The sequence below is a fragment of the Chelmon rostratus genome, chromosome 3 (genome assembly GCF_017976325.1).
Source record: "Chelmon rostratus isolate fCheRos1 chromosome 3, fCheRos1.pri, whole genome shotgun sequence".
In the NCBI taxonomy this organism is placed as follows: domain Eukaryota; kingdom Metazoa; phylum Chordata; class Actinopteri; order Chaetodontiformes; family Chaetodontidae; genus Chelmon; species Chelmon rostratus.
Window position 1 is genome coordinate 3,378,342 of NC_055660.1, and position 119,336 is coordinate 3,497,677.

At 42.5% G+C, this 119,336-nt stretch overlaps 4 protein-coding genes across 6 annotated transcripts; 1 reads left to right on the forward strand and 3 right to left on the reverse strand.

Moving 5' to 3' along the window:
• Positions 1–3,242: 3,242 nt before the first annotated feature.
• Positions 3,243–59,192, reverse strand: gab1 (GRB2-associated binding protein 1). 3 transcript variants are annotated; one of them, XM_041933054.1, is made up of 13 exons: positions 58,779–59,192; positions 58,503–58,657; positions 21,850–21,978; positions 21,111–21,276; positions 17,586–17,811; positions 15,751–16,436; positions 13,727–13,821; positions 12,350–12,650; positions 9,711–9,803; positions 8,293–8,386; positions 7,455–7,578; positions 5,231–5,359; positions 3,243–5,126 (listed from the first exon to the last, which is right to left on the reverse strand). In XM_041933054.1, the coding sequence occupies exons 2-13, from the start codon at positions 58,572–58,574 to the stop codon at positions 4,968–4,970; spliced, it is 2,274 nt and encodes a 757-aa protein (XP_041788988.1). In that variant the 5' UTR covers positions 58,575–58,657; positions 58,779–59,192; the 3' UTR covers positions 3,243–4,967. The 3 variants fall into 3 exon arrangements, with proteins under 3 accessions (XP_041788988.1, XP_041788989.1, XP_041788990.1); XM_041933055.1 differs by lacking the exon at positions 9,711–9,803; XM_041933056.1 differs by lacking the exons at positions 58,503–58,657; positions 58,779–59,192 and adding an exon at positions 31,342–31,479.
• A 2,059-nt stretch (positions 59,193–61,251) lies between these two features.
• On the reverse strand, positions 61,252–72,079 carry usp38 (ubiquitin specific peptidase 38). Its single transcript, XM_041933223.1, has 11 exons — positions 71,942–72,079; positions 69,767–70,457; positions 68,453–68,588; positions 68,167–68,296; positions 67,483–67,584; positions 66,922–67,080; positions 66,599–66,792; positions 66,385–66,478; positions 66,182–66,288; positions 63,915–65,262; positions 61,252–63,240 (listed from the first exon to the last, which is right to left on the reverse strand). The coding sequence occupies exons 2-11, from the start codon at positions 70,446–70,448 to the stop codon at positions 63,064–63,066; spliced, it is 3,129 nt and encodes a 1,042-aa protein (XP_041789157.1). The 5' UTR covers positions 70,449–70,457; positions 71,942–72,079; the 3' UTR covers positions 61,252–63,063.
• A 1,074-nt stretch (positions 72,080–73,153) lies between these two features.
• On the forward strand, positions 73,154–82,672 carry smarca5 (SWI/SNF related, matrix associated, actin dependent regulator of chromatin, subfamily a, member 5). Its single transcript, XM_041933113.1, has 24 exons — positions 73,154–73,405; positions 74,864–74,992; positions 75,085–75,251; positions 75,348–75,448; positions 75,563–75,663; positions 75,768–75,947; positions 76,613–76,768; positions 76,865–76,996; positions 77,159–77,227; positions 77,576–77,685; positions 77,811–78,037; positions 78,485–78,606; positions 78,709–78,861; positions 78,987–79,119; positions 79,745–79,893; positions 79,981–80,103; positions 80,201–80,308; positions 80,448–80,561; positions 80,672–80,794; positions 80,901–81,033; positions 81,141–81,259; positions 81,454–81,666; positions 81,756–81,866; positions 82,197–82,672. The coding sequence occupies exons 1-24, from the start codon at positions 73,334–73,336 to the stop codon at positions 82,260–82,262; spliced, it is 3,111 nt and encodes a 1,036-aa protein (XP_041789047.1). The 5' UTR covers positions 73,154–73,333; the 3' UTR covers positions 82,263–82,672.
• A 1,058-nt stretch (positions 82,673–83,730) lies between these two features.
• Positions 83,731–112,909, reverse strand: frem3 (Fras1 related extracellular matrix 3). The gene is made up of 24 exons (XM_041933609.1): positions 107,881–112,909; positions 106,856–106,945; positions 95,709–95,855; positions 94,686–94,916; positions 94,470–94,595; positions 93,867–94,118; positions 90,008–90,157; positions 89,710–89,919; positions 89,090–89,287; positions 88,840–89,004; positions 88,539–88,721; positions 88,313–88,443; positions 87,699–87,857; positions 87,302–87,605; positions 87,088–87,219; positions 86,655–86,986; positions 86,148–86,340; positions 85,951–86,055; positions 85,518–85,645; positions 85,296–85,430; positions 84,915–85,041; positions 84,611–84,798; positions 84,375–84,521; positions 83,731–84,297 (listed from the first exon to the last, which is right to left on the reverse strand). Exons 1-24 carry the CDS (start codon positions 112,907–112,909, stop codon positions 83,731–83,733), a joined length of 9,429 nt encoding a protein of 3,142 aa, XP_041789543.1.
• Between the last annotated feature and the right edge of the window lie 6,427 nt (positions 112,910–119,336).

Genomic DNA, 119,336 nt, shown 5'->3' on the forward strand with positions numbered 1-119,336 from the left:
CCACTTATATGAACACTGAAAAAGCAGCGATTTTAAAAAGAAAATTAGTCAAAAACTGTCAAGTGCCATATGCTAACCTGTCATCCCATCAGCCATATCTGACAAAGCGACATGAATATTTTAAAAAATTCCATTTGAACAAAGTATGAAGCCACCTGATAGCAACATTTTACAATCTGCTGCATGTCATAGCAATAATTATAAATCCTATCTCAATATGAGCCTTAATTAGGTTACTTGCAAAGCTATTAAAGGGTTACACACAGCCAGTGCAATGAAAGACAGTCTTATGTAGGATGGAGTATATCTCATGATGTGAGTACAGCAGATTTATGGGATTAAATGTGACCGTGAAGCCAGTCAGCCCATATGTTGCATTTAAGTAAACTAGAGGCCTGTGCTGAATCCTTAATCTATGATACTCAGCTAGTTGAGGGAGTTATATGTCAGTGCTGTTTTGCATCTTATGAGGCAGAAGTATGCGCACAGTGCCATCATCAAAGATAAAATGGGGTAGATGTGTACAGATAACACTAAAAACACATTAATAAAATTGTTTGTTTTTTTAGATGGATGATGAAATTGACTGTCGTTGATTTAGTGAATTATTCTAATTACAGTTGTGACTCTCTTTTTTATCTCCCAAAAAGGAATATCTGAAATCTACCAAGGAATCTATGAGGGTCTCTGGACGCCACTATGAGAAGCTTTGCTTAAAAGGAAAACCAAAAATAAAATAAATAAAATAATATACAAAAATGTGTTTACTTAAAACTTAAATAACAACATCTCCAAATATATAAATGTGTGTTGAAATGCAATACTTCTGGATGCAAAATTACAGGAATGGTGAGCTTTGGTTAGTACATGGGTGTAATGAGAAGTGAATACAATTTAACCCCAAATCACCCTTCTGGAGATCCACTGAAGAAACCCAGTAATGCACCCTTCAAGTGGACAAACCACTAAAATTCACTAGTGTCAGGCAAACACTAGTGAATTCACTTGAAAACAGCTACATATGGACACCTGAGATTGTTTTTTTTTTTTTAAAAAGCATCTAAATTACGAACTCATGTATTTTGAGGACCTTGGTGGCCCAGAGCCTCATTGCAGTAAGCAAGCACCTTGAACCTTGCACAGCACCTTGGTCTGTAAATTACATAGTGAAGAACCAGCAAATGTAATTTAGGCTGGCAAAGCACTGCAGAGCCTCAGACAGGAGGATGTCAAGAGAAGGAACTGCACTGAAAGGGGTGTGGGCAAAGGAGAGCCATATAGTTCTTCAAACAACACTTCCATCTAGTGGGCATTTGAGTAAAACTAAACACATGAAATGACTGAAAGGCTTGGGTTCCTGTGCAAGGTGACTCATGCTTTAAATTGCCATTCTGAGATTTTGGCTTGGGGGCATCTCTCCCAAGACGATGAGCTGCATAAAGCTCTACAGTCAAAACTGCAGCAAAAACTAGCAACAGTAAAGTCAAGGGTGAAACTACACTGAATTCCCCACGCAAATTCAATAAAACTTGGATGAAAACTGCTATAGTTTAGTAGTTTCTTTAACATGTAAGCAATATCTATTTTAGACATTTTGGAGAAACAAACACTACTACCCTCTGACATCTGTAAAGTTTACTATGAACACAACTTTCCACATATTAAAACAAATAAACAAATAAAAACTCTCAACACAAGGTCCAACATACTTTGCTGAGGCTTTCAACTGCATCTTGTAGCTTTCCTCGTACATGTTGTTGCTTAGTTGGATAGGTTTCTGACCCTTTTGAGAAAACTGGTGATTGATCACAGACAGGCTACATCACACAATCACTCACCAACTCTCCAAACACACAAAGCAGTTTGAAAGTTCACACATGGCTGGTGCTTCACATACCATATTATACACAAGTTGACATTCTGGAAATTATCAATTGTCTGTCTGTGGGTAAAAAGCTATATTTACATTGACGGCCGGACAACCTTAGCCTTGTATATTAAGGCAGCCATCACCAGATGTAGGCGACAGGTAACAGATGTCAACCTGGTGCAAGTTAAGTTAGCAAACATAGTTAACTAGCTAACTTAGCTACAAATGGGGCCTCTGAGGACGGGACAAACACAATGTTCAGCTTCACTAAAACTGTGAATGAATCGGTCCACTGACGAAGAATAAAGTTTATCTCAAGATGTTTTTCGCAAACTACAAACAGCTATTTCCAAGGTCAAGAACTTTCGATCTTAACCGGTTTGCTCTCGTTTGCCATCTTGCGGCGTCATTCAATGTTTGACTAACATTAGCCTTTGGGGCTAACTTTAGCATTTATTTGAAAATAACCACCCTTCACCGTCATAACAAAAAAAATAAAACAAGACTTTGTGAAGTCTTTCACATTTGAGACTCCTACATTAACGTTAGCTAACTTACAGTGGTTTAACGGAGTTGAGATAAACGTTGAAACATCACTGCTAACATTAGCTAAGCAATTCAACGATTAGCGAGAAAGACGACGACGGTTTTCATCGGCAAAGAGACAACAGCACCGCTATACGCCATAACTTCTTAAAAACACTTACTTTTGTTTGAAGACAGATTCTTCTGGAAAGTAACCACTTCGCTGCATCATGTTACTGAACATTTTAAAACCGCTCTGGAATTTTTGACTGTTAATTGCTTATTAAACAAAGATGGAAGCCGGAAGTGGCATTAAAAACTACTCGCTCGTCTTTTATCATACTTAAAACTTTACTTGAAAAAAAAAAATACACGTTCAGAACCCATGTCGTACATCTGTACTATAGTTCCAGCTGGATATTAAAAACAAAAAAACAGAAATTCAAAAATGCAGGCTGTTTAGTTTGGTTGTGTGAAATTAGGCAATTGAAGACATGGGCATTGCTATGCTGGAAGTAGTAATACAAGGTTGTTAATCCTCAAGTATTCTGATGATGAGATCATGCTTGCAGGCTATAATTGCTCGGAACGTCGACAGTCTTTTTGAAAAACTACTCATTATTCAATTGTCCTCTGTGACTGTCAGCGAGCTAGGAATTAAAGACGTGTGCAAGCCTGCATGTGCGTGTGGAATGGTATTAATTTTCCAATGTGAATGAACAGTAAGAAAACTAAAAACACTCACCCTGCACAGAACAGGATCTTACCTTCAGCACTTGATTTCCTTCACTTCCTGTTCTATTTGACTTCTCAATCATAATGGGAATCACATTGAAGAAAGACGATACATGTGTAAGAGGTTGGATTTTATTTAGTCCACTTTTGAAATTTACATTTTCTGTCGAGATTCATTAAAAAAGATAAAGCATCATCAGCTTTGCAGACCATATCACAAAGAGACTGCAGTAAGGAAAGAGTGAAGTAGAATGAAGATGGCTTAGTAGGCACATTGTTCAAATGATACATGTTAATCTAATTGATGGCAAAATATGTACAGCAATGATTTTACCTTGTGGTAGCACATGCTTGGGACTTCTGAGTGAGAGTTCACAGGTTAGTAAAGCACAGATCGATGCAGACATAAGGACCTTTTCACTGTCTATAAAAGATGTATCGAGTTGAGTATACGAGGCAGTCAATTTCCCAAAACTGTATGCCAGTTCAATTCGAAATAAATTAAACCTAAGAGGAGAGAGAAATAAGGAATATCAATGAACTTGTGAAACTAATTGACCAGCGCTTGTCAAACTAAGCATTTTAACAGACTCTAGCAAATGTTCCTCCATATGAATCAAGAATACTGAGCTAAAAGTGGACACGACATCCACCTGATGAAATAACTTGAGAAATAAATTAGAAATGGATAGTTGTATTAGTATGCATTTATAAAGAGTACCTGATTTTTTCTCTCTCTCTCTAGCCTAAGTTTGATACCTTTGCATAACTTATAGAAAACCTGTCACGTTCTTTTAAAAACTCACAGTAATTCATTCATTAATCACAAGTCCTGATACCACCGAAGACAGGCACAGGATTCTACCCTGCAGAATCCACATACCTTCGAGTCAAACACGTTGGATATTCCATACAAATAAAGGACACTTTTCCTGTTTATATACATAACACTTTTGTACAGTCTTTGCACTTCCATTACAACAGATTGAAGCATCTCCACATACAAAGTAAATGGAAATCAGATCATGATCAGTGGATTAAACCTTGAGTGAATCCAAAGCTTAAATTGAGCACTTGGTTAGGTGTAAAATGAACGAGTTCAACTGCCTTTGCATTGAAAGAAAAAAGTAATAAAACTCTGACATTCTGTCGTACTGGGTTACCTTGTGGATCAGGTTTGGCTTAGACACAGACTGAGTCAGATTTAGCCATTCAAAATAATTTAGAGGGGGAAAAAACGGTAAAACTGGCCCGTGATCAGTGCCCATGAAACTTCACCCCACTCAAAACAGGAGAAAGTGAAAAATCAACACTGTTAACCAGCTATGCTAACTAGTAGAGTGTTGAATTGATGAAGTATTGTGATCATGTTATCTAGTGATTTCACTTACACTCCAAAACAACAACAAACAGCATTATACTTTAAGAAGATGTTAAATGTGGATCAGCTCACCGGCCATTGAAAGGTGAACAACAGAACAAAAAACTCTAATCCAATATAGGAGGCAGTGAATGTTCAAAGTTTGTGAGTGTGCTTAAGTCAAACCCCAAAGACAAGTCCAGTCATTCCACCTGCTCTCATACTGCATACAGCTTATTCCTGGCTCACACCCCTTCCTACCACTGTACACGCAGTGCTGTCCTAGGCCGTGCAGCAGTGTAAACTAAGGACAGCTGAGTGGCTATGAAGCTCCACTGGCCCCTACACACTAAGGATCTCACTGAGGTGGAACGTGACAGCTGGACCATCCCAAAGCACAAACCACAGCCTACACTAGCGTAAAAGGCCCAGCGGTTTGGGGGTTTGGAAGGCGGGCTGGTGTTTGGGACAACAGGGTCACTTGGGTCCTTTGGAAGGGGTTTCTGTCTCTGTGGATTGGCGGCCGTCGTTCCAGGCTTCCCGGGTGCTCTTGAGGGCCTGTGTCCGTTGTTGGTCCACAACCACGTAGTCAACACGCTCATCTGATGCTGCCATGCCGGTTCCATTGCTTTTCATCTGAAGAGTGAAAACACACAAAAGATCGGTTTAAAATCCCTTTAAACTGACCTCCTCTGGTTGTGAACAAGCGGTTGAGGATGTGGGGGTTGATAAATTCCTACCTTCCTAGGTGGGGTAGACTTGCCGGGGTCAAGATCCAAATCCAGGTACTCCACCTGTTTGTCTCCCTTCGGCTTCACCATAGGGCTGCTCCCACCATCCGCAGTGATGGGTGCACCAAGCTTCATGTTCTACGCAAGTCAGGAAGAGATGCTTTTACTGACTGAAGAGGAACATTGAGGCAGTGTCACAGTGCGACAGAGCTAATATTTATCTAGCATTGTCACAATAACCATCATTTGTTTGTAAAGACTGCATGAGGTCTGATGAATATTTGATTATTCAAAAAAGTTGGCACTGTTCTGCCAGAAAAAACTGCATTCAACACCAACTTCAGAGGGTGCACATACAGGTACAGATGGTCTGTAGATTGGAACAGCTAGAGAATTAAAAAGAGGACTGCAAAAGACAATTAACACAAAATTTATGAGCAGAGTAGTCAACAAAACCACTGTCAATGTAAACTGGTGGTCAAGTTGTTAATAATATCTATATGACAAGCAGGGTCTAGACCTGCTTTTTATGGAAAATGTCCTGTGACAACTTTTGTTGAGATTGTTTCGTTATAGGAATAAAGTTGTTTAATCAATGAACTTTTTTCCATCTAGCATTGCTGACAGGCACCAGTCTGGCGAGGTTTGTTCACTGAAGCGAGGATGCACCATTTCTGACACAGCCAACAAAAATGGGCATCAAACCAACATGCAGAACTCCAGTTGCTTCAAAGCTGTCCAATGAAAAATAACTCTGCAAAGCAACTCCGACTGCGACATATTTTCATTTGAATTCTGAAAAGGCTTTTGGTACTTTGCAGAGTTAATTCCATATTTTCACATTGAATAAAGCAGGGTAAATAGCTTTAGCATTAGCAGACAAAGTCAAATTTCTGGTATTGTGACAACACTATGATACATGTTACACCTAAAGGTAGTGTTAATTTCTAACTACAAGTGGGGTGGAGTTATTCGAACTATTATGGTGACAAAACTAGGACATACTGATTGTAAGGAAAGTTACAGTGTACAACATCTAAAAATCACTGCAAACTGTATCCAAGCCAGTTTCTAGCAGGTGCTGGGGAGTGATAACAGCACAGCAAAGTATGTACTATGTACTTGCTGAATTGCTGATCTAATGATAACATCGGAGACTGGTGACCTCTGGCATTCTGACAGGGTAGGCCATGCATGTCTAACCTGGCAACCCTGCTCACCTCCTCTATGTTGTCAAGTTCCTCCACCTCCCTCTTTACAGGGGTGATGGGAACTGTGCAGTAGAAGGACTCCTCTCTACACAGAGTGAGAAGGAAGTGGTGACAAAGGAAAAAAAAGAGAACAGCAGATGGTCAAGAACAAAATGCAGGAGAAAGAAAATGGATGAAGCCAGAAGCCTGGAGAAGTCAGAGAAATGAGCAACTAGGGAGAAAGAAATAAACATGAGTGATGAAAGAACAGGAAGTCAGCAGAACATATCAAAGCAAATGTTGGAAAAAAGAGTAAATTGTTACAGCAGGAAAAAAAAGGAAAGTGGTGCATCTAATACCCAAACTGTAAGAGAAAGAATCCCTGCTGACAGAAATGGCATCCTATCAGTATATGGCTGATGTGCCCAATATTATCCTGGGCACATCAGCCAAATGTGCCTGTTTTCTGCAGACATTACCCAACGGCTAAAAGACACTTAAACTTTACCATTTCAACCAATGCCCAAACAACAAAAAGGGATCCTCTGAACAACAGTAAGGGTACTGATCTGTCAAAATAAGTGGGTTTTTTTTTAAAGAACACAAGACCTGAAAAGCACAAGAACAAAAATAAAAAATAAAGGAAGCAGGGTAGCAGGATAAGAGGAAACTGCAAAGAGAAGAGTTGAAGTGGCGAGGAGTCCGTCTGCAGCAACCAGTAACTCGTCCATGTTAACGTATGCCTTAGGAAAAGGGATTTCTACCATTTTCTGTGTAACAAATACAGCTCGACTTTCTAGGTTGCAGGTGTTCAACCCTGAAAACTGCCTCATATGAATTCTGCTGAATTTATTGTGCAACTGCCTTTGTAGATTTCATATACAATAATGATGTAAAATAGTTTCAACAAACCACAAAAAAAAACACATATCACAATGAAAATCAATTCAGACATGTAGCGTTGATAATCTGTGATTGGAGAAGTACAGGAAAATGTAATCATGCAACTTCTTATAATCAGAGGATGGTTGTGTGTTACATACTGGTTCATCTGTGGACATATTAGAGACCATGGCTACATAATTCTCATCACAGTCCTCGGAGTCAGTGCTGGAGGCCGTACTATGCACTGACGGGGGTCTCGTTGGCATTGGAAACCTAGAGAAACTGAGCAGCATTCACAATATTTACACACTGACTTCCAGGCAAATGCAGTCTCTGGTGAGCACAAAACATAACACAGACATAACAGACACAGCTATAAACCACTGCAGCCAGAAGAGTCCCTGCAGCATTAAGCACAGAAATAGACCTCATCCCAGATAAGCCAACAAACGGCATTCAGTACAACTTGGTTCTGAGGCAAATCCCAGAGTGGTTTGTGTGTGCAGTGCTACTTTGGTCACAAAGTGACTACAGTAATGCATGACGTGTTAGTGCCTACTTCTTTAGTTAATTGTATACTACATGTTCTACAAAAGGGAATGTTCACACTAAATAACCCCTTTCCTATAAAAAAGAAAGAAGAAGAAGAAGAAGAAGAAAACTGTATTTTGTGTTGGTAATATAACAAGCAGGTAGGACAATGCAGACCGTTTCCATAACAACAACTCCTTTAGTCACCTGGAGATGAAGTGCAGCAATTTATTTTTATTGTCTTGTGTCTTGTGCGCCTCTATAAAGTTACATTTTTCTCAACTTTAAAAGGCACTCCACTCCAAAAGCACTTCCTGATAAGATATGAGGCACAGTGCCTCTTCTGAGACAGCCGCCCCCCCACTTGACGTCAAACTCAAAAATAAAAACAGGGCCGATAGGAAAGCAGAGTTGTGTGAACACACCCTTAGTTGTTAGCAAAATTAAGACGTTTCAGATACTTACTCCCGAGCGAATGACCGTGTGACAGGCGAGCGGACGGGCGTACAGGGCTCCTCCCATTCTGGCACTGGTTTGATCTCCAGTGGGGCGGGTCTTCCTGAAGCAAGGCACACATTCACAGTCAGTTTCTGCTTGAGACAAACACTTAAGCTACACGTATGTCAGGTTGACAAAGGTCAGCACCACTAAAGCTGTATATACTGTAATGTGGACTTAATCAACCTGTGTGTTCAGAATCATGTGTTTTGTTGAAATCATAAAAATATTTCCAATGCAGCTTTCATTTTGTAAAGAAGCAAATCTGAAATAACAGACAGAAAATTTCAAAATGTAGATAAAAAATGCCATTTAGAGTGCAAATCTCTTTAGCATCATCATTTATTTCTCTACAAATGACAAGCTTCATGAATCAAGAAATAATATCCATCTACAATACATTTAGCTGCTCATTCATATCCCCAATTTGTCCCTTCAATTTCTTTCACCCAAAGGATGTCCTTATCACTTCTAATGCAGAAAAACAATAACTTTGTTGTGATGGAGGACATTAAATCTGTGTGAAATGTAATTTAAACATAAAATACAATAAAAACTGAAAAGAATGGGTCTTATTGTAAAATTGTGTGCAGTGTAAGAGCTAACGTGTCATCAGAGCCTAACTCGCTGTACAGGAGATGTTCAGCATTAATGCTCATTACTCATGGCTTCTGTCACTAAAACATTGTAAACTACAGACTTTATGAAGAAGGTAGCCGCCGCCGGTGCATGTGCACAAGCAGGAGAGTGGATATGGTCATTGGTGTGGGTCTCTCTTTCATTAGATGATATCACTGTTCAATTTCCTCCTGAAGGGCTATCTACTACTCTCCAGAGCCATGAGAGTGTTTTTGTGACAATAATTCTACATCTGAATGTGTGTTTTGGAAGCACAATATGTGGAACTGCAAACAAAAACATAAAAAGAAATGTTTGGGAAGAGAAACGTTAGTAAGTTGACTGCGTGTTAAGAATGAGGTGATATTTAGGTAAGGTGGTAGTAACAACAGTTTATTTTTAAAGGCATGTTGTGACTGTTCATGAGCTCCAAAACTGTATCAAGTGAAATCCACCATGCATGAAGTGCACACTCATCCCCCTCCTGCTGGGATTAAAAAAAATAAGACTGGATTAATGCAGCAGCTGACACCCATGTTATATTTTTAAACCTATTTGGGTAGCTCTGGAAGTATTAAGGTACAGTTTAATTGATTCTGGTTTGCACACAGTTAATCTCTAATAGAACCAGCAGGCCTGAGAAACAACAGTAATCCCACAATACACCACTGACAACATGCAAAGAGTCGAGATGAAGTAGAGTTTGGACAGGTCAAAGAATGGAAAGTTTTCAGATACACAATGGCAGTTCAGTGTGGAGTACCTACCCTTACGTCGTCCCCTCGGGAATTCACCTACGGTTTGAGAGTCGGTTCGCTCTAAACCGACACCTTTTGCTCTTATTATTTTAGGACTCTGACCTGATTGGTGAAAGAAGACTTTGCTTATTATAAAATTTTTGGTGATGACAACAGTTAAGCCCTGCTGTAACAACTGCCCTGCCATGCAAAGCAAAAGACGAGACTTTGCTGAACAGCAAAACGACACCCTCACGTACACCCAATCACCTTTTTGTGCAGCACAGTTATCAAGAGGATGATTGTCATGACAACAGCAGACCCATACTGCCCAACATGCACCTCACTCCATGCACCACGGCTTCCCACACAAAGACTGACATCACAGCTGTGCATGCACGACGAGCTGTGTATAAGCACTGAGAGTACACCGAGAAATCATGTCATGTTGAGAAGGGCACATACAAATCTGCAGAACGGAGTAACTTACTGACGGGCACGAGCTGCAGCTCCCTTTACATTAACACACTGATCACAACATTTTTCTGCAGTGCTGACAAGAGCAAAAACCTACATGTGCCACGATCTCAAAATAAGAATTAATTTCAGTGGAATCACATTTCATCGTGTTAATAAAGTAAAAAGTCGTTTGCTGGCCTTGACTACAGAAGTCGAGACAACCAAAGCAGAGAGAAGCGCATACAAGGTGAACATGGCTGGTAGTGAGTTGAATTAGTCCACAGAACAGAAGGATTTTGCATGGCTCATGGTAAATAAAGAAATGAATTATATGCAGTTAAAAAACAAAGGAGCATGTGATGTTCTACTTAACTAAAGGAAACATTTACCCACACTCTCCACTTTAAACAAACAATTAAAAAAAAAAGCATCAATGCTTCTCTATAGTGACATTATCCAATATTATTTAGCTTTCTTGCAGTCTGAATATCGTACGACATTTGCCAAACAATGTTTGGTCATATTCTTAATTTTCTGTGCTTTAGCTCATCTATCTGCTACTTCTAAAACAAACTACAGCTGCAAGCAGGTCCAAGCAGCTTATATCCAAGATCCAAGTAGACAAGCACACTACAGTTTGTGCTGGGAGCAGCAGGATCGCAGGTCAGCTCTCAACTAATGCTGATATAATAACAATAATAAGTGTTAAAAAGAAGCCATCAGAAGAGGAACACAAATCAGGAGGGTTTGCGGGTGTTTCAACACTATCCAAAAATGATCATCACTTCTGTCTCTTAGCTGTCCTCCAACAACAAATATGAGTTACACAGTCAAATAAGATGCTGTGATGAACAGTGCTAGAAGTTAATTGTAAAGTCAACAAATGAAAATGAGGGTTGCTGGACAATATGTGAATGAGGGAGAGCAAACGATAGTTAGCAAGAAAATCTAAGAATGTCAGGGCCAAAGGGGCGATTAAATGTGGGAGAACTGGGCAAACACAGCAGTGCTAATGAGCTACTGGCAGCTATGATTTTTTTATCCCCTAACTGGAGTTTATATGTTCTGGAATAACACTCGCACTCATACGCTGCATACCACAAACCATCTAACGCACAGAGTTTAAGAGTCGTGAGTGCTCCACTGATGTGCCGCCTGCACCAAAACAATCGATTCGATGTCATAATCGTACGTTTTCAAGACGATGTAAAATTGCTGTCTGTTCATGTTCCAGTTCTGGTTTTCTTTTGTGAAATATGAGTAATGCCATGAAACTGGTTGGCCTGCAGTACAGCAGCTAGATGATTTGGACTAATAATAATCTTTTTATAACTTTAAGTCGTGGTAGTCCAGAGATGGAGGATGCCAAATTTGGTCATGATTGACTCAGAGGACACAAAAAGAAAAAGAAAAAAAGACAACTGGTGCATGGAAGGATTCCCCACTGGGAAATGTAATGCTCCGTAACATGTCCTATTTCCTTCAGTGACAATAACTGGCTGGCTCTTGGTCTGCCTACGTGATCACTCCCTGTCTCCCTGATATCCTTCAGTTCTCTTTCTCTCTTTGCCCACTTCTCAGCCTTTCAATCTGCCCAGATTGTAATTCCCCTTGCTATTAGGTCTTTCATCAAAGAGCTCCATTCAGATGAAGGGAACAAAGGGGATGGAGGTGACCACTCCGGGCTTCGGTCACTCCATGGCACAGGGACCAGCCCCCTCCAAAACGGTCTACAGGGCCTCTTGAGCTCAGGACAAAAGTGCTTTTGACAAGGAGCTTACTGTGTTGGTGTAAGAGGATGTAGCAGGCACTAAACTAATTCATCAAGAGGTGAAATAAGCTGGTCAAGGACAGACGCAGAGGAAGATGGCAGCATTAAAGATACCAGACAAGCCAAGGGAGACAAAATGAGAGGAAACATTTCTCCACATTAATAACGGCAATTAAAGAATGAAGGAAGACAGCGCTTTGAGGATGGATGGAAATGATGGAATTTTGTTCAGGAGGTTTTATGACCATGAGCCAGCACTGTGAGAATAGCAGCTGAGTGTGAGACAAGGCATGGTCAGTTGTTGCGTTAGTGAATACGGAGCATACTGAAGGCGTTAAGTACAACAATAGACTTCAGCGCACATCAACTATACAAACCTACAGAATATTTATGAAGCACGTCACAGCTACTCGTGCATGCGCACTCACTGCCCTCTCACCTTTACGGTCGGGTTTGAGATTTCGGTCCACAGGTGGGGGCTGGCAGTCGCTGAGCATTGGCCTGCGAGGAGGGGTCTTGGGACTGGAGCGGAAGCCCATGTGGGCGGGCGGGGGCACCTGCTTTCCCAGGGACGAGAACTCCATGGTGCTTGGGGTCATGGGCACATAGTTCGCTTCGTGCATCGGCTCTGGCAAACTGCCTGAGTGATGGTGTGACGGGGAGTTGGCACTCATGGGGACATAGTTCTGGTCTACCTCTTCCGTGGACTGGCTGCCCACTGGCATCATTCCTTTGTTTTTCTAAGGGTGACAAGGCATGCATACATGTTCACAAACAAAAGGACAGACACAGCTGGTATGAGCCTGCCTCTGAGCTCAGGTCACAGGGGAACAGTAATGATTTTCAACAATGTCTTTACAAAACACTGACTGTAACAGCAGCTAATCACTCTGGGGTGAACTCAAAGAAACTGTCAATGCTAAAACATACAGGTGGTAGGTGGTTTTTGATACTAGCCAGCATACTTTACACCAAGAAACTGAGCAGCAGCAGCAACAACACAGGCGGTCAACCAGCTGTAGCGCCAGCCTTAATGTTAGTGTGATCAAGCCTGAGGCAAAATTGCTGGCAGGAATGATTAAGACTAATCTGAATCAAGCTAACAGCAGAAGCAGAAACACGTGTGGCCAGTTTCTACGTGTTTGTAGACTTTTCTTTCTTTTCTGCTGTATGTCTCTTCTATCCACAATAAAGTGAACTGATATCTTCTGCACTAACATTGCTACAGTGGCCCGTGGACCAGCAGCAGCTAATTAATAATTTAATCATTTCATGACTGCTCCCAATCACCCCAGACTGTAGACACTGTTTTCACTGTGCATTTCACACAAATACAATATTGAGCTTGTGCAAAAAAAAGGGAAGCCCTTCCCTTGTATGTTTCCACCCCAAAAAAGAAAAGTTAAAAAAAATTTTGTAGCAGGTTTGCTTATATAGCAGTGCAGGAATTGCACTGGGCAGCAATAAATAAAAACAGAATACCATAATATAGGTGGATGACTTTCCCTGACACCCTAGGATTTTTTATCTCTACTCCATGATGCTACTCTGTGTCATGGGGCAGAGACAGGAATGTGCAGTGATTACCGGGCATTTTTGGAACAGCTGAAAAAGTACTAACTTTATTGTTAGCAGAAAAAAATCCTTTCCTCAGCCGATATGGAAATCTCTATTAACAATGTAAACAATCAACATTTTCAAAACACAAAACATCCCTATAGACACTCAGCCATTACCTGGAAGCACAATGCTGTACAACACTGGATTCTACAGAATTATGGTCTTAAAAGCCAGTGAACGTTGGAACGAGACTTACAAAGTAGCTGTTGAAGTTTTCATTGAACTCAAATGAGCAGCTTTTGTCAGAGGGGAATGATCTAGGAATGTCATAGCAGTCCTGGGATCCAAAATCTGCAAGAAACAAATACAAACATGCACATAACTGCAATATATTTATATATATATATACTGCAACTTTATGGGATTAGTTATTTAACACTTTAAGATTTTATCAGCCAGTAAAGAACAATAGCACATAACACTAGCATACAAGTCCAATATCAGAGCCATATGCTAAGTTTGAAAGCCATTTATGCTATAGTATAACCCTAATGATACACATAACAGAGGCCTAGTTAGCTTGCTGTTCATGTTTTCATCGTATTTGGTGTGATGAGCTCTACTGTGTAGCACATCATTACTGTTTTTTTGCATTCTCATTAGGCCCTGATGCAGTCGCTAATGCATTTCATTTACAGCCACGAGAACCACAGTGGTGCTAGGAAAAGCTTGCAAGGCAAATGAGAGTGTCAGCTGAGGAAGAGTAAGTGGAGGAAGACCGTGACGGGCAATAATTACAATGAGAAACGTCATTACTTTTGACATTACTACATACTGTAATTGCCCCAGAATAAACAAGAAACAGTTTCACGTGGCTCAGATGAAATATTGTGCTTTTCAACGGATACAAATAATTCATCAAGAAGCAGGGCAGAGATAAATCATACAACACATGCTGGGAAGAATATTCGCAACAGCTTCGATTCCATCCAATGTGGGTTCCCCCAGCACACCACCTGATTAACTATTTCACTAACTATTTCACTATTCACTATTTGTGCATTGACAAAGTTTGACAGTCTTTAGCACAGGTAAGACTGACTTCCTAGTTGCACCAAGACCTGAGACTCTCTCTGGCTTTTCTAAAGAATTATGTTCCCACTAATACTTCTGTAATGACATTTGTCACCACAAGAGGGAGCAGTAAGTGGAAGAAGATTATGTTGCATCCACCCTTACTCCAGAAGTTTCTCTCTTCTTGACAGAAAGTTGTGCTCTATTTTAAGCCCTCTCTACAAAGGAAGCTGTGCATCAATTTATGATCAGAACTATAAAGGTAATATTTTATTATTAGGTATACTTTTTTTTTACTCATCTGTTACTATAAAATGCATCTCTTGTCAATTCAGAAGACCTTCTCAGGCTCTGCCCTGTCTGATTTTAGTAGAACTATCTCTTGATAAGATACACTGGAAAAGATGGTGGTGCACACAAAATGCTGTTATGATATATAAACATTTAAACCCCTAATTTAATAGTTATAATAGATAATACAATAATTTGAACTTTGCATGTACTGTGTGTCTGGTGTTGGTAGATTTAGAGAAGCAACGCTCCCAAGGTTAGTGACATATGGAGTACAGTGGAGTATCGGACAGTATGTACAACAAAGAAGGCTGTGCTGATAACTAGCCAAAGACATCTGTGGTTTCACTGACGGAGCAGAAGGCATGTATTTGTCCATTTTTAATGCATCTTTTATATTTTATAGCTTTTAAATGTTTAAACTGACTGTTATAAAAGATATGTATGGCTGGAATTGCTGCACAAAGCATCGTCAAGACCCTTAATGGTCAAGGCGCTAAAGACATCTGCAGAAAACAGTTCCTGGTTCATGTCCAATAAGTTTTTGACAATTTGAATGGATTGTGAAAAGAAGAGTAAAGGTGAAAATTGCAGCTAGAAGAAAACATGCCAAGAACTCTGGTGATGTCTCTTATCATCCATCAAAAGAAAGTGAAAAGGGTACCGAATGCCCACATTGAAGCAGAGCAAAAGCCTTTTAAGGCCAGTTATAAGTTGACAGTTGAAGAAAAATATGACTGCACATAAAAGGTCAAAATCATATTGAGGAAGCCGCTTTGTGAATGTGTGAGTCCTACTAAATACTATGTTTAGATTGAGATATTTTGAGATGGTAAATTCGTAGCACATTTCCGTTGCACAGGGAATCTGTACCCTAAAAAAGAAAAAGAAAAAGAAACTCTCCGCGACACAAACCTTTGCGGAGGCGTGAACAGTCCACAGTGCCGATCGTGTTGCTGCGTAAAGCTTTATTCCCAGCACTGGTAGGCACACAGTAGTTTCCGTCCGTCTCTGACGCTGAGCGGGGCACATAATATGTGTCCGTAGGTGAGCGCTCAGCAGGCGGCGGTGGGGGTCCTGAGGTGGAACCGAGCAAAGGCTTAGGCGGTCGGGGAGGGGGCACTACATCTCCCCCACCCTCTGAGCCTCCTACCCCTGTCGACGATGACAACGTGCGGGGAACCTGGTAGGTACAGTTTGCGCCAGGTGTAGGTGGGATGTCGTAACTGATGGAAAGGTTACGCATCTGTGTCTCCATTGAGGGCTTCCGCGACGGCGTGTTGAAGACGTAGAGCTCAGAGCCATCCCCGCCGTCCGGATGGGCCGAAGGGGAGGAGGCTGACTTAGGGAGCAGCACAGTGTCTTGGGAGTAGCTGCGGGGGAGGTTGTAAAGGCCGCTGTCAGTTGAGAGCGAGGCACCCCGCGATGGAGGCGAGTCATAGATGGATGAGGCGGAGGCGGGGGCCGGGTGCTGTGGGAAGAAGCCGTTGTGGGAGGTGTGTTTAGCTGAGGAGGTGGAGGATGTGGGCGTGCGGTGAGAGGGGAGGTTGTCATTCAGGTCCGTCTCTGAAGAGGTAGACTTGGAACACTCAGCATGGGCTCTACAAGACAATACACATATGGACCAGAGAATTCAGCATCTACAACTGATTAAGAGGAAGAACTTCACTCAGCCGTGGTCAGCCTTCACAGCACTGTCTCTGCAAGCCATAGTTAGTAACCTGAAGTTACAAAGTTACATACATACTCTCTTACCACTCATCTTGGGTGGCACCTTTTTTTTTTTTAACCTCATTTACACTTGGTATTAAAACGGGATCTGTATCCGGATACATTAGCCGAATAATGAACAATCTGAGTCTGCGATTCTTAATGCATTCTCGTTATCCTCATTGAGATCGATCTCTGTCCTCCAGAGCAAAACCTGCCCGTGAGTGATTTGAGGTGGTAGCAAATCTGCCCCAGACTCCATTAGAAACTTTTGGTTGAAGTTTTGGGGAAACTTTCCGACTCTGTGAAACACTCCGTACAACTAATTCTTTGTTATTTGTCCCCTCTTGTAAATTTGTAAAAATGTAATACATTAAGTTACTTCTTTCTTTGTATGAAAGACACTGCGTCAGTTTGTCATGGTGTGTTGCAGTACTAGTGCGTAGGCTACTCTGTGGCTACATAAACTACATGCCCAACAGCAGATCAGCTGCACAGATCAGGTAGGTCAGCCAGATCCGATCAGGCATTATTAATTCTTCTTGTCTGGATACAGATCGCACTTTAATATCAGGTGTAAATGGGGTCTTTGGGTCAAATCAAGGACTGAAGTACTCGGTAGATGTTAAATTCAGGCAATGACAAAATTAATATGGTGTTAGATAAAATACAACTCAGCCAACACCTCAAATCCAGTACTAATAATCATCAACACAAGCTTTTTTCTAAGACGTGTGTAGCACTCCACACAAGCAGGCGGTTCCAGCTGGATGGCTGGCCACTCACAGACTAGTCTGGGGAGGAAGAGTCTTGCTCTCACACTCCTCCAGGAGCAAATACTCCCGGTCCCCCTCCAGTGGAGAGTGAAGCTGCAATGAGCTACACACCACACAGCAGAGAAAAAGATGAGAGTGGCAGCACAGATGAAATGTACAAAATAAATAAATGGGCTGCAAAAATGTACAGAGAGAAGCTTATGTCACAGTACAGCACTCCAGCACAGCGGACATGGAGCCTCAAACACTCAATATCAAACTCACCTGTTGGGTTCGGGCTTTTTGCTCTCACAGTTGACCAGCCACAGGTAATCCTGGGGCTCCTCTGAACTGGACTGCGAGTCCAGGTGTCGCACACTGACCGGCTGGTATGGAGGGGGCACGTTGGACAGCACTGCTGCGGGACCGACAATATTACCCAGTGCTGGGTGTGGCGGGGTATCCACCACCAGGCCTCCGATGGCTGACTGGTGAGCAGCTTTTGCTGCCTCTGCAGGACAGAAACAAGAAGAATGGGGTTAAATCCTCTTTGGTGTGTTATCACCTGCAGTATATCAAACCTTCTTCCTAAAAGGTCAAATATAATACAGCGTTTTCCACAGCCGACTATAGGGGGGGGGGGGGTGGGCAACTGCCAGTGAATTGATGAACACTTCCACTAACAATAGAAGAAATTAATACTTTCATTAAATAAAACCTTATACCTGGAGGACAAGCAGTGGTGCCATTTCACATGACTAAACTGATCACAAAAGACGAGATGCCATCAAGATCTGTCAGACTTGGCTCGGCAGATTTCTGTGAATGACTGATCAGGCTTGTACATGGTACAGCAGCTTTATGGTAATTAATCAGGGCATTACAAAGCCCAAATGAGATTATCACCAGCCAGACATTCACTTTACGTAAAGCATCAGGCTGATGTTGGTTTGAAGGTAGATATTCACCAGCTGGGGAGAGCAGCATCAGTTCCTCTTGTTCCTCAGTATGTATTTCATTAAATCCAGTGGACGTACTGGATTCTAGTGGACCCATTTCTTTTTTTGACTTCTTACACTGAATTCACTTCATTTTTGTTGCCTCTATTATAAGCACAATGTTGGATTATAACAACACCGCTGTATTTTCATATTTCTCTTTCTGTTCTAACTTTTTGTTAACCTGTGGCTCCGGCTCAACCCCGAGTCATCTGAGGAAGTCAGAAACTGGACCCGTAAAGCCCATTGAGACGGTGCAGGTGATGTTACCGACTGATGATACAGTATTAGGCAGAAAGTAAACAGTAAACTGTGTTTGCCAATGTCAACCCTAGTCGAGTAAACATGGGCCAAGCTGTTTCCTAGCAACCCATTTCCAATGTAACAGCCTATAGTCACCAGCAGCATTTTGAATGACACATCAACCTTACGTCTCTGTAACCAGATGATGCGGAATCGAACGCACCGCGAATGGGTTTATTAAACTCAACCAATCAAAGCCGCCAAGTGCCCTCTCTGAGGACATCCATCGAGCCACGTGAATCTATATCCTCTCTTCCTACTTAGGTGGATTTCCTGGGGGAAATTAAACCTTTTCAAACACGCTGTCCAGCTTAAGTGGATGGACATGATATATGTGTGACGAGGCTCTCCTGAACAACACAGGCACCTACAGCTTATAGCCAGTCGAAACGCACAGCAGTCACTGCTGTGAATCTACACACAAAAAAATCACGATGAATTAGTATTTTCATCCCTCTTTTCATGTCCAAAACACACACCATGAAACCCACTTGAAAACTTAATTTGTTTGTAAAGAGTCTGAATGTGGTGCCTTCAGAATCCCACACACTCCATCTCAGACAGCGTTTCCTCAAGGTCTCTGCTTTGTCACGCTGAGTTTTCAAATATCAGAGTCCTTTTCAAATCCTTCTGCTCGAGCTGATTGTCCACTGAGAGCCAACATGGTGAAATATATCTATGTTTTCATTCCACGTCTTTCTACTTTTTTCTCCTTTTTCACAGTTCTCCTCCCACTCTCTTCTATAACTGACATGGTTTTATCTCGCACAAGGTCCCATTTTTCTCTACTCGAAAAAGAAATTTCTATCTTTACAGAGCATCATTTGCTCTGATCTCCTCCTCTGCTATCTTCTTCCCTTTTGCCCATTTGTTTGCTGAAGCTTTAACTGCTGATTCATACAGGAAAAGGGAAAATCCCCTCTGCTCACACTCATCTATACCTCCCACACTGTCTGTCAGAGCCTTCGTTCCTCGGCCCTCCCGATGCTTCCTCCTCTGATATCTGCCCGGCCGTGAAGCACTCTAGCGTGGCCACACACAACAGAAGAGTGGGAGTTGGGTCTCACATGCAGAGAAGTGCAAGCGAGTGCAAAAGGGAGAGTCAGGGACATTCTCTTCCAAGAAGAACTGTGCAGAAGGATATCTGCAAGGAGATTTGTCTTTAGACCCGGTTTCTCCTTGAATGGGTTTACTGTTTGTTTGCACATCAGGGTATTAACAGCCAGTTCCAATAACTTTGTTGAAAAGGTGCCATGAATGTTGTTATCAGGGCTGCCCTGCAACACTAGCTATGCAACAAAAGTGGAGGCAAAGCCACAATACTGTGGAGAGCACGACCTTGGAGCAGCATAATCAGAGACTCGGGTGTGAAAAGTGCATTCTTCTCTGAGGAATCTAAGTGAGGTGATATGCCCGACAGTAAATTAGTGCAACTTTTATGCCAATTCTCATCTCACTGAAGTGTCTACACACTTAGTCGAGGATGGGGAGAAAGTACACAAGACCGAGACTGAGGTGAAAATAATGAAGCTTAAAACTGGGTTAAAAAAGACAGAGAAGGAAACAGAGATATGCAAACGAGAGAGAATGAGAACCAGATAAGAGGGAAAGAAGGAAAGAGGGGCAGTGAGACCGACAGGCACACAATGCTTTGATTATCCAGTACTGGGAACAAGGGTAACGTGAGCCTCAACACAACACATGGATCAACACATGGATCATTAGACCTCGACTGAGAACTATGCTGAATAGAGGCCTTCTGGCACATTCAGCTGGTTCGCCGAACTCCCTCACAGAGAGAGAAGCAGACATCCGAGAGGCACAACGGTGGCATCAAACTAGAGACCAATCAAATTAGCTTGTGAGCTAATATCATGTCGTCCAGTTCTGGTAATAAGTTTGGCTACATTTGTCAGTGATGAAGTATACCTTGATTAAAAGTATACCTTGAAGATCAATTCTCCTACAAGTGTGGTCAATAATACACTTTTTGTTTGAATTTCTAAATACTACACAGTGCCGGAAACTTTTAAAATACTTAAACTTGTAAAGGCATATCAGGCGGTGATATCATTAGATGGACGGGTGCATGCCTCAGTGCCTCTGTTGTGATTGCGACCTGCAGTCTTCCATGAACAGCTGATGTTACTGATAAGTCATAACTTTAACAATAAATCAGTCAGCAACAAAATGATAACGCTGGTCATAATCTATCTTGGTGCTTTCAGCAATTTAATCACAGGCTCCAGCCTCAGAGACGAAGTTTAAGGATAACCACACACAAAACAAAAGGTTGTTTATCGCTGTTATTCGGTTGTTCAGATGTATTCCACCGCTCATACCACTACTAGTGAGCTGAATTCAGGTTTGCTCTGCAAAGAATTATCATATGAAATCTGCCTGAATGGCAAAAAATGTAAAATGCAGTGCATGTTTCAACTGCGTCTTGAAGTAACACTGACGGGCAGCAGCAGTGAAGTGTGTCTAGCTATCAAATGCCAACCCTTACCGTCATCAGTGGGGTTAAAACCACAGATGTCACAGATGCAGCGAACCCACTTATTCATCTCCTCTTCGGTGTCAGCCACCAGGTAGAAGACACGGTCGATGGTCTTGATGTCGAATATGAAGCTGTGCTCCAAGTCCTTCTTGTTGAACGTCAGCCCAGCGTCCACCTGAAGGCGCAACAAACATGTCTTACTTTAAAATGGCCATTCATTACTTCATGAAAAACTGCAAAATTTGCCCAATTCAAACCTCTAAATTTTGAGAATTTATTTCATTTCCTTGCATTATATGCTGGTAAAACGAACATCGTTGCATTTTGGACTGTTGGTCTGAATATCAGCTACTCAAAGATAGCTCAGTAGCACCTAAAAAAATCTCCACAGCATATTAAACCTTAGCACCAGTTTGTGTTCTTTAGCATAGATGACTACATTCAAGTTACACGTTTAAGCTTTCCTCATAAATAAATGAGTCAAAGTTAAGGGCTTTGGTAATATTAGCAGCACAACCTGCTGGTTTTTAAAAGTTTGACTTTTATTTGTTTTTGAGGAAAAACTTCAGTCTGTGTCTTAAAAGTTATAATATGCCATTGGAAACTGCCCAAATCTGAAAACATGATTACGTGAGGGGCATAAACAGCGATCACTTAACACCGGATTTACTGTATTCAAGAATTATTTGTACATGCAGAAACATGGAACTGGGCTCTTATGCAGGTTGGTGGTAATGTGGAACCGTACCTGCTCACACAAGTTGAGATCTATCACGCGGATGGGCTTCTTGGCATGGTCATTCTTGTAGTACTCCAACACGTCTGGGTCGCCTGTCAGACGGCCGCTGCGAAGAACAAACCACCGCTTCTTCCATGCCTGCAGGGCGAGCACAGAAACGAGGCCAAAGGTTATATGTGTGTTCTAACAATGACTGCTCCATTCCTGACTGGCCACAGACTGGCCGAATGCTTTATTTTTCCAGTTTAGCCAATGTGTCCTAGCATAGCTTGTGTCTCCGTGTGCATTCTCCACCAGCTGCGCTGCCCTCGCCGAAGAATACTCCAGCCAGAGGGAAGAGGCCCGCAACCAGAAATATGTGTCTGGGATAACCAGAACAAAAGCCGCATAGTTTGGTCTAGCACCCTGATTGGGGCGAATAACCAAATCTATAAAGAGAAACAGGCAATTATGTCTTTTCTTTCAAATGGGATGTGTCGTCTGTGAGAAAAAGGCACCACAAAGCACAAGGAATTTAAATTCAAGCGTAGCAGACAGAGGAAAAAAGAGATATAAGTAGATGAGATTTATGACTTCACTCAGTGTACATAAACAAAGGACAATTCAGTAATAAAACACTTAATCTAAAGCACATCATGAGATAACGAGCCAATGACAGACCACTTGCCTAGAATCCTATATGGGATAATTTAATCTATCTATCTATCAGTTAATAGATTGTTAACAGAGCCATTTTACTGGCAGAAAAGCGACAGCACACAGCTTCAGAACTTGTTTACATATCATTCAGAGCAGTCACATCATGAGTTGTTGTTTAAAGATAAAGGTCTGCGAGTGTGAAAAGCCTCTTCTGGCCTTAAAAATAAATACGAACCCAGAGGCACAACAGCTTTGCCACTACACTGGCACTGTACTGTCTCTAGACTGTGTTCTACACTTCATGGTGTTTGTAGTTGTATTTATAGGACATATCCAGCACAGATTGGTTTAAATGCAGACACAGGAAGGTCATGAACTCTTGATTTTGCTGAGTCATGGCAGTGAGGCTGAACATTTTGTTTCAGAGCTCAAAATAAAATCTCCACAAAATACGAGCAAGACTTGTCTGAGCATTTGCTGGATTTTATCGCAAGGAGTTTATCCAAAAATGAGTTCCTTCCTTTTATTGCTTAAAGCTAGGACAAGTATGTACGGACACTTTGTACAAGTTTCACTGAGTCAATACTGTCGGGCTGAGAAAAAAAATAAATAAATCAGATGATCAACTGAATGGCAGAAAGTTTGCCAGTGCTGTTTGAAATGCGAGTTGATAGACAAGAGCCGGTGGGCAAACAACCGCCACTGAGATCAGACGGATCAGGAAGCATAGTGTGAGGAATGCAAGCTAAAGCTTTGTTGTTGTTGTTTTGGGGTAAGATTCTGACTGTATTAATAATGCTGTGGGATTGGGGTTTTTTTCATCCCTTAGCTGTTTTTCCAACTACAGGGTGTCCTTTGTTCGTGGGCCAGGCTCCGGACTGAGACAGCATGAAGAGCATCAGACCTTTGGAGAAACAAGTAGACCTGCGCAGCCCCTGGCTTTTAAACCGCGGGCACATGAATATACAGGAATCACACGGACAAAAACACCAAAACATTAAATAGCACACACTGTTACATGCAAAAAGAAAACACTACTCACATCCCACACTGACATACTGCACTCACACATGCAGCACATGTTTCACACACTGCAGTTCAAAAGGACTGCATTATATAATCACAAACACACCCACATAGTCCAAATAAGGCTTAAACCTATTAAAGCTACATCCTTTGAGCTAGGCCCGCTTTAATACCAAATTTAAAGTGAACGTGTAAAAACAACACTGATGTGTCTGTGTTGTGCTGGTCGGACAAAGACGGTGGGTGTGGAGAGGGAACCTCTCTCTGGCACATGACAAAGCAATCTTGGGTCAAGTTACCCTGTGGGGAACAGGAGGACCAAGAGCTTAGGTTACAGCGAGGCCAGGCCCGCCCAGGGTGAGAGTGTTGACAACTGGGGAAGTTGTACATGCTGAAGACAGACGCAAGTGAGGCCTGTTTAACCAAGCTGCCCAACGGTCATGCAGTAGGAGTTCCTTTTCAAATTCATGAGAAAACAACAGGTCAATGACAGTCAAGACATAAAAAGACATACGAAAAAAAAAACAACTTTTATAGGTGTTGAATCACAAACTCAACCCTGAATCTCAGATCTTCATGAGAATTGTTATTATTATTATTATTATTATTATTATTATTATTATTATTACTGAGCAGCACATGCATCACACAGGCGGCTGCGATCTGCATAAAATCAATAACACTGATACTCTGATACCCAGAGATCAAACAAATGCACCTTTATAAAAAGGCAGCGATAGAAAGATTATTGTATCTGAAACTGTGCATCATACATGATCCAAAAGGGAGGCAATAATCGCAGAGTACTACAAAGAAAAGTAGTAGCAAGCAAAAAAAGGAAGACAAAAGATAAATATACAAAATAACTGACCCAGAAAATATTCAGCTCACATGCACACGCATACACACACACAAAAATATATATACATGCACACGCACACACATATATATACATATACATAAATATATACATACACACACACACATATATATATACATACATACAGGGTTTTATGTTAAAGGGTCAATCACAGTTAAGCCCTGAAGCTAATCTGCATCCAGTTTCTGCACTGCCACATTAGCATGGTCACAAACAGTAGTAGTTCTGGGATGACAAGCTGTGTGGTAGATTGAGCTTCTCTCCTCCATCTGTGGACTTTCACACAGCTTTCTTCATGCACAATTACACACACTTGCACTGTTTTATACCACTGATTTGTAGCACACATTCAGCACCAGACATGTGCATAAAACTAATGATACAAACACTGCCCAGAGTAAAAAACTTCCCTGATGGACAGGCCACCACAGCAACATACACAGAGCCAGTCACACCTGATGCAAGTGGTGTGTTTCATTGACATGCATTCAGCACTCACTTTGTTTGTTATGCACACAAGACATCAGGAAAGTGGGAGAAATCGGGTTAAGGCAGGAAGTCAGAGAACACATTTACATGCATTGCAATAACCCAGTTACTGTAAAATTCACTTTTACGTGCAGCTGGTCAGTAATCAGATTTCTCCTCTACCGCCCACCATATTTTTCAACCAATGTGGGCAGATTAAAGTGTATTAGTGATATGCACTGCAGCCTGAAGTGCAGCCGTTTTCATTTTTTGCAAGAGGATTTGGACTGACAGCACTATGGGAGAACAGATACTCGCAGGGAGACAAAATGCAGTTCTTTCCTTATGTGCAAATGAGTCTTCATTAAAATTCTACAGTTCAGCTGTGGAAAGTGGCTTATACAGAGTCATTTATTTTAGTATTTCTTTGACTTGTAGTTGGACTTTACTCGGATGCAGGGATGTACTGCTACAAGCCATCAGTCATCTTGTCTTTCATTCCCCTGTCATGCATGTGGACTCTTGTTCCAGACTGCTAGAAACCTGCTTACATTGCCAAAAAATAACTGATGAATTAACTGATTTATATTAAAAGAAATAAAAAGTCTGGTTTCTCCAGCAGAAACTGAACCATGTTGACCTGGTTTCTCTTGAGAATGAATGGGCTGAAAGAAACACATCAACTGCACCAATTTCCTCAAGAACTGTCTCATTTACCTACAAACAAAAACTTATGTCAGCAGAATAATTTGTTCGCTTTAAGTGTGTGTATACACACTGAATATCAACATGACTGAACCAAAACCGTGCCAGAGAACTTTGAACCCAATGCCAAAAACACACACTGGAACAGTATAACCACATGACTTTTGCCAAATATTGAGCAGTTGTCCACCATTACATACCTCCTGTCAGGGCTCACAAAGAACATGATGAGGCATCTAGTCCTGCTTTTTGTTTTGCATATTCCATTGTAGCCAGTGTTTTGTTGAATGAATGGCTTAATCCCAACTGATTGCATTACTCAATGGCTGCAGGATACATATACATCCATTCTTGTCTTCCTTCATACAGCAACACAGGATTCAGACCACTTCAGCTCACTCTACAATCACAGAGCCCACTTCAGCCAGTAGGAGTCTAGCGTTCACTGCCCCGGGGCTGGGAATGGGACAGCATGGGACGATACTGGACTGGGATGGGGAGCATGGCAGCTGTCCCTGCCAGCCCCCTCTCTATCCCCCTCCCCCTTTTTTCCAAGCGTCCTAGTGTCTTCTGATAGGGCGAGACACAGGAAGACACCCTCTATTCGCCCACCCAGGTCCTGCAGCCTATGGGGGCCAGACAGAGAGGGCATTGAGGGTCTGACTAAGACGATGACAGGGGAAGGGAGGGAGTGTGGGAGGGCTGGAGGAGGAGATGCCAACTGAGTGGAGTCACGCTGCCGTCAGAGGCCTCCTGACCCAACATCACTGGAGCGTGAAAAAGGCAAAGGTGGTGGAAAGAAGAAGGTAAAGTGTGTAATGAGGGAGAAAATAGGCGAAAAAAGAACAGTGCGATGTGGTTATGTGGAAAATAATTAAGAAAGAAGACAATCAAGAAGAGAGCTTAGCCGCATCATCCAGCAGCAACCTCTGCATCAAAGGAGATGGACACAACATTGTGAACCACAGTATGATCTAATGCAGCCTGATAGAGAGCCCTAGAGGACAGTGGTTTGGTTGGACTCGTTATCTCTGAAGCTTCTGGTACCATATTCTACACATATTTACCTATTGTAGGTAAGTCAGCCGCTAGTAATGAACCACTAAACATGGTGTAGTCTGAGGACATCTCACATTATCCAACTTAATTTCTGTGAAAATGATGGCCAGAATGACAGTTTGGGCCATTGAAACTGTCACAATGGATGATGGGCAATAAAAATAACAATGAAAACAATCCAGAAGGCTGAGATGACAGGTGCTGGGGGCAGTTAAACAGGGAATTACCAACTGTCAGACAGGTTTACTCCAAAATGACACTGCTAAACTGCAGATTTATGAAATGGGGAAAACCCTGCAAGGCCAATTCTATCACTTATTCCGACATGGTACAAATACAGAAAATTAGCACCTTCACAATGTCTATTAAAGGAATGAGAAAGGCCTTCATTTGTTGTCCATGTTAGGGTATCAATCTCTTATCTAACTCTCAGCAGATAAGCTTAGTGAATATGTAAGCAAGAATTAGCATTCCTGTTAGAGACTGACTGGCATCAGCAGAGGCATTAGTCTCAAAGGTATCCCTGTTGCCATTTATAAAGAATAAAATGAGCCTGAGCGTTCACATATCAGACTTTGGAAAAGCCGTTTGGTACCATGTGATGCCAAAATCCATACTAGGAGAAGTAGAGAAATGAATGAGACAATATGGCACCACTGTGTGTTGATTAAAGACATGGCAAGACTCCCAAATGCAGTAAAATAGGGAACAAATCGGCTGTGGAAATGAGCTCTTACGCTTTAAGCCTGCAACTGCTAAAAATAAGCGTGTGGCCAAATCAGTCTCCTATTACAAGAGTTTGATCTGATTTATTAGTCTAAATATGTGAAACTAGTTGCTGGTGAACCATCCTGCCAACACCACTCAAGCTCCACCAACTCCAGTTTTATTGCGCTTAAAAGGCTAATTGTGCTTCATGGTTTAGATAGCTTAATGCAGCCTAAAAAGCCTTTGAGTGCACTAATTGCTAAAGCGAATGTACTGTCATCACAGACTATTAAACTGCATACTTAAACTCATCCTCCATATCTCTAATGGCAAATTATACTGAGATGGGCCTGTGGGTTTCTATTCTTCTGCAGCAGCAGTTGGGACATTACACGAGACTGTGTCTTCAGGACATGGAGAGGTGGTGACTGCTGGTGTCTTTTTTGTTTCATCATGCTCATGTATGCCAGGTGGTGTAATACAGGTGCAACATGTGCCTGCTTTGCAAATTAAATGCAATGGACCAAAGCCAATTGGAAGGCAGTTAAAAGGACACTAAATAGATTGTCAACACTTTATCTGGAGAGCTGTACTCTCAGAATTACTCTTACTCTCACAGTGAAACAGAAAAGGTTTTATTTTTCACATATCCTGCAGAATAAACTTAACACTCAATCCTAGATAACCTATGGCCTAGGGTTACAATTCATGTGGTTATGTGCTACATGTACACACAACCAAAACATCTGCAGACAACACACAAACACATGTTCAATCAGGAAAATCCCTGTTTTGACCAAAAGAGGCTACTGAGGAACACTCAACCTACAAACACTTAACAACAGTTAAGCTGTGCAGTTTTAGTCCTCGAAAGCATACAGACAACCAGATAAGCCTGGCTAAGTGAAGTACATACAGACACAGGGTTCAATGCTTATTTTCAGTGACTATTGTGTGTGTGTGTGTGTGTGTGTCAGACCAAAACATCTTCACATCTGATACACTACCAACTATTTACAATATCTGTTTCTCTATCTCAGATACATTAATCAGATGCATTAGAGATTTTGTCACTGAAGGATGTCACAGCCAATTAAAGGGAGGAATCAGAAGAGCAATCTGTGAGAGCATGTGTGATGTTTTCTGATGTTAAAGTTGAAGGTGTAGTGAACTCATTATAAGCACTAACTTGAACAGCCAAGAAAAACAAAAACTGATTAGCGAGAGAGAAGCATCATCATTGTTGAGGCACATAAGATCACAAAAAAGAGGCCAGACATTCCATCACCTAGGTGGATATAAATGAGAGAACTGATCAGACTGATAACATGTTTCACCTTTTTCTTGGTACATTAATCATCTTCTATGTAGCTTCTATGAGCTTTCTCCACTCCAGTTCACCCATTATACATTAGCATTAGCTTAGCTCACAGAGTCTGGATGCACAGTTAGCACATAGCAACGTGAGAGTGGCTGGGCCATCTGTCCCGTCTGAGTGGGCTGTGGGTAAATGACCTGCACCCCAGCTGCACTGACTCATCCTGACTAGGGACAGCTTCTCTGTTTGTTCCTCAGAAAAACACAAGAGATTGAGGGTGAGGGAGAGACGGGGCACACTATGAGCGCAGGGTGAAGACGAGGGGGAGAAGGTCAAGATTTTGGTGATGGCAGAACAGATTAGTGTGTGCTATTGTTTAATCTGCCAGAAATCACCAGCACGCTGCATTTTATGGACACAGAGAAAACAGACGACCTTTTATGGCCAGCTGATATGAAAAAATTATCTTGTGAACTGGTTTTACGCTCACACAGTCTGTCTCTCTCTAAAGCAGGAAATTAAACCTACAACAGTAACCAGTATGCCAGTATTTATCTTTGATCTCATCGGGGCAGTCTCGTTAGAAGAAATAAGGATGTTCAGAGCGAGGTGACATAAATGTAAATGAGCATCAGGAGCTGTAATCTGACTCACCATTCATGTGGAGATATATACATGAAATTCATTACATCTTAATCTTGTCTGATTTGTTGCAATAGCGTCAGTCCACCAGGTTAAAACGGCTTCAGCTGTGAACATTTAAGACTGTCACGTACCCTAAACAAACAGATCTTTCTTAAAGGACCCTGAAATGCTTCATGTTTAAGGTTGAGTCAGTGAAGGGTCACACTGCAGAGTTTTGTTTGAAATCATGATTAACAGGACTTTTTTAGCAAAACAAAGTTTCCGCAGCTATCAGTGCCTTGAAACCAATGCACACCATCCTTCCAAGTGCTGGCAGTCATGTTTGGACACGAGGGGGGGGGGGGGGGTTAGGGGGAACAAAAATCACGGAATGAATTTCAGACGCTGCATGTGACATTTTCAATTACTTTAGCAAATACCAGATTATTAAATAAGAGCATTTGCTGACGCAGAAAAGAAACAAAATTCCAAAATATTTCCATGACACTGCAATCTGACACAAATGCAGTAAACAAATACGCAATCTTGTAGACCGCAGTGCTTCCCTAAGCCTCACAATCAGGACCGTAGGACTGTGCTGAACAAAGGCTGTTCTAAGAGAGGAGTGTCGAGAGCGTCAGAGGTTTTGGCGCTCAAGGCCTTGGTGACGAGGTCTGCAGAAGGAGAAGGAGAGGAGGGACAAAAGATCCTCTATGCTTAGTGCTGCAACTTGTATAAATCAGTCTTTGTTAGCGAGACATGACTGGGATTCTTGCTAAACAGCTATTTTTACATCCTTGAGCACCAGAGAGGGCAGTTAACGTACAAGTAAGAGTGCACGGCCTTTGGCTATGTGAGGCTGTTCAGCCAACGTCATCAGCCCTCCGCCTGCTGGAAGGAGAGGGGACTTCCATGAAAGATGTGCATGCCTGAGGTCCAGCATCCTGGACAGTGGTCAACAGTCAGCCAATTTTACCACCTGCTTCTGACCTCAAGGTAAACACTCTTCATAAAACATTCACGCATGATGGAGGCTTGTTAGGTAAACCCAACAAACTGCTCGACCTGACGTGAACATCAATAACAGGCAGGAAGGGCAATATTTTATTCATAATGAATAAAAGAAATAACTGCCACCACCTTAACAAACATGTGTTCCATCCATCAGCATATAAACATTGAACTCCAGATGTCTTCATGTTTACTTGTTATTGGGCTTATCAATAATTATTAACCTACTGACACAATAAATACACAAATATTACACTGATGACATGAAACTAAGAGTAAACATCTCCCTTATATCACTTACAGCATCCCTGCCAGAAGATTAGGAAATTCGGTATGTTTAAATATTTGGTCTAAACCAACAATAATTTATCTGCTTCTCGCATGCTGTTGGTTTGGGTGAGATACTTCAGACCTCCAAACTCCAATAAAGATCAGCGTCTGGCATGCAACTGAGGGGGAAATTAGATGGGAGGAAAGAACACAGTATTCAAAAATCTGTATAACTTTTATTATGACAACTATTACATCAATGTAAAGGTGTAGTGTCAAGATTTTGACATGTCACCACACCACAATGGCATTAAGCACTGTGTAACATTTTGCTTGTTGTATAACAATAATCCTCTTAGTTCACATTTAAGGTAAAAGTTAACTTAAATGTAAATTAATCGTTTAGTTTCATATCCTGATAACACTGTCTTTTTAAAGGTACAACTGGATCCAAAATCATATGGGAATTTACATTAGAGGCTCTAAACAAGCTTTAAACTAATGAGCATTGTGCAATTATCCTGCAGAACTGGTGCTATGGGATCATTCCTACCTGTATGTAGGTAAAATGTTGCATAGACGGACACAAACATACATGTGATTTGAGGGTTTTTTTTCCCAGTTATCTTGCATGGCCAAAACACTAACCATCATCACTGTACCACAAAGCTGAACATGATTTTTGTTAAAAAAAAAAAAAAAAAAAAAGACAGGCTATTCAATACTCCCACATATGTTTGAAGATTAACAACAGGAGTATTTTCAGAGCCTGGGTGAAAAACTGTGAGCCTACCTTGCGAGCTGTAAATCCACAGGGACCGTTTTCATTTTGTGTCCTGCAGTATTTCTGTCACTGAAAGTGAGTAAATAAGTGTTGTGCTGTTGTTGTTGTTGTTTGCACCATCTGACTTTATCATGTGCTGCAGTGTGTGTGGGGGTCTGTAGTTTGTGACCTCTCCCTCCTCTGACTTCCTGCTTTATGTAATCAGGTTGTCCCAGACCCTCTTAACTGCCACTGGTAAATCGGAGGGGGTTGGACTAGGGGAGACTAGAGGGTGTGCTTCTTGAAAAATAAAGAGAAGTGGGAGCGCACCCCGACAAATAACAGTGGAATAATCACTTTTACCAACAAAGATATTCCATTTTTATTACATTCTGGCTCTTCTTTTTATAATTTTGGACGCCATTACTATCAACTATCGTTCAATTAGTATTTAATTTTCCGGTTGTATAACTACACACAGAGATGATGTGACCCGGCCTCCCCTGACACAGCTTTCAGATTGAAGGGCACCAAGCAACATGAGAGATCACAAGTCCATCTTATTTAGAAGTGACAATGAAGGTAAAATATTGTCAATTTCAGTTACAAAACCCAATACAGAAAATCACAAATTTGCCTCAAGGCTTTACGGTACACCATAAGGCATCCTCTATCCTCAGACCCTAGATTGCTGTAAACACCAAGTGATTGCCTGGACTGTCCAGAATGATTTAGAATGATCTTTCACTGTTTGGTGCCCTAACCGACATCCTGTTTCAAGAGGAAATACATCACATTAAGGAAGCAAAGACAGAATTTCATGGGGGCTTTAAAATCTGTCTCATCTCATTGCTCACGTTGCCTCTCCGAATGCTATCCCCTGATCACAGCGGTGAAATGTTCCTTTCTTCATCTCCATCGCTTAACTAAGGGCTGTGCAGAGCTCATAACAAGACAAATTACGTGTATTGTATTTCTGTTTCTAGTGTTGCATTTGAAGGCTCCATCCTCTTCCTTGGATCTGAGCCTTCCTCTGCTTCCTGTGGAGACTTTATGATTCGGTTTGCCAGCTGCACACTCAATAAAAAAAGGTCAGATATGCCACAGCATGGACAGCTTCCTCCACATGCCTCCTTCACAAAGGCTCTCCCTTGGCAGCCCACTGACCCCAGACACTCCTGCTAATGCTGCAAAGACAGCTAGTCAGAGACTGGAGGTCTTTGAAGTCAATGGGTAAGAAGGCCTAACAGTGTGTATAAAAATGTAATTTCTACCCATTATTGAGGCACTGCTTTGAATTTGATCTTAACACGCAGCTTTAATGTGCTTATTTTAACATTTTAGTGACTTCAACTGCATGTTGGTTTTTCGTCCTGTTGTTCTGTAATGAGAACGTGCACACTCCTCAGCACAAAGACTAGGAATGGAGCACCCGTTTGGTAGAAAGGTCATGCATGAGAGCTTTACAGGCTGCACCATGCTGCATAAACATAAGCGCTTTTAACGGCTTTCAAACCTTAACCACGCCGGTCTTAAGCTCTCAACAGGACAGATGTAAATCAACAAGGTAAATCAACCATAATTTGATTAGCTTGTCCAACAAATTTGGACTTTAATTTGATTTTCATTCTCCATTAATGGTCGACACACTTGGGGCAGCAGCAAACTATTGTAGAAGTATACCGTCCATTATGGTCATACTGAACTCAGAAGAACAATTGACAAAGATTGATTGTCCAAATAAACCATTTAGTAGGAAATATAAAAGTCTATTTTCTTTGCACCCATAATAGGACTGAGGCCAAAGACAGCAGAGGAAATTAACAAAGAGAAACAGAGTGAGAACAGGCTAAAGATAGGACCACCCAGGCGAAAAGACTGAAGTAACAGCAACACTAGCCTAGGTGTGTGTGTGTGTGTGTGTGTGTGTGTGTATGTGTGTGTGTGTGTGTGTCCTATTGAACTCTTACATGTCCATCCTAGAAACACCCACAGCAACAATTGCAACTCCCAACTGGTTCTGAACTTATCAATTATGATCCGTGTCCGCTGCATAGCGCTGCTCCCATGTGAGAGTCAACCTCTTCATTTCTCTCCTCTCCAAGAGAAAACAAGAACAAATCTTTGTTAAACTGAAACATCACATCCTTGCTTTGTGTGCAAGTGCCCCATCTTCCCACACAGGTCAGAGACACAACAGTGAGAATCTCAAGTCTCAATCCTTCCAGAAGAGCCAGAGCTCAAGATCCAGAATTCCTCTGAAAGTACGCATCCATTTTTAATGGACTGCAAATGACTAACCTTGCACACTAACCTCCACACTAAGGCCTTATACACTGTGGTCTTATCTATCCATGTTCTAGTTTACGTTTTGCACAACTTATCTCAAGATCGATTATCATAGAAAGAATGAATGATGAATAAACACTCACAAAACTAAGGACGACTGTAAGCAGCAATAATTAATAACGGTGTGTAACAGCGCACAGCTGGCAAATTTCAGTCATCATCATTGACTCTGATGGTTTGTGTATGATGCATTTCCTTAGATCATCTGCAGGAATCTTAGCAACAAAGTTTGTATAGCAATAACTATCTGCAAGATCTTGATGTAGATAACAGTTGGTAAGAGGTGAAACTGCCTGGAGTGACGTACTCCACCCAAATCAACCAACATGTCTGGAGAGCCCCAAAATCTCTCCCTCTCTCTCTTTTTTTTTTTGTTTTTTGCATGCTCCACCTTTCAGAAAATGTGTGTTTGAAAATGCCAGCCACCTCCAACTAGGCGTCCAGCTGGCAGACTGTCCTGCCCATTGAATACTTAGTGAATTTATTTCGCAGTCGCCATTGTTATTTCCTCACGCTCGGATAACAGGAAGATGTCAAAGGTATGACAAAAACACGCCGATTGTTCTGTTGTTGTATGCAACAACCGGAACAAAGGTCTTCATCTACTGCTACCATCTGAGGATGTCAAAATCCCACAACACTACAGGATTGTGTGTGTGTATTTCATTCCCAAAGTGTTTTGTTAAGGACAGACGGTAACAATACGAGCACAAGGATGGATGAATACTGACTGTCCATGTCCTGACTTCAAACCTGGAAGTAAGTTTAGCCATGTTTTATGTTGTTTTACTGATTAGCCTGTTGAACTTTCTCAGTGAAACATAGTAAAATTTGTTCTCTAAAATATTAAGGGACACTCTGAATAGATAATTTTGGCATTTTTAAACCTGAGCCTTATTTTGGAGGTGGTCCAGTAGATCACCTCAGCCAGCAGCCATGAAACGGGCTGCAATGGCTGAAACATAATCCTTGTGGGAAAGTGCGCCTGTTAAATTTCATCCACTAAAAGTGCTTATTTTTGCCACTGACAGGCTCAGATTGTTATTCTAATGACCTGACAACATTATGGATGGGATGCCCACAGAGATAGACTACGATCCTTTTTGTTTAACCAGAAACAATTATTATTTAAAGCTACCAGACTTCATTTACAAAGCCAGTAATTTTAGCTTGTACATCACTTTATTCAAACTCGAAACAAGAAACAAAATAAAACCCATCAAACCACCTTTCTTAGCCTTTCCACTGTTCCAACTATGGTTTGGTCAAAATAAACCCTAATTCATTGATTCAGATGTGAAAATATTGTAGCTCTACATTGCTGTTTTCCACCCGCTGCCTCTCTGATGCCAGAGTTGCCCAATTTTTCCATCTAACTTGGTGTATTAAGGGTTTATTTGAAATAAACCTCATTTAAAGCCAACTCAATATCTAAAGTAGTAAATTGGATGCTCTTTATGTTGCTTTTTGGGGAAAGTTTACAACATTACTGCAGCTCAAGCTCAGCTAGCGCTAGCTTTGTTGTTATAGTGATACCTGTTGGTATGTTTGTTTGTATGTGCGTTGCTGCTGTATGTACATTTACTTGACAGACACACCCTAAAGGTAACAATATAGCTGTGTGTGAAAAGAACTAGTTAAACTGCAGGAATTCATTAGATTGGCAATGATTAGCACCCAGCTGCTAGCTTGCTCAGACTATTATAAGCTCTAACATTAGTGGCCTGCTGGGCAGTGAGGCTGAGGCTAATATCAATCAGATTCATGTTCGGAGGTGAAGTTTTTTAAAATGGTTTCTGTGGTGATATTTACGCACGGCTTATTGGAGAAATGGCAGGCAGTGCTGTGGGATCTGACCAATCAGAACAGACTGGGATTTTTGGAAGGTGGCCTTAAAGTGATGGCAACTAAAACAGAGCTTTTCAGGCAGAGGGTGAGTGGAGGTGTTGCAGCAATGTATAGTTGAGAAAATAATGTGATTTTGATCATTTAAAGCATGTAAACCTATTGCAGTGGACCCCCAAATAAAAGTATGAACCTCAAATTGCACATAATATGTCACCTTTAAGTACTTAAAATCTCATGCTGCCACAGATTGTTGAAACATTGAACTTGTCATTTAGATACAACGGTTGTGAACCACAATGTGAAACTTTCCTTAAGATACCACTATATGAAACAATTCTAGATGATAACATTGAATTATTCCTCATCCAGATAGCAAGTTAATGGGGTATGGTACAGACAGTGATGCACCAGACTCTGTACAGGCCACAAGGCAAAAACACAGCAGTTGTTTTATGCAGCTGGGCATGTACTATGGAAGTAACACTTGTGCATTCCTACTTTGCCAGAAATAAACTGGCTAATGGACATCTGCTGTGTACTGTAAAGACAGTGTGCATGTGAGCCTGTTTTTTGTGTGTGTTAAAAATAGCCCAGAATATGCCGAGTTCTGTTAACACTCTGAGATTAACAAATGCCTGAAAGCCAGAACGTGAAAACAACTTTTCTAAACACCAATTTTCAGCAGCGACGTCTATATAAAAAACAGAAAGCGTAAGGTACATCTGCTCAGATCCTATATGCATGCTCATCAACAGGGTATTGATCTGTAAGGAGCACCTCTGATCAAAACAAGCTAGTTCTCCCTTCATCTACACAATCCTTCACTCTCCCCCTCGATTTGCCATCCCACAGTCGCTCCTCTTTCATGTGCAGCTGTGAAATTCTCACCCAGCCAGGCGCCATCTGACCCCAGCCCTAACAATATACGGTAACTGTCCAAAGAACACAGACCTTGGTAGTCATACTGCTATCTTTGCAAACAGCGCACACAAAAACCAACATTCTCATGAAAGACCGTCTGAACAGCAAACAGGTGTTCTTAGTTTATGGGCTTTCACAGGTGACCTAATAACAAGACAATGTCATGACTTCTCAAACTATTTCACATCAAAACAGAATATTGTGGCTGAGATCAGAAACCCTAACCATGCTGAAAATAGGTCTAAAACACAGGAGCTCATTCTGAAATAATTTAACAAGGTTTGAACTTAAAACTGTGATCAAACTGCAGCTTTTTCCACAAAAACTGTAGAGGAAACAGTGATGCTTACCGAAGTTCTCAACAGCAGGTATTATATTCTCTGAGGCTTTGTTGGAGAGATATCCTCGTCAGCCATTTCTATGGTCCTTTGTACCTATTTCATACAGCCGAGGACCACGGTACCGCTTTTACTCCAATGTCTTGGATAGGCAGCTGTGTAATTGCTGTCGTTGCTCCACTGACTCTTTGTAGGGCGGGGACAGGAACTCTCAGTCAAGTAATCATTCCATATCATTCATTAGAGTATCCACAGACAGAGGGAGGGAAAGACAGAGAGAGAGGGAGAGGGAGAGGGTGGAGGAGATGCAGCAGATGAAAGTACAGATGAAGGACTGATCAGTAGTTCTGTACTGTAGCTGAGTGTCGAGAGTCTTGCTGTTCTTGCAATCAACTTTCGACCAACCACATTTGATATCTGCCACCTCCAATAGGCACCCTAAAAAAACAGCTACCCCCTGGCCTCACGGCGGAGCTTTCAGACAGTTTAGGTCGAGACTTAAATCATGCTCTCAGGGTAAAGCATTAACTCACATGGAGCAGGTTTAAACATTAACACAACCACATCGTGTATGACTGAGGGAGCACAGAAGCGTCAGTAGTTACGCATGATGTAGGAAACTGTTCGCCACTCACAGCGTTGGCTTTTTTCATCAAAACTAAACCAACTACCTCTTGCTGTGTTTTCCAGGAAACATGGGGCTTTGTGAAACAGAGAAAAGGAGAGAAAAAACACACACAAGGCAAAATAACATCCCTTAGTGGAAGTTTCCACTTTGTTAGCGCTTTTTATCTTCCTGGTCATCTGGTCCCAACACACACTCTGGGCAAAAAGATTTCCTGTTTTGCCTCCTTTTGTCACTGTGGTTGTGTTTGGGGGTCGGGCGGGAGCTAACTTTAGAACTTTTTCTATATTGACATTTGCTGCAGCAGCTAATATCTTAAAAGTTGTCCAGAAAACTTGGGATTGGAGTCAGACCTTCAAAGGGGATAGTCGGTCTGTCTTTTGGACACACAGAACTCATTAAAGGGATTCATACATGTGCTAGGCTGACATGCTGCTGGCACCAATAATCACATGATATGCTAACATCATACAGCATGTTTACTGCAGAATGACGTTGGAGGAAGTGGTTAAGAATTCGTACTTGATGTTAATTTTTGATAATGAGAGACTGATCCTCTGAACTGATACTAAGCAACCTACTGCATGTATATATATAAAATCAAAAGAGGCAGGAAAATAACTAGTGCAAACACCTATTCTATGGCTAAAGACAAGTGCACTGTCTGGTCTGGATCCCTCATTGGCTTCCCACCTCCACACTGCCAATTGTGTTTATCAGAAAGAACGACCAAGGCAGAGACACCACTGCAAAGATCTACCACGATGGCCACCTGTTCTGCCCCAGCCTCACCTGTGTGCCATGATAGTAATATTTGATATATGCAATATCCTGTGTGCTACCTGCTTGTCATAATAATTTGTCAGAAAAAAAATTGTTGGACTCAATGTCTACTTTTGTAATATTTATACTTTCGTAAAAACGGTAAGTGCAACAGAGTGGAGCTAATTATGTGGCACTCAAATGGCTGTGTAAGAGCGGTAGACAAGCTGGCAGAGAGCTCTGAAAGACAAACTAAATATCTGCACACCGTCAGGTGCAGGAACGTTACAATAACCAATAAAACATATGGGCACAACAACCCAGCACTGAGCTTACTGTTACCCATCAAAACAAAGTGACACCTGACTGCAGAACAACTGCTTGGAGAGAAGCAAAGTAATTACACTTATAATACAACATTGTGAAGTTCTGTCCTTTGTGTGTGCACGGCTCTCACTTACCTTTACAGGATTTAAAAGACAATTAGCATAATATTTGCAACACTTTGGGTCTTCATTTTGATAAAAATACAAACTGTCTGACTTCTGAGTTGGACAGTCATTCATTCACTCCACTGTAACCACTCATTCCAAGGCTGTTACTTTACGTTTTCAGTTATTTCCCTTTGCTTCACTAAAGGATGAATCGTGCTCGAACACTAAATCAAACTGCTGCTAGCAATGCTCTTGACATCCCGATGCCCAAAACAACTCTTATGTTCAGGTTACATAAGAGTCATCAAACTTCCATCCACTTCCTGTGTTCCATATTTCTGGTGTGTTACCGTCTATATAAAAAACATCTCCATACCGATGTTGTAGAATAATCGTTGAATCATTGAGTCCATGTCTGCCCTTCGTCCGAGAGCTACAACAAGCTAGCATAATATTTGTCAACTGCTGATAACAACAATATTCGAATGATCAAATCGAAAATGCTAGATGGCACGCGCCGTGGTCACTGAGAAGCAATTCATGGCTCTTTACCTGGTTCTGAAGAGTCCAAGCTGGATGCGGATAAAAACGGGAAACATTGCGAGAGAAGCAAGGTGAGCAAGCTGCTGACCAGCCAACTGTTGTCGAGTGAGTCTGGCCACTTTCCTGCCTACCCTGCTGACTTCCCTCCCCTCCTCTTTACTCCGTAAAGTCTGCAACACCCTGCTCCAATAACCCCTGACCCACAGGAAGTAGACACAATGGACTGAAAATAACACACCACCTCCCCTGGCAACAACTGCCCACCCCAGCCCCCATTGCACACTGCTTCTACACTACAGTACACCTACAATAACGCCGGCCCAAGATAGGTGGGCAGAACCAAAAATATCAGCTACTATTCAACAAGCTGTGCCCACATGCCAAAAAGCGCATCGTCCCACTCTGAATTCCTGCCGTGGCTCTTGAGTCACTCCTGCACATGCACAAGTCAGTACGAAACGGTTCATCTACAGTATCATAGTTTATTACTGCGGTCCTTCTGTGATGCTTTTACATTGAATGTTTTCATAAATGCCTGCAGTGGCGCAGCCTTTGCAGCTCTCCGTGAAGCAGAGGGTTTCACACTCCAGCAGGTTGTGGGTTGAGCGGCAGACTCATGACAGTCCCGCTGCTTCCTGTAGGGGGACCACTGCACGGCGAGATGGATGACTTCTCCATAGTCAGGCCTGAAAAGCATCTGTGGGTGAGTGTGTGGGCCCGTGTTTGTATGTGTGTGTTTGCCTTATTTGTCGAATGAGACCATGTTCAAATTAATTTTCTTCATATGCCGTATACACCAATGAAGCAACAGAAAGAGCAGTTTCTATGTTTCAAGGCTTTTTGATTGAATTCAATAAGAGTAAAAAAAAAAGCTGGATAATAGGTACCTTGTTAATACTGTGTTAGTCTACTCTGTGTGTGTGTCTAACCCAATCCTCATCCATGTAGTGAGCAGCAGCAGTCTAATCCAATCAGCCCAATGAAAATTATTCCAAATCACATTTAGTGGCCAGTGAGAGGTTGCCTTAGACATGATTGAATTAGCCCCTCTCTTGCTAGAGTCCGTCCACTAGGAAATGGCTTGAGATGCCATACACAGAGATAAGGAAATGGACTCTGATATGAACGTCAGTGTCGTGGTGGTGCATTCAAAAAAGTAGTGCCTGCTCATGCAGTAAAACAGGAGATGAGACAACATTCAAGTACAATTTAGGTTCCCAGTTATTCCAGCCAAAAGTTGAATTTTTTTAATTGAAGAGGTGCTGCTACAAATGATATTTTGACAAGGTGTCCTTCTTAGATTAGAAATTCAACACGATTATTCTTAGTACTTGCATTAACCACGTTTGGTGTCCTGTTCTACGAGCTGAGCTGTCGAGCATGCCTAGGCTTGTTAAGTTAAAGACACACCTCCTTTTTCAGCCAGTGGCCTGAAACTGGCACACACCTCCACTCTGTTGTCACATTCAGATGATACTACTTCACTTTCAGTTGAAAGGGAATGTGCGTGGCGTGAACACATACCTCAGAGGTTGTGCGCTGCATGTGTGTTCATGCGATTCCCGTACAGTGATTCACATTTAGTCAAGAATGTGTGGAATCCCTCGTACACATTCATTTTAAGCCACCAATACCGGCAGCAAAGAGAACAATGCAAAATATTTTTTCAACTCAACCATTACGCAAACGGCCTCAAAACAATGTCAGCGTTTTTTTTTTGTTTTGTTTTTTAAATGTCCTCTCTGTTTAGCTGTGGGTTGGCTTCTGTGGGTGTGTGCTTGCATGCCTGGAGATTTGTTCTAACAGCTTACACTCATGCATACTCAACTCACCTGCACTCACCATCTCTCGTGCACACAGTTTCTCTCAAAAGGTTTCATTTCCGAATCTTTGTGTTATTCAACCAACGCTGTAATATCCAAAGTACACATTCATACATTCATGCACTTTAAGTTTTACGGCCATCTAAGAGAAAGGCAGAGCGGCCACTGTTGACATCATCTTTATCCATGAGCTGCTTTTAAGGATCTATCTACTATAAAATAAACTGTCCTGACCTTTAACCAAACACAATGTCCGATCTCCCCAAAAAGCCCTGACCACAGCATCCCTCTGTTGTTACGTCACAAAACTCAAAATCACAAAAAATAACGATGAGATCTCCAAGAACACACACAAACTGGAGTTCCAAGATAAAATTTAATACTCAAACCACTTGTATGTTTTGAGCCGTGTCCCTCTCATATTTTCTCTGCTAACAGCAAGACAGTGTGTCACTGCAGCAGTTCCCTCTTTGATCCACTCAAATGTGAATTACTATGCATTGCTCTGTGTGCAGCAATAACTGCAGTTACAGCATATAATCTCATTTTTTCTGAATAGATGATAGCAATCTGACTGACAAAACGCGTAGGCCTGATGATGAGTGCTTAGAGTAATTTTTCCTTTGCTGTGTATTCTGCTGAAGCATCACCTTCATCAGATAGACTTCAGAATCAAGTGGTAGTCGAAGATGAGCAACCAACCATGATTAACAAAAACCAAGAAGCACTAAAATTTGTACACAATATTCAAACAAAGCTGCTTCCCATGAGAAAGACACTGAGAAAACAGCCAGCGGTGATGCAAAAAAGCACATGTTGCTAACAACTACAGCTTGTACTACAAGTACCACCTAGAGCTACAATATTCAACTAAACTCAAGGGATCAATAATGCAAAGTAAGATAAAATAATCTTTAAAAAGGAATAATCAGACTGAGCAGTCACATAATAAACGCTCATCTCTAGAGCAATGTTGCAAGCTTTCATACATCTCCCTGCTGAAACTACAGGGTGCTATACTATCGGACCATTGCCTCCTGAGGAACAAAGTGGTATTACAACCCAGGATGGGTTGCAGCTAGCTGGTTAGCATGCTAGCTAGATATCTCTGCAACATAATACACAGACAGACATCTTTGACATACTGTCAGAGCTGTTACTTCACATTCTGTTGATAATGTTGATTAATCTTTTTTAACATTGTAAACTAAAATTCTGGCCATATCAGACACATTGCACCGTTAAGGATTAATTTCACACACAGTGATATTTGTTTCCAAATGGTCCAGTTTATTCTTAACAAGGTCTGTACATGACTTATTCTAATTCTGACTGGGCTTTTAATCTGATTATTAGTGGAACAAACAGCTCTGCATAAACCTGCTAATGATAATAAATGTAAACACACTGCAAAACAATACAAGTCAGGTTCATATTAGGGGTCTTCATAACAGGAATAAAAATGCAGCTGGTGCATGTTGAGGATCACCAAAGTACAAATCATGGCCTGTCAACATTTGCTCTATTACTTCAGTATCTTTTCCATTTTTTTGTAATCCCTGCTACGCCGGCATGGTGAAAATGCACTCACATTGGCTTGTGGTGGCAAGAGCAAAATCCAGGTCACCAATCATTACCTATCACCCTACAGAGTAGGAAACATTAAGCTCTGGGCATGGATAAATGGAGGCTGTGCATCCATTATGTACACTGTGCCTGAACCATCCGGTCCAGTTTTTGTCAATTTTGTAAACACATCAGAGTAATAAAAGATTTAATTTCTCTGACACAGAGTAACTCCTATGGCTGATTTCTTCATCAAAAACCACCAGCTGCTTCTGGAAGGATCAAGTATCGGACATGTTTAATTGTTCCTCTAATAAAGAAACACTCTGACAAAAAGTCAGTGTTACTCCCTCACTTACACATTAACACCACAATTACTATTGCTCAGTTATATGACCAATGGGAACCTTTGCAGGAAGTGATTCCCAGGCTCAATGCACTTAATTAGCCTTATTCATACAGTGACCTATTCAATGTGCATACTCTGTGGAAGGTTTGTGCGTGCAGATGAAGCCCACTCTCAGCCATGAGAACCAAAGCTGTACTAGAGATAAGGACCAGCTCATCTGACTTCAGGATACGTAACTCCCAAAAACACAAGTTTATCACATTCCCACAGTATCTCCTTGTTGTTTGGTCTTCCAGTTTTAATACTTTTTCCCAGATAAGCAGGAGGTCAAAATGTTGCATGCTTTGCTCCTCCACAACCTTGACACTTTTATCCATTGCATTCTTCCTTTTGATTACCTGCTCTCTCTCCCCCCTCTGCTGATTTCATCCTATCTGCCTTTGCTTCTCCTGCCCACGCCAATCTAAGCTCTTGCACAGAGTCACATGCACTTGTCAAAGCTGCATCGTTAGAATTCAACACATTCCTTTGGCATGGCAGACTTGGTTCACATGATCGCGCTGTTCCTTGACCGCTGACGAGAGGGGCTTAGACAATTCTCCTTTCAGCCCCTATTGGCCTGCACGCAGTCAAAGAGCGCTGTCTAGCCAAATGTGTACATAACATTGCAGAAAAGAAAAACAGTCGAACATCCAGAAGACTGTGGCATATATCACATTTATAACTCATACCACACATCGCATTTAAAAAGTTCTGATTTAAGATGAAAGATTTTCAACCCTAATTCCCAAAAAAGTTGTGATGCTGCATAAAATGTAAATAAAAGCAGAATGCAATAATTTCCAAACACACTGTGTTAACTGACAACAGTTTTCTGAAGTGTTCACGTATTCATCTCCTTCATACAATCATGTGTTCACAAAGTGTTGAACCTCGCTCCATCCTCGCTGGTGAACGACTGAGCCTTTCCAGGATGCTCCTTTCATACCCAAACATGATACTTTCACCTGTTACCAATCAACCTGTTAACCTGTGGAATGATCCAAACAGGTGTTTTTGGAGCGCTCCACAACTTTCCCAGTCTTTTGTTTGAAATGTGTTGCTGCGCCAAATTCAGAATAAGCATACATGTACAAAAAGCAATGAAGTTGATGAGGTCAAACAATATATTGTTTTTGTAGAGTTTTCAGTTTAGTACATGTCAGAAAGGATTAGCAAATGATCACATTCTGTTATATTAATGCTCTACACAGCATCCCAACTTTTTTGGAATCGGGGTTGAAATATAACAGCAAATGTTCCTTTTCAACACCACTGGAGAACAGCTAGGGCAGCTTGTACTAACTAGCAAGTTATTATATGTAACACAAAGGTTGAGAGAGCTAATATTCCTGAAGCAAAACTGTTCCTTAAACCTCAGCTGAATTGTAAATGTGTCTGTTACACTGAACACCTGTAACTAAACCTGCTGATCATGAAAGGCTTGTGTTAGGCATCCCCTTTGCAACTTCATCACACCAAAGAAGAAAATCACTTAGACACTTTTCTACAATTTTGAATTTTAACATTTATATTTTCTCTTGCATTTACAAACATGACTGGTTGCTGCCGTAATTCCTGACCAATAAAGTGAATCTGGTTTCTTCTAATGATTCCAATTTGTGATTTAAGTAATAAATAACAAGTAATACAAATAACCAACCTTGAGCTTTGCTTGTATTTAAAACAGCTAGTAGTTATCCAAATGCCATGGTCTTAGAGCTGAGACAGACGTGGTCAAGGTATTCCACAGGTTTCTAAGACACACCCGTTAAAAAAAAGAGCAGTGTGCCACGGAAAGTTCAGAGAAATGCCAAGAAAGTCGGTGGACAAGGGGAGGAGGTCCTTCAGACTATCAGCTCCCAATCAGACTGGAAATGAATGCTCTCTGAGAGTGGGGGTCTCTGCTGCATCTCTCTCTCTGCGTGTGCATGTGCGCATGTTAAACCACGTCGTCTGGCTTGGGGCCAGGCCAAAGATATCGAGCAGCACCATAGTAACTCTAATGCAATCAGGGACAGTGGCCACAACAGGACCAGCGGTGAACAGCCAAGAGCCATCCATCTTTCTCTGTCTGTTTCTGTTTCTTCTGCGGAGTCCAACTCTAAAACACACACAAAGAAACTGATTTTCAAAACTAAACGAGATTTCTGAAAACCAAATAAAAAGGACAAATTATTGCCGATTAGATACAGACAGCTTATATTTTATTGAGGGCCTGTCTGAGTCACAGTGACTTGGGAAATAACACAGGTAAGTAGCAATATTTCGCATCTAGCCTCCAAGCTGTCACCCTGACACCCCCCTGTCTAACACAGCTTGTCCTCACGCTGGGACAAACATGCACAGATATTGGTGCACACACAGCATAGAGGGAGAGGGGCAAAGCTACCATGACAGCAGTGGGCTATATTAAGGGGCTGCAGACACAGCGGCTAGGGTCAGATCACACAGCACCACATAACTAGAGTGCCAGCTGCATCTGCGTGTGTGTGTGTGTGTGTGTGCAATGACAGGTGAACCTTTGGAGTTAAATGTGGACAGATACAGTGCCACATATTTCTACCTTCAAAAGCTGTCCTCAGACCTTATCACTCTAATCATCCAACATTTGCAAGCGCTGAACTTCCCCGAGGGCTCAAGTTAAGCCGAGGAAGACGACAAAAGTTCCCTGGGAAAGTCTCTTATAAAAACCAGCCTGGAGAGTCTGCAAACAGACAACACATGTCCAGTCATCTGTACGACCTTCTGGGAAACATTTGGTACCCTGCATATTGCATCTGCCATTTCATTTTTAGGTGCACAACTAGCAATTCTGACACAGTGGAATTTGTCTCGTTAACATATCTGACATTTGTAGAAATTGCCCATCTAAAAAGTAGACTACCCCACAAAGAGGACATTTTTGAAAGATCTGGGTCACAAGACGTCCGTCAGCAATTGCTTCTTATTTGTCAGAATGCTTGATCAGAAACTTCACATTAGCCAATATCTTTCCCAGTCCATGATGTGTACCGCTGAGGCAAGGATACACTGATAACATCAAGTCAAGATGTAACTTGTGATGTCAAGTGTCACTGCTGATTTAAAATTCCTCACAATCCAGCAGGGCTTTACACATGTAAATAAGAAGGGAAGCACCCCCAGCAACATTCAAAACACAGAACTGCAATTAGCTATCACTTTCAATTTGATTGACAGCTCTTTGAATACACAAGGTAACACTACACAACATCGAAATCACATTTCTGAAGCGATTCAATTATAATAACAGTCTATTATTCAGGTAGCCAATTAACAGGATTGCCATCTATTTTGATAACCAATTGATTTCTCAAGCCATTTCAAGCAAAAATGCAAAGGAAATTATTAGTGACAGCTTCTGTTGTTGGTTACAAGTGTGAAAATATCCTGTTTTTTTTCCTATGATAATAAAGTGAATATCTTTTGGTTTTGAAAGGCTGGTGACACAAAATAAGCCAGCTGAAGATTGGACTCTGGGAAACTGTGAGTGATTTTCTGACATTTTTTAGATCAAATCATGAATGGATTGAGAATATAATCAGATTTTAGGATTTGCAAACCCCAAAAACCCTGAAAAATAAAGATGGAAACAGGTCTGACCCATTATACTCAGCTATCCAGCTTACTTCCATCATCCTGCTTCATTTGACGGCCTATATTTTTAATCATAATAAATTCAGTATCACAATATATTGCTGTTTTTTTAAACTTCTCCAAGTCTTAAATGGGATAATGCAGCATGACCAAAAGATGCAATTTAATATTAGCACGGATCTGATGTCTCTGTAAAACCACCTGAGGGAAAGGCTGCATAAAAGCACAAACAAGTCAACCTCCCAACAAGGCTACAAGAGCTAATTTCATCAAGTAGGTGTGTTAAGTCATCTGTGACCATGTGCGTACCCTTGAGACTCAGCTTAAGAGGTAATGGTGGTCCCTGTGTGTATTGCAATGAGTTTAGAGGGCCTCCTGTTGGTGAGGAGCGGGCTTTCAGAGTGAGACAACTGGTCATCCAGCTCAATTCTTGTGTCTTCTTACTGGAGCCCATCACATACACGCCTCAGCTCCTGCTTAACAGGTACGTGTGGACTCCTAGCTACAGTCATAATACAGCTTAATGTTACGATGCTACTTATGGACTCTTAAAGAGAGAATGTGTCATGAAGGCTTTCAAAGTAGACAATTCTGCCGTGAGTCACTGATCACAAGTGAGTCATGGTGACATCTTTTGTGTCAGGGTATGTAACACCTAGAGAAACACAGCATGGTATACAGACCTTCAAAATTCACCGTCACTTTCGTTTTCATCCTCCTTTATTAAGAGAGCACTTAGCTGTTGATGACGAAAAGATTTTGCAAGAGAAAAGTAGAGAATATAAGCAGGAAAATAACAACATAAAGGCAGAAAGGATAAATAGAGAAAAGGAGGGAGAGCGTATTGGACCCCTCCTCCTCTCCCTTCACCCGCCATCTGGTAGCCATCAGCGCCTCACACAGGAAGGGGCGGCCATGCCTTGCTGGGGCGCCAGGGAGCGGCTCCTCTTCCCTCCCGGTGCTGCAGAAACAACAATCGGCCAGTGCGTTGCATTGCAGCGCAGTGCAGTCCAGCCCATCCTAGCCTGAGCCGGACGGTGAGCGGCAGCCCAGGACCGGGCGCTCACACCCCAGCAGACCAGCAAAGAGGAGCACAGAGCAACCTCACATTCCTGCTGTCTGTGTCTGCCAAGAAGCACTGGCAGCGGAAAGAAAGAGGGACAGAACAGAGAGCTGCTCTCACTGGAGGCTGCCTAATGCTGTTGCTTTGAGAAACACTCCAGTCTTTCTCATCCCATTTGCTTTCTCGCTCTCCTCAACAATGACAAAGTTATTGATTACCATTGTGGTATACCCCAGCCTGCGCGTCACTGCATACATATTTATAGTCCTACACCGTTAGGCCTGAAGACGTTTCCTCCTGCTTTGCAAGAATTCAGGGAATGCACATTATCATAAATTTGGCTCAACTTCTGTTTGTCCTTTCTAACACATACACAGCAATCTGATGGGAACAGAGACCTCTGAAGCCTTTCTGTCTGGTTCCTGTAGACCATCTTTGGCCATATGTCCACAACAGACTACAACTACACTCTGGAAACAGAAAGCAGCCTCATGACACATACTATTTTTACTGCCTAGTGTCATTGGCTAAACAGAAAAAAACAACATAAAGCAAATTCAAATTTGAATCTATGTCATGTCAGTGTACGAGAATCATTCTGATCAATCATAAGAAATGAAAATAGCACATGATGACGTGTACAATTAGCCAAATAGTTGAGAGGTTTCTGTCATCTGCATTTAATAATAGCTGCACTTGAAACTGCTCGACTTGGCACAGTGACAAATAGCACAAAGGGATCATTTTACAATTCAACAGAATCGTATTCCAACAGAAAACATAACTCACAATCTGTTCCAAAGTTTCAAACAGGACAACCAAGTCTGCATGAGAACCAGTTCTCTGCAGTCGCTCCATGAGCCGCCGGTGGATTTGGCACTTAAGACAGTAAACAGCTGCACCAGGCAAAAAGAGACACATCTGTTTACAAAATGCTCCATGTCAGCCTTGACCTACCAGTTCTATCCAACAATGTCAGTGCACCAGCAAGGCAATGCATTGAGTTTAAAGAAGGACACAATAACATAATTCACACATGTTGTGTGTGTGTGTGTGTGTGGGGGGGGGGGGGGTTTGCTACCCTGATGCAAATGTGGTTGCAGGGACAGAAACAGCAGCATTGAACTATCTTCTGTTGTACTGACACACGTTTTTTGACTGTTACTTTTCCTGATTTGTCATGATGTACCAGTATGCACGCAGAAATATTTCGATCAATAATATAATCACAGCTTGTCGAACATTTATAGCCCGTGGACAATGTTTTAATTATTTCTCCCCCATTATGTCCTGCACCATAAACTTCCAGCTGAAAACAAATGGACAAATAACACACTACATTTCACCATGACCTTTGGGCTAATTCCACTGTTTTAAACATATACCAAAGTTTACACTGCAGCAAAGCTAACAAGATGGCAGGTAAACTGTCAGCTTCCAGGTGATAGTTTGGTCCAGAGATGGTGGAAAGTTAAGACAAAAGCTGCACCTGCTCAAGGTAAGTTTTATAGACTGTTGTGCCTTTCAAAGTATCTGCACTGTTCTGATGCAGACAACCAGATGCCACATGCTACTTACAAATGCTGCAAAACAACAAGACTGCGAACTGGTGACCACATGGTAACAGAGACAGCAAAGAGACAAAGACACCAGGGGCCGGATACATAAAACTCTGTGTAGATTTACGACTAAGACTGTGTACGCACAAAGACAGAAATATGCATTCTTTGTGCAGAGAGAGAATGAGATATCCAAAATAGATTGGGTTGATTCGTTTTCTCAGGGTGACTGCTTTGGGGGATTGGAGTGATACACGTAATTCATGTTTTCACAACACTCCAGACTGCTGCCTCATTAAGCTTTGATGAATACAGCACACATAATGAACGTAACATAGAGGTCGGTCTGATGTTCATTTCACATGACGCTACAAAAGACTGGGGAGATATTTACTATGCGTCAAAAAACGCTCTGCCAACTTTCAGAGGCCTTTGCTCTTTCTGGCTGCTTTGTGTTTGTGGCTGTGTTTTCCTTTGTGATGCAATGACATGATTTCAGGCTTACTACACTCTATAAATATCCAGAAGAAAATGGAGATGTTGTTCACTTCTAGTGGATTTGGAAACAAAGGCGTAAACGGCTCCTGTCATAAAAGATCTCAACAACTGAGGAAAAAACCCACGCTGAGTGTATTCAAACAAAACTCTGCTAAAATGATCACTTTGAGAATCAAACAGTTGAAAATATTATGGCACCTAGTGATCTTTTTTTTACCATATGTTTGTGAGTCCTTGCAGAATAACTTTGAAACGATGCCAGTTACCAATTTGGCTACGATGCAACTGACAGGACACGATGACATTATCTGTCTGTGTCTGGGACCAAAGTGGGCTGGTAAGGATAACTATTGTAGTAGCCCAAATATTAATATTTAATGATTATTTGTTTGTAATGGACATTAAATAATTAATGGCACATGCAATCCATTTTGAAGCTGCTGCAGCTCATACAGCAGTAGTCTGCCTGCTCTAAATGGAGAGCTGCGTTGATGCGGCGGTCAGGACACGGTTCAGTAATTTTTCTTTGTTAGCCTAAGAGGCTAATGCTGCACAAGTACGCCTCTGTTGCATCCCGTTCGGGTCGTTGTTTGTTTGTTTCTTCAAGCATGTGGGGAGGGAGTTTAACAGAAAGTGAGTGTTTGTTCTCTGTTCCACTTGCTAAGCAGATTTAATGAATCCTCTACTTAAACAAAGAGCTATGCCTTTGTTTTCATTTGACTGCTCAGTCACATTCGTTGCGCACATATCTGTCTTTACTTTGTAAATGTCGACTGTTTCCAGTCAACCACAGGCAGAAGTAATGGCTTATGGCCACAGTAGTGTGTACTGTAAATGCACCCCCCCCCCCCCAGCTGAGAGGACTCAAGACCAGCATGGAGCATGTCCTCAGTCTCCCTTTACAGCCATCAGAGGAGGACCTTCAGAGTTCAATATTTTCCTTCTTCCGGTACACCCAGCAGCCTTGTGCTCCGGCACTGAGGCCCTATTAAGGGCTGGACTCAATGTATAACAAAATCCTCATGTGTTTCCAATGCATGGCAGTGGACTACATGGATTCTAATGATCCATATGTGCAGTGGGAGGAAAGAACTGAGAAACTGCCAAGCCAAATTAGGGCTGCAAAATATATTCAAAAATCAACATCACAGTAAATTTACATGATTACCACAGTGATGATAGACTGAAAATATTCTTCCTGACAACTGGCCACTGCATTATATGACCAACTGGAAGATTATGTTAAACATATACCAAACCACTTAATGATAAGCATTAGTCCTCATAGATTTGCACAGTGACAGATCTTGAACGCTGCAGGGAAACACTTGCAAAGCATTTTGCTGCCACAATGACCAAAAAATATTTTCTCAGTTTCTTGTTATAACATATCACTTGTTGTAAACTTACTATTTCACAAATCCAGCATCTCCCGTTAAAACTTTTCTCATCCTCTTACCCTGAGAAGCTGGTTTTAACAACAAGCTTGTCAGGGATTGGAGGCTACATTGGTCAGAAAAATGGAAATGATTGGTTTTATATGGTTAGATTCAGTGTTTTTATTTGATGGTCTGGATGAGTCAAAGTACATTCTATCCAGTACTGCATCCCAGGCCCACCTGTCCCCACACATATGGAGCCTGTCCCAGAGTGCAACAGGTCATCAGTGTACCCCAGGGCTGAGACAGACAGACTGACCCACATTCACATCTAGTGGGAATCTTTAGGGGAATTACTATTAAATATGTTTTTGTCCAGATTGAAATCTATATGTAAAAGTGTACATATAGGAAATCAAGCAACCTACAGCAGTGTTCTGTCTCTGGTCTGGGCAAAGGTGGAGAGGTGGTGGTGGTGGTGAATACGAGGTTCTCAGCACTGAATGTTATTAAATTGGCTACATATACAGAGATAGGCATGTAGCCTCAAACGGTCAGGAAGGGTAGGCAGGTTCAAACTGGTGTTGGGACACTTTGCTTTGGTACTGATGAGACAGAGGGCTGCTAAACACAACGAACATTTAAGTGCACCGTCATCCCTGATGTCATTCATCTGGCCTTGTGCATATTGCTCACGCCGTCGGGAGGTGGTGGTGAGAGGGTAGGAGATATCCACTCTTGTCAGATACTTAAATATCTGTGGCACGGCATGCCAACCCTGCATAGACTGGCTCCAAATCAGAGCCCGGTCAAAGACAATCACCCATACCAAATCTGCACAGAATAGTTAAACATGCACAAATAAAAGCAGCCACGTCTAGATCAACATTAAAACCACCGGACTAATATTGCGTGGGTTCCTGTCGTATGCCGAAACAGCTCTGACCCGTCGGGGTACCGGGACATTGGCAGCACCTATGGGCTGGAGGGCGGGGCCTCCATGGATTGGGCTTGTTTTGGTGCATGCTTAATGCCTTGGGCTCTTTGTCGAGTTCCTCGAGTCGTCCCTGAGCAGTTTTTGCGGCGTGGCAGGGCGCATTGTCTTGCCGGGGTTGGCCTGCCACTGCTGTCAGCGAATACCGTTAGCGTGGGGGCTGTGTTTGGTCTGCAACAATGTTGAGGTGGGCGGTGCATGCCAAGATAAATGCCACAACCCAAGGTTACCCAGGAAACACTGTACTGTACCAACATGATCAACGTTCAGTTCACCTGTCAGTGGTTCTAATGTGGCTGGTCGTGTGGCAGCGTATGTTTTCAGTGATCTTACAGACTATGATTGCTCGAGTGTCTCTTTAGGTAACGATGGACCTTTTTCTCTCTTTAACAACATGTTTGTAAAAAGAACAGGCCATTTTGTGAAATAATGAGAACATTTGTGGTCTAACAAGAAAAGCAACCAACTTGCATAGTCTGGTATCTAGTAAAGCGAGAAAATGTCATAATATGAAAATTAGGTTGTTAAATGAGTCTGTAAAAACGAGAGATGGTTCTCATTATAGTGAGAAACAGACCAGAATAGCTTTTGTTGACATTTTTAGTAAGGCTTGAAAATCTGATAATGACATGTAAACTTGGTTGTCCACAGTAGATATACCAGCAATCTGCTTCACTGTTTTTAGTTTTCTTGTAAATGGCCCATAATCTCTTCTTTTGATGTAATATCACATGCACACCATCTCCTAACAGAGTGTGGCTGACAGCAACCCTGCAACCCTCCCTGCATTTCCTTAAGCCACTCTGATAACACACTGCAGATGTCATCAATACAACAGCCTGTTCTTCTGAAGAATGTTTTTATAAGTGGACTTTGACAGAAATTCACAGATTGAAAGGTAAGAGAAATGAAAGGAAAAGGAGAACCAGATGGAAAATGCAGTGTCAATGAAATGGAAACCCGCAGAGGACACAGTTTTGACAAACTCTGGCTGAGAAAAGTCCTACAAAAGCAACTGTGGTTAGATACCGTCATGCTGCCCTTGAATGAGACGCTAATGGCCAGGAAGTCTCGACACTTTCTCAGAGAATGGCGACTGCAACGATGAATGAATCTACTATTTCGACTGCCCTGAAAATACTGCATACATTTTGTTTACAAATGAGTTGTTTATGACGCAAAAGAAGAATGACCCATCTGTCACTCAGAACTTATGGAAAGAGAAAACAAACAGCATAACACTGATCCTCTTTTGTGGCAGCTTGTGTTCAGACAAACATTAAAAGAAATAACACTAATTCAATTTTTCCACTGCTTGTATCAACAGTGATTTAGTAGTAAATAAAGTAAAAGTGAAGTAAATACTCATTATAGTAGGTTTTGGGAAAATGAGACGAAGAACGCGTCTTGTTTGTCTTGATGCATCGCAGTAATTAACTTTGGCTCTGGTGTTACGTCATCAGGCAGCTATATCTACAACCTCTGGTAGATCAGAGACAGCCTGCATCAACTGTACATCCATGTTTTGTTGAGCATCATCAATGACTCCAAGGTATAATGTTATTCTATTGTGTGATCAATAAAACCTCACCTAAAAACCAAGGCAACATTTTCTCATATATGTTCAACCCTTAATGGTTTCAGCTGCTCACAGGCACAGGCAGGTCGGCTGAACTGCTTTCACCTTTGAGCCCCACCAATCAGCAGCAGCGCCTCAGGGGCAAACTTTGCCCTGAGTGGTTAATCAGGTAAGCAGGGGCCCTGGCTTCTAGTCTACCGGTGCTCAGTCTGGAGATGGGGCTGATAAAATAGAGCTAAAGGTGGATGTATGTTCATGTGTTATTGTAATGTGTTCTATTTGTGTATTTTTCATTTAACCCAACACCAAATGTTTACCTTCACAATGCAGTGATTAGCAGGGTGCATGATTTTTTTAATTATTTGTTTAAATAAGATAAAGACAATTTACAACGAAGCCTGGGTTCAGGTTGAACAGTTCACCTACTAAAGCTTGATTACTTGGTTTAAACCCCGGATTATTGTTGGGACAGTTACAGTAAATACTACAGTTAGTCTTAAGGTTAACACGGTGGATACTGAAATTTAAGGATGTGTATTCAAAGCGTTATAACAATCTCGATTTATAAATCCATCAGCATCTCTTTGAAAAACTGTTGAATAAACTGGAAACGAGTGCATAAAGGGTGCATTTATTCAGTTGAATTTGGCACCAATGATCAACACAGAATAACTGGAAACGTGAATAGTTTTCTGATGTTTTCTGCAGTAACTGACAATAATCTTTTAAGTTATCTGCAGGACTCCAACTGTAATGTCACCACTTTTTGAGCAGACCCTCACTAGGAAACGAGATAAATCTAGTCGAGTAAACATCTGAAAAGGTGATCATGAAACTAGTGTAATCCATGGTTTTAATTGAAAGTCGAGGTAGAGAGGAAGATGGCAGAAATATGGCAAAGATGGCTTTTGCTTGTTTTGCAAGCAGTATTTGGACAGTATTATAATGACGTTGGGACATGAGCGAAAAAATGACTTCATTTTAGTTTGTGTCTGAAACATCTAAAATCCAGAAAAACAGTGTCAGGACACTGTGTCCCTGCCAAACACAACGTTGCCATCACAGCCTTCCTCTCTGAGAGGAGACAAAGCTGACGGTTTGTGGTCATTTTCTCATTAGGCTCATTGGGTTGTGTTGTGATGTCAGTGGTCAAATGTTAATTAGTTAACCACAGAGAATATTTTTGACCGGTTATGTCAGTCTATAGGCTACTTTGCAGACACAAACACACAGTGTGATGCACTCGAACCCGAGGCCATCACCCAGGTGTTGTGTCGTATGATTGCCATATGCTACCAATCAGTGTGACAGACGGCGAGCACGAGTAAGAGCTACTGTGACTAAATGCATTGAAAAACACTTTGAGGAGAAGAAGGATGAGCTAAAAGACGAGCTAGCCAGGGCGAAGAAGCTAGCTCTGAACACCAAGGGCTGCACTGCTGTTATAAACAAAAGCTACGACCTTCACTTCATCAGTGTGGACTGGGGGCAGGGTTTCCCTTATCTGGTAATTATTGCTTTTTTACCGGGAAAATCTGTTGACGTCCGTTATAAGTCTGAAAGTCTAACATCCAGTGAAAGTAATCCCTGAGTTGGCTAGAAAAATATTCCAGCTCTACACGCTGATTTTCTCCCACTGCTTCTCTGATGTCCACCCTCACTCTTCCTCCTCTACCAATTTGGTCAATTAAGAGTTTATTTTGGCCACAGGAACCATATTGGAACAATTTAAGGATGAACTAAAACTGTTTTGGTGAGTTTTATTTTGTTTCTCTCGAGTTTGAATGACGTGTTTACGATGATAAAAATTAGTGTTTCTGGAAATGCAGTCTGGTGGCTTTGGTGAGAGCGATATAGCAGCCATGTCTGTAGGGATCCTTTCCATAATGTTGTCAGACACTTTCTAACAATCTGAGCCTGTCATTGGCAAAACAAACACTTTTAGTGCACTAAATTGACAGTGCGCAAACACCTGGAGGGGTTTCACCGCCGCCTGCTTCTTGGCTGCCGGCTGCAGCGCTAAACATGGACCAATTTTTGGAATTTTTGTCCCCGTAAGTAACTTTCACACAAAAACATACAAAAACAGGGTTCATCTTCCAGGACACAGACAGACTGGGAGGTGCAGAATGCATCTAATGTGCTCCAAAATAACCAGTTAATTACTGGTTAATGTCTGTCGGGCTGCCAAAAGCAAAATTAACTGAAACTGGCATCTCAAATTGTGATCTAAAATGTATGTATGTGTGTGTGTGAATGCAGTTAGACTAGAATGGGAAACTATAGTGGTCTTAGTCTAAAGAGACATTCATGAGAGCCAGTGATTCAGTCTATGCACCAGAGACACTAAAACAGCATCATCTGACAGAACCACAAGATTTTAGTATGGCTGATATTCAAAGCGGTAATCACAAGCCATCCTAACCTTGCCAGCAGACCCCATCATATGATTACCACCGAACACAACACACATTTACACACAGATTCATCTGTGCACCTCAAATATTTACTGTAAGTGTGGAATTGTACAATTAATTGACTAGGGAGAGACTGATTGAAAAAAACATATTTTATGTTTGTATTGGTACATAATACCTTGCCCTAACACTAATATTTTAACACATACTACTCCACTAAGGGCTGTGGGCAGTTAGCAACTCAAAAGTTGGCTGACCATTCTGTCATATTGTCTCAGCCATTGAAGAAAAGCAAAAAGCATTTAACTTGCAGGAAATGTGTCCTCTTGACAACGTCTCGACAAAACTCTTTTAAAAATGCAACAAACAAAATCAGTTCATTGAATAAAAAAAGTTAGCAGATTATTGAAATACCAAATAGTTCCTACATTCAGATCTAAAATTATTCCTCTAATCCATGCCAGCCTAAAACCACAATGCTTCATTACCAGCTGCATGATTTCTATTTCAAAAAGAATCAACTTCTCTATTTTGGGCATCAGCTCAAACAGATGGTGGTGAGTTCCCAGATAGGTGACGGTTGAACAATTTGTCATCTGCTAAAAAAAGAGTAGTCAGCACTTCCATGGATTACAAAGCCTCATGTGACCAAGTACAATGACCTTTCACGGGGGGGGCACCCATTTTTTAGGCTGCTCATGGGAATGAGTTTTTTTTAAATTCGAATATACATTTTTTGTGATTTTACTTCTGCTCGGTAATAAAAATGAAAAGAACAACAGCGATAGAGAAAGCTGTAGTTTTTCTAGGCAGAAAGGGGAAAAACAAACAAAAATTTGGAAATGTGGTGTCCCTTGTGTCCTCTGTTTAACCTACTGGCTTTTCATGGCCAACCATTAATTCAAATTGCAAAAATGCTGAACAATAAAAAGCTGCTAGAACAACAGAACGTGGTTGTTTGCACACAAAAACAAACAGCAATGCAGTTTGCTGATCAAACACTCAAAATCGTCTTTATGAAACCATCCATGTTCCTTCTATCGTTTCTGTGAGGCGGCCTCCTGGTTATTCTCTGCTACTGTGTCCAGAACACAGTTGCGAAACTGGAGCAGCTAGTTACTATATCCCCCTGAGAACAATTAAGCCCTTCACCAGCCTGCTGTTTACTCTATTGGGAAAGAACAATTTTGGGTCATTACACCTAACACTTGGTTTTGTAGGGATTATCTCAAGTGATGCAGAAGTGAGAACATCCTTAAGTGGGAATGTTAAGTTCTCAGCAGCACAAAGTGTACATCAGGGTGACCCCTGCCACTAAAAACAGTTCATTTGTCCGACAAATGGTAAAAAAGATGTTGTCTCTTATCATGTTATGAGGCTGTACTGATTACTACTAATAAAGACATACGCTAACACAAATGCTCACAACAAGGCAGTGAGCTAGGATTTTGATTTCCTCCTCGTCAAATCAATTCTGTTATGAATGTCGGAAAGCCCTGTAAAAATCCTCTCGTTGTGGCTAGATTTTCATTTTATTGCCTTCAGAAAAAACCCACTTCATTGGACCTGTGGTTTCTGTGAAAACATCCCTCCTCTCAAGTTCCGGGCCTTGTAATTCAAATATCAATAAAGGAGATATCCACTGATCCACAAGGAAAGCATGTAGACTTGACAGCTAACTTGTGCAACTGAAGTTATTTGCTTTCGTATCAGCGCTGCAGTCGGCTATAAACCATTGTTCCAGGTTCGCAACAAATAAGCAGAGAGAATCGCAGGCAAACCAGAGACAATTCACTGCCGGCGTGAAAAAATAACGGCTCAGGCTTGTCTCGTCCTCTTGATGTGTGTGAGCGTGCATGTGTACGACTGACTAGGCAAAGCAGGGCTGTAAACAGTAATAGTTATAGCAGCTCTGACAACTATTCTAACACCTCATTGAGCAAAACTGACAATATCCACTGTTTGCAATTTGCAGAAATGGGGGTCATCCTTTCATGTGTTCCGCAGATGCTTCGTAAATCATTTAACCCTCTGCATGATCATCTACCACCTTTGACACGGGGACAACCAACTGTGACTGCACAAGCATTACTTCACAAGGTAATCAATGTGTTATTGGTCCAAGAAAATCAAATCCTCAGAGGTAATGCCCTGAGACTGGACCGCATTAAGTAGCCACTGAAAGGGTCTCCGGTTTGACCCAAAACAACAGCAACATGGCCTGCTGATGTGCCCTTGAGCAAAACAAGCACCGCCTATCTGCTAACTCATGGTCAGGTCACTCTCACTGTGAGGGACTGCATGGCAAAGTGAGCTCAGACAAGTCTCAGGTTGAGAAAATGGCAAATCTGATGTGTTGAAATGCGCACAATATGAGGCCTACACGTCTGTCACTGCGCATGAAGAGTATCCAAGGAAGAGCTGGCACACTTTGTCCAACAGGTTACTTTACAACAACGGAACAAACAGGATAGAAAGTGCACTTACGTAACGTCTCAACTTTTTTTCAGGAGGAGACTTTCTGAGCCACCCTGAACACACCACATCTCCCCCGCTCATATCTGCTGCTTTCGGGCTCTCCCCGGAGTTGGAGCGGAGATTTCTGCTCGGCTTCGTTTGTTTTTGGGAGTGTCTCCTTGTACCTGGACGAAACAAAACCGTAGACACAAAGCTCAGACGGCCAAGTTGAACAGAGAAAAGTTGAAAACGTGGTGTTTTTAACAGCGATAAATACCCTCACTCCTCCTTCGAAAGTCGACTCACCGACAAGGCAGTCCTCTGAAATGCACAGACCAGATTTCCTACGGGCTGTAGTCAAATAAACGGGTATATCCTGAGCTTGGAGTTCATAAAAACCTCCGCGGCACCGCCTTTAGTACAAATATCAACGGCCACTTGTGTGTTTTGTTCAAACTGGAACGCTGTGGGGGACAAAAAACAGGCGCAACTGAAAGTCGGTTAAGTTTTTGTTGTTATATGTAGCGCTTCATGCTAATTCCCGTCAAAGTGCAGCGAATCCCAGTTGGCGAGATCAGATGTGAACGTCCCACAGTGTACCGGTGCATAGCTGTCGTTTCGGCGCAAATTAAAACAATCTTCACCGTAAACACAGTGGTTCCGCCGAGCTTCCCTACCAGTTTACTCCCATGGTTCCTTAATTATGATTGACAGGGTGGCTCCGTCTTTCCCTCAACTCACCCTCCTCAGGAACATGGCGCGGTCAAGTTCGCACGCATAATGACAAGAAACGGAAGTTAAGGGATTCTACTTTCAAAATAAATGTTTCGCTTGTCCAGAACTTTCTCAACGGTTGTCGCTAACGGCTAATGCTTTTCCGTTTTACTCGTTAACATTGGTACGATAGGCGTGAAACTAACGTTAACATTATTTAATTACGTGCTTATTCTCTATTTCAGCCGTTGCTGATTCGTTTTTGGCAGAAATAACTAAGTATGGTCATTGTTCAATCTTTAGTTGAGGCTAGTTTTGCTAATTGGTTAAAACTCCTTTTACTTTGGCCTCAGCGAAATGTTCGTTATTTGGAAATTTGCTTTGAAAGTTACCACCGGATGTGACATTATTGCAACTCCGCTCGCTTTAATAGTGTTGTAGAGGACGAAATAGGGAGGCGTGCAAGGAAAACTGTGGAGCTTCAACCATGGGACATGTAGTTCAAAAATCGTTGGTGTTCCGTCCCACTAAACAATAAACGACTGTCTTGCGATTTGATGGATGAAACGTGATGCAACAGAGCTGCGTGCACCCCTGGGCGAACACTAGAAGTGGCCTCAGACAGCTGAAGAAAAGACAAAGAAACGACCACCTCTGTGTGAACCAGGTCCCAAGAAATCACTGCGCGCCCAGGCTGCACTGTCCATAATGCGTTTTTATTCCCGAAGGAAAATTCCCCATGAAAACCCTGCATTCACAGATCAGTAGCAAGCATCATGCACTCACTGCCATGTTCTTGCATATTTCTGGCAAATATATTCCCTGGTATCATTTTTACTGACTATATTTGTCTTTTTTACTTGTTACCATGACCTCCAACTTTATCTGAGATACATTTTGCCCTCATATGATAATTTTTAAAGTGCATTCTCAGATAAATCAGTCGTGTTTTATAGGCTAATATCCAACAGTACAGTAATAAGAAAATATTAGATCTAATACTGGTATTGTTCAGTACTTTGGTCAGTGGGGGTTCTTTTAAACGTGTTAATTTAATGTGCTTATATAATTTGACTTGACTTGATCTGGTTTGCCATATCAGATCAATATATTTGACTCTGCAGAGCATCTCGGTTGTTACTGGTGTAACACACTGGCAACGACCGCGCGGACTCACACTGGTATCTGAGGAATCTTACTGGTATGCTATTGTAATGGTAAACGCTCGCCCAAAAGGATGTTCCCTGTTAGCCTGTGATTAATGACTTTGCCATTGCACAGGCACATTACCTCTTTCAACAGCCCCAGTATTGATGAAGAAATAGGGAGCAATTAAAGGCTGTAGACACAATACACCAGTTCCAGTTAATAAACTATTTTTCATACCATATATTTAGCACTACAGCCTGAGTGTTGCAACGTCAAATAGCTTTGTGGGCCATGTTCTCGTCCATCCGCTTTCATGAAATTGGTGTCTAACAGGCATTTGTGTGTGTGAAGCTGTATCTTTAATGCTGTCTGTTGCTGTAGTGCAGAACTGACTTGTAACCACACCAGATGATCAGACCAGCTCTTATTTCCCGTCTGCACATGCCACATGAATATGTGCACATACAGAATGCAATGTATGCCACCAAGAAACCTAAAATTCATGTAAATATTCTGAAAACTTAATAACTTTACAGTTAAAGAGAAGATCTAGCATCATACCATTCCCAAGAGTTAACGTTTCAACGAAAGTGAGGGGAAAGTGTAATGGATTGCTTGATTAATAATTGAGAATCATTGATTTTTTTTCCAAATGCCCTTTGAAAGCTTTCGTGCTCCTGCAATGTTTTTTCCATATCATTTGCTAATTAGTAATAAATGGCACCTTTGCAAATAATTTGCAGTCATTTGTCCCACGTCTGTGGACAGTGTGTGACTGCACGATTTCCCAGTTCCCTTTTCATTCACTGCTTTGTTTATACTCACTTCCATTTGGACAAAGATATCTTTGCAATACAAGCAAAAAAGAAAAGAAAAAATGATGCTCGTGCTTGTTTTGATGAATTATGCAACGCTGGACAGTTCTGCATTTTTTTAATCAACAAAGTCACACCAAAAATTTGCATGTTTTTAAGTGGAATTCTCGAGGTTTTCAGTATCAATAATGTACTGAATTGAACGTTAAACTATTTTCAGTTTTAAGCATTGTATTCATTACAAAATGCATCATTTGCAGCTTCAAATCCATCTCGCCACACTTAGATCTAGCTACCTGGCACTGGTGATGTCAGGGTCTGTACATACTGCAAGAAGAGTACAAATTATGTACAGTAGGTGTTCTATTCAAGTTAAAATGAAGCGCTGGAGATGGCTCCTAGTGGTCAATATATTTACTGCAGTGGAGACGTGGAATTATGGAAATGAGACAAGTAAGGTGACACAGACTTTGAGGTACGTTTGAGCATAACAACACACTAATAACCTTTGGTGTCTGGCTCATTTCCACAAAAATTAATTTGTTTCCAGAAACCATCTGCTGGTTCGTCTCGCCATCGCTCGATTGAGTATTTATTAACTGCCTTTCATATTCATCGTGTCTTACTTCTTATCATTTTAATCATCACGTGTTAATCGTTAAATTTATAGTTTAGCTCGCAACATCAGCCCACCTCTTGGCCGACATGCCACTTCAAATAACTTTACCTTAAATAACCTGCCTGGGTAAGTTAGACGATACAACAAACGCTGATTTCTTTTTACTGCAGGGAAAGGTGAGGCCGTTATGAACATCAACACAGTACAGCTGAGGTGTGTATCCTGACAAATTCCTCTTCAAAAATCTGCATTAAATATCAAAAGGCACATGAAATCAGCACGAACACAAAAGTCTCCCTGAATGACCAAATCAGAGGAATACATGCCGTCAAACAGTGGACTCTCGTCAAATATGCCAAAACAAGCAGTTTGTAATTTAGTTCTCTGTAGATCACACTACCTGTTCGTGGGAGAACAGCATTAAATATTCATACTGAAAATGCCTTTATCTTGGAAATCCCTTAAATAGTATTCAATTTTCCACATATAGTTCTGTATGTGAAGTCATCTGTACATTTATTGCATGGGTTATGAAACTTAGAAAACACTAAAGCGCACATAAAAAAAAAAAAAAAAAAGATTCAAACGTCTCAAAAATCAAACTCCACAGCCGGTGAAGAAAAGCCGCATGCAAATCACGTAAGTAACCAAAGGTTGTGATCTGTGCATTCAGAACTGTGACAAATCAAAACAGTCTGTTTATCTTACAGCTGAACGCTCTCTTCTGTTCTGTGCACTGCACATGCATGTATTTGCATATGTTTGTGTGTGTGTGTGTGTGTTTGCATGTGAGGTAATATTATACTATACAGATATGAACATGTTCTAAAATGAACCAGCTTTACATATTTATCATGTATGTAAAGATTTAGTAGAAGACTAATGGCTGAAGTTATTTCTATAATATCAAATTACATTCAGCCATATTTCTTTCATTTAAAAGGAGCGAATACATTTGCACCAATCAGTATCAAGTGCCTCATGTTTTGAAATTTGGAGGATTAATGACAAATTATAATGTTGGAATAACAAAAAATAATCTAAAATAATGTTAAAAAATATTAGATGATGACTGAGGCAGAGGTATAAAGGCTACTGAATCAAAAAGACTTTAGCAAAACCAAATTTCGGATCAGAACCTGCACAGACGCTCGGTGTGTGTGTGAATGTGTGTGTTTGTGTGTTTTTAGATCGTTTTACGAGGGTATATGCACATCTACGGGATGACAGGACTCCCTCAGTGGCAGTTCGTCAGGGTTTCCTGCCGCTTCTTTTTTTTTTTTTCCTTTTCTTTTCAGAAGACCAGTCTACTAATGGTATTGAAGCCCCCTCCCCCTCCTCCTCCTCCTCCTCCTCCACCAGATGGGCCGCAGCTCCCTGGTGGGTTATTGTCATCTGAACCGTTGGGCCTGAATGAGCAGGAGGATGAAGGCGCCTGGAGAGCCTGGGTCCGAGCGTTGAGCTCCTGTTCCTGATGACAGCATGGAGGAAGCAGACATGTTTCCAAGTTAGATAATTTACTGAGTGCACAGTAAAACGAAGACTTGGCCAATGCTGCGTGAAAGCCTTAATGTAGCTCTGGTACAGTTCTTTGTGACTGACAGTGCATCAGTGGTGTCACTTAGCGTTATTACAGCACCCTCTAGTGGTGATTTACTTCAGTCACTCATACGGTACAAGTAAGCTGGAAAGTCAAGTCAACACAGTACAGTTCAATGGCTCGTGAAATTACACCTCATGTCTTATAAAGGGACAGCCCAGATTTGGCTTCAAGTTCAGTCAAAAAAAAAAAAAAAAATCTGCTATACTCTGCAGCCTCTTAGTTATCTGTAAAAGTACGGTCTGTTTTCCTTCGGCTTCTTTCCACCTGACAGAGTCTTGTACAGTCCTCGACCTTCATAATAACCTCACACTTGGAGGGGTTATGGTGTTAATGATGTCATACGTCAAATCCATGTAAAGCATTAAAATGAGCACGGCGTGTCAGCCAAAATAACCACTGAACCTCTTAGCTTCGATTGAATACTTGCTCTAATGCTAATCACTCCACACTTGGCTTGCATGTATTGGTATATTCTCTAGAGACTGATTTCAGCTTGTAAAATAATGCCTGAGACCCATTTTTTTTGTCTACTCCCCACATACCTGTAAATAGAGCTTGTTGTCCTTGATAATAGCATCAAGCAGTTCTTTCTGCAGGGGAGGCTCAGCACTCAATCTCATCCCATTTGCCATCAGTCCCCCATTTACGCTCTGCCCCGGTAGCTCCTGCTTCCTGTACATGAGCACATACGCTGTGTCCTTGGGGAAGCGATTAGTAATGTTCTGCACTGATTGGAAGGATGAGAATGTGACTCTGCTGTCGTTGAACAGCAGCCAATCCCTTGCCTCCTGGCTGCTATTAGGCAGCGTGTCTCCATGTTCAGGTGGAACTGAGAGAGCTGAGCAGGTGGAGAGGCCACACTCGGCCTGGCCATTTCCTAATTCCTGCTTGAGGGCAAAGTGGCTCGCCGGATGCTGCGTTCCGTCTGCTCCGTTTATGTTACGACCGTAAGAGTAGTAGTGGCCGCTCTCGGACGACACGCCGGAATGCATCACCACTGAGCTGAGCACATAGGGCACCGACTGAACAGACATCTCTCCTCCTCTATTTATCTGCTCCGCTCCATCTATCCTCTCCGGCTCCTCTTCCTCCTCATCTTTTTGAGATGGTTTGAGCTTCTTGGCCAGATTCTCGCTGCTCTCAGGAGAATCCACCTGCAGAGGAGAAGAGGTAGAAGAGGAACATTGTACAGGCGGCGAAGGGGCGTGTACAGGAAGTCTCATGAGCGGCGGGATGGTGACGTTTTCCAGGATCTTCCTCCGGACATGGCATTTGGCATCGTATGAGAATCGCAGCAGGGTAAGGATTAAGTATTGAGGTGCTGACACCACCTTCATGGTCCTCTCGGCCCGCTGGAGGGAGCTACACTTCTCACAGAAATAGGCATTCTCTTCGTCCAGGATCTCTGGAGCCAAGAAATAGTTAACCAGGTCAGGCACAGAGAGGGGAGGCTCGTTTGTTGCTGGCACAAAATGGGCATTGCTCGCCGGGGCTTTGGCCGAGCCTGGGTCAGGAATCTCACTGCCGCCATTGACGGATCCCTGACAGAGAAGCTTGGGCTCCTCTGAGGGCCCCTCAGGTCGAGGGCTGTCCTGAGCGGTGGAAGAGGGACAGAAGGCCAAAGAGAGGTCTGTGAAAGGCTCCTCTTTCTCAGAGATGCAGTTACACTGCATACAGCGAATACCTGTGATCAGATTCCCACCAAACATCGTTTCTATCAAAGTCCTCCTGTCATTCCCACATTTGCTTTCTGCCGGAGTCAAAGACGACTCCTCTCCCTCCTCTGGGGAAGTCTGACCAGTCGGGTCTTTGCTGCTTGCGTCAACAGGGGAGGCGACCTTTGGCTGAGCTGATTCAAGGACCTGAAGTGTTTTCTCCTCTTCATGTAACCTTGAGATCAGGAGACAGGGACGTTCATCATTAAAGGAGCAAATACAGCCGTGCATTGTTCTTAATTTGTGTACCACATCTGTCCGTTACACATCACTACACCAGTGCTGGCAATCTGCACTGGTTACCCACAGAGTGCCAAATTGATTTTTAAATTATTTTAATCACCTATAAAGCACTTCGAAGGCTGGCCCCTTTATTGTATCTGAATTACTGCAGTCCCTGGTCACAGTGAGACCATGGAGTCTTCTGACCAAGGCCTGTTGGCTGTCCTGAAGTCTAGGCTTTAAACCAAAGGTGACCGAGCTTTTACAGTAGTGGCTCCCACTATCTGGCACCGTCTTCTTCTTTTAAATGATTTCTGAAGCACTTTGCCCTGTAATGTGTGCTTTCCTTCTGTGTAGTTTTTATTGTATTAATTGTTTGTGTGTTTGACTTATGTGTTTTCCTTTCTGTGGCGTTTTTATTGTTTTTTTTCCCGTTTTAATCATCTACTTTTTCTTTAATGTTTGCATGATACAGCACCTTGTAACTCTGGTTTTGAAAGGTGCTTTAGAAAGAAAGTTAACGTACTTACTTACTGAGCTTTCTACACAAAAAGCCTTCAGTGACATCGTGTCATTCTAGAGACAGTGCAGTGTAACTTAGCAAGTCCCAGACACACACACACTCAACACATGGAGCTTTATATGCATTGTGTTCTTCATAGCAAAGTTTTTTAATTAACATATTCTTTTCTACTTCTCATTCAGTGTCACACAACTGATGCTGTTTAATTTTGCCTGATTTCATTCATTTGGCATCAGAACACAATTAAGGAAAAGCAATTTTGTACTTTTCTTGTACTATATATAAATCTCTAACTTGACACAACCCTATTACTATTGATTCATCCGGTCTGCTTGGACTGCGACTGTACCTGTCCAGAAGAAACCTGAGGTACTCCGAACAGTCCTGCTGGGAGCCCACATTGAACCAGGGAGGCCGGGATGCTTCCAAGAAGTTTCTGGGAGCGTATGCTGCCCTCTGCAGGAAAGAGACATGCACCACACACGTCGTGTCATCAGTCGTAGTCATCTGTATTATTATTCGTTTACATCTGTTACACGGGACAACACTAACCTGGGTGTGTGCAAGGAAAGCAAAGAGCAGCTGGAGCTTTTTCATTAGTATGTTGGAGCCATTCAGGTGTAATGATAAAACATGGCGCCTGAAACTGAAAACAACAACACAAGTTACACTCAGACCGTCCACATTTATGCCTTTCAGATGATAGCATATTAATTTACAAATGCATCAAGTGTGTATGTGTGTGGTGTTTGCATACACAACTCACTCTGTGGCCATGAAGAGGGTCTGGATGATGCTGTTCATGTAGCAGGTGTTGCCCAGGTTGACCAGGCCAGTCTTGCCTGTCTCAGACTTCCCAGTTTGCCTCAGAAGACCTGAGGCAAACGAGTTGGACTGAGACGTCCAGGCACTTTGATTCAACACCAACTTGATCTTCTCCTCTCCAGGTTTTGGGAGATCCTGAGAAGACAAACTTAATTATTAGATGCAGAAATCCAAAATGACTGGATGGTGAAACTGGTGATGAACATTTTTTACCTACACAGTATATTTATATGAGGACACTTATAGTGTACCTCATTTCATTACCTTGATGGCCTCTAGTATGTGGTCGTAGAGGTCAGGGAAGCCAGAGTACTGGTACATCATGCAGTGTATGAGCTCAGTGAACTGCAGCAAGAAAGCTTTACTGGTGGGTAGACCATCTGTCCTCAAAGACTGGACTAGATGCACCACATGTGGAACAACCTGGGACAGTGAGAGATGAAAGTAAGAGAAAAATGTAGAGGACACTGTGGTGGTGAAAACGTTGGAAGCTACTGCTACCATTAATCACACCAATCTGCAGCACGGTCAGCCAGAGGGTGGTTGCACATCAGGAACCCTGCAGGGTTCAGTCTCATTCACCCAGTATTTTCGAGTCTGTTCGTGTTTTTAGATACTAATGAAATTGGCCAACTCAAGGGCCATTGCTTGGCATTAAATGTTTCACACATCATTAGTGGGAGAGCGGTGCCGAGACCGGGGTTCTGGGAAGAGGAGTCTGTGCAGCTCCTTAGTAATTTAAGCCAGAAGAGAAGAAAATGAGAAACCCAATAAAGTGGCCACATGAGAGGGAAATGGCCTGTGAGGAGACGGGAGATCCCTTACCAAATGGAAGGCCTCAGGAGAGTGCTGGAAACTCAGCAGCATATGCGAGAGCACAGCTAGCGCCCCCTGCCGCACGATGGGGTACCACAGACGGCTGAATACCTGTGGGTTAAAAAAGAAATCTTCATGCCATGAATACATTTATATAAACTGGGGAATTGCTTCGATAATTCAGGTGTGTCATTTTAACAGCCCTAGGTAAAATATCTTTAAGAATAACAGCTGCAATCGAGCTTAATTATTACAGAAGGTTAAAGGTGGGGGGAGTCATTCTGGAGAAAAATTGTCGACATTCTCTGAATTTGAAATTTGTCTCCTCGCAGTCTGCTAGCTGAAAAACATTTTGTACACAGCCCTGGTTCTGTAAATGGGAGACAAACAAAGTGGCTTGGATCTAGTCACGCAACACTTTTCCAGCCAATCAGCAGCTGGCGGCGCCCATGTTAGTGCACAGGAAGAGGGGAAGGGAAGAGGAGGTAGGGACAAGTGAGAGGCGCGGTACGTCTGGCATGCTAACGTATAACTGCATGGTGAACAGGAAAGGTGGCAACATCAACAATCTCTCTCCAGAATGACTCACCCGACGTTTAACGTCCATACACCTCTGAGAGACGCACACAATTTCTGTCTAGCTTCTTCTTGAGGTCCATAACAAAATCAAAACGAGGAGCTCTCACTACAAACCAGTTCAATCTTAAGCAGGGTGACGTCTATGAGGATCGTGAACTTCTGAACTGCAGCCAGTCCTTTGAGTAGAGCGATGACCCAGGTATCAACATGTTGAGCCAGTGGCCAAGAAAGCCAGTCAATCATCCTAGATCGAGAGGAAATTGTGTGGTGCGTAAACAAGGCGCAAAAAAATGCAGTATCACTATAGTAAAAGTTAGATTACTAACATAATTTGGATGCTTAACAAATGACTTAAAATAACATATTTCTAAAGATATTCATAACGGACGGCTGAAATTACCTGCAGAGAGCTTTAGTCATGCTTGCGTCTTTGACGTTGTGGTCTGTGGTGAGACTCTTGATAAGCACTGTGATCATCTGGACGGGGATGTGCTGGACCAGACTGGCCAGAGCAATGGATGGGTCAAAGGAGGGGTCTGCAAAAAACAAGCCAGAGCAATGCTGCATAATTACACAACCCCACCTTTTCTTTTTCTATCAGTTAGTGGGGGCACTGTGATACAATGCAGTGTGACACCACCATAAACTAAAATAGGTCTACTTCTTAATTAATAAATACGTCTAAATCTCTTTGACAGCTGTATAGCTCTGCATTAACAAAACAGATCCCGCATCACAACTTTCCTCTGATGGGTTCTGGTATTATTTCGTGTAGTATCTCACAGTGTTTGTGTAATAACTGTGAAGACGAGTCTGGATCTGTGGATTTGACAGCACCTTCCCCAGCATGAACAAAATTCTGAAGCTCAGCGCACACTTTAAAAGCTCAGTTCACCTGAAAAATGTCATTGAAATGGAGGCAGAGTGACCTTTTCACCCAAAGCGGGCGGCTCTGCTTGCATCGCTCACTAACGCATGCTGTCAGTCGGCTTTTCAATTGAAACTGCTGCCGGCTGTTTGTTTATTTTGTGCTGCTCCATAGTTCAGTCACTAAGTCGAAACACTGCACAGTGGGCTTAGGACATCGCTAAAATTTACCATTAACAAAAGAACGCAGTTTTGACTCCAGCTGAAAGATTTTGAACTTGCTCACTTCACAAAATGCGTTTCACTATTTCCCTTTGGGCGAAATACACTCCTTGAATCTGACAATTTGAAGGTAATTGCTCCAAGCAACGACAAGTGTGTAAAATGAGACTACCATCTCCAAAATGAAAAGAATCACTGTGCCAATAATACTGAATATTGCTGGATGAACATCCAACCTATACAAATGAGAGAACTAAGCCAGGGGATCAAAGTCAGCTATTGGCAAGGCCTGGAAAAAACAAAATGAAACAAGATAACTGTTCCCCTGCGCTCAATCGTGCACTAAAAATCCTGATATTAAGGCCAAGATTTATAGAGGGAAGGGAACAAGTCACGGCTCCATGCTGCCAAATGCAACTACTCTTTTTTTTCCATTACTGGTTGGCAGACATCTATAAGTCTACGGATAAAATCCAAATTTGTTCATATTTTAAACTTCTTTAGGACATCTATAACTATTCCATAGTTTGTTATATACTATTACCTTTTACCTATTACTAATGCAGATTCTAATTAAATAAAATAAATGAATCTAATTTTGGAAGAAAGAAGGAACAAGTCTCACCTGTGGAAGAGATAATGGCAAAGACTTCCTGCAGGGAGGGAAGCAGTGTGGCTGGGTCAGCCTTCCAGATGTTCTGCAGCAGCGTGCTAACCTTGGTCACCTGACCTACATACTCTCTCAGCTCCCGCTCTTGGTTGTTGAAGCAGTGGAAGTAACTGATGGTCCTCACCAGCTGCTGGCAGAACAAAACGCCGGACTTATCCCTCGGGATGCACTGCACAAAGTCCGACAGCAAAGTGTTCAGGCGGGCACAAAGAGCAGGCTCCGGACGCTCACAGACCATCCTTAAAACCTCCACCTGGATCACGCTGAAGATCTCCAGCACCGAGGGACAGCTGATGAGCAGCCGCAGGCAGCAGTGAATGTAGTCTATAATAGCTGGGTCTTTGCGGTCAAGCTGCCCATAGCCCTGCTGGAGAAGGCTGAGGACAAAGTCTTTACTGAAGAAATGCTCAAACTCCGGGCGGTGATAACGCGCGTAGGCGTCCAAAACCTGGAGGCCAATCTGCCTCTGAAAAGCATCTTCACCGACCAAGATGAGGCGGGTGGTGAGAGTAAACAGCGACTGACACTGTTCCTCTGTCACCTCTTTCTCCGCCGCTTCCACTACCTTCTTCACAATGGCTCTCTTCACCGGTGCAGAATGATCGGAGCTCACGAGGCCCTCCAAAATCTTGTCCATGATGGCGATCTGTATGAAATAATTACACTTGTTAGAAAGGTCACATAGCTTCTGCACTCATACTTAATGGTAAAATAATGTGAGCAACACATTTATATATGTTATTGGTAATACCTGTGGTCTTTTACTACTATGACAAGTCAGAATGTCTCTTGTGAAATACGTCTATTAGTGCATAGTCCTTTCTACCACAACCATCCGAGTGCACACATTGTCTGCATGTAGAGACTGGCAGCATTCAAAGGCAGCTTTAATGTGCTGCCACTGGAATGTAGAGCTCATAGGCTTTACTGTGATGTGACCATAGAGGCGAAGATGCTGCTGTGCACCATTTGATGACTGGGCCTTTAAGTACCACACAAACATACAACATAATAACAGATTTTTTGTGTAGGATACAGGAAATGAAGATTGTAATATAATGCTTGGCACCATGATTTCAATTTCAACTTCTGCTTTTAAATTGCGAACTAACTGGACACTATCTGATAATTTCTTATGTTATTTAAAAAAAATTTTTTTTGAATCAACCTGACTTTTAAAAAAAAGCCAGAAAATGGAAAATGCAGTCCACAACTTCCATCGAGTGGATTTACAATGATACAATACAGACAGAAAAGCAGCCAACAAATGTTGAATGCTTTTGCTTGAAAATCATTCGCACAATTATATAATTTTAATCTGATTTTATTTTTCTTTGTAGATTGATTAGTAATCTAATCTAGAGCCATTCATATAATTTTTGAATGGGAAAACTGTAAAGCAAAATAAATTGCTCATAACAGTAATATTTTTTTTAACACACACATCTCGTTGTTAATTTAACATACATGTATATTTGATAAATGATACTGGGTTGAAAAACAGATTATTTTCCAAAATATTTGAGATGTTTACAGGCATATGACAGATATAAGAGCTAAAGTGGTTTCAGTCCAACTGTGACATATTTTTAAAAACTTAAAAAAATTTTTTTCTCAATTTTGGAGGTTTGTGATGGGTAACTAAAATGTTATGTTTTTATATATTCGTTAATTTCCTCAGTCCAACATACAGATTCAGCTGTTAGCTAGCTGCCGTAATGACGAGACAAACGAGCTAACTTATTGTTACGTTACGCGCACTTTATATTACTTTACATCTGATTTTTTCCTCCCAGCTCGACACTTCAGAACAGCGACCAACCGCTGCCCGTGCTTGCTATGTGGCTACAGGCGGCTAGCTTGCTAACGCTAGCTGCAACGTCAACTTTCATCGATTTCTCTAAATTCCGCCACTTGAAAAGTGGCTCGAATGCTACATACAACTAAACCACCGGAGCCAGTTCTCCCGATCCATGGCGACAGTTATCATTAACATCCTCCTACAACGAAAAAAATGAACAAAGCAACCAAACAGGCCTGACGTTAGCTGAATAGCGTTTGGTTCCACTGACTTGGCATAAATACCGTCATGTATCAGGGCGACACAGAAGCTTTACGAACTGTACTTACCCCAATAAAGCATGTCAACCGTGTCCGATCAGAACATTGTCAATTGTCGTTAGATGTTAAGCCTGTTTTGACAGATAAAACCCCGTTATTTTGGTTCATTTGATCGCTCAGAATCAGCTGATTAACCTTCCATCGACGTCATTCCTGTAGCCGGAGATGTTGGTAGGACCCTTGTGAAGCAATTTTCGTCTTAACATTGCCTGCGACGCAGCTGTTGAATTTCTAGTAATAAAGTCAATGATTTTCCATGAACGATCTTCATGAACATTTTAAATGACACGATTTAAATGTAGTCGAATTCTCATTACGTTGTTTGGGCACTTCTGCTCCGTTTCTGTACCGTTGATATGCTACGTTCAAATACTCCTCGTACATCTCGCGCTTGAAGTGCTTCTCTCGGTGTCCCCTCAGAGTGATGCTCTATTGTCCATTAACAACTTTTTCTTTTTGTCTTTTTTAATGTCAGAACCAATACTGTGGTTTCTTGAAATTCTCGGTTAAGATGACACAGTAAATAGAGTATGTGTGAAATATACTTATGTATACATTTTCATCATGCATAATAAACAGAATCGAGCACAGTTTAAAAACAATATAGAACTAATCAATAATTAATACAATGACTACCTTAACATGATGTGATGTAGATTTGGAAGATAGAACGTTATGGAGAGTGATTTCCTGAGGGGGAAAAACTACACTGTGGATTAAATTGCTGCAATCATTGGGGGAACAAATAGGGAGTTAATATATTGTAGCCAATTATCTTACGTACAGGAAACATAGATGTAAAAATTCATACACAAAGTGAATAAAAATGTGTTTAAAAGAAACTTCCTTATGTTCCATTGACTCATCAACAGAATATTGTGACAGTACCTTGCCCAAATTAACTACACCTTGAATTATCTACTCATCTGATGTCACTTTTTTTAAACAAGCCCAGATTTCAAAAATGTAAGTGTAACAAACTCAATCTCTTTACTCGGTAAACAATGCACTACAGTCTGTTTATAGTGCACAATTTCGGCAATGCATTTGTTTCTTTCACTCCGATATTTTAAAAGCATATTTTAAAACAGCTGTGTCAAGGAACCAACGTCACTACAATGAATACGCTATTTTAACCAAAATCCAAAACTTCCAACAGTCGCTGAAGGCAGCATTGTCAAGTCTCGCGATAGAGCGCTGTGAACGCGGGTGCCCGAGAACAATCTTCCTAGCGCGAACGTGCTGCCTGTGACCAACCGGTGTGTCTTTCATTATAAACAACAAGATAGTTGTCATTTATCGTAGGAAAGTTCGGAAAATCTTCAACGTCTCTCATACGGGATCACACAAGGCACCAAGTAGTGGACGATATATCTTAATCGAAGGGGAAAATCGGTGAAAATGTCCGAAAGCGCAAACTGCGTGGAACAGCGGGAAGAGCAGACTGAACTTGAAGAAGCCGGAGGAGCGGAGGTAAGATGGTTTAAAATGGGCATTGTCTTCCTCTCAGCACCGTGTACATCTTTCACGGACCTGTCACATGAGTCTCAGTCTCTGGAGGCTACCCTTCCCTAACTATACCTGTTCCTCAAATTCCCGTGCGATAAACTTTCACTTTGTCAACGTTAATGCGGGCTGTTTGAGCTAGTTAGCTAGCCGCGGCGGTGCTATCATTAGCTCACGACAACAGCAGCTCGGTCCCATCCACTCGGGACTGAAGCTAACGTTACAGCACGCAGCAGCAGCAGCGAGGCTAGCCTGTTTCATAAGAGCTCAGACTACTAGCTTAGCCCCGCTAGCCACTCATCGATTATCACATTAAAAGTCCCAGCGTGCTGTTTGTTTACTCCCGGGCCGGATTCACACAGCGAGTAGCTTGTAACTGTGATCAAGCGTTTAGAAAAACCTCGAAAACAGTCAAGAGCGGCGCCCCTCTCCAGCTGTCCCATCCGCGTCTTTGTTTTCAGTGGGACAGTGAGTGCAGCCATGGCTTCTGTGAGCGAGGAGGGATGCTACTACTGCCCGGCAACTTGGCTCCAGCTACAGTTTGTGTTGAGTTTGGATTAAAATCCTGGAATAAATTGGAAGGGATTTTCAGGTGTGCGTTTTAGCAGTTAAAGATCGGCTGAAACAAACTTAACTGATTTCATGTAAGGAAACAATAGTCACAACAGTAAAAGCAGTAAAGTAGTTGTAAAAGCACACATGCAGAGTATAAATAAGTTACCTTAAAAGATAGAATGCAACACCATGGCCGCCTACTGTACACAAAATAAAGCACGAATAGTCACAAATACAATACATGCTGACATAAATAGTCACAACACATGTACAGAGACAAAAGACAAAAGTAGTGACAAATAAGGAACAAAGAATACATTTTAATGCAAAAATTCCGCTGGAGGGAATCAAACTGGGTGGTTAGAGTGTCTTGTTTTTGCAAATAGCAGTGATAGCAGCATCACATGCACTAAAAACAATCAAATGTTTATTTAATAATGCAAATACAGTGGTGCAGAAGGTTACATACTGTGATTGACTTGCACTTTTATATATTCGTTCATTTCCTCAGTCCAACATACAGATTCATCTATTAGCTAGCTGCTGTAATGACGAGACAAACGAGCAAACTTATTGTTACGTTACGTGCACTTTATATTACTTTACATCTGATTTTTTTGGGGTCAGTTGTTTTGACCCACTAAGATCAGTGGTGATAGCAGCACCCACACTGCAGCGTGAAGGGTCGACCCAGAGTGTTGAAGGTTGGGAGATGTACTCCATGATAGCCAGGAGTTTCTCCATCATGTGTCTCTCTCCCACTTCCTCTGTGGGGAGCTGGCTGTTTTGTTTAGTCTCTTCCTGTCTGCTCTTGTTGGACAAATCAGAGTCACTAAACAAGACTATTTCTGTTTACTTGTTTCTGCCCAGGAGAAATCTGATTCTTCAGATGCTGGAAAAGAGTCATCCTCAGATGCCGGGCCTGATGGACAAGATGCATCCTCCTCCTCCTCATCGTCCAAAACTAAAGATTCCACTCCGGGGTATGAGGAGAAAGTGGTAAGCACACTTTTTGTATAACTTCCATTACATGGCTCACTGCTTTGTTCTTGGACAAATATGTTAACAAGTGTGTCTTCCTGTGTATGTAGCAAACAGACCGGACCAACAGATTTGAGTACCTGTTGAAGCAAACAGAGTTGTTTGCTCATTTCATCCAACCAGCCGCACAGAAGACCCCCACCTCCCCGCTGAAGATGAAGCCTGGACGCCCTCGCATCAAGAAAGACGAGAAGCAGAACCTGCTGTCTGCCGGAGAGTGAGTACACATCCGCGTAATATAGATTTTTAAAATTTATTAATTGTATTTATTGGCTGATTGTGATTATGACATACTGTTTTTTTCTTTTGTCAGTAATCGCCATCGCCGCACAGAGCAAGAGGAGGACGAAGAGCTTCTGAACGAGAGCACCAAGACTACTAATGTGTGCACTCGCTTTGATGATTCTCCGTCCTGTAAGCAATGACTTGTTTTTATTTAAGCTTGAGAGGAAGACATTTGGCAAATATATATGATAAGAAGAGGCGATCATTATGAGTTGTGTGTTTTTTGTATTTTGTCTCATCTAGATGTCAAAACAGGAAAAATGAGGGACTATCAGGTCCGTGGTCTGAACTGGCTCATCTCTTTGTATGAGAATGGCATCAACGGCATCCTCGCTGATGAAATGGTCGGTACTTCCAGTCAAAACTGTTTTCTCTATAATTGAAGGAGAGTGAAAAATATTTGCCATATTGTTGTGTTTACATGTACTGCTCCATCTCACACATACAGGGTTTGGGGAAGACTCTGCAGACTATTTCCCTGTTGGGTTATATGAAGCACTACAGAAACATCCCTGGTCCCCACATGGTGCTGGTGCCCAAGTCCACCCTCTACAACTGGATGAATGAGTTCAAGAGATGGGTGCCTTCACTCCGTGCAGTCTGCCTGATTGGAGACAGAGATCAGAGGGTAGGCTGTGTTACAATATTATGTCCAAAAAGCCAAATTTAATTCTATTGTGTAATGCTTCCCCTTTTGCTTGATCTTAATGTCCTCATCTGATATTAAGATGCCATACATCATCTTAGGATTCATCGTTTTCACTTTGCAAGTCAGATTGTTTTGTGCAGAAGCAGCACTTTTGATCACATCGGTTGTCTGGCTGCAAGAGTACAAGTAGAAGTGTGATTGAGTTTGGTTTGGGTCTAATGATATGGACCGAAACCAGAATAACTGATGCAGATTTATTCCAAGTTACACCAGATTGGCTTCCAGCATTATTTATCGACACTTCGGATCATTTGATTTGTTTCACTGTTGGGTTATAGAGAGTACTGGATGTATGTAGTATAAATCTCAGCAAAAACTGTGTGTTAAGTAATGGATTTTACGGACTCCACTGTATGTGTGGAAGTAAGAAAGGGGAACGAGGTTTGAGGGGACCTCAGCATGCAGATTCTTTTTGAGTTAGATGATCTGTGTGTACTGAGTGCTACAGCCAACTTTTGCTTCTCTGATGAATTTATTTGGTATTTGTTTATCCAGAACTATTCTTACTGAGACTAATGAGAACATTAGCAATGTGATACTCTTCAGAGAAATTTAAGCTACGTATTGCCTGTTCAAACTTTCAGACTGCCCTCATCAGAGATGTGCTGCTGCCTGGAGAGTGGGATGTGTGTGTCACATCCTATGAGATGCTCATCATTGAAAAGGCGGTTTTCAAGAAGTTCAACTGGAGATACCTGGTCATTGACGAAGCCCACAGGATCAAGAATGAAAAGTCAAAGGTGAGACAGCTGCTGAAGTAAAATAGATGTTTATACATGTCAGAACCACTCAGTGTTTTTCCTAATGGAGCAAAAATGCCTTTTTGTTTCCCATAGCTGTCAGAAATCGTGCGAGAATTTAAGACCACCAATCGCTTGTTGCTGACTGGAACACCCCTGCAAAATAACCTCCACGAGCTGTGGGCTCTGCTCAACTTCCTGCTGCCTGATGTCTTCAACTCATCAGAGGTAAGAATTGGCTGGAAATGCACATTATCAGCAGGGAATTTCTCTAGAAGGCAAACCCACTTTGAGAGCTGGACTCCGCAGTTGTACTGATGTGGTTCTCATCTGTTGTTTTGAAGAAAAAGTTTCTGTATTCTGATACTTATTACATTTCTTTCTCAATAGGACTTTGATTCCTGGTTTGACACAAACAACTGCTTGGGTGATCAGAAGTTGGTCGAACGTCTTCACACGGTATGTATTGAATGTTCCTCATGTCAGCTTCTGACTGATCTTTGGACTGTTTAAAGTAGCTTCTAAAGACAGATTTTTATAGGCAAGCCTTCTCATAGATCTCCATTCTGGGGTCCTTTTTTTATTGTTGTTGTTTTTATTGTCTGGTCTGTCTCTCATTGTGCTGTGTTTTAGATTGTGTTGTATTTTTTTTCATTTTTACCTTGTCGTGTGCACGAAGCACACAACTGTGTGTTTTAAAAAGTGCCGTGTAAATAAAGCTTTACTGACTCACTCATTCTAAATCTAAGGCTGTGTTGGGGTCCTGATGGGGTTAAAAACTCTTTTGACTTGCCGTTTTTCGTGTAGGTTCTGCGCCCTTTCTTGCTTCGTCGTATAAAAGCTGACGTAGAGAAGACTCTGCTCCCGAAAAAAGAGATCAAGATGTATGTGGGCCTGAGTAAGATGCAGCGAGAGTGGTAAGCATCCTCAGTAAAATGAATCCTACGCTTCTGTCTTCTGCACATCTTGAAATGGCCTGGATACTGACGGTAGCTGGTTGTACACTAGTTTTTTAATATGAACTCATGTCACAACTCATCAGGTACACGAAGATTCTGATGAAGGACATTGACATTCTGAACTCAGCGGGGAAGATGGACAAGATGCGTCTGCTGAACGTTCTCATGCAGCTGAGGAAATGCTGCAACCACCCGTACCTGTTCGACGGAGCCGAGCCCGGTCCCCCTTACACGACTGACCTCCACCTGGTGGTGAACAGCGGCAAGATGGTGGTGCTGGACAAGCTGCTGCCCAAGATGAAGGAGCAGGGTACGTAGATGGGCATGCTGTATTTTCAGCAGAATGTATTGTAATTACAGAATAGATAATCAATATTCAGTCTAACAAAACACCTGATGTGTTTTTCATTCATTCGTTGTGGAGGAAGTACTCAGATTCTTTACGTACGTAAAAGTGCCAATAGAATTATCTTAAAATATCTTAATGTAATGTTTTAGTACTAGTTATGTGGTAAAATGTCCCCTGTGACTGAAATAATGTGAGAAAAGACACAATATGAGCGGATTACAGGGGAGTTAAGTGGCATAAAATGTGTTCTAGTGTCTGTTTCATTTTTGACATAACTTAAATGAGACAGAATGGTGGGAAACACATCAGTAGTACATCTAATACATTCACATAGTCGAGCAGTTCAAACAGTTAAAATACTGTGTGAAAGGACCGCATTTCACTGATGCTAATGTCTTCTCTTTCCAGGTTCTCGAGTGCTCATCTTCAGTCAGATGACCAGGATGCTGGACATCTTGGAGGACTACTGCATGTGGAGGAACTATGGCTACTGTCGCCTGGATGGCCAGACGCCGCACGAGGAGAGACAGGTGTGGTGCTGATTTAGGTCCATCGATCTGTTTTTTCTCAGGAAACCTGAGATGAGTTTAGCTAAATCAGTTTGATTTTCATGTATGTTTGTGTGTTTTCAGATCTCCATCAACGCATACAACGAACCCAACAGCTCTAAATTCATCTTCATGTTGAGCACCAGAGCTGGAGGACTGGGTATCAACCTGGCTACGGCAGACGTGGTCATCCTGTACGACTCAGACTGGAACCCTCAAGTCGACCTCCAGGCCATGGTTAGTCCTGTGGAGACCTTGTGTGGACTTACAGGATCTGATATTTACTTTCTCTAACTGAGTGTGGGTGCTGTCTCACTTTTAGGGTACTTGACCAGTTTTTCTTCTCTTTTTTTTAATTTCAGGACCGAGCTCACAGAATCGGTCAGCAGAAGCAGGTACGCGTCTTTCGTTTCATCACTGAAAACACAGTGGAGGAGAGGATTGTGGAGAGGGCAGAGATGAAACTGCGCCTGGACTCCATTGTCATCCAGCAAGGTAACCGATCTCCCCTTTTACAACCCAGACTCCAGAAAACTCGGGACGCTGTGATACGCATAAGTAAAAACAATGCAGTCATTTCCGAACAGGCTGTGTTTTTAACAACAGTTTCACAAAGTGTTCCTGAATCCATGTAGTAACATTATTTATCCAATCATGTGTTCACAAAGTGTTGAACCGCGCTCCATCCTCGCTGTCTTTCCAGGATGATTCATACTCAATCATAATACTATCACCTGTTAGCAATCAACCTGTTTACCTGTGGGATGATCCAAACAGGTGTTTTTGGAGCGTTCCACATCTTTCCCAGTCTTTAGTTGCTCCTGTCACAACTTGTTTGAAACATGTTGCTGCATCAGATTTAGAATAAGCAGATATTTACAAAAATCAATGAAGCTGATGAGGTCAAACATTAAGTACGTTGTTTTTGTGCTGTTTCCAGTTGAGTTTATGTCAGAAAAGATGTTATGGAGTTATTTTTCGGAGTCTGGGTTGTGCTACTAGCCTTAATTCAAGTGTTTGGACAGAATGGATCTATGAGAACTTTAAGATTGGTACATTACAGAAAATACCAATAGGAGATGTGAGTAAGCCACTAAGTTACCTGTTTTTTGTTTAACAGGAAGACTTGTGGATCCAAGTGCAAACAAGCTGGGCAAGGACGAGATGCTGTCCATCATCCGTCACGGCGCCACACATGTGTTCGCTTCCAAAGAGAGCGAGATCACAGATGATGACATTGATGCGATCCTGGAGAGAGGTGAAAGGAAGGTGAGTCTGGATGCATGCGAGAGGATCATTGGATGGTGTGTTCTTGTGTCTAGTTTTTAATCTCAATTTCATTTTGTCATCTTCCAGACTATGGAGATGAAGGAGAAGCTGTCTTCACTGGGTGAGAGCTCTCTGAGAAACTTCACCATGGACACAGAGAACAGCAGTGTGTACACGTTTGAGGGGGAAGATTATAGAGAGAAGAAAAAGGTAAAGAGGCGAACGTCATCAGTGTTCAATAACCTGATTCCAACAGCCCCAGCCGTTGAGTCCTTACCTCATCTAACCCTCTTGCTTTTTCATTCAGGTCATTACCAACTGGATCGAGCCACCCAAGAGAGAAAGGAAAGCCAATTACGCTGTGGATGCCTACTTCAGAGAGGCTCTGAGAGTCAGTGAGCCCAAAGCACCCAAGGTAGGGACGGATCACTCTGTAATGACCCTCACAATACAAGGCGTTAATGCAACACATGTGTAATTACATTGTCCTGAAGATGGACGACAAGCTATCCTGTTGATGGCGTAACATTTGTTTGTTCGGCTCCATTTCCCAGGCTCCTCGCCCTCCCAAGCAGCCAAATGTGCAGGACTTCCAGTTCTTCCCTCCACGGCTTTTTGAGCTTCTAGAAAAAGAAATTCTGTTCTACAGAAAGACCATCGGCTACAAGGTACAAAGATGGTTTTTCACGTGAGAAATAAATTATTTGTCTAATTCTGGTTGGAGAAGGAATGTCTTAAAGAAATGTCTCTGAGTCAGTCTGTGGCTGCGTCTCTTTAGGTTCCCCGTAATCCAGACATGCCAAATTCAGCCCAGCTCCAGAAAGAAGAGCAGGCTAAGATCGACGAGGCTGAGGCTCTCACAGAGGAGGAACTGGAGGAGAAGGAGAACCTCCTGCAACAGGTGCCGATTACCCTCGCTAAACACAATCAGTTTATGGCCGATGTCCTCTTAGTCAAAATCAAATGTTCGATCGAGCGTATTTTGATCAAGTGTATCTCTGTTGCAGGGATTTACTATTTGGAACAAACGTGACTTCAACCAGTTCATCAAAGCCAACGAGAAGTGGGGAAGAGATGATATTGAGAACATTGCCAGAGAAGTCGAGGGAAAAACTCCAGAGGAAGTCATGGAATATTCCGGTAATGACTCATATTTTTAGGCAGAATCCAAACTTTTCACTTTTTTTTCTTTTTTTTCTTTTTTTTTTACATATTTAGTGAATTCCTGTGTGTGTTTGTTCCTCCAGCTGTGTTCTGGGAGCGCTGTAATGAGCTGCAGGATATCGAGAAGATCATGGCCCAGATAGAGAGAGGAGAGGCCAGGATCCAGAGGAGGATTAGCATTAAGAAAGCACTGGACTCAAAGGTAGCTGACTGTCTGCTATTTGGCTGTTCATTTCTCGTTTAAACAACCTAATTGGCTTTATCTCATGAGCCTTGTGTTGAACACTTTAACTCTGAATCTTGCTCTGATCTCTTAAATATCGCTTCATCATCACGTTGTTCGCCCTTCTTGATTCATTAAAGTTCCCTCAACGTGTTTCTCTTCTCCTCGCCCAGATCGGTCGCTACAAGGCTCCCTTCCATCAGCTGCGGATCTCCTATGGCACCAACAAAGGCAAGAACTACACCGAGGAGGAGGACCGCTTCCTCATCTGCATGCTTCACAAGCTGGGCTTCGACAAGGAGAGCGTGTACGACGAGCTGCGCCAGTGCATCCGCAACTCGCCTCAGTTCCGCTTCGACTGGTTCCTCAAGTCCAGGACTGCCATGGTGCGTTTTGACTTCTTTGGGCCATTTCTGACCTTTTTCTTCACTTTGTCAAAAATGTAAAAGAACGTTTGATGTGTGTGTGTTTGTAGGAGCTCCAGAGGCGATGTAACACCCTGATCACACTGATAGAGAGAGAGAACATGGAGCTGGAGGAGAGAGAGAAGGCTGAGAAGAAGAAACGGGGCCCAAAGACTGGCTCAGTAAGTTACAAATCCAGCTCTTATCTCAGAAAGCAAGCCACTTGTTTATCGGTGCTGACTGAGTTGTTCAAACTCAAAGTAGTTGAGCTCCAGAACAATAATTTTATGGCGAGAAATAAAAAGTTTTAAGTAAAATGCTGAATTAAAGATTAAAAATCTGACCAGGCCTCCAGTGAAACGTTTGGTCCTGGATATTTCTGTCCTCTTGGAAACTTTTTCAAAAACTACCAATCCACTGCTGAGGTTTGCTAACTCAGCCCCGTGTTTGTCTGGCAGGCATTGAGTTTTTGCCTGTGAAGCCTTTTCTAATAATGTCCTCCTCTTATCCAGGCCCAGAAACGGAAGTCAGAGGGAACTGCAGATGGTCGTGGCCGCAGGAAAAAGCTCAAGTTGTGAAGCTGTTCACACTTTGAATCTACTGCACAGCGTCAGAATTGGAGAGCGGCAGCCAGCTCCGCTATCATTAGTCCTAGTGTCTGTGTTTGCTCTGCAGGTTGTGATGGTGTACCGTGTAAAACCCTCTGATGGACTGATGTCGTGGTATTAGGTTTTAGGAAGTGCTCCTTTACAAGCCTGTCTTGTCGTCACTTACCGAAACACTGCAGCTGTGCTGGTTTAGTTTTGTTTGCTAGTCTTTTTTTTTTTTTTTTACTAGTATTAACTTGAAAGAAATGTATTTATGCCTGTTGGTTGTACCACATTCCATTGCTTGAAACAATATGTACCCTTTTTATTTTTAAGAAAACATTTGTTCTTTTATCTTCCTATGTGAAGTAGAAAATGTCTTTTTGAACATCACAATAAAGTTCCCCTTTTCTAAAAATGTGTGCACTCTGATAAATAAGACACTGATTCAAAAAAGGACATTTATATTTGGCAATTGAAGTTTACATACATCCAAACTCTTGAACTGACAAAAAATGAATATGCCATAAAAGTCTACTAACAATTGGCACAATACAATATACTGTCACCTGTAGAATAATTAATTATAACTTTTATGCTGCACTTTTTTTTTCAGGACTTGATTAACAAACCAGAAAGACATATAGTTCATAATTTTTCAAGTTTCACCAGGGTGTAATAATACCTTTTTTCCATAGTCCTACATTGTTATGTACAAAGTTTTGTATCTGATTTCAGCCACATTGACCTGAAAAGTTAGAAAAAAATTTCTCAGCAGACTAAACTGACATTTACAATCCCTTTCAATGACACCATATTGGTATTGTTACTCGGCAGTGGGCAGGTATACTGCAGGCTTTTTCAAGCACAACAGTGACATCTACACTAAAAAATTCATTAATCACATTATCATTCATTAAGGTCAGCTTTAACTAACATTCAATTCATTTGGCTCTAGTCTCCACAAAACAAAAGAATGAACACAGTGAATTACAGTAATAAAAAAACTTGGTAAACTACTTACTTTTAAAAGGAGGAACATAGAAAATTATTTTCTTTAATGAAATTTAAACTTGTGAAATAATTGCTAAATTGGGCTTTTCATGCATTTGCAAACATTGGATAAAGCGGGATATTTTACAACTTGGCAACCAATGAAGCAGGTGAATCATTTAAAAGAGGCTTCAACATACATCCATGATTAAAAATAGGTTGCAACATCAGAAACCTACAGTACATTACAGCAAGAACTAACCATGAGCAGAGATCAATAAGCCTCTGAAAGCTTTGGTGCATTCTTTGCACGTACGCTCCAAACACTGACATATTGTGCTGTCCACAGGTTGTACTGGGCTCTATTCAGTGCTACAAGAGTTGGGCTTTGAAGGCACAATGGTGGAGGAGACTATCACAGTCTTTTTCTTAGGGGGCGGGGGTTTTAGGTGGAGGGGGTCCACATCTAGACCTCAGAGCTGTCTGAGCTGCTCCACATGCTCGCTGGCTGGCTGTAGCCGCTGTAGGCAGAAGAAGAGGAGGTGGTGTAAGGGGGGAGCTGGGTCTTCTTTTCCCTCTTCTTGCGCCGCAGCAGCAGAATCACAATGGTGGCGATGAGGCAGATGAGGAGGATCAGACCTGCCAGGCCCACTAGCATGGGCAAGGTGGAGGAGTCAGCCGGCTCTCTGCCAGAACTCTCCAGCAGGGGGCGCTCCAGGATGGGGTCACGGTTGGGGGACCAGGGCTGGCGCTGGCTGACCAGCATGCGGTCCGCTCGGTCCAGAGCGATGTGCTGGATGTTGGTGCCCCGGTTGTTGTCGACACCTATGTCCTGGGTAAGAGGAGGGTTGGAGAAAGTAGGGGCGGCACGGCGGTGGCGGTGAGCGGCCATGTTGGCGGTCTTTGGCTGCTCAACAGAGGACATGCTGTGATGCAGGTACTCCACACTGCGCTTGCCAATGTTGCGGTTGGCATTTTCTCGGGAGCGAACAGTGTAAATAGTGTGAATGAACCATTCTCGACCAGCAGCCACCTGCAGGAGAAACACACTTATTTCTAAATGTGTTCATGCAAAACATGAAAATACTGTATTATGAGAATCATGCAGACCTGGAAAAGTGGGGATGAGGAGAGTGTGAAGCCATCTGATCCTGGTTGTCTAATCAAAGGCAGACCTCCAGGTGTGTCTTGAGCCAGTGTGGCCTTAAACGCAACATCACCAAACGCTACAGCTTGAGTCTCTGGCTGGGCCTTGTCCTGCACACCGACACACACAGAAATCAGAGATGACGTCTTCTTCTGGCTTCCACAGCACACTAACATTCACTGGATTCATTGTGTCTTACCAGGATCTTGAATCTGTAAAGCAAAGAGGGAGCATCTGCCAGGCAGCCATACTCCTTGTTGGTGGGGTTGTACTTGGGAACGTAGCCATCTGCTCCAGTGCAGAGGAAGACTTTCTCAATGCTGCAGGAGAAGGAGTCGCCCAGGTTCTGCACTGGGTCCACCATCACACGACCGTAGATAGTGGATCCTGATGCAAAATACAGATGAAATGATAAGTGAGGCTATGACATGGGATTCTCACAGGGTTAATGATCCTCAGCTGTGATGTTTACTAAAATCCATTAGGGGGCAGTGTTGTAGTACCGTCAGAAAAAGCAGCATCCGTCCCTTCTCCAAAGCCCATGGAGCCGTCAGACAACCACAACTCCTTCTTGGACAGCAGGAACATCTGAGTGTTGAGGCTGAACTCTGCTGCAACTGGGTCACTCACCTGGAGCACACAACGAGGGTTAGCACATACAGAACAGAGTCAAATAAATGTTGTATTCGTAAACACAGAGAATCTATAATGAGGCTTTCATGAAAATAATCTTCCTCAGCTGGATGATTCTGATTTGTTTTCGAGAAATTCAAACTTTTAACAAGCGTAACTGCCCAGGGATCAGTTAAATCTTATTTTAATTGATTGTTTTAATTGATTTATTGTCTGTGTTCTTGCATTGGACCTGATTGAACTGGACTAACCTGCTGGAAGCGAATGTCCATGTCAAACGTCAGCGGCTCTCTTGGGTGGCAGACAGGAGGGATGCTGAACTCCCCATTGGGTGATGCGATGCAGGGGGTCATCTTCACTGTGTAGGTCCCAGAGTAGTCCCGCACCTAGAGGTCACACAGAAGCGAAGCTAAGACAAGACGTTTGCGGTCGTTTCACCACAGCTGGCAGGTATTGACTGCATCTGGACTCACAGCAAAGTCTGAGACAAAACTCCACTGCTGCATGGGCTGGTTGTACGTTGGCTCAGTCCTGACCAGGGACAGACTGAACGTGAGTCCAGGGTGGTCAGCACACATCACCATGGACGACACGCTGGTTCCTGAAAACAATCGCATATGATCGTAAATCTTCAAAGCTGTTAAACTACCTTTTTATTTAGAGAGTGACCTCCTGCATTGGTTGTGTCACTTGCTTCCTAACTGTAAACACTGCAGGGTCATTCTGACATTTGCTGAAATGACCTCAGGCGCTTTCACACAGGAAGGACCCCTAAAGTGGAGCTCCAGAAATAGATGAAGAGAGGATATGGGTGACAGGGTAATCCAATAGGAGGTCGCTGTATAGTATGACCACATTGGATAGATTTAGAGGATGTGTGTGTGTGCATAGGCGCCACTCTCTTACCTGGATGAGACATAACAAACTGTCCCCTGAAGCGAGCCTCTGTCTTGAAATTGACCACCAGTCGTCCCTCCTCGTTTATACGCATACTGGTTGGGTACATGGCTCCTATGAGAACAGGGGACAAAGTTTTACAGTGCTTCACACGTGGACTTCAATTCTTTCCCCTTCTGTAACCACCAGCAGGGAGCAGCACATACCTTGTAGCTCAGCCTCAGGTGGGCTGCCGATGCCGTCCTGCCACAGAATGGCAGTATCGTACACAAAGGTGAGTTTGAGCTCTGACAGCAGGTCAAAGTGCTGCCAGCCACCCACAGCCACTGGAGAGTGGAAGACGTAGGACACAAACAGAGGAACGCGCAGGGTGACGTAGGACTGGACCAGGTTCAGCACCTAAATAAGAGATAAAGTTTAAAGGTTTAAAGGCCTGATAAACACCAGAAAGCTTGGTGGCTACTTGCTGGGCGAGCTAACCTAGCCAACATGCTAATGCTATCATTAACTATAGCTCACATAGCTTCTTTCTATTTTCTTTTAAATTACAGAGACCATGTTTTATACAGTCTATGACTCCAGAGTCTATGACAGAGGAGGTCAAATAAAAGCGGATGGTGCAACACAGCTAATGGGCTACAATAGCGTCCACTATTTTGGACTCTCACAGTAAAGACATTATGCAATATATTGATTGTGTCTGTGTGTCCGACCTGTCCGTCTGTGCCTATAGAGCCTCCGCAGTCATTCAGCAGCTCTGACATGTCGTAGTAGCTGGTGAACTCCCAGAGGCAGGCCTCCAAGTTGAGGTTCCTGTAGAAGCGCAGAGAGTTGGCGGAGCGCATAACTGTGCTGTACTGGTAGGGTGAAGTCTCGCCAATGATTTCAGGGTTCTTGGTTGCGTCGGTGATGAAGCCATGGCCAGTTTGGATCTCGTTAAAGTCCAGCAAGTTGGAGCAGCGATGGTTGCCCACACGTGTGCCGTCTGGGCTCAGGGTGAGCTCGAAGTTGGACAGGGGTCTTGTGGAGATCACTGGCAACATGCCTGTTGAGAGCGAAAAGCTTGTTAAATTTCTGGTTGTTTGTCCAGATTACTAGACAGCAATGACTATAGATCAATGGTTGCAACAAATGTTTACTGCCCACCATCCATGTGAGGCATGTTGACAGTCAATTTAATGAGGTTGGGGAAGTCCGGGTCATCTGGGCCGGTGTAGCGGATCTTAGCAGAGAAGGGTTCCGCTCCAACGGTGCCTTGGACACGAGGCTGACACATACCTGCAAGAGTTAAAAGTCAGTTAAACTAATGAACTCTGTACTGAGCATAAATTTGCGGCCGTCCCTTTAGCGCTGCGCTCACCCTCCTCCTTGCTAATCACGACAATGGGGCTGGACAGCTCCAGGCCGGCATCTCCATTGGCATTGAAGGCTCTTGCTGCACACTGGACCCTTGAACCGGCCTGGAAGTAGATCGAATCCAACGTGATGGACTTGGTGTTGGTGAAGAAAGTATTAGTGTCCACCTCCCTCATGGGGCTGGTCACTCCATCGGACCCGGTGGGGGCGCTGACCAGCCAGCGATATTGAGTGAGAGTGTCGTTGATGTTCTCCGCAGAGCAGATGGACCCAGTTTTGTCGAAGTCGTGGTACTTCGGGTTGCAAGCCTGCAAGAGGTGACAAGACAGAGGGCAACTGACAAATCAAAGAAATCCAGAGGTTTGTGTTGCGCTCACAAGCAGCAGGAGCGTTAAACTCACCGTCACACACACGACAGGGTACCCATTGGGCGGGTGAGGCTTGTCTTTGGTTTTAGCTGTGTCGTCATACATGAGCAGGGAAACCACCTGGGGCACGGCAGGGAAGGTAACATCTGCCACACTGTCCATCTCCTCAATGTACACAATGGCCTTGTTCATCTAGGAGGAAGAGGAAGGGTAACGTTAGCTGGATGTCATGTCGGTGATGTGTACATGAAGTACTTTTTCTGGATGCCTTGGATCAAGACAAATCTGTATGTATAAAGTCCTTTTCACCTTTCCTCCACAGATTTCCTTCTGCAGTATCTTCCTCAAAATGTGGTAGAATTTGAGTAGAACGTCCCAGTTCTGTTTATAGATTTGTCTACTGTTTGGCTCTGCTGGGACATTCCCATCAGCATCTCATTCCAGTGAGAAAAGCTTTTTATAAGACTCTGTGGTTCAGGCGTGCTGACAGCAATGCCAGCTGCTGCCTGGCTATTTTAACACAGGCTGACATGACAGGGCGCATGCTCACGTGTGTCGATATGCAGCACCGTACGTGTGCACAGTACGATCTGCCGCCGGTTTATATTTGTTTGTGCGAATGTGCCGTGTGGCCTTTTGTGTGTCACCTGAATTTCAGCCACCATGTTGTCATCCGGCTTCATGTGTACAGTGAAGGCCTCTCTCATCTCTCTTTGGCCGTCATAGAGGATCTCAATCTCCACAAAGTGTTCCTTCTCGCCCTCCTTGAACTCAACGTCTTAGACACACAAACAGTGCAGTGAGAAAAGATGAAAACGTACGCATCACAGGCACTGTGCAGGCTACTGTGCAGCCACTAAATCAGGCTCTCACCCTCTGACAGCGGGTTGTAGTCCTCTCCGGAGGTTGCCGAGCCGTCCTTGGTGTGCACTCTCACCACTGAGACCTTTGAGGTGTCTCCAACACGCAGAATAGGAATCTTCACTATAGCTATGTCACCTTTGACCTGAGGTTCACGTACACTGTACTTGATCTCAGAGAAGCGGATGATGGGCTCTAGAACAGGAAGTAAATTTTAATTAAACATGAGCCAAAGTTATTTGTAATATTTTGGCTTTGTGTGTTTCAACATTTCACAGTCATTTAAATTTATGTACATTGGTGAAGTACATACTGTCTTTCTCGTCTGTGACCACGACCAGCGCCTCCTTCTGCTCCCCGATAGACGCTCCATAGGGAGACTTGCTCTTTGGAGTTCCCAGGACGAGGCGGAACTCCTCATCCTCCTCATGGACGGAGTCGTCCATCAGGCTAACCACACACGGCTTCTCAGTTTCACCTGGAGAGAAGTGGTTTGCATGCTCAGGGGAAGTGCTGCAGGATGTGGAGGAACAGAGAGATTAGGCAGGAGAGGGAGGTCTCACCTGGTAGGAAAGTGATGATCGACGCGTCAGTATTGGGTCTTTCACTGTAGTCCATCATGACCTGAGCAGAGCCTTGGCGAGTGTAACAGCGCACCGTGGACCTGAGGTTAATGTCTCCACTGCGGTACACTATGGCTGTCACCTCCCCGTCAGACTCGTCCACCTTGTAGCTTCCTTCTTTAAACTGAACCTTCGGCACTGCAACGGCAGCAACCAACGTGTTATGAGAGGGTCTCACTGCGTTTGAGTGAAGCTAGTGATGAACTTTGTCTTTGATACTTTATGTCAACCCTTCAGCTCCGTTTTAGCATTTATACGCAGTATATAAACAATAAAAAAAATGGTTTATAGCACAGCATCATGTCACTGTCAGCAGGTATAAGGACATTTTTAAGTATTTGTCAAATACAAGTTTAACAGTTAATACATGCTACAAAAGCAACTTTAGAGCCATACGAGGACATTTAACCAGGATATTATTATAAATGTATTTTCAAATATCCTGGTATTTTCTTAAAAAAACTGCCAACAATCACAGAACTTGACTCCCATCATCTCATGTAATGTTACTGAAGGCGTGGACCTACTATACATCATACTGTTTACGGTTTGACACTTACGGTCAGTGAATGTATCATTGATGGTGATGATGGTCTTGCTTGGTTCTCCCAGCACAGCATTCATGGGCATCCGTAACACGAGGTCAAAGGTCTCAGGCCCCTCCAGCTCGGGCTGACCCAGATCATCCAGGATGGTCACTCTAAACGTCTGCATTGTCACTCCAGGAGCAAAGTCTAAGTTGCGACTGATGCCGACGTAGTCTAGTCCAGCTGCCAGAAGGAGAGGAAACCATGAACTAACGCTGTGATGAAAAATCATGACTAAACGCCGTTGATTTGGTCGGACTGCTGATTTTACCTTCTGCAGAGACGGGATCGCTCTTCCTGGAGCGGACAGTGACAGTAGCTGTCTTGGACAGGTCAGTCCCTGTCCTCCAGACCTTCACCTCAACGTAGCCTGAACTCTCATCCACGACGTACTCAGGTTCCCCAAAATACAGCGAGGGCTCTGTGGGACAGGACAGAACGTCAGTACCTTTTTAATGAAATAATCACACTGAGCTAGCTGCCATATCAGCCCATGAACTGCATTTACTGTCATGATATTTTGCCATAATCTGCTTTTCATCAGTTTTGCTGCTTGAAGGAACAAAAGTCTCTTGTTAGAAGGACAGAGCAGCATAAGCTTTTAATCCGTCCTGGACATTTGGATGTTTGTGGTGCGTTTCTGGGTATATTCAAACAACCTATTTTGCAGGTTTGCGATCAGGTTCAGGGACAAATTTTCATGAATAGCCAAGCAAACTCCCTCATTTATGACTCAGCACAGGAAGAAAGTTGTCATTCCTCTTATCCCGCTCTCCCTCAACCCTCCTCCCCCCACTTATCTAAATCCAGACAGCTCTGTCTGAACTCAACGCCAAAGGGCTGAGGATACACCTGAAGAGTGGGGTGTGTGCTTGTGTGTGCACAAGTGAAGGGATGTTCCCAGTTTGCGATGATAGAGGAGCTGATAAGCAGTATGGCGAGGGTTTGGCAGAGACAGAGAGGCAACCATCCACTTTGCAAAGGCAGAGGGCAAGAATTCAGACCCCTGGAACACATTGTCAATTCATCTCTCCTCACTTCTGTATAAAGTGTGTTTTCATCACCGTCTGTCCAGCCAGTGCTCTTAGAGATCAACTGATAGAGGTGCAAATTCAGGCCTAAAGCTTTTTAAACTAAGGCAGAAAAGAAAATTAAAGGTGCCCTTTATAAAGGGTTTAGAATAGTAATTAGTAAAAATAACTACTAGCTGTATTAATGCTTAGAAACGATTTATTAATGCTTTATAGATCTGCTACAATCCATCAACAAGAACACTGGGGGTGCCAGGTTGTGAAAAATCTTTGTTTTGGTTAATAATGCAGAATTAAATGCAGTTAATCTATTAATAAATGCTCAAGGTTTCTCATTTCTAATCCACAGTTCTACATGATAAAAAGTCATTAACAAAATATGTTTGCAATGAGCCATCCTGACGAATCTTGATGAATTAAAGAGCTAAAAGGCAACAGCAAGTGTGTTTAAGCAAGGGATTTTTTTACTACTTGTAAACCCCCAAATTGTCCACATTAATAACTTTTAACAAATTTTCAATGATAAGTTTTCAAAGTTTATTAGTTACAGCTTATAAACCTCTTATAAAGGGGCTGCCAGGGATGAAATCCTAAAGTTGAGAACAACTTTTTTTTAATAAAGTGGGAATATGTAACTTTTGAAAGAAGACATAAAAAGTTGAATTCATGAGAAATAAACTTGTCCTGGCCAAACTCAAAACACTCTGAGGTTTTGCCGCTGCAGCCTAACTTGGTCTGGTAGGACCACCTGTAGCGTATTGTGGCTAATGTTAGCTTATGTTAGCAAACCCAAGATTTTGCTGTGCAACTCACATTATTTAGTGATTTTAGTGATCATATACAATACAATTAACACAGTATTCACAATATATAAATGGACGACATCTGGCAATGGTGACTTTACCATTTAGTCTATTTAAACGTTGTGTCAAAGTGTTATTTGATGAATGTGATGAAGACCACAGGCTAAAACACATCAGTTCTCACAATGAAGCTGCTCTCAATTATTGGTGCTTGAGCAGAATTTGTTGATCGTGGGTTCATCTAGAAGTTGACTGATGCTGCAACAGTCAACTGATGCTGGAGGAAGGATCTCTGGCACACTTTCAATGCCTTTCAGCCTCCAAGCCAGCTATTTAGTACCAGCGGGGATGAGAAGGGGGGCTGTATGAGAGGAATGAGTGCCAACATGGCAACCTTAAAGATCAGTGGGAGGAAGAGCCAGATAAATACAGTAACAATGGAGGCTCAATGCTGGCGAGAGTCCAAACCCACAAGTTTACTCAGGCAGGCAGATGGTTTTACACACACACACACACACACACACACACACACAGATTTATGGTGGGGTGTTACTTCAGGACCCACCAAGAAGTACACCACAATAGAGGTTTACACTGAGGAGTCCTCTCTTGTCTCTTCACATGTCTGGGAATGCACGCTGATTATTTATACATAAAGTTCAATTGTGCTCCTTTTCCAAGTGGTTTGGTTGGGATGCTTCCTCCGTGAGCAGGTCTGTCACTGCAACAAGCAAGTCCAGGGAATCAGCCCCGGTGAAAGGCTGGAGATAAACAGCAGGAATGTGAGGAAGGCAAAATGACTAAATGAGTCTGCTATTACTGGTCAAAACAGAAAGACATGAAGGGTCTTAAAGATTTGAAGAATTTGAGGGCTACAATTTGTCAAATTTGTTAAGACATTTTCTTTGACTGATCAAATCAAACCAGACATATTTGTGATTTATAGCTTTAACAAAAAGCATTCCTTCTAGTCTAATATCTGTAACATAAACAGCCCCGAACACCACCGAACAGGGGAAGGAGTAAAAACATGCCAGTCATTTGGATTCCCTGCATAATAGCCCCTCTCTCTCCACCACCTGCCTTTTGGTCCCTGCAAACAAAGGGATGCCCTCTGTTTCCCCCAAGCTCCCCTGAATGCCGATGAGGACGGAGGTCGCTCAAGGAGCACAGTGAGGTTTAAAGCCCTTTTATCTGTCACACAGGCTACAGTGTAGCATAACATCCACCGAGACCACCGTTCTCCCCCTCAACACCTGTCTATTGTTCTCTTGTTTCGTACACTCAGACAGGCAGATAGAGGCAGGCAGCGTACGGTGGATAAATGAAGAAGAGTGTGGAAACAAAGCAGCCAGATTCAGGCCCAGGAAGGAGAAGATACTGAAGATACTGTCAAGCCATTAAGACAAGTTCAGTATCCACAGCTTTTTGCTTTGGCGAGTGTTGTTAGTGAGCAGCCTCTGCACCTTTGGTTTGACATACCAAAATATCAAAGTAGAGAATCAAAGAGGCACTGAGCAACAGGATCATCCACACCTGCCAGCATGACTTTCGGCAGGACTGTGACCACAGCTCACATTCTCAGAAAAAACCTGTGAATCCAAGTCGTAGGCCACAGAAAGAAACAGCTTTGACAGAACTGGGAGCTCCATGCTCCCAAAAAGTGACCTTTTTATGAAAAATGGCTCAATTTCAAAAGCAGTCAGAGCAGAACACGAAAGAAACTCTGCGAAATAAAATGCAGACGGACAAACTCTGCATCATTTTTGGTGATATTGTCCCATGTGTGCTTTAAAAACTTCAATAAATCTTTTCCCTCAAGCAGCAGGCGAGGATCTTTCAGCTGTCTTTGAGCAGTAAGACCTGAACCAGAATCACACCCAGACCTGTCTGCCAACACTAACATTCAGAGTCACAGAAATCAGTTTAGTAAAAATATGATTTGGCAAATATCAATACTCTTCCCTGAAGTTGCAATGTTGCATAAAAAAATCCGTATTTGATCATAAATTAGCTTATTGCTCGCTTGCCTGGTCTGGTTGGCATCTATCTAGACATTGCATGATAAGACAAGATGCATTTCTTCCACCTATCTATCTATCTATCTATCTATCTATCTATCTATCTATCTATCTATCTATCTATCTATCTATCTATCTATCTATCTATCTATCGATCTATCTATCTATCGATCTATCTATCTATCTATCTATCTCCTAAACTGACCCCACAGAGACACCCACACTCTGTTAGCAGTATTGGTGATGAATGACTCAGTTTTACAGGCTCCACTCACCATCGTCGCTGTCTGCCAAGATGGTGACCTTGGCGGTTGGGAAGTTGGTGCCCACCTGGCCTCCCATGGGCATGCTGAGGCTGACGTTGAAGCTCTCTTCCTCCTCATACAGGGAGTCATCGATGATGATGACGCGACAGAGCTTCTCTCGCTCGTCCTTGTCAAAGCGCAGCACGCTGGTGTGGTCCTCAGGTCGGGTGATGTAATCGGAGTAGGACAGCACGGTGCTGGGTATGGTGCCAGTGGCCGTCGCTGAGGAATTATGGGAACAGGGAGAGGACGGGAGATTAAGTTCGAAACGTCAGTTATTCCTGTGGGGGTGTGCGCAGCAGGAAGTCGTAGGATTCAAAAGGGAAAAGGCAAAACAATACATACACATAGATAAAAAAGAAAAGAAATAGTACGTGGAAATAATAATAAAGACAATGAGGTACAAAATCGCACGACTTTCTCAGTATGCTATAATATAAGACGACAGTAAAAAATGGATGCATAAGCAGAAGCAGGTTATTGCACTCCTACATTTGCTGTTACCTACATTGAAATTAGCATTCATTGAAAGTTTTGCCCCCCCCTTTCCTTTGAAAGACAGGTTCAACTCACCTTGCTGAGTGTAACAGACGACCATGAGCTCCTGGCTGGCGTCTCCTGAACGTCGCACCGGCACCAGCAGCTCCCCAACGTCCTCCTCAATCTTGAACTCTGCCTGAGGAATGAAGACAGTCGATTCTGTTTTGGAAAGAGAAAGACGGGTGACGGTGAGTAATGAGGCAATAGCTCTGAATTGAAAAGGCTGTGTTTGTTTTAAAAGATTCCTACCATCTCCCGGATCCACAATCTCCACTGTTGCTGTGTCGGGAAACTCCAGCACAGCCATGACTGGGTCTGACAGCTGAATCTCAAAGGTCTCCGAGGTCTCAAACTCCTGGTCTGTGAAGATCTTCACCTTCCAGGTTGCAGTAGTCTGGCCGGGGTTGAACTGGACCTGCTTCTGGGCTTTGCCACGGAAGTCTTTGTCCTTCTCAGCGGTTCCATCCTTGGTGGCAATACCTGAGAGAGAGGGAGGTAAAAGGAGGCCGAACTGATTATTTTAGGCCAGTGTTTCAGCATTCAAATCCCAGTATTCAAACCACAGAAATCGACAACTGCTTGGATACAATCTGCATCTGTAATGTTATTTAAAGGTGTGTTCCATTGTTTCCGTTCTTGCATCTTCAAAGATAGAAGTGCACACGGCGAGAATGTGTTGCTGTAAATCTGCTGCATGCAGATGTCTGACGCAGCCCAGCAGACCAGAATGTTGACATTTCCTCGTGACCTTTACAAGGAAAGGTTATATGTGCTCTCAATCACACCTTCCTTCAGACAAGAGGGGAAATGGAGCACCGGTCAAACAAGAACACAAAAGATTCGCACCTTTAGGGACACCACATTGTTATTAGTGTTGTGTCGATTTTAAATTTGACTCAGTTTAACTGTGGGAACAAACCGAAGACTTTCCTGCAGCTTAATGTGAATCTGCATAGATTTTAAATGAGACGTGTGGTGTTGATGTTTTATAGCGGGGCTGCCCTTTGAAATGGCACATAAATAACAGTCTAAGGGACCATAATTCTTTGTTAAATTGTCAGTTTAATAAGGCCAAGTTGTGTCATCCTTCATATAAATTCATTGCCGACAGGAACGGAAACACCACAAATTCTGATGCCGACTCTGAATCTAGTTATTAGTCATTAAGTTACAAAACATAAAGTTGATCCATTAAGTTTGAAATCCAACAAAAAGCATCCATTCTGAAGTTCACATGTGACAGATGCTAAACAAACGGCCGTCAACACTTACTGACAAAGGAGGTTTCCCCCAGGTAGCCTCTGCGTTTCAGTGTCACCTCCAGGAATTTGGCGTCCTCATCCACTAAATAGTATTCCCTCTCCAGAGAGATCCAGGCCCAGTTGAGCCGGAATGGCTGCGGCTTTAGCTTGTTTCCACCTAAAAGAGGAAAAAAAAAAGCTTATTCCACCAGTCATTTATTTGGACGCCTTTCTCCGCTGCACAGTACAATGAGGAAACAATCTATTTAGTTCATGTTCGGAGCCACTGAGGCACAAAAACTGCAGTCTGCTCTGGGCTCAAGGATAAAAGGAATCAAAGGGGCATTTTAATTTTGGAAGGGAAACATGATAACTTAATGCCAGGGCTTCCCTAAACCTCACTACACTGAGCCTCAAGGAGAGTCGCTTCTCATTTCCTCTGATTCTCCTCCACCTGTACCTGATGCTCCTTCACCCTCTCCACCCTCAACAGAGAACGCACAAACACACACGTCCGACATCTGCTTTTGGAAAAAATCTGTGATAGTATAATGTCTTTAATGAAGCTGGCCTCTTGTAAATCCGCCTCACCCCGTCATGTTCACGCTCTGCTGCTCTCCCTCTCCAACAAGGTGGAGGTTTAAGTGTGAGAAGAGTGTTTCCAGGGTAGAGAGAGCAACGAGGCTTCGTTTTGCTCCAAAGGGTGACTGCAAAGAGACTATTAACCTCTCTTAAACTAATATAACCTCATTTTACCACAGCCTTTTGTCTGACAAACTCATTCTCACATGTTCTGTACATATTATTAGCTTTAAATCATTCAATCTGGGCCTTCAGCACCTAATGACTTTGATTTAGTACGTCTTTATCATGTGTGAAAGAGGCCGACACATCTGAACAAAACACTCTACACAGAGTCACCTGCCGCTGATCCACAACTTTAGACCCAATCCTGTCCTTAATCCATACTATCTCATGACTCACGTAATCCCTCAAACTGTCAGCTCAGTTTTGGTTACTGACGCGATACTGGCTGCTTCAGAGATATTTAAGATTATAGGTTCTGCTACATAATCTGAATGTTTTTTTAACAACAGCGGCCAAAGTCCCAAATGTCTTCTCCTTCAGTGAGACGAGCCTGCTGACCTGTGACTTTTGATGTGAAATGGGTCAAGCTCAGCAGGTTCTTTAGATCAGGGAAGTTAGAGGGCTGCCTCTCTTTAGTCTTGCACGGCCGGTCACGCCGACAGCAGCCCTGTTGACCTAACTCCGCTAAAGACGCTTAGAGGAACAGGGGAATTTCACCGGGTCAGAAGAAACTGCAGTTTGAGAGGACAGCAGCGTGTTTCTAAAAGCTAATCACGTTTAATTTGGTGTGATGCATGTCTCAGAAATTCTAAACACAGAGGTGAACATAACGTCGTGTCTGTCAAAATAGCGTGGGGGGGGGGAAGTGTACAGAGAACAATGGAAAGGAGCGTCTGCCTATCCACACAATAAACCAGCATTGAGCTCAGTTTCGCCTCAGTGAGGAAGAAAGAGGCTGCAGTCTTTATGCTATGTGGCGGGTGAGAATGAAAACACTGGGGGGTTGAGTGTGGGTATTCAGGATGGGAAGGGGGCCACTTCCTCAAACCCACATGTCAACACTGAAGCCAAACCTGGCCGAGTCAAACGGGACGACCTGCGTCGTGGCATTCAGATGGAACTGATAGCAACAAGTGGATTTTCTGGGACAGTGACAGTAAACATGGAGGCCCTTTTCAATCTCTCCTCATAAACAGACCGAAGACGGCTGCAGGCAGTGGCGTGCACAGACTTTTTGAAGGGCAGGGGCGAAAAGGAAAAAAAGGGCACATATAGCGCATCCTCGCCACTGAAGAGGGCACTTTAGCACGCGTTTTGGCTCCCAGGGGGCACTTTAGCACGCATTTTGGCTCCCAGGGGGCACTTTAGCGCGTGTTTTGGCATCTAAGAGGGCACTTTAGCACGTGTTTTGGCTCCCAAGAGGGCACTATAGCACGCGTTTTGGCATCCAAGAGGGCACTTTAGAGCGCGTTTTGGAGTCCAAGAGGGCACTTTAGCGCGTGTTTTGGCTCCCAGGGGGCACTTTTGCACGCGTTTTGGAGTCCAAGAGGGCACTATAGAGGGTGTTTTGGCTCCCAGGGGGCACTTAAGCACACATTTTGGCGTCCAAGAGGGCACTTTAGAGCACGTTTTGGAGTCCAAGAGGGCACTTTAGCGCGTGTTTTGGCTCCCAGGGGGCACTTTAGCACGCGTTTTGGAGTCCAAGAGGGCACTTTAGAGGGTGTTTTGGCTCCCAGGGGGCACTGTAGCGCGTGTTTTGGCTCCCAAGAGGGCACTTTAGCACACGTTTTGGAGTCCAAGAGGGCACTTTAGTGCGCATTTTGGCTCCCAGGGGCCACTTTAGCGCGTGTTTTGGCTCCCAAGAGGGCACTTTAGCACGTGTTTTGGAGTCCAGGAGGGCACCTGTAGGGCGTTTTTTAAAAAAAATCGCAGTGCCTCTAATGCTATCTGCCATCCTCCACACACAGAAGGACACAAGAATGCCTGGTTAAAGGCAGGCAACATGGAGCAGCAGAGCCCAGTGGGTGCAGCTACCCTCGACCACGCTCCACGCTCAGGTTTCCAACAGTCATGGCTAAAAATACAGGAAACACGTATCATGTCTGCTTTTGCACACCCCAAATTCCCCAAAGTGTTTATACAGTACATGCTTAAAATGATAAATTTAGAGTGACTTTCTCATATCCTATGCACAGCAACTGTTCTGGTACATGTACGTAAACCTCTGACCGATCAGACTTTCGCTCAATCTGCACTGCTTCTCATGTCATGAAGGGATAACCGGCTTAAGAAAACTCCTTGTTGAGGCCTGATGTCCGTCTTTGACAAACTTCAATTATCAGGTTGTTTCTGTGCTGGAGAAAGTGTGTCCTGGCAGACGGCCTTATTTGGAGCTGATACGAGGTAAAGCTTAGTCAGTGGCTATCATCACGGATTATCAAATGAACACGACCGAGACAAAAAGCTGCCTCTGGCATCGAGCAATCAGGCAGCTTTAGGTTTCTGCATCGCCACAAGGGCTGAAACAATGGAGGTTTTATGAATGAGACAAGAACGCTGCTATTACACGGGCAATTTATAGACTGTACATTGTGCTGAATAACAACCTTAAGAGACCTTTTAAGAAGTTAACTGATATTTATCTAATGATGTATTTTTGTTCTATGACTAGATTTCAAACTACTTTTAGAATATTATGTCAAAAATATTGTCACAAATTCATAAACACTGATCATATTTACTCACATAGTTAACCTGAGAGACAGTGTGGTTAAAAAAGAAAAACTTAGGAATGACCAAATGGAGAAAGTGTTACCTGATATGTGAACCAGGGGCACAGGTGTAACATGACATATGTGAAATGACGTAATGCGATGACATATGTTTGTAATGCAAACAGGCTTTACTCATTGTCCTTGCTGCAATCAAATATTTCCTTTTTGATTGAGAAACAGTTGCAAACACAAAGTCTCTTAATGGAAAATATCCAGAGCTTTCAGCCACATCCTGTGACATCAACTGATTGTTTGCTCATCTTGTGTTTTTATCAAAATGCTATTTGCGAGGTCAATAATAAGGCTTCAATTTCAAATTATGTTTCCTTTTTTCATCAATATAACCCGCAGAACTGAATGCATGCCCACAGCGCATTTAAGCCAACAGGACGAGGAGACCAGCGAATGAGTGACATCTGCCATTTTCCTTGACATGTGTACACTGTGTGGCCAACAGGTGCAGTTTCTCTGCTGTACAAGTACTACAGGTGGTTACTTTTGCCCAGAATAACTACTGTCAGGGTAAATGTCTCTCTTCCTTAGCTCTTTTCTCTGGCTTTCCAAGTGTCTCATTCACTGTTAAGTTGAACAAAATCACACGGTAACATTAAGTCAGATGGAGGAATAACAAGTAAAAGAGTTTTTTGGCTGAGCTCAACAGCATTAAAGCAAAGATTCCTGTCCATCGCTCTCTGTCTTTGTCTGTCTGTGTCCCACCAAACCTTCCTTCCCGCCAGACTCCCAGATTATGTGGAGCAGAGTGACAGCTGTACTCCACAAACCTCCCACCCCCCTCCACGTTCCCCTTCGTCCCTGTGTCGGCTTTGTTCGCTGAGGGGCTGGACAACTGAGAGGGACAGCAGGCCGCAGTCTGGGTGGGCCAGATCTACCACCATGGCATGCCTCCCTGCCTGCCTCCACATTGTTCACACCAGTGTAAGAGCGGGGAATCTCCCTGTTCTCTGACTTCTATTGTCAGTGTCAGACAGTGAGGCTGGAGCTGGCATGAGTCTCAACAAACCAAGAAATAATCAAGATGCCAGACTTCCCAGACTAACACAGATGGATGCTTCAGAGAGAAAATGGTTTAACTTAGCTCAAAACAGAAATGAGGAAGATTTCTTCAAACGCGGAAGTCAAAATAGCGGCTCTGACATGATTTGATGATGATTAACGGGCTACTTTTAATGACACACGTACGATATTAGACTGGCTATCAAATCCAATACATACAGTGGCTGCCTGGCTCAGCTCATATTTCCATTAGCTTTTCAAACTGACAACCATCGTAATTTCTGCCGGGATGAAAAGTTTTATAGCACCCACATGTTCCTAAACGTCCGCGTTAGCAGCTATTTAATAAATTAGCTTCAGTGTGATTGATGCTATGCACTGACAAGGGAAGGCGCTGAATATTAAAGAAGTATGATAATGTTTTCCTGTTTCATGACCTGAGTGAGACCTGCTGGCTGTCTTCCAGATCTATGTTAAAAGATGCTTGACGTATTTTAGTGCAGAAAGTCACATAGTGCCTTGCAACAAAGTGGTGCATGTAGGTGTTTTGGTGCAGCATTTAACTAACAATGATCAGGCCCAGAAAACACAAAGCTGTAAATCGTATGCCGTACAAGTTGTAGGTCCAGCACAGTGAAATGACTCAACATCAAAACACACACACGGGACATTAAAGCCTGAGATTCTTCCTGCTTCAGCCTCCTTTGATAGCACATTCTTCATTAGCTCATATTTACACCGCAGTGCTGCCTGCACCATACATAGATGCAGCGGGATAGTGGGTCAGGCCGGAGATATGATTGGAGCGGAAGGTCAACATGAGGCTTTGACGTTCACCAGCATGATGCAAGGAAGAGCAACCTTCTAAGAATATCCTCATCAAGTGACAAGCATCACCATTATTGCATTTCCCCATTAATCATCCTGTTGATATAAATACTGCAGAGGTTCCAGTCAGCTATGCTAGGTATCTATATTCCAGTTTTTTAAGTATGGTCTGTTAAATCACTGGGATGTCTAAAGTCGATGTAAACAGAAGAATGTTAATTTTTCTTCTTTACTTTAACATCTTAGGTATATAAAGAGATTCTTCAAACAGTGAAAGCTATAGCTTCCTCTCGACACTCCAAAGTATTCATGTCAGGAATGCTGCATGATTATATATATTAATAACGCTGATCATTCCTTCCGGACAGCGGCGGCATGTGCTGTAAATCGACACATCACTGTGGCTAGGTTGCTGCTTCAATGCAGTGCAGTGAAGTTATCTCTGCAGGATGTCACAAATCATAATCTGACAGGGCCTGAGAGCTTCATCCTCTTTGACCCTCGCTTGCAATACTTGGCAGGGTGACACAGATTCTTGCAACACTTTGGATAAATCTAATATCATTGCAAATGCGGTACTAAGACTTTCTATCCTTTGTCAAACTACTCTGTGTAGAATGATGAATAACGGCGCAGACATAGCTAAAAAGGCTACGGATTTTAATAAACCTTATCCGATCTCGTACTGTGGTTGCACACACAGATGTCAAGTCATGCACAGCCTGCTCAAACGTTATAGTTTTGCGGAAACAACAGGATGAGTAATTAGACACAGTGATGCTCTAAGATCAACGTCAGCATGCTAACATGCTCCCATTGACAGTGCTAACATGCTGATGCTAACTAGAATTACGTTCACCATCTGAGCTAGGCATGTTAGCATGCTCACATCTGCTGACTAGCACCTAACACAAGGTACAGCTAATGCTGATGGGAATGTCTTCAGTTTTGGAATTTGGACCTGATGATGCCACTAAATGTAAAGTAAATAGATGGCCCAAGATATGGGAATTCATTTTAAGGGGGACATGAATGTCTGTAGCAAATTTCATGACAATTAATCTCAAAGCTGTCAAAGGATTGTACTCAAAACCATAAATTTCAACCTCATGGTGACAAAAGACAAAAAAAAAATGGTATGAGCAAAATCAGCATGTGACCCTCTGGTCGCCATAGAAATTCATCCAAATGTTGTAGAGGTATTTCAGTCTGATCCACTATGTCAATTTGGCAGACAATCTGACAGAGCAAAACACTGCAACACCGCAAGCGTGGCTAAAAAGAAAAGGACAAGGAAAGGAGTGCCGGTAACTCAATGACAGCTTGGCTGTGGGCAGCAACAGCTTTGCCATATGAGAGCAGATAAGAATAAACGCTGTAGCCATACATCATAACTCCCCACCCCTGCAGCCCTCCAACCACCATAAATCAAGGCTGAAGAATAAGTGCAAAAAGAGAAAAAAGACAGAGGACTAGATGATACCATGGTTCATTGAAAGGGATATGGGGAAAACCCTGCAAGGAAAGAAAAGGGAAAGAAATGGAGAAGAGGTCAAAGATGAACACAGTGAAGAAAAAGAATAGTAATACCATGAAGGAGAGTGAGAACAGAGTGGGGTGTGGTGGAGGGGGACGAGGCCTCAGCTTCTAGTCACAGGGGGCCCAGACTGTGGCACCATTAGCCAGTAAATCTCGTGGTGACTGTTGACACGGGTGACATGTAAGATCCCAAAACACAGTTAGGAAGTCGGGGTGTAACATGGCCGTGTCAGTCAGCACGCAGTCCTACTGTACACCAGAGTGCACCCACTGTACTGAGGAACATTCACACAAGTCTAACTACGATACAGAGAAATAAATACACATTTTCCAGCTCTTTTTAGCTCATTTTCCCATTCGTGGTATCATTGCAGCCCCTGGGGAAGTGCCCCTCCAGAATAGGCACCTTCGCAGTGGAAGTCTGTAGGTTATCGGGCTATCTGAGATTGGGTTGGATTTCTGCAGAGCTGGGAGTGGGGTGACGGGGGGCTTTGAAAGGGGATCCCCCTTGAGCCTTCCCTCTCACGTACACACCTGTCTGCTCGGGATACCACTTCACTTCCAGGCCCTGCTCTGTCTGTGGCTCTGGAGTCTGGAGTCTCCAAGGAAGTGCATTCCTCTCCCGGCTCTGAATGATCACATAACACTCGACCCACTGGGGTCTGTGATCCCTCTCCAGTGCTGGAAGACTATATTGTTGCTATTGGAAAAAGCACAGAGACCGAGTCAACTTATCTGAACGCAGAGGCTCTGTTCTCTCGCACTTCTAATCTGTTAATCAGTGGAGTTTAATTAGTACTGCTGTGAAATCTGAGGACATGTTACACCCAAGTTTGGCAAGTGGAGGCAGCGCTTATGAAGACCAATACACTCCCAAAGTCAGAAGAGCTGACATCAATATATTACTCTTGTCCTGAGACTAAGAAATTAACAGAGACCTACAGATGTCTCAACATGTCTGACAGTAAGTCAGAGTTCCCTTTCTTAGCCTGTGGCTCACTGGGCCCATGTCCGACGGACAAGGATATATGCAAGCTGTGTATCCACTTGTAAAAACAAGTATTTATTGCCTCAGCGTCCCACACTTTGAATGGCTGTAGGGAGTTTTTCTGACCTGGTCACTTGCATGCAGGTTATTGCTTTTCCACAAGAAAATTCCCAGCAGACAGACAGAACGACCCCAGTTGAACTACAGTTTTTGTTTGAGGTCATTGTCAAACCACGGCAAGACAGTTGCAGTGTTTTTTTCTAACTGTCTTGTGGCATTTCATCAGCTATTCTAAATATGAAAGTCAATGACCACAGTTCAGATATCAGATAAGACAATCTGGTAAAAAATTAAGCAAAAACAACTCTCCTGTTCAGCCCATTAATCAATGTTTCTTCACCTCTCTCTGCAGCTCTCACACCAAAGCTGTTTGATTCCTGAGATAAGGGCCTTTGTGGGTCATCAGGTCAACACAGGCTACATGTATAAGCTTCTTAAGAAATTCTGAAATGCTGTTAAAATGATGGACTTTACTTTGGAGGTAGAAATCGCTCAACATCAGCTTTTAGGAAAGGTAATACTACACATGCAGCAAATGACATAAAATTATATTGTGTGGATTTCAAAAATTCCCTAAATGATTTATGCACGTCTGACACACTTCTGCAAAGAGGTCACAAGCCAAAAAGCTTGCATGTGTCCTGACTTGAGCTACACTAACTTTCTTGTCCGAGTCCGGAATTTAACCACTGACCAGCAGGTCCCCACTGAGACCCTTGGTGTGAAACTCAATGTCCACTTCTGACTTCTTACTCAGACACACTTCAGCTGTGCCTTGGCACACACATGCTATTGCTACTTCAGACAAAGCACTTCCAAGACTCTGATTAAGATCTTCATGTATCTGCAGAAACATACTATATACATAGTTGAAGAAACATACATGTAACATGCAACATTTATGCCTTATGCTGCAAAGCATGTCAAACTTCTATATTACCCCTTGAAGATATGTTAATGATTTGGTGTGTATGTGTGTGTATGTGTATTCTTGACTTGTGAAGAGGCATCAGTGCAGTGCATGTAGTGGCAGGTACCCTTCACAGGCTGTTAAGACCCTTAAGCAGCTGCCCATATCAATGCATCTGAAGAGTGTTTCCTAAAACCAGGTCACGCTCAAGCCGTGCTGAATATAATGAAAGAACCGACTTAGCTAAATAGGTCTGAAAATGCTCAGGGTGGAAAAACAGCATCTATCTATGAGGGAGGTTTACAGCCCATAAGATCATTGTGGACAATTCTCATTTGGAATGAATTATCTCTGATCCACTACAAGTTTACTTTTCTCTCTGTGTCTTTCTTTGAGAACATGCTGAAGAATTAGCCATGATTTGGATTAATTACAAACTTCAAAATTACAAACTGTAGTCACTTTTATAGTGTTAGAGCAAACACTTCTATTTACCTTTATATAATAAATAGAATAAAAACAAGAAATAAATCATTCAATTAATTCACATTCTAAGATCAAGAAGTGTGCTGACAGAGACCAATTTAAAGGGGATAATCTTGGGCTCAAATCTCTAAAGACCCTGAGTTTTTCCTCCCACACAAACACACCTACTTAGATTTATTAGCAGATAGGCTGACCATCAGCATGCTCTCCACCTGCATGTTACTACATGCCCAGGATAATGCCGCCTCCCCCCAGGAGTCACCTCTTCAACACTTCACATTAGTGATTAACCGGTTGTCTTAAATGGCTTCTATCTGTCATTTGATCTTTTTCCGGAAGTGCCTGTGCATTTGTGTGTGTCTGCTTGTGCCCTAATGTATATGTGTGGTATGTGCCGTTGAGCCTATGCTAACCAGTTTATCATGTGGAATAATGTATGTCTATGCTATGAATTAGCCTTTACATGTGATCTGTGGTCCTGCAGAAGCACGGTTTGTTTTACGCCCCAGCCTGCATCACTGCACCTGGTTCAGCTCACTTGGCTGGAATCTTAAACAATGTACAAAAGCAAACAGAAAAGGGCCAATTGCGCTAATTGAAGCCCTTGTGTTCCCTTCCTGTGGTTAAACCTCCTTTTAAAGACAGAAATGCCAACCAGCTTTGCTTCAAGCAGATAAATAGGTCACAAATGTATGATAAAGAAACAATAATAACAATACTAGTGAACATGAAATCAATAACACAGACATTATTGTGTTATTTATTTCAATCAACGTCAGAGCTAATGATGCTTATTAAAATAAATGATCACCTATTACCTACAGTCTAGGGAAAATGTTAATGACTGGGATCCAGGTGAGACTAATGAGAGAGTTCACTTTGCTGACAAAAGGCAGTAATTTGACAAAAAGACACATCCTCCCAGTCTTGCCTTCTCAATGGCCCTGATGGAGATGGCGGCATTATCACCAACAAGGCCTTCAATCCAGCATAATTATAGACTAAACTTTCCCTGCTGCATTGATTGCATTTCACAATCTTGTTTTGTATTTTATAGCTGACACTAAAATAGCAAAGGGCAACTGTTGCATTTTATTGCTTTGCATTTTCTATTTTTATAATGTCATTCAAGTAAATCTACCTAAGAGCTAGAGGTGACAAGCTTATACAGCGTCATGTCTGTACCATTTAAGAGAATTCTTTAGGATAAACAGGATAAGAACATGCTCACAAACAGACAACCAGATCGTCATATTATACTTATAGATATTAATAATGTTCTACAAGTGAGGCTCATGTGACAGGGGGCTATCAGGAAATACAATATTCAGAAAATAGAATTAGAGATATTGAAAACCAAAGCGAAGAGTGGAGAGCCTGAGTAAGATGAGAAAGAAAGGAACAGATGTGATTTGTGTGAAGTGTAAAGACCCCTGTTGGATGATGGCACTAGGAAACAGGATCTTTTCATCTGAATCCAAATGAATGGATTTTGTAAGACTGATTCCTAGAAGAAAGCATAAACTGAATAGCTCATCAAGCACACCTTTACACATTTCATTGTGTCACTTTAAGCACAGGATGAAAGAGGACATTTGACAACTCAGAAAAGTACCTCGGGGGAAAGGATCCTATTGTTCCTTAACAATAAAGTTTAGAGCATGAGGTTGCCCCACCTCTTTCACTTTTACCTACCCACAGTCAGTGTTTGGCTAAAGTCCCCTTTGACCCCTGTCCTTTAAACCTGGTACCCTTTCCAGTGGGGCGAAAAGAGATGGTGGTTCTATACTGGGTGTCAGTCATGGCCAACTGCCTTAAGTCTTTGTGATGCAAACACTTGGGAGGTTGACAGAGAGCAGGAAGTTCAAATTTTAAGAAGCCTTTAAAAGACAGATAAAGTTTGAGGATAGCCTTTGGGCAAATGATTCCTAAGTAATGAGCCCCAGTTTGGTGTCTGTGCACACAAGTATGAAATACTAAAGGATTCCTACCTTTGTCTTCAACTGTGAAGTAGAAGATATCACTTGTGGCGTTGCTCCCATCCAACAGCACGTAACAGATCTTCATGTCATTGATATCAGCTGTTGGTTTGACACATATAGAGAGACAGAGTGTTAGCTGAAAGCATGATAACTGACAACTGTGACGACTAAAGCCACTTTTACACGGTTTCAGTTACAGCCCTTAGGCTCCAATTAAACTGATATGAGCCACAGGAGACGCGTTTCGAAGCATTCAGGATTCTTTCATATATTTTATATATTAATATTTTGTCAGATGCAAATATCTATTACAGAAATCTAATCCTGATATTATGATGATGATGATTATTAGTTCTAATCAGAATGTTATCATTATTATCAGTTTCATAATTATCATATAACTATACAATCAGTTGTTATATTAGATCAGCATGGTATCTTGTTACAATATCGTCACTCTTTTTACCAAATACACTGACAACTAATATCAACTATCATACATTTATTACCTTATGACCTTATTTTGTTCATCAACATAGTTTTTCTATTATGACAGAATACTGATCCACATCAGTGTTAGATGATAATGAAACAATATTAAATGATTATTTTGGTTACAACTATTACTTGCTGCAAACACATCTAATAAAACCGATCAGGCTAATGTGTAACATTCAGCAGATGCAAAGCAACATTAGCACTGATTTAGAGTCATATTTCTGGGGAGCTGATGAATATCCAGAATTCATTCTCCTCATAGCTCTGTTTTAGTCTCCGCTGACTCCTGGGTAGAACTTCTGGCTCTTTAGCTGCTAAGTTATCCACTATATTGAGAGTGGTAAGGATGAAGAGATACAGTAAAGTTGTGGGCAGTGAAATTATAGAAATGAGTGACTATTGCTAAAATGCTCTGAGGAGAACTGCAGTGTTTATCATGATTTTGTCACACATTGTTAATATAAATAAATCATTTTTAGTGAATCTTAAATTTTGAAAACTCTTGTAACAGATTAAATGGTGGGACCGTATCTTACCTTGTGTGAAGGTCTTCACGCTGTCATTGCCCTGGCCAGTGTTGATGATGAAGCCATGCACGGGAGCCTGAGACACTGTGTATTTAAGAACTCTCTGGACGCTGTCGCGGTCCTCTGATCGAAGGGCCTTGCTGGTGATCAGGAAGCCCAGGTGGCCTGTTTGGAGGACCTTCAGTGAGGCAGCAGCTTTGTTAACCACAATCTGGGGCACACCGTTGTCCACAGTATTGATGTGAATCATCATCATCTGGGGCTTGCGTGTCTCGTACACAGTGTCAGGAAAGACATAAAAATCAGTGTGAGTGCCATCTGTGACAGTGAAGGAGAAGCTGTCTTCGTTGGTCTCAGTGCCATCATGTTTATAGCTGATGAGGTTCTCGTTTAGGTCCTGCTTGGAAAAGGTTGCAATTGGTTTGGTGTTGTTGAAAAGCAGCTGCCCGTGCACTGGCACTTGGGTGACTATGAAGCGCAATAGGTTGTCTGGGGTGTCACGGTCCTCAGCTGTCAACTCAAATGGTGTGATGAGCTTGGTTTCTCCCTCTTCCACAACCAGTTTGTTTATAGTCAAGACAGGCTTCTTATTGTCTACATCAGTGATGGACACTCTGAAGGTACGGAAGACAGGATTGTAACCATCTGTCACCTCAAACTCAAAGCTGTCCATTTTCATCTCATCATCAGAGGTGTGAATGTAGTAGATCTTGTTGCCAGCAAGCTGCAGTTGGGTGAAGGTGGAAATGGGAACACCTGGGAAGTCAGTGCTCTCTAAGTGGCCTCTACTAGGCGCTCTTGTGATGCTAAAGCTGAGGTATTCATCAGGACTGTTAATGTCGGTCGTGCTGAGAAGGTCAGTGGTAAGAGTTACTTTCCCTCCTTCTTTTAGAGTCACCCCTTTGTTGATAACATCTGGAAAGACCATGTCAATGCTTCCAATGTTGATGTAAAAGTAACGGTCAATAAGGGGATTGATGCCATCTGTGACATCAAACTTCAGGAGGTCACGGATTCCCTCCTGGCCTGTGTGTACATACTGGATGAGCTGTTTGTCGATTTCGTCCTGTGTGAAGTTCATCCCGAGGGTAATATTACCTAAAACATCACCAAACTTGCTGATACGTTGAAGGTAGCCTTGACCAGGGCCATAGCGCACAACATATGTTAGTTCTTTGTCTTCAGAGTCAAGATCTGTGGCCTTCAAAACCCTGTTGCTGATGACTTTTGTCTCTCCAATCTCAACATCAAGGCCATCATTTATGGCCATCCTCGGTGTCTCGTCATCAACAGGAATAACCATTATAAGAACTGTTTTTTCCACCTTATGTTTTCCATCTGAGAGCCTGATTTCAAAGCTGTCCTCTTTGGTCTCTGAGTCATCGTGTTCATAGACAATGTTGGACGCCTCTTTGATCTGTTCCAAGTTGAAATTTTCCACAGGGATAGTGCCAGTGCTGAGCTGCTGAACTATTGTACCATGTTTAGGGTTTTTGATGATCTCAAAGTGCAGCTCATCCCCAGGGATGTCAGCATCAGCTGCATTCAGAATTGGTGTGTCAATGACCAAACTCATGCCCTCCATAACAACAAACTCACGGATGAAAATCTCAGGCTTCTCATCATTGGCTGGAATGATGACTATGGGGAAGAAGTGGCGTTCAGAGAAATTAATACCATCTGAGCAGCGGAAGGTAAAACGATCTTCAACAGGCTCAACCCCTTTGTGGATGCTTTGGACATAGTAGATATGACCGAGGGCAATATCTTTAATGCTAAAGGCAGTGATGGCTGTCCCAGCCCTGGATTTCTCAGAGCCTGCGGCTGGGGAGATGTTCTCCACATAACCAGATGTCGGTTGAACGATTATGGTGCACAGGATATCTTCATTGGCAGTGTCAATATCCTCAGCTTGGATGTGGTCCAAAGTAATGACATTCTTCTCCCCTTCCACTGCAACAAACTGCTCTCCAACACTGACAATAGGTGGAATGCTGTCAACAGGAAGGATGGTGACATAAACTGTCACACCTTGGACCTTGTTGCCGCCAACAACCCACTGATCTGACAAATCAGACAAAGTAAGGTTGAAGGAGTCATGTTCTTTGACAGGTCCGATTTCACCAGATGTGTGAGCATACACCACTACCCCGTTAATGATGTCTTCCTGGGTGAATCTCTCAGTGGGAGCACCATTAACCAGGATTTCTCCCAGCCTGGGAGGCTCTTCAACAATGAAAGTGAGCACGAGGTCATCTGTGTCTTCATCACGACCCTGAATGACATTACTTGTAATCTCTGTTGCTCCGTTCTCCAGTACATCGATGGATGCTCCAAGCAGACCAGCTGGGAGCATAATAGTGGGGGTCTCATCATCAACTGGGTCAATGTTGATCTTAATGGTGATAGGAACCTCATGAAAACCATCGCTGACATCAAGCTTAATGACATCACTGAGGGATTCCTCTCCACCATGGATGTAAGTTATGCGACCATTTGCAATGTCTTCAAGTACGAATGTTTCGCCGTTTGACATGTCGATCCCCAAGTACTGCAACTGCCCATACACTGGAATCTGGGTCAAGGTGAAGACAATATTTTCATCGTCTGTATCTGTGTCTGTGCCATGAAGCTCTTTCCTAGTGATGACATGTGTACTTCTTTCCATAACAGTGAACCCTGCATTGGTGATAAGTGGGGGTTTGTTGTCGACCGGCTGCAGGAAAATGGTGAATAGTCCATCTACTGTGTTACCAGCAGTGTCTTCCACAGTGAATGTGAACTGAGCCACTTTTGGAGTGATGCCCAGTTCCTGGTCCGGAGGCCTGTAAGCTACTTTGTGGTGATTAACCTGGGCCTGTGTGAACTCTGTAATTACAGTGTCAGGGCTGTCAGTCAGTACAATTTCCCCCAAGGGGACTGGATTGTTCTCATCTGTGTCAGTTGGGGACTTAATGATGGTGTACTTCAGATCCCTATCATCTGAATCTAGATCACTATAACACAAGAATTTCTTCTTGAAGTGTGTCAGCTCATACTCCTGAACTGTCATGTGAAGGGTGGTGCCCGGAAAAAGCTCTGGGACAAGGTCATCAACAGGATGTATTTTGATCGTGAACATATGTTCACCTGATTGATTAGGAGGGTCATTGTCATCTTGGACACGGAACACAAAATGATCAATCACGGTGGTGGTACTATGGGGTCCAATGTGACGATAGAACAGTTTTCCATCAAGAATATCCTGCTGAAACCATTCAGTCACCACTTGCTCAAACATCTCATCTGTCTCGCTGAACTTCCAGAGAGAAGGGTCAGAGGGAGGCTCCACTTGCCTTAGCAGGAGCTCCCCAACAGTGGAGTAAGGGGCTTCCAAGATAAACTTAATGGTGGAATCTTCTGAATCAATATCTGTGGCGCTCAGGATGAAGGGAGAGATCTGCATGACTTCATTCTTGAATAGCACCAGGCCGGTGTTAGCATTGATAATCGGTGGCTCATCATCAGTTGGAGCAATAGTGATTGGGAACAAAAACTCCACTTCATTACTGCCATCAGTCATTCTGAAAATAATGTTGTCACTATAGGTATCGCTGCCATCATGCTGGTAAACCACAATGCCTGCATCCAGATCAGCAGGTGTAAAGAATTTCCTGCGAGTGCCGAGTATGGTCAGGACTCCATGCTTCAAGCCATCAACAACAGTTATTCTCACATCTTCCAGGTTATCCTCATCACTAATCTCTAAATTCTGGGAGCTGGAGAGAGCTCGGGACTGCCCTTCAAACAATAGCTGCCCTGTATTTTTGGTTGCTACAGGAGCCAAGGTATTCATAGGCTTCACCACAATCATAAACGCAAATGTATCAGACACAGCACCATCAGTGTCTACAATTTCAAGCTCTAGCTGGAAAATCCTCTCTACCTCTGAGTCCTCTGAGGGTGGCTTATAAGCTATTTTAAGATCTTTGATGTCTCGCTGATAGAAAGAGGTGATAGGCAGGTTCTGATCATCTGTGCTGATGATATAGCCCTGCTGGGGGCCCAGCGGTGAAGTAATGTTGAAGATTAAATCATCTGGGTCAGATTCAACATCTTCAGCAGCCAGCATGTCATTTGTAATAGCTGTCATCACAAACTGATCAACCTCCATCATCATCATAGCCACAAAGCTGGGTTTAGGAGCAGTATTCTCTGCACCCTCTCTGATTCTAACCATCATTTGGAAATGCTCTTGCATTATGGTGTTGCCTTCGTTATCCTGCAGCTCTACCATCATTGGAATATAGTCTCTGTTTGGTGAGTTGGTTTTAGCTGTGTGCTTGTACCGAATTCCCTGTTTCACAAACTCTTCACAGTCAACCATTTGGCCATTTGAGGGGTTATTCAAAAGAGTGCCATACCTGGGGAGACCTCCTTCGCCAAGCAGAGTGGTGATCTTACACTGTGTGACACCGTCCTCAAAGGAAAACTCCAGGCCCTTCTTATCAATAGGGTTGCTGTCACCACTGAGCTTTTCAACATTAAGGGGCATATTCCTGGTAAGGATCTCAAGCTGCTGGAAAACCACCTCCACTTCCAGCATGAAAGGGATGATAACTGTGTCTGTCTGAGAGTCATAACGAAGCTGCAGCTTCACTCGATCCTTGCTGGGGCTCCGAGATCCAAAATGAGTGTATTTCACGTCATCTGGTCCAAAAGAACAGGGGAACTTTTTAGGGGTCAGCATCCCAGGCTTCTGGGCCAGTGGGTCATTGTCCAAAACTGTGATATGGCAACGGTCACCAGGCTGCACGTCTGTTACCAGGTCATTCACAGGGTCCAGGGACACAGACCTGCCAAAAGGCACCCTGATCCCATTGTTAGCGATGATGATATTGTCTTCATTAGGTCCAGATCTGTGGTGATAAAGGTGAGCTGGTTCAAATGGCTCTGCATGTACTGAGGCAAAACAGAAGCTGAGAGCAAATGTCACAAGCAGGCATCTCAAAAGTGCCCACTTTTGACAAGGTGGGGAACTTCGCAGACAACCAGCCATATCCGCTGCTAGTTGCCTTGCAATTTATTTCACAAGTCAGCAGTAGCAGGCAGATTCCTGTCCCAAGTAGATAAAAAGCATAAAAAAAGAAAACTCTCTATGATGGTGTGGGCCTTGGAGTGTGTCCTCTGTCTCTCTCTCTCTGTTTCTATGTGGCCACACAGAGACACAAGTGTGGTGAATGCTGCAGGGCTGTGCAGGTAATAATGAAACAGTAGACAGTGACAGGCGCAGGCTCCTCCTTCTGTCAGCACAGAGAGGGAGCCTCCTGCCCCCATGGCTAATTTAAGATAGACCATTGGACAAGACTGTGAAAGTGCTCCCTCAACCAACACCCACCCTTCTCCCCCTCTCACTGAAAAAAGTCAGGGATAAAATCCCATGCAAAAATCAGTCTCACCTTATTCAGAAGAATCTGCTTCATTGACAAATTTTCATTGTGCTTACTTCTTTTGTCAGGTTTTAGTAAAACTGACAAAGTATACTTTGTAGTTTTTGACAATAATTATGCTTTAGTGGAATTTTCTTATTCTCCACAGTGAATTTAAAAAATCAAACTGATCAACTGATGATTCCTTGATATTTTCAGGATTTACTTTTGGAAATTACTACGCAGGTAAGAATTTAATTGTACAGAGTGTATGACACTGTTGCCCTTTAATGCCACACATGCCACGCACTTAACTTGAGTAAAGCAATAAAGCAATAAATAGTAATTTTTCTGGATAATAAACATTTTGCTCTGTCTGAAGTTGATTCTACTGAAGTACTTCTACAAGTGGTTTAAAAGTCACTTTGAAGTCAGCCACAGGATAGGGTCTGTATCATCAATGACCTGTGTGATTTCACATACTGCTTTGGAGGGGGATGAAGGGCTCTAAGGATAGGAAGGCTAAAGGAAAATCCTTCTGCAGTGCACAGCTCAGCCCCTTCCAGCTCTCAGTTAAAGGGTGATACACACAATGTAAAACACAAATAATCTGGGTTATTTTTTTCTTGCTTGTTCTATAGTGTAAAAAAAATCTACTTCAAATACAAATAATGCAATACATCAGCAAGGATTTAAGTTCTTCCTCAAATGTTCATTATCACCATCAGCACAATCAGATTTAACACATGACCTGAGTTAAATGATCCTCAAAAGGCCTCTGAGGTCATTTCACTGGGAAACCTCGGCACCAGAGTGACCATTAGTCTCACACTGAGGGACAATAACCTGACATCAGCTGGCAGGACAGGTGTATGAACTCACACACACAGAGAAAACACAACACAGCTCAAAATACTGCCAAGATACTTACACACTCAAGTGGGCTCTCTATGCACAAGTCTGTATGCACAAATAAGACAATCACCTAATACAAGATCCAAGCAATGCAAGATATGCAAGTATCCAATCTATTAAATATATTTTACGAAGACAGTTATCTTTTGTTTGCCAAGAAACTTAATAAATATGAAACATGGTTCTAGTGTCACTAGAAATGTAATTTTATTAAGAAAGCACACATTGAAGAGGCTGCTCTGCAGTGATACTGACGAAGCACCGCCTGGAGAAATCAAGCAGTCATACTGGATGCAGTGAGAATGTGAGAATGTGTACTCAGTATGGTGCACAAGGTCGTGTTAAGATAAAAATACCTAGTAGCCTTTTATGGGTCATCTTTTGAGTTGGGCCTGACACACGCGATGAAGTGATCTGCTTGCATTGCTCAAACATTTTCACACAGTTCTTTAAACCGCAATGGCTGCCATTTTTGAAACTTTTGAAAATTTTATTGTCACTGATGTCAGTGATGATATATTACGGTATGGCAGGACAAATCTTGTATCCAGTTACTTTTTTAATAGATAAATGCACCTGTAAATTCATCAAGTTAACAGCTGGTGAAAAGTGCTTCTGGTCAATAAATCTCTCTAAACACAAGAATGCAAGACTGAAAATCTGTTTTAGGAAAATATCTGTAAGGACATCTTTGAGCAATACTATTTAATATATGAAGTCTAATTTAATACTATGACTATTACAATTTAAAACATCATTCTGTAAAAGTCTCTGTGTTTATTGGACAAGATAATGCTTTTAGGACAACATTGTGAACCACTCAGCAACCTTCCTCTAAGTGCGGGCCAAATAGCAGAGATGCCATATGCATCCAGGCATTCTGTATCACACTTTTCATTGCATCCCCTAAATAAATCTTGCCCTCCTCACTTGACAAGCCAAGAATAAAAAAGGGACACACACCGTGGGGTGTAACTATAGAAACAAACACACCACCAAGCATTTTATACTCTGTTACTCCTGGATTTCACTCACATTGTTCCCATGGCAGAGAAGTGCACTGCAAAATATCAAGACCTATGTACTAAAAAGTCAGATCTGGATCATGAATCCAAAATCTCTTTAAAAAGACAACATGTAAATATTGATTCCTGAGTCACATGAGAAGTGAAACCTCCTCAGATGATGGGTTGAAAGGAAAACACCTACTGAATGTCTCTGTTCTCAAGTAGAAGCATGGCATTCATTAAGCCATTAGTTTGGCTTTGTCCAATTTAGATATTAAAAGGCATGACATGCCTTTAATGAGCATCTAAGGTAAACAGGGAGAAAATTTGGGTTGAGGCCAGGCTCTGCTGCCTGGTATCAACTCTTCATCCAGGGGGCAGCTAATGATGACAGCAGGCAGTAGTTACCTCATGATAGATGGAAAACAAAGCCCAAGTCGATCTCATCCCAGTATCCCTAACAGTCACCCAGGGAAAAGACAGGATTTGCTTTCTTTCCTCTTGGTGCAGTTGTTACGTCTGTCAAGATGACACCTCGGTCAGATCCAGATCATTTTCGTTAAGCTTTTTAGAAAGATGCTCTCTGTAAATAAAGTACTTAAGTGAACATGTGTGCTAATTTCTTTTTTCTGATAACACATTCATCATAATGCATCATGTTTTCTGCACGTCAGCCATGTGGTTATACAGGGTATTTAGCCATGCTCTAGGGATGGCATTGTGGTTCAGACTGAAATATCTCTAAAAATATTGGATGAATTGTCATGAAATATGGTACAGACAGTCAGGATGATTTGTCTTTGGTGATTTCTAAAAGTGGCAATATTTTCATAACTCCAATGAATCACATTAATTTGGCAACGTGAAAGGAGTCATTTGTAGTGACAAACCTACAGAGAATTATCACCTGAATCTGCAGCTCCCCTCGGCCTTACAGAGCTTTAGAGCAAGTTTCAGCTCATTGTCTTGCTGTAAATTTTGTAAACTTATTTGTATCGAGACACCTGGACATACTAAATGACTGACACATAAATCACACTCACCTTAGCTGGAACTGCGTCTCTTCTGTGAAGCGTCTGATGTCACATGGTTGTGATGATGATGCTACTCGCAGCTGGTCCAGGTTTGGGTCAGTCAGTCAAATATGTTCAGTTCCTTTTGTTTACTTTTCACATCCTGAAACCTCTCACCAACCACCTGAAGGAGTTTTCACACTCAGCAGCATATTCAGATGTCACAGCAGCTTTTGTTCTTGCAGAGCAGGAACGTGCAGCGTTTCTTCTTTAGCTTTAATTTCACTTCACATGATTTCATGTTAGAAAGCAGAGAGCTGAGAAGCTGCTGGAGCTCGAGGTTCAGCTCTGAGAGGTTCTTGGTGATGTCCACAATGAAGGCCAGATAACACAGACACTTGCTATCACTGAGTTTACACTTCAGGTTTTCCTTCATCTCTACGACTTATTCCAGACAAACTGACTGTGGAACAGTTTTACTTTGTCTGGTGCTAGCATCTACGCAGCAGCAACAAGGCATTCCTTCACAAATCCTCCTTCTGAATGAGGTTTTAGCTTCTCAGCTATTAGCTCACTCACCATAAAACAGGCCTGCTGAACTCTGTCTCTGTCAGAATGTGGTCTTGTGAAAGCTGCTTGTTGGGCTCCCGAACTCCACCGAAGAGTGTTAACTTTATCCAAACGCATCTGTAGCAGCTAATCCAGTTTAGCATGTTTGTAGCTGTATTGATGCTCGAGATTAGCCTTCTTCATCAGTGCGACCACGTCCACATAAATTTATGTAGAGACACTGACTGTCTTTTACTTCTACAAAAACAAAATAGTTTGTCCATTTCTCTTGAAAGGCGCAACACTTGTTGTCTAATTACTTTTGCTGACAAGCGCCATGATGGATTGACGTAAAATCAACGGCAACGTATGTGATGCATTCAGGGACGGCTCGGAAAATAATGCTTTAATCGCTGAATTTACGTTTTTTTAATGTATGAATTGCTGGGCAGGAACAAAGGGTATCGTGGGCCGTATATGCACAGGATCACCCGTGGATTAGTGCTAATTAATAAAAGTTATCATGCTCACACGTGAAACCGATTTGGTTTACATCATATAAACATTATACTTATAACTTATAAACATCGGCACACTAGCCATGGTGAGCATGTTAGCATGCTGATGTTAGCAGTTAGCTCAAAGCAACACAGTGCTTAGTGCAACCTCACGGACCAGCTAGCAATGGCATGGCTGAGCCTAGTCTAGAGTCTGGTTTTTCTTTGAGTGATAGCAGGTTGTCAATATGACCACATTCATGTCAAATGTTTAAAATAAAATAAGGTAAAAACTCTAAAAATTAAAATATGAAATTAAATATATGACTTCAAAGTCAGGGGAATATGACTTTATAAACTTAAATCACTCCAGCATTCCTCACTCAGCACACTGACAGAAGCTTTAATGGATGTTTTCTCTTTGAGTAATCATTCTTCACATTCTGAGCTTGTCAATAACGCTTATCGCTCCAGAACATCTCAAACATTCAAGCAGCTGATGAACACCTCAGTCCAGCTGTGCAGGACGCTTGTAGATATGTATCACTGTCAGGGTATGTGTGTGTGTGTGTGTGTGAGCCTAGAGACAATACAGAAGGTCAGCTACAGGTGAAGGTCTGGAGCATCAGGGCTTCTGTTCCAAGAAGACACATAACTGTGTTCTACCGCCACATGCTTATAACTGCTAAATCATTTAAAGCACAAAATGAATGCACCCACGGAGATATCAGGGACGTTTGCATGAGTTAAAAAAAAACAAAAACTAAGCTCTCAACATAGTCTGGCTTCAGATACTCCCCAGATAAATACTAAATGTGGAAAGCTTTCTACTACTTTGCATCATGTCAATATAATGACAGACATTGAGTGTTGAATCTTGACCCTCATCTTCTGGCATTTTAAATTTGCAACTAGACATACATAGAGCTATTTCTGACTAATGTGATGCTGCTTGTATATGTGCATCCCTTGCATCCACTGCTTGCCTTCTCTCAGTATGCTTCCTGTTGCTTGCAATAGAGATCTCAATCTCACCTCATCATATGAAGATTATTAAAGAAAACATTTTAAAGGATCAGTGGCAGTGTGTGTCATGTAGCTCACAATTGTAGCTCTGACAGATTCTTTGAAAACAAGTGATGACATCAGAGAGGTGCCTCACCCCTGACAAACTCCTTGTCTCCTTAGAATAGCCGAAGAAGATTGCCCCTACATTCTCTTCACTACGCGCTAGCATCCTAATCATCCGGCCTGTTGTAAATATACACAGCGTATAAATAGAGGATACTGAGACCCGAGACATTTGGATCCAGTTCCGAGGAGGAAGAGGTTTGTGTTCTGCTGCACTGGATGATTTGGTGCAGGGTGTCCATGACTGCGGTCAGGTTTGAGGGGCGAGCGCACAAATTTTAGATGCGCTCCTGCCGTCACTGCTGCACCGCAGGCTCAGTGCAACATTTCATCTGCTTAATGGTGGATTAAAGCATCCTGCGGGCAGATTGATATAGGCCGGTGCTATCACTTGTCTTTAAAGGAGAGCGGAAGCCCATGGAAACAGGCTTGATATAGCAGCTGGATCAGGCCCAAACACTGGGCAACACATCACTGTAGATAGAAATTATAAAAATATTATATGGCTCATTAAATTAAACTGGAATCTATATCCATATATTTATATATATATATAGGCAAGACCTTCAGTGATGAGCTCAAACCCCACACAGGAGTTAATTGTGCTTTATGTTGTGTGAAATAATGGATGATTGTTCTATCATAACCTTACCTGAAAATTTGAGCTGAATTTTTGACAAATGACATTGTAAAAATATGATTAATCATCCATCCAAGTCTCTAATTAAGGTTTAATTAGCACCAAGTATGACCTTATTACACGTCTACTACCAGACGACACTGTTTCCAAAGTCAGAGAGCCGGCTACTGACCCAGGAATGTGGGCAGCACAGTGTCAGGGGATTCCTGTCTTTTAACACTGTCACTTTGAACTAAATGTGTTTGCACCTGGAGCTCATGTTTGCACCTATGGTAAAATGAGTCGGGGGTGATCTAAAAGAACAG

Coding starts and splice junctions, on each gene's coding strand:
- gab1 (XM_041933054.1), bottom strand. CDS start 58,574: ATGAGCGGGGGAGATGTGGTGTGTTCAGGGTGGCTCAGAAAGTCTCCT. Junction 17,812..21,110: donor TTTTAACCCCACTGATGACG/GTAAGGGTTGGC, acceptor TCTGTCCTGCAG/AGGCAGCAAAAGCTGCTCAC. Junction 12,651..13,726: donor AAAACTTCAACAGCTACTTT/GTAAGTCTCGTT, acceptor TGTCACCCTTAG/AAAAACAAAGGAATGATGCC.
- usp38 (XM_041933223.1), bottom strand. CDS start 70,448: ATGGACAAGATTTTGGAGGGCCTCGTGAGCTCCGATCATTCTGCACCG. Junction 68,589..69,766: donor TGCCATTATCTCTTCCACAG/GTGAGACTTGTT, acceptor TGTTTTTTGCAG/ACCCCTCCTTTGACCCATCC. Junction 67,081..67,482: donor CTCCTGAGGCCTTCCATTTG/GTAAGGGATCTC, acceptor TCACTGTCCCAG/GTTGTTCCACATGTGGTGCA.
- frem3 (XM_041933609.1), bottom strand. CDS start 112,909: ATGGCTGGTTGTCTGCGAAGTTCCCCACCTTGTCAAAAGTGGGCACTT. Junction 87,220..87,301: donor CGTGATTAGCAAGGAGGAGG/GTGAGCGCAGCG, acceptor TAACTCTTGCAG/GTATGTGTCAGCCTCGTGTC. Junction 84,298..84,374: donor CCTCATCCCCACTTTTCCAG/GTCTGCATGATT, acceptor TTTCTCCTGCAG/GTGGCTGCTGGTCGAGAATG.
- smarca5 (XM_041933113.1), top strand. CDS start 73,334: ATGTCCGAAAGCGCAAACTGCGTGGAACAGCGGGAAGAGCAGACTGAA. Junction 75,449..75,562: donor CTTTGATGATTCTCCGTCCT/GTAAGCAATGAC, acceptor TGTCTCATCTAG/ATGTCAAAACAGGAAAAATG. Junction 76,769..76,864: donor TCAAGAATGAAAAGTCAAAG/GTGAGACAGCTG, acceptor TGTTTCCCATAG/CTGTCAGAAATCGTGCGAGA.